Source organism: Ostrinia nubilalis, chromosome 6 (assembly GCF_963855985.1).
Source record: "Ostrinia nubilalis chromosome 6, ilOstNubi1.1, whole genome shotgun sequence".
Taxonomy (NCBI): Eukaryota; Metazoa; Arthropoda; class Insecta; order Lepidoptera; family Crambidae; genus Ostrinia; species Ostrinia nubilalis.
This window is the reverse complement of record NC_087093.1, coordinates 5505874-5650052: the sequence shown is the minus strand read 5'-3', so window position 1 is coordinate 5650052 and position 144179 is coordinate 5505874. Positions and strand designations below refer to the sequence as shown.

The window sequence follows — 144179 nt, the reverse complement described above, 5'->3', positions numbered from 1 at the left end:
CCGCTCTATTCTAAGGGAATGAGATGATCCATGAGAAAGATAATAATAAAAAATCCAATACTTTGAACACATTGTTATAATTCATGAATTCGGACTTCATTGCACCTATTAAACGCGACATATTTAAAAAAACTAACACCATAATTTCACATCGCATAAAGCAATATTATTTTAGGACCTCAGCGCCGCAGTCGTTAATAAAAGACCATAGTGTTGTAGTAAAATCTTCCCATCATTTTAATGAAATGGAAATAAATTATGTTGAAAATGTATAAATTCGTTTTAGTTTATGTAGATTTAAATACAGAAAGATAAGTACAACGTTATGAATTAAACAGACAAATTATTTAAATTGTAATACGATGTAAATTTTAAATAAACGATAATAGAAAAACGCAAAGATTTGGAAACTTGCACAACACTAGCAGTGCGGAGTATTCAACGTTTTCTTAACATGCTCCAGCGCCGGAGTCGGGAATACACGACCGCTTATGACGTCATAGACGCACGGAAGTTTGGAATAGTGAGGGTAAGTTGATAATTTTATCGTATGATGAATATTAACTTACAAGTGGGTAGTTCGTGACTAATTGCTAGTGCAAAAAAATAACGCAAAATAACAAACTAATATAATGAAACTAATAAAAAAATTAACTGACAAAAAATACTGTTTTTTTTTTCTGATAGGTTGCAAATAAATGTCCATCCATGCAAAACTGAAACGGGCTGATAATAAATAAATAAAATCAAAATCTTACTTACTCGGTTACGTTCTACGTATGAGCTTACAAAATGCAGGTAGCGAATAAAATTGTACAGTAGTGGAACCAGTGTAGCCAGTACTTTTAGCCGCATTTGATTATTTCGTGTCCATGAACTTCTTAAATAGTTATAAAACATTAGTTAAATAATAAAGAAAAAAATACTATTTTAAAGCTAATTTTTTTAATTAAATCAATAAATAAATTATAAAGTGGTTGGAATTTATTCGTTAAAATTCATCAATTTATCGACATCCATTTGATCGAGTTACCTCGTCACTAAAACTAATAAAAATAACGCCTCTTACTGCGCCGGGGTCGTCTATACGCGACGTACTGCTTTGTCAAGGTTAAATAGGGATTGAAAATATCGATATTCTGCTGAATTAAAAAAAAAGTTTCGTTTTATCTCAACCTGTTTTTTATTGATTAAGCTATGAAATAATTCTCTATTTATTGAAACTATTCTTTTTTTAAATATTTATTTTACAAATATACAAATAAATACATACATATTACACGTTTTTTTACACCAAAACGCATCTTGAAATAAAACTATCGCAAAGCAGATTCCCCATCACTAACGTCAAAGAGTTGAAAAAGAGTTGCGGCGCCAGTGGCACGTTTTTATAAAAGTGGTCCCGGCGGCTAAAAGGTTAATGCGATTTGACCGTGCGGATACGAACAAAGAACGCAAAGCACACGTGACTGATTGCCTTATCACGACCACTTACAGATTGTCTTGACATACCCGCAGACCGCATCCAGAATGCAGAACATTAAAACCTCTAAATGCCTTTAATTTAATATTATGTCATTGTTATTGAAGGTGGGCCCACGCTTCATATTTTATGAGAAGAGCTATCATTATCCTGTCTTTGCATTTTTTTAAAACTTGATAATGATTGATTGATTTGGAAATAATATGTTTCATAAAACAACAAAATAAATTTTAAACTTATTTGCATATTTATAATATTTCAGATGATAAAAACATTTGCCATCAAGATGCACAGGCAGAAATATTAGTCCACAGTTATAAAAGACCTAAGAAAAACATTGAAATGAAAGGTAAGATAAAACATACCTAATTTAAAAAACTAAGTAAAATTGCTGATTAATTAACCAATATTCAATTCAATTTGCTTTAATGTTGTTTTTTTTACTAATGGAAATGTTTTTATTACAGACACTTCATCAACATTTACAATTAAAGAGAAGAGGCTTTGGCGACAGTTACAAAATGCAAAAAAAACAATAAGGAATATAGCGAAGTCAAGAGTGAATTTAGACAAGTTAGATTCGGAAGTGCTAACATCGTTAGTAAAGGATGTAGTGCAGAATAACAAAAAAAAGTCACAAGGAAAAAGGTGGACTTTAGCCAACAAAATATATGCTTTGGCTATATTTAAACGGTCCCCTAAAGCATACCGCTATATGCAAAAGCTGTTTACGCTACCAAGCACTAAAACGCTCCAAAGGATTTTAAAAAATATACCAATGGAGCCTGGTATAAATAAAAATATAATTGATATGTTAGAGGCAAAAGCATCAAGTATGCCAAAGGAAAATAAATATTGCTCGTTAATATTTGACGAGATGGCGTTAAAGAAACGGATAATTTATAACGAAATTGCTGATAAAGTGGATGGCTACGTGGATTATGGAGAGGGCGAGAACATGGGACGAGAAAAGAAAATTGCAGACCATGCGTTAGTGTTTATGATACAGGGTGCTAAACATAAATACAAACAATATATTGCGCACTATTTTGTGGAAGGCACAATATCAACAGCAAAACTGGCAAAAATTATATCGGACATCATCAAAAAATTAAAAGAAATCGGATTTATGGTTCTAACAACAGTTTGTGATCAGGGATCTACAAATATAGGAGCTCTTAACATGTTAAAAAGAAACTGTGGACAAGGCATAGATAGCAACTTTTTCTCTGTAAATAATGACAAAATTTTTATAATCTATGACATCCCTCACTTGTTCAAATCATTACGAAACAATTTCTTTAAAAGTGGAAATATGTCTTTCGATGGAAAAATTGCACAATGGAGGCATTTGGTAGTTGCAGAAGAACACAACAGAAATTTTTTAAATTTTAAAAAACTGAATAGTACCATTGTAAATCCAACATTCAAAACTAAGATGAGGGTGAAGTATGCTGCGCATGCTCTGAGTAATACCGTGGCAGCTATTTTAAAAATGATGGCATGGAAAGAAGTTTCTGATTGCAATGATACAGCATTTGTGATTGAACAGTTAGATAAACTATTTGATTGTACAAATGGTCCATCATCTTTAAATGACGTAAAGAAAGGGATCCGGGAAAATGTTTCCACATCAAGTAATCACATTGAGTCTTGGACCTTTTATACTGATAAGTTAAAAACCATAAAATTTATAACAGCAGAAAACACGATACTAAAAAATGTTAAATGCGTAAAGGGATATCAAATATCTATCAAATCCTTAAACGATATTTGGGAAAAGTTAAAGAATGAAGGGTTTAAATATATGAACCTTAGACAGTTTAACCAAGACTCTCTGGAAAACTTATTTGGAATCATTAGGCAACACAGTGTAACCAATAGAAATCCCACTATCACGCACTTTACTGCAGCGCTTAAAACAAGCATGGTTACTGGGCTGAAAGTGCCTCATAGCAGAAGTGCTAATTGTGAAGCAGACAACAATAAACATATGCTGGAATATAAAGACATTTTAAAAACTAATTTAAAAACAACAGAAATAAAAATTAATGTTCAAGATTCCACAGACACTGAATTTTATCCTGTGTTGTCTATCCCGGACCCTGAAAACTTAGAACAGCCCATTGAAAATTTGTGTAGCCTTGAAAACCAACCAGTAGTATATGTAAGCGGGTATTTAGCTGCCAAACTATTACAGAACAGTTCTTGTTTAATTTGTGAAGAGTGTTTGAGCGTGAAAACTCCTGTTGACAATGATTTGTATGCATATATATCTCTTCGCGAATGGTGGCATGATAAAAAAAGTCTCGTTTATCCAACAATTCAATTATGTACCACCGTAAATGAAGCTAAACAATTTTATCATGACCATATCGATAGTGGAAATATCAATTACTGTAAGGGACAAAACACGACTTTTCAGGAGAGCCAAAAAACGATTTTTTTTTTCTTTATACCTCAATATCTTTTTATGTGATGTTACGATTTAAATAGTTTCTATGGCAAAGTTTCTTAGAATTTTTTGTTCTTTCATAATATAAACGCCAAATTTTCTAAAAATGGGTAGTTTAAAAGATAGCATGTCCCTTACATTAAAAAAACGAGCTTGACTGTACCTTACAATGTTGAAATTTCACAGTATGGAATGTCATGTATGTTGTAAGGTACATTTAAGAATAAACACGACAGTAATATTATTGTAACTTGACAATTTTAACATTGAAACCTGATGTAAGTAGAGGTAGCATTCGAGTATTCATTAACAAAACGAAGAGAAGAGATAGAAACAAGACAACTTAGTGTTCACAAATGCAGTTGGAGGTATCAAATACACATCACCAACAAAACATTTAGTCACTGATGATGCCTACGTCTGCATTTGTGAACAAGTTGTCTTGTTTCTATCTTTTTCTGTTCATTATTACGCAGTTAGGTTTTTTTTTTCAATCATCGTTCGTTCGTTTTAGCCGAATGACGTCCACTGCTGGACAAAGGTCTTCCCCCAAGGATTTCCACAAGAACCGGTCCTGCGCCGCCCGCATCCAGGCACCTCCTACAACCTTCACCAGATCGTCGGTCGACCTAGTGGGGGTCTGCAGCACATTACGTCTTCCAGCTCGTGGTCGCCACTCAAGAATTTTTCTGCCCCAGCGGCCATCAGCTTTGCAAGCTACGAGCTCCATCCACTGCCACTTGATTTTAGCGATTCTGCGGACTATGTCAGTCACTTTGGTTCTCCTGCGGATCACGTCATTTCTGGTTCAATCACTACGAGCATAGCACGCTCCATCGCCTTTGACCTTGAGTCTTCTTATGAGGCCCACAGTAAGCGACCACGTCTCAGATTCATAAGTTATCAAAGACTTTTGTCTTGAGACAGTGCGATATTTCAGACGTGAGAATATCACGAAGCTTCCTGAACGTTGCCAGCCGAGTTGGATTCGACGATTGACCTCTTCCTCGAAGTTAGACCTACCTAAGGCTGGTTTTAGTGTCACGCAGACCGTCAGTGCGGATCGCTCCGCACAGCCAATCTGTATGAACTGATAGGGAGCGAGCGATTCCTGCGGACCGCATTACTCTAAAACGCTTCCTCGAAGTTTACAGATCGGCTGTGTGAAGCGGATCCGCACTGGACGGTCCGCGTGACACTATAACCAGCCTAACTGGACTGTTTGTACTAGGTATATATAAGTGTCAACAACTGCCGAGTGTAGAGTATCCAACCTTTAGAGGAGTGGGTGCAACACGGACATTTGACATGATTTTGTCTTGTCCATGTTTCATTTTAAGACCCCCTTGTTGAGAGGCTCGACTTAGGCCATTGTGCATTGTGCCTAGATCTTCCACGGTCTCAGCCATGGCTATGATATCGTTTGCGAATCGAAGGTGGGTTATTTACTCACCGTTGATATTTATGCCGAATCCGTTCCAGTCCAGAAACAGTTTCGGTTTTCAGTTCCCCCTGTCTGCTGCTGCAACTGGTTTCCAGTCTTGATCCTGGAGACGGAACGACATTGTGGCGTTTTCGTACAAGCCTTTCAACATTTCGATGTATCGATATAGGTAGTCAATTTGACACCGTTGGAGAAACTGTAGTAGGTACTGCCCAGGTCTCGATCGAAGCTTTCTCATAGTCCACAAACGCCAGGCAAAGTGACTGACTATACTCCTCGGTCTTCTGTATAATCTGCCGTGGCGTATGTATGTGGTGTACTAAAGCGATTGAGAGATTGAGAGGCTGGAAGTCATCGAGCTTACGAGCGAGATGATTCGTAATGACTCTCGAAAACAGCTTGTAGACATGGCTCGGAAGTGAGATGGGTCTATAATTCTTCAACAAGGTTTTGTCGCCTTTTTTGAAGAAGAGTGTCACCACACTTCTGTGCCATACCGTAGGCGTTTTGCCTTCGAGGATGACGGAATTGAACAGCTTCTGAAGAGCCTTCAGCCCCTCGGTCAAAAACCCAACTGCGTAAAAATGAACAGAAAAAAGATAGAAACAAGACAACTTAGTGTTCATAAGTGTAGTAGGAGTGGGAGGCATTAAATGCATTTCACCACCAAAAAAAGGTAATTGATATCCTATATGCATATTAACGTAAGGGCCTAATTATAATAAATCAAAAAGTTTTCAATGAAGTAAGGTTCAATGAGTTCAAAAGTTAAAACCAACAGTTTAGGGTAAGGGATGAATTGTATTATTAAAAGGAATTTACGTCCTTTAAATCATTTGTTTCCCCAAAAGTCGTATTCAGACGACTAAAAATGTTTAAGGTAAGGGACATTTTTTTAAAGATATCAACATTTCAAGTATACCAATCGATAGAGCCGAAAATTCTGAATGCGTTGGTATATATAACTCATTTTGGCCAAAATGTCCCTTACATTAATTGATACTTCCACTATCGATATTGCCGACCAGATATATATGGAAAATGTTGGAAAATTCATTTTCTTAATGTTGAGTACAAATTGTAATTTTAGTTGGTTTAAATGTCAACAACATAATAAAGAAATTTATGATAAGATGTTTAAAATATTAAGTTACCTTTTTCTAAGAAAAAGTTGTAAAATCATTAATGACAGCTTCATAAAAAGTGAAAACAATTTTGCTGACAAAAGTAAAAAAGCACAGCAACAAAGCATTGAAAAGTAATCTTGAGGCTGAGGTTCGATCAGCAGATAAGAAAATTAAAGATGTTTATAAATAAAAATCCTATTTTTTCTTAGAAAAAGTTGTGAAAATAAAAGTTTACAAAATTATCATTTCTGTACTTTGTTATAATTTTCAATAATTCCTCATGCCTACAACTGCTATGTCATGTTCAATACTTATTGTAATATACCTATTTTATTTCGAAATAAATAATTTACGTTACAAAACTTCGTTTTACTTACACATAGTATAAAATAAAAATAGTAATCATTAAAATATTGAAGGTTCCTATACTAGATATCGATATGCAATTACAACCCTAGCAAAGTATCGATAATCGATAAGTTATTACGAACGTCACTAATACTGTCAGAAAATAAGGCATTATGTTGGTAGCTTCGCCTGTAGTTTGTGCGGTTGGTAAAGATTTGCGGGTCGTTCTCTAAAATGCATATGTGTGCGTGAGCTCAAAAAATATCTATGGAGTGCCGTCTCTTACTCTTTTATGCTCTTTGACTAGGAGCGTAGCCGTAGACCCCGTAAAGTAATCGCGAGTTCATTAAATGCTAAAGTTACATTGGTTTCAGCTACAAACACAACTTTTCTTTGTGTATTCGTTCAAACGAAAGTCTGCAAGCGCGAGTTCTGCACGCAGAGAAGTTACTGATAAGAACTTCGCTCCCCCACTCCACTCCCTACATCTAACTTTGAAAAGCCTCTTTGCACTGGTCTGCCTTGTATGCAACAAACAACAAGGTGTAAATGCGTTCCTATGTACTAAGTATGAGATGACGTAATTATTATTATCTCATGACTTTTATTTATCTCTCTTTAGAGCAAAGAACCAGATTGAGGTTTTTGCTGGATGAAGTGACCACGGAATTGGCATTAAGTTTATTAAAACAATTACTTTTACAAGCCATTTTTTATTTCAAAATGTTATTCACACCATCTACGCCTTATGTTTACAGATCAAATATTTGTAGATACCTAGAGAACCTAAACTAAATGTTGCTTTTTTTTAAATCATTACGCATCTCAGGAAGCAAAGAAGCACCTAGAAATAATTTAACAACCATGTTGCTAGTCAAAATGCGGTAATTAGGATAGGCTTTTTGTTTATGGCCTCCAAATTATAATAGTATAATACTAATAATCCTGGTATGCTTGCTTATAGTGCAGCAACTAGGTATAGGTATCGTAAATACATTACAGACACAATAATATATTTTAAAACACTAAAGGTTCTCACAAAATTTTACACAAGAGATATTTTTAAAGAACTCTTTTTAAAACAAATATACATGGCCTTTTATTTTAAAAACTATAAAACTTAAAACAAATTTGCGTTTTATAAATATATGATAAATAAATTTTGAATCTTTAAAGTATCATATTAGGTGTTAAAGTATGAAAATTCAGTTTTAAAGAATTTAACGAAAACTCATTTTTCCATATAAATATTTTTGCAATTTTTTCAGGGACAACAATCTTAGTTTTATGAAATTCTGAAAGCTAAATTTGATACCTGTAAATAAATGAATTATTTAGTTATTAAAGATTTATTTCCAGTGAAAAACACTAGCTGTAAATATAATATTTACAGCTAAACTTCATTTCAAGGATATGATCCTTGAAAGACTACTTTATTAAATTAAAAGAATTATTAATGAATATTGAAGAAAAAATCTGCATTTCATACTTTAACCCCTATAACAAATCACTTAATGTAATGATGTGAAGAAGTTTACAATTAAAAATTAAATTACCTACCTCTATACAACATAAAAAGTTTCATGCTCTCCAATGAAAAAAACTCAATAATTATTATGTATTGGGATTCAAAATTACTGGCAGTGATCTGCACATACTTCCAACATACTTGGAATCTTAATTTTCATCTCTTTTGCCTTCAAATCATCTTTATCAGTCATAAAAACATCTCATCCAAAATTACTTCTAATGGAGGTATGAGCTCTTTCATACTTGGAATCTTAATTTTCATCTCTTTTGCCTTCAAATCATCTTTATCAGTCATAAAAACATCTCATCCAAAATTACTTCTAATGGAGGTATGAGCTCTTTAATATGTAACATGTAATGTCTAATTTATACAATAAATGATGATCATTATAATAATTTATTTATTACTGTCCACATTATAGCAAAAACGAGTAAGTGCCTATACAAGTCAATATAGACATAATATCTGCATCATAACACCAAATCAGTGTAAATATCTGTTGACCTTTAAGACATCTTACAAACGTAACGCCTATCATTAAAAATATGGAATTTAAAATTATATCTCACAAGTCAGTCTTCAATTGCCAAGATATTCCTTTTTGGTTTTAAATTATTGACTAGAGCAAATGATTCAAAATCAGCGGTGTCGTCAGTGTTGACCTTGGCTTCCTTGACAGGCCGTGAGTTCTCCTCCTTAGATTTCCGTTTCAGACTGACAACTTTATTTGAATAAACACCATCATTGGCATTGTCTTTGTCACTATTGGACACCTTCCTTTTCTTTGTTTTTGTGATTACAAAGTCTAAATCAGAAGAATCATCATCAAACCCAGCATAAATAGGCACTGAACGACCACTCCGAGTGGACCTAAGAGGCTGAACCCTTGTGGTTTCCTCTATTATTTGGATTGGTGGTGGCCAGCTAGCGAAGGTAGCAGACTGTCGGGCTTGGCGATAGCTGTTTATTGACATTAGTTTTATATAGACTGCTAAAGTTCTGGCTTTTTCTGCCTGAGTCAAAGTGTTTGGTAGCAGACTCCAGGGCATGCGTCTGTCTTTAACATTCAAATACCGCCTTTTCATGGAGTTCTTCGGAGGACTGTCTCTAGGATTCTCCTCTGCCTGAATGAGTAAAATAAATGATATTATTTAAAATAATCCCTACAACAGAAGAGGTTGACAATAAAATCTCTATTACCTTTTGCCTTAGCAGTTCATTCTCTTTAGCCGAGTCTTTAGAGTTCTTCAAAGCTTTTAAGAGATCAAGCATCTCTTCTTTGCTGAGATTTTCTTCATTCAAGCCAAACTCTAGAAAATAAAAAATTTGCATACGAGTAAATTAATTATTGATATTAGTTGTTAAAATACCGTTAAATGGTCACTGTAAATATTCTCAATTTCATTGTACCCACCAGTTAATTGATTTTTTATATACGTTTCTGTGTCGCAGCTATCATCAGACGATAGGGTAGGGTCGGGTTCCATTTTTTCGACAAATATAAAAGTAAAAACACGATATAACTCTATTAATCCTATTCACATTACTTTAGACGAGAAAGGCGATCAATTTAACAGTAAAACAACAATACTGAGATAATTTTAAAATGAAAACAAAACATTTATTATTGACGAAATCATTGACAATGACAGTGACAAGAAAAACAGATAAACGTCAATAAATAGTGCGTCCAGCATTTAGGTATAGTTTATACATTCAATTGAGAATGTTACTAGGTATGCAAAATCACTTGAAACCTATGTTACAGTTAAGCTTTTACATTTACAAATACATTAGTTTTTATTTCATTCAAAAATACCCAGTAGTTATGATTTTATAGGCATTCAAAGTTCGCTTAAATATTGAGTCCCGCCGACGGTCACGTGACCCCGTGTGACGTACATTCACAGCGTCCGCTCACTAGAAAACGGATATAAACATACTTAAATATTTTTTTTTTGTAAATACAAACTTATTATACATATTAACACCCAGACCCATCACAGAAATTAAAATTGAACCAAACCCAAACTTGATGCGATTGTGTCGTTTTATTGCGAATTACCTTCCAGCTCCATCATTAGACCCCGATTACTATATAGAATTAAAATACTCATCAATACAAAACGAACGAGCCCAAACTCGATGCATTTAAGTCGTTTTATTATAGAGTTCCTATGGCCACCTTCCAGCTCCATCATCAGATCAGCTCCATGTCATCATAATATTGCATGGTCATCCAAATCACATGTGTTTGCGAAATTTCAGCTTAATCGGTTGCCTGGAAGTGGGTCTTAATTCAGTTTGCAAGATTCCACCCATACAAATATGAGCCAGTCGTTGTAATATGACGTCACGCGCATAAAATGGCGGGCCGGCCGCCGCCCGCACTTTTAAAATTCAATATCTTGGAAACTAATTAACGTATCGAAATAATTCTTTCACGTGTATTTTTTATTTTTAACAGAGAATACAGAAAGCTAAAAAACAAAATTAGTGAACATTCTTCATTGTATAACTTTTTGTTGTAAATAAATTAATGAATAATTGCAGAAAAAAAGACAATATTTTGAAAATGTTACAAAATACTTACGATTTTAAAATTAAGGTTGTATGAAATCTAATTTTATCCGATATTGAAATATTGTCCTCTAATCTGTGGATTCTCTGGTTATCGTATCATTCACTCACTCACTCATTAAAAAAGTATAGAAACCAGTTCTTCATACATTCATTCATTCGTTCAGCGATAAAAACATGCCTTGCGAGCAGTGTGATACAATTTATTTATTTTGTAAAAAACAATAAAATAAATTAAACAGTTAGTTTCACCACGTTTAACATACAATGGGTTCGGTATAATACGATTGTCCAAAATGGAAGAAGAACTTCGATGTTTTGTTTGTAAGGAATTCTACAAGGAACCAGTGCTGCTGCCCTGTGGTCATGCTTTATGTCGTATTTGTGCGGTGAGCCTCCAGTGCCATGTCCATGAGGCTGATAATTCGGCAGCGTCAACAGATTACCATGAGGCAGACAAGGCCTCTGTGTCCAGTGAAACTGACAGCGGTGTGGTATGTGGATCAAGGCCTAACAGTTACGCGGGAACCCCGGCCGCGCCTGTGTATCCGTCCGCTGCGTTTAGCTTGACTTGTCCCCTGTGCAGCAAGTTGGTTTATTTAGATGACAATGGGGCTGAGGGGCTCCCCCCGTTTCGCGTTATGCGGACGATCGTGGAGCGGTTTGGGGGTGTTACTGGTGCGCCACCAGCTGAAGAAGCGTGTCAGATGTGTGAAGGTGAAAAGAGAGCAGCTGTGGTACGATGCGAGCAGTGCTCTGTTCGCTACTGCGCCGGCTGCCGAGACGCTTGGCATCCCACGCGAGGGCCACTCGCTCAACACGAACTAAGAGCACTTGGAACCACCTGTAGTGACCATGGATCTTCCCCAGTATTGTATTGTAACACTTGCCTAGTCCCTATTTGTCAACGTTGCCTTGCTGAGAGACACTCAACTCATGAAACACAACAATTATCTAGTGCTGCTAGAGCCAATAAGGTATGCTATGATCCACAGCTTGTCTCAATAATTTAATTGATTCAAGATACACTCTAATTGTTACTGATTTCAGACTGAATTATCACAATCACTGCAGCAACTGTCAGAGCAAGCCAAAGCTATGACTGAATACATCCAGCTAGTCAAAAGTTCAGGAGAAAAAATTAATGTAAGTTACAAACCCTGAAACACAAACTTTGGTGGATCTCCATTCGTACATCTTCTATTTTGTAGACCAATATTATTTTTTACACTAAGGTGTATCCTTTTGTTTCCTGCACTCTATAGCTTTTAATTGTTTCAGGAATCATGTGAAGAATTAGAAAGGCAAATAGATAGTGCTTGTGCAGAAGTGACTCGTGCCATAGAGCTACGTCGCGATGAGCTGATTAGAGCTGCACGGAACACCCGTTCCCAAGCTGTGGCTAACATGCGCTCGTTGACTTCTCAGGCAGCACAGAAGCTCAGGGAAGCGACTGCCCTGTTACACTTCTCAATAGAGGCTCTCAAGGAAGCTGATCATGCAGCATTCTTACAGGTACTATACTATTCAATTGTTGATTAACATGGAGATTACTCCATAATGGTAATGCACTGTTATAATTAGGTAGTTAACACTATTGACTTGATTGAATTGACTAATCATGAATTAAAATTAGAGAAATGGTTTCTTTGAAACATTGTTAATTTTTATTAACATTTTGGTGTACTAATATTCTAAATATTTTGGCCAAAATTTGTTTGGTCCTGGGACTTTAAATGTATAGAGCAAAGAGTGTATTTATCAAATAAATAATAGAAGATAAAAACAAAGCACTTAAAACAGATTAGTCAACCACTAAATGGGCGTCAGCTATTGTATTACTGATAAGTAGGCCATTCTGATACTAAATCTGTCTGTAGGTATGATATTGAGTAAACATTGATATAGGTATTTTATCAAGTAGGTATGAATGAGGTAATACCACAGAATAATAATAAGTACTACGTACAGAAGTTTTACTTCGCGAAGGTATTTAAAAAAATGTATGCTCAATGTCATTAACAACATGGTGTAATTTAGCTTGTCTCAAGAGTCAAGCAAGTTTGTCAGAAGTTTTGTTGACAAACGTCAGTGATCGGTACTGCGCCGAAGCTATAGGGCTGACTTCGGTAAAATGATGTGACGTGAGGTGCCAATCTGCAGAAAATGGCGGAGGAAATACATGATTTAGGATGAATTATCATGAATAATATTAACTACTTATTTACCTCTCAGTGTCTTCAGGCAACTTAAAAAAGTACATTCTGTGTTTTTATTATTATTTAGGCAGTTAAATACTGCACAGTATTTAGTACACCATTTTCTTTATTTTTTTCCATCATACACAAGAATACGCGTGCGTGAGTCAATGTTCGCTCGTATGTGAGGCCTTGTCGAATAGTACTCTTGTAGGGGGCAATCGTGCGTGTTTTGTTTTCGATGTAAACTCGCGGAGATGAACAGGCCTGGTAATACCGATAAATCAAATGTAAATGTGGTTTGATAGTACTTTAGCCTCAATAGATAGTATTTAGTGTATTATTTTATCTACTAAATTAATGTCTATGCTATCAAATTCAAACACTTATTATACCGTACTGCTTCTAATTGGAAAATCACAGGAAATTCAATTATTTTTATTCTAATAGTAGGTATTGTTTACCTAGTAAGCTTCATGTATAAAGTAAAATCCTTTTAACTAATGTAAATATTTATACTCATTATTATAAACAGCCTTCCCTGCCACTTTAGCAATGTTAATGCACACTTACATATGCTTTTAACATTGTAATTGTTAACAGTTATATAAATTAAAAAAAAATTTTTTTTAGTTTAGACAGATATAGAACCTTTACTACGTACGCACGGTGCGACTATGAACTTTATGTCGAAGCCGGAAGAGCTACTAACACTGTGCATTGTATTGATTTAGGTAGGAAACATACTGTCGACGCGAGCGCAAGAGACTGCCTCAGGGCTCTGCTCGAGTCTCAGCCCGCCGCCGGATCCGCCAGCGCTGACGCTTGACATAGAGCCCGTACTGGGAACGTTGCAGACTATAATAAACTTTATGTAGAAGCCAGAAGAGCTACTAACACTGTCCATGTTATTCATTTAGGTAGGGAACATACTGTCGACGCGAGCGCAAGAGACCGCATCAGGGCTTTGTTCGAGTCTCAGCCCGCCGCCGGATCTACCGGCGCTGACGCTCGACATAGAGCCCGTACTGCACACGTTGCAAACTATAATGAACTTTATGTAGAAGCCAGAAGAGCTACTAACACTGTCCATGTTATTCATTTAGATAGGGAACATACTGTCGACGCGAGCGCAAGAGACCGCGTCAGGGCTTTGTTCGAGTCTCAGCCCGCCGCTGGATCCACCGGCGCTGACGCTCGACATAGAGCCCTTACTGCACACGTTGCAAACTATAATGAACTTTATGTCGAAGCCAGAAGAGCTAATAACACTGTCCATTGTATTAATTTAGGTAGGGAACATACTGTCGACGCGAGCGCAAGAGACCGCTTCGGGGCTCTGCTCGAGTCTCAGCGCGCCGCCGGATCCGCCAGCGCTGACGCTTGACATAGAGCCCGTACTGCGCACTGTGCGGACTATGAACTTCATCGAGTGCATACGTGAGTACATAACTAGTATTTACAGGGTTTGCTTAGTAATTAAACAAAGAAAAGTACTGTCATTCCTGTAATGAAGCCACTTTGTCTAAAAGGAAACAGTCACTTTATGCAATGTTGATGCAATGGTGTAATGGCATACCTACCTAGATTATGATTTGATGCACGCATCATACACCAGCTTACTTTGAGGCTAAGTAATCAAATATAGTTGTTGGAGGATGGCAATATATTAAACTTTTCAAGAAAGTGACTGTTCACAAATGCATTTGCAAAGATAACTTTGAAATAAAATGTATACAGCTTATTTTTGGTTCTTGTTTGTCAGTTTGCCAAGCCCACAACACAATACTGGTAACATCACAGTACATGGTTATGAAAACAATAGACAGCTTATCTAATGAATTGTTCGCGCTATAGCCACGAAATACAAACAAAGTCATGGTTAAAATACTCTACTGTATTGTGAACACTTCGCTTTTGCGATGTTAGTCGTAGATATCTGTGTATACCATAACCTCTGGCACTGCTTAGTTTGATGGGGGCTAAATAAATTGTGTCACTAATATAATAGTATTAAAAGTGTATTTATTTATTTGTATTTAATGTACCGATTTATGCAAAATAAACAAATATTTTATGCTTTCTGGGAATGCAGCAATAGAGCAACAAATGAAATCATCAGGTAATATAACTAGTCCTAAGTTCATTGGAAATGAATATTATATGAATCTTTTACGCAACTCGAACATGTGTTGTGATTTAATCGTAGTAACTAGTAAATGTTGAGTAATATCTAGAAATCCTTGATGGAGCCAATTACCTAGCAATTACTGTCGGGAAAGAACTGGCAATTAAATACTGCATTTCAGCTAACCTTGGATAAGTCCTACTTGTATCACCTACCTTTAATCTAATTTTAACTTAAGGAACATAATAGGAAATAAGTTTACATTTAGTTTTTTTTTTCAATCAAGATGATGGATTATTCTAAGCATACCGAGATGGCGGTGGAATGATCCCGTCCTAGGTATACCTCACCACGCGAATTTGGTCTTTATTGCCTTTTCTTACGTGTTATTTCCGCACAGCGCCGGGCGGCAATTTCTTACAAAACTTGCGCGCAAAAAGCAAATCTAGTATGAAAATCATCAAACTTCTAATGCTCGTAACTCAGTTCAGACTGAGTTTAGAGGTATACATGCCATAATAAGTTTGGTTTATTACACTATTTTGTAATCAAAAAATAAAGTTTCGTCGATGGCCGCGCGAAAAAAAAAAGACGCCACCTTCCATACAAAATCTGGCATTGCCATTTGGACCTTATTGCCTTTTCTTACGTGTTATTTCCGCACAGCGCCGGGCGCGCCCGAGATGGCGGTGGAGGCGTGCGCGGCGCGCGGCTGCTCGTGCACGCTGGCGTGGCGCGCGCCCGCCGCGCCGGCCGCCGTGCGTGGCTACGTGCTGGAGCTGGACGACGGGCTGGGCGGGCCCTTCCGGGTGAGTGGGGCTAGTGTATAAAGAGGGGGGGGGTGTATAGAGGGGGAGGGCTAGTGTATAGATGGCGGTGGAAGCGTGTGTGGCGCGCGCCCGCCGCGCCGGCCGCCGTGCGAGACTACGTGCTGGAACTGGACGACGGGCTGGGCGGGCCCTTCCTGGTGAGCGGGGCTAGTGTGTAGAAGGGGGGGGGGGCTAGGCTAGTGTATACAGAGATGGGGGCTAGTGTATAGATGGCGGTGGAAACGTGTGTGGCGCGCGCCCGCCGCGCCGGCCGCCGTGCGAGGCTACGTGCTCGAGCTGGACGACGGGCTGGGCGGGCCCTTCCGGGTGAGCGGGGCTAGTGTATAAAGGGGGGGGGGCTGGTGTATAGAGGGGGAGGGCTAGTGTATAGATGGCGGTGGAAGCGTGTGTGGCGCGCGCCCGCCGCACCGGCTGCCGTGCGCGGCTACTTGCTGGAGCTGGACGACGGGCTGGGCGGGCCCTTCCTGGTGAGCGGGGCTAGTGTTTAAAGGGGGGGGGGGCTGGTGTATAGAGGGGGAGGGCTAGTGTATAGATGGCGGTTGAAGCGTGTGTGGCGCGCGCCCGCCGCGCCGGCCGCCGTGCGAGGCTACGTGCTCGAGCTGGACGACGGGCTGGGCGGGCCCTTCCGGGTGAGCGGGGCTAGTGTATAAAGGGGGGGGGGGCTGGTGTATAGAGGGGGAGGGCTAGTGTATAGATGGCGGTGGAAGCGTGTGTGGCGCGCGCCCGCCGCACCGGCTGCCGTGCGCGGCTACTTGCTGGAGCTGGACGACGGGCTGGGCGGGCCCTTCCTGGTGAGCGGGGCTAGTGTTTAAAGGGGGGGGGGCTGGTGTATAGAGGGGGAGGGCTAGTGTATAGATGGCGGTTGAAGCGTGTGTGGCGCGCGCCCGCCGCGCCGGCCGCCGTGCGAGGCTACGTGCTCGAGCTGGACGACGGGCTGGGCGGGCCCTTCCGGGTGAGCGGGGCTAGTGTGTAGAAGGGGGGGGGGGGGCTAGGCTAGTGTATACAGAGATGGGGGCTAGTGTATAGATGGCGGTGGAAACGTGTGCCGGCCGCCGTGCGAGGCTACGTGCTGGAGCTGGACGACGGGCTGGGCGGGCCCTTCCGGGTGAGCGAAGCTAGTGTGTAGAAGGGGGGGGGGCTAGGCTAGTGTATACAGAGATGGGGGCTAGTGTATAGATGGCGGTGGAAACGTGTGTGGCGCGCGCCCGCCGCGCCGGCCGCCGTGCGAGGCTACGTGCTCGAGCTGGACGACGGGCTGGGCGGGCCCTTCCGGGTGAGCGGGGCTAGTGTATAAAGGGGGGCTATTGTATACAGAGGGGGGCTAGTGTATAGATGGCGGTGGAGGCGTGCGCGGCTACGTGCTGGAGCTGGACGACGGGCTGGGCGGGCCCTTCCGGGTGAGCGGGGCTAGTGTATAAAGGGGGGCTATTGTATACAGAGGGGGGCTAGTGTATAGATGGCGGTGGAGGCGTGCGCGGCTACGTGCTGGAGCTGGACGACGGGCTGGGCGGGCCCTTCCGGGTGAGCGGGGCTAGTGTATAAAGGGGGGGGGGCTGGTGTATAGAGGGGGAGGGCTAGTGTATAGATGGCGGTGGAAGCGTGTGTGGCGCGCGCCCGCCGCACCGGCTGCCGTGCGCGGCTACTTGCTGGAGCTGGACGACGGGCTGGGCGGGCCCTTCCTGGTGAGCGGGGCTAGTGTTTAAAGGGGGGGGGGCTGGTGTATAGAGGGGGAGGGCTAGTGTATAGATGGCGGTTGAAGCGTGTGTGGCGCGCGCCCGCCGCGCCGGCCGCCGTGCGAGGCTACGTGCTCGAGCTGGACGACGGGCTGGGCGGGCCCTTCCGGGTGAGCGGGGCTAGTGTGTAGAAGGGGGGGGGGGCTAGGCTAGTGTATACAGAGATGGGGGCTAGTGTATAGATGGCGGTGGAAACGTGTGCCGGCCGCCGTGCGAGGCTACGTGCTGGAGCTGGACGACGGGCTGGGCGGGCCCTTCCGGGTGAGCGAAGCTAGTGTGTAGAAGGGGGGGGGCTAGGCTAGTGTATACAGAGATGGGGGCTAGTGTATAGATGGCGGTGGAAACGTGTGTGGCGCGCGCCCGCCGCGCCGGCCGCCGTGCGAGGCTACGTGCTCGAGCTGGACGACGGGCTGGGCGGGCCCTTCCGGGTGAGCGGGGCTAGTGTATAAAGGGGGGCTATTGTATACAGAGGGGGGCTAGTGTATAGATGGCGGTGGAGGCGTGCGCGGCTACGTGCTGGAGCTGGACGACGGGCTGGGCGGGCCCTTCCGGGTGAGCGGGGCTAGTGTATAAAGGGGGGCTATTGTATACAGAGGGGGGCTAGTGTATAGATGGCGGTGGAGGCGTGCGCGGCTACGTGCTGGAGCTGGACGACGGGCTGGGCGGGCCCTTCCGGGTGAGCGGGGCTAGTGTGTAGAGGGGGGGAGCTAGCTAACATAATACAATAGCGATCTAGACGCTGGTCGGTATACATCAACTGTTTGGCAAAAAAATGCAAATACGCAACGCGAACTTTATACTCGAATCTTTGGCCGGTAATGAAGCTCTTAAGACACCAGCTGCCCTTAAACAATTCTCTAGCTTGCACATAGCAGCAGCGGAACCCAACAGAGTTCTAGCGGACACCACATACACTATCGCAAAAATCAACCGATCAAAATATATCAATCAGTGGCCACCCGCCAAAAAGTTCATCAATCTGCTTAAAATGTCTACGGAAACACTGATAAAAAAAGCTCTACATGCCAACCACCTGGTTCTCATAAAAGTTAAATTTCCAGGAGGTGTACTGCGGACGCGAGACGGTGTGCACGATAGATGGGCTACACTACGCGTCCCTCTATAGTGCGCGCGTGAAAGCATTCAACGGTGCCGGCGAGGGACCCTATAGCGAATTGATTGGCCTGCAGACTTCGCCTGGTATGTTAACTACAAAAATGAGCTCTTTTATTAAAGGAATAAAGTGTATAGTGAAAGGTAAAATTTTGTAAATGTACACGAGCACTATGTCCCTTATGATACTTAGTTTCAATTCAATATTTACGGGTGTAATCTAATTCTTGAATTCTCAAGTGTCAACTTGACTACAAACGGTATAGTAATAACTATAATAGTTAATGTAAACAGTGAACAGAAACCTTTACATCCGAGTCGCTAAAACTTCAACACCGCGCAACAAATAAGCACAGCGCCATCTATTGACAGTCTTGCGAACTAAAATAGTATAGAATCTACAGAGCGTATCTTATTGACTAGATCTTGATTTATAGCCTATTCTTACACGACTGAATACTTTTTCAGTCGCCTGGTTCACCTGGGACGCCCGATGCGGGGGTGCGGAGGGCGGGGGCGGGGTCACTCTCAGCGCAGACGGCCTCAGCGCCAAAGCGGCCGGCTGGGAGCCTCGCGTGGCCTTAGCGGACCAGCCGCTAGCCCGCGGCCTGCACTACTGGAGGTTGAGATTGGACCACTACGACGGAGACGCGGACCCGGCCTTTGGGATCGCGAGGGCTGACGTTGCTAAGGATAAAATGCTTGGTAAGTTGTTTTAATAAGGGGCGGGGTCACTTTAAGCCCATACGGCCTCAGCGCCAAAGCGGCCGGCTGGGAGCCTCGCGTGGCCTTAGCGGACCAGCCGCTAGCCCGCGGCCTGCACTACTGGAGGTTGAGATTGGACCACTACGACGGAGACGCGGACCCGGCCTTTGGGATCGCGAGGGCTGACGTTGCTAAGGATAAAATGCTTGGTAAGTTGTTTTAATAAGGGGCGGGGTCACTTTAAGCCCATACGGCCTCAGCGCCAAAGCGGCCGGCTGGGAGCCTCGCGTGGCCTTAGCGGACCAGCCGCTAGCCCGCGGCCTGCACTACTGGAGGTTGAGATTGGACCACTACGACGGAGACGCGGACCCGGCCTTTGGGATCGCGAGGGCTGACGTTGCTAAGGATAAAATGCTTGGTAAGTTGTTTTAATAAGGGGCGGGGTCACTTTAAGCCCATACGGCCTCAGCGCCAAAGCGGCCGGCTGGGAGCCTCGCGTGGCCTTAGCGGACCAGCCGCTAGCCCGCGGCCTGCACTACTGGAGGTTGAGATTGGACCACTACGACGGAGACGCGGACCCGGCCTTTGGGATCGCGAGGGCTGACGTTGCTAAGGATAAAATGCTTGGTAAGTTGTTTTAATAAGGGGCGGGGTCACTTTAAGCCCATACGGCCTCAGCGCCAAAGCGGCCGGCTGGGAGCCTCGCGTGGCCTTAGCGGACCAGCCGCTAGCCCGCGGCCTGCACTACTGGAGGTTGAGATTGGACCACTACGACGGAGACGCGGACCCGGCCTTTGGGATCGCGAGGGCTGACGTTGCTAAGGATAAAATGCTTGGTAAGTTGTTTTAATAAGGGGCGGGGTCACTTTAAGCCCATACGGCCTCAGCGCCAAAGCGGCCGGCTGGGAGCCTCGCGTGGCCTTAGCGGACCAGCCGCTAGCCCGCGGCCTGCACTACTGGAGGTTGAGATTGGACCACTACGACGGAGACGCGGACCCGGCCTTTGGGATCGCGAGGGCTGACGTTGCTAAGGATAAAATGCTTGGTAAGTTGTTTTAATAAGGGGCGGGGTCACTTTAAGCCCATACGGCCTCAGCGCCAAAGCGGCCGGCTGGGAGCCTCGCGTGGCCTTAGCGGACCAGCCGCTAGCCCGCGGCCTGCACTACTGGAGGTTGAGATTGGACCACTACGACGGAGACGCGGACCCGGCCTTTGGGATCGCGAGGGCTGACGTTGCTAAGGATAAAATGCTTGGTAAGTTGTTTTAATAAGGGGCGGGGTCACTTTAAGCCCATACGGCCTCAGCGCCAAAGCGGCCGGCTGGGAGCCTCGCGTGGCCTTAGCGGACCAGCCGCTAGCCCGCGGCCTGCACTACTGGAGGTTGAGATTGGACCACTACGACGGAGACGCGGACCCGGCCTTTGGGATCGCGAGGGCTGACGTTGCTAAGGATAAAATGCTTGGTAAGTTGTTTTAATAAGGGGCGGGGTCACTTTAAGCCCATACGGCCTCAGCGCCAAAGCGGCCGGCTGGGAGCCTCGCGTGGCCTTAGCGGACCAGCCGCTAGCCCGCGGCCTGCACTACTGGAGGTTGAGATTGGACCACTACGACGGAGACGCGGACCCGGCCTTTGGGATCGCGAGGGCTGACGTTGCTAAGGATAAAATGCTTGGTGAGTTGTTTTAATAGATGGGCAGGCGTCACTTTAAGCCCATACGGCCTCAGTGCCAAAGAGGCTGGTTGGGAGCCTCGCGTGGCCTTAGCAGACCAGCCGCTAGCCCGCGGCCTGCACTACTGGAGGTTGAGATTGGACCACTACGACGGAGACGCGGACTCGGCCTTTGGGATCGCGAGGGCTGACGTTGCTAAGGATAAAATGCTTGGTGAGTTGCTTTAAAAGGGGCGGGGTCACTTTAAGCGCATACGGCCTCAGCGCCAAAGCGGCCGGCTGGGAGCCTCGCGTGGCCTTAGCGGACCAGCCGCTAGCCCGCGGCCTGCACTACTGGAGGTTGAGATTGGACCACTACGACGGAGACGCGGACCCGGCCTTTGGGATTGCAAGAGCTGACGTTGCTAAGGATAAAATGCTGGGTAAGTTGTTTTAATAAGGGGCGGGGTCACTTTAAGCCCATACGGCCTCAGCGCCAAAGCGGCCGGCTGGGAGCCTCGCGTGGCCTTAGCGGACCAGCCGCTAGCCCGCGGCCTGCACTACTGGAGGCTGAGATTGGACCACTACGACGGAGACGCGGACCCGGCCTTTGGAATCGCGAGGGCTGATGTTGCTAAGGATAAAATGCTTGGTAAGTTGTTTAAATTGGTGGGGGAGTCACATTAAGCCCATACGGCCTCAGCGCTAAAGCGGCTAGTTGGAAACCTCGAGTGGCCTTAGCGAATCCCAAAGGCCGACATTTGGGATCGCGAGGGCTGACGTTGCTAAGGATAAAATGCTGGGTAAGTTGTTTTAATAAGGGGCGGGGTCACTTTAAGCCCATACGGCCTCAGCGCCAAAGCGGCCGGCTGGGAGCCTCGCGTGGCCTTAGCGGACCAGCCGCTAGCCCGCGGCCTGCACTACTGGAGGCTGAGATTGGACCACTACGACGGAGACGCGGACCCGGCCTTTGGGATCGCGAGGGCTGACGTTGCTAAGGATAAAATGCTGGGTAAGTTGTTTTAATAAGGGGCCGGGTCGCTTTTATACGGCCTCAGCGCTAAAGCGGCTAGTTGGAAACCTCGAGTGGCCTTAGCAGATCCCAAAGGCCAACCTTTGGGATCGCGAGGGTCGACGTTGCTATAAGGATAAAATGCTTGGTAAGTTGTTTTAATAAGGGGCGGGGTCACTTTAAGCCCAGACGGCCTCACCGCCAAAGCGGCCGGCTGGGAGCCTCGCGTGGCCTTAGCGGACCAGCCGCTAGCCCGCGGCCTGCACTACTGGAGGTTGAGATTGGACCACTACGACGGAGACGCGGACCCGGCCTTTGGGATTGCAAGAGCTGACGTTGCTAAAGATAAAATGCTGGGTAAGTTGTTTTAATAAGGGGCGGGGTCACTTTAAGCCCATACGGCCTCAGCGCCAAAGCGGCCGGCTGGGAGCCTCGCGTGGCCTTAGCGGACCAGCCGCTAGCCCGCGGCCTGCACTACTGGAGGTTGAGATTGGACCACTACGACGGAGACGCGGACCCGGCCTTTGGGATCGCGAGGGCTGACGTTGCTAAGGATAAAATGCTTGGTAAGTTGTTTTAATAAGGGGCGGGGTCACTTTAAGCCCATACGGCCTCAGCGCCAAAGCGGCCGGCTGGGAGCCTCGCGTGGCCTTAGCGGACCAGCCGCTAGCCCGCGGCCTGCACTACTGGAGGTTGAGATTGGACCACTACGACGGAGACGCGGACCCGGCCTTTGGGATCGCGAGGGCTGACGTTGCTAAGGATAAAATGCTTGGTGAGTTGATTGAAACTCGAACGCCTGGTCCAGATACCGGGCGGTTTCTGGGTTTCTGGGCGGTTCACATTGGCGAGGCACTGAGCGGTAACCGTGTGGTTACGGCTTGATGCAAATGTAAGAGAACTGCCCAGGGCAGTGTCTTTTTGATGCTGCAATAAAATAAATAATAATCTGAGAATTAATGACGTCATTGTCCTTCTACTAGTACAGTCAGCGTCAAATAGTTTGTGACACCTAAAGTGCTAAAATGTTGGCAACACAACCATATTCCAATTGTAACAAATACATACGCGTTGCAAACTTTTTGACGCTGACTGTACTTAAAATAGAAGTGTCACAAGTTAATAATTATTGTTCGTTTGTCCCGTTCAGGCAGCGACGCGCTCGGCTGGGCGATGTACATCGACGGCACGCGCTCGTGGTTCGTGCACGGCGGCGCGCACGGCGGGCGCGCGGCGGGCGGCATCGCGCGCGCCTCCACCGTCGGCGTGCTATTGGACCTCACGCGCGGCACGCTGCGCTTCACCGTCGACGACCGGCCCCAGGTACACCCGCGCGCTGTGACGTCACGCGGCGTCGCGCGCGCCTCCACCGTCGGCGTGCTGCTGGACCTCACGCGCGGCACGCTGCGCTTCACCGTCGACGACCGGCCCCAGGTACACCCGCGCGCTGTGACGTCACGCGGCGTCGCGCGCGCCTCCACCGTCGGCGTGCTGCTGGACCTCACGCGCGGCACGCTGCGCTTCACCGTCGACGACCGGCCCCAGGTACACCCGCGCGCTGTGACGTCACGCGGCGTCGCGCGCGCCTCCACCGTCGGCGTGCTGCTGGACCTCACGCGCGGCACGCTGCGCTTCACCGTCGACGACCGGCCCCAGGTACACCCGCGCGCTGTGACGTCACGCGGCGTCGCGCGCGCCTCCACCGTCGGCGTGCTGCTGGACCTCACGCGCGGCACGCTGCGCTTCACCGTCGACGACCGGCCCCAGGTACACCCGCGCGCTGTGACGTCACGCGGCGTCGCGCGCGCCTCCACCGTCGGCGTGCTGCTGGACCTCACGCGCGGCACGCTGCGCTTCACCGTCGACGACCGGCCCCAGGTACACCCGCGCGCTGTGACGTCACGCGGCGTCGCGCGCGCCTCCACCGTCGGCGTGCTGCTGGACCTCACGCGCGGCACGCTGCGCTTCACCGTCGACGACCGGCCCCAGGTACACCCGCGCGCTGTGACGTCACGCGGCGTCGCGCGCGCCTCCACCGTCGGCGTGCTGCTGGACCTCACGCGCGGCACGCTGCGCTTCACCGTCGACGACCGGCCCCAGGTACACCCGCGCGCTGTGACGTCACGCGGCGTCGCGCGCGCCTCCACCGTCGGCGTGCTGCTGGACCTCACGCGCGGCACGCTGCGCTTCACCGTCGACGACCGGCCCCAGGTACACCCGCGCGCTGTGACGTCACGCGGCGTCGCGCGCGCCTCCACCGTCGGCGTGCTGCTGGACCTCACGCGCGGCACGCTGCGCTTCACCGTCGACGACCGGCCCCAGGTACACTCGCGCGCTGTGACGTCACGCGGCGTCGCGCCCCCACCCGATAGCTGGGACGTCACACAATAGCAGTGCAGCCATCCGTAACTATTGACGTCATGCAGCAGGCAGCAGCGTCACTACAATCAGGCCAATAGTTTGCTTACTATTTAAATGTGACTTAATCTACATTTATAAAAGCGAAAGGTTGACTGACTCACTCACTCCACACGTAATCTCAGAAACTACAAGTGCGAGGAGTCTCAATTTTTGCATGGGGGTTCCTTTTAGAACGTAGGTGCCCACTAAAAACGGATTTTACGAAACTCCACCCCTAACGGGGTACAACGGGATCCACGCGTACGGGCGACCGCTAGTTTTATCATAAAATTATAATTATGTCCAGTCGCAGTCAATCACTGTTCCGTTTAACTACTAATTCAGCTTATTTTAATCAACTCAATTTTATCTCACAGGGTGACATCGCGTTCACGGGTCTCCGCGGCGCGTTCTACCCGGCTGTCTCTCTCAACCGGGGCGTGGCGGTAACGCTGCAGCCCGGCCTGACCCCGCCGCCCGCGCTATTAGCGCTCCCGCGGGCCGAGTGACCAACACAGTCCTGCCCGGGACCCGGCGAGACCAGGCACCGGGGCAGGTCCACCGAGAGAGTCAGCCGAGAGGATGGGGCTAAGTCGCTGAGAGACCGGGGCAGATCTGCTGATTGAGAAGTAAAAGTAATTTAAGATACACCTGTATAGATATCTAGACTAAGAGCTAGTGAACGCGAGACCTACGTCATTTTATAAAAGCTGAAAGTTTGCCAGCGTGAGTTGTTTCCACATCAGCCAGACAGTTTTGACAGTTCCAACTCCCTGCCAGACAGTTTTTTTTAGGATGCCAAAGCCACGATGACCCAAACTTCATGATTCACCAACATTCTATCCTATATTGGGAGCATACGCTGACAAACTTTCAGCTTTTATAAAATGACGTAGGTTAGGCGTTCACCAGCTCTTAGTCTAATCCCGATCCATCTGTTTCAACTCAAAAAACGCGCCTATACAGCTTCAAATATGTACGAGCACGATCGTACATCCTGACTGCCCCCCACCGTACTATCGGCCACAGTGTTAACTATACATTTCCGTTTTTGCTCTCGCTCTCACCAAATGGTGATTCTTTGCGATAGAACGAGACGACATGACCGGCAATATATAGTTAACGTTGTTGGCAATAGTGACATTTTCACTGTAAAGATATATTTAATGCTGACAGTACATGATTTATTGAGGCTTCTTACTGGTTTACCCGTGCACAGGTAACCTAAATATGCCACTGCCGCGGTTGATATCATTAGTGAAACTTTGTTTATTATGTTTTCATTCCATATTTTTCGATGCACGCGCATGTTATTGAAGACAATATCCTGTTTACCGTAATATGTATGAAATAAATAACTACATAGTTACGCGCTGCACGCAGGACTTTTACATTCTTGATACAGGAAATACTTTATTTTTATTATAATCAACAACACAGATGTTGCATTGTCAGTTGTGACTACACGTGTTTACGAAGACTCGCTACAGAGTTAATTTATTGAGAACCGATTTCTTAATGATTTTCTAAACCTTAGATGGAAATAACGAACATTGATCTTCCATATCCCAATAAAATTAATATTACTATTTATTGGTTTAGACTATAATAATACTATAGTCCAAAACTAGCAAAACTAGACTACATTACCTATGAAATAACCTTGTATGTAGCCGCCCAGTAGATGATAAGTCATATGGTACTAAAATCTTAATATATTTTATTGATAAAAAGTAGGATAGGCACGTAGTATGTAAGTAAACAAGCTTTTGCGTGAACTTAATTATATTTGGATTTTTTTTAAGTTTCATGATTTGAATCAATATGATTGTGTTCATTTAATTTTTATATAAATTTAATAACTTGGCATTATTGTAAAATTGTATTGTGATCTCTTTGCGGATGAGCCTACTTGTACTTAAACAAACTGTCTTTTAACATGACATTTTAATAATTTATATTCTTTTATGTATAAATTATAATCTTTAGCATTAACTTTTTTATAGATGTAATCACTGCCTTTATTTTTGACACTGTTTTGGTGCAGATAAATCTTTTATGGGTACCTGAGTTAACTTATTAAATTCCATTACCCACCAAATACATAAACATGATATAATATGGATTGTTTAAACTTCTACAAATGGTTGACACTGTAAACGCACAGGCGTGGCTGCTATTTAAACGTACATATCTAAATATTTTTGTATATTAATATTGTGATTTTATTACTTTAGATTAAGTGTATTAAAATGGGTTGCTATTTTAGATTTGCAATTCCAAAAAATATCTTACTGCCATAATTTGCTCGATATACGGAAGAGTGGTGTATAACGTCTTGTTACTTGTCCTGTTACTTATCATATGAAATATTCAAAAAGCTAAGCACCTATATCTTCAGTTGATATGTGCTACGAAGACAATAATGACTCCGTGACGACAATTATTCAAACGTTTGTTAAAATTAAAGTTACGCAACGAATGTTATGAGGAAACTGGCATTTCTCCTCATCAAACATTTTTATACAATAGTTTGATTACACTAATGTACTTACATTTATGACTGATTTGTTTAAATTAAAATTATTTCGATACGTAATATTCGTTTTAAATTTTTAAGAAACAAATTACTCCCTTCCATACCCACACTATCGTGTATAGTCAAAATGATTCTGATATCAAGTGGCAAAAATCTGAAAATAACCTTGAGAATGCCACCTGGCATTAACGCTCGTATTCACGAACCTTACTATGAGGTCTCACAGTGCGCGTGTACGCACAGGGTGACACAGGATGAACACGAACCAATCACAGAGCTTTATTCAAGGCTGTGCGTTCGATTTGCTGCTTCACTTAAGCAAGCATCGTTTGTGAATACGGGCTTTAGTCCGCCACTGTACAATTTTATGTGCAAAAGTATATTATAATAAATAACCGAGTATTGATAGTAGTGGCCTCCTGAATAACATAAATATATGGTTGTCCAACGTGGCAAAAATCGGAATTCGGAACATATAATCCAGTATCGATAGTAGCGCCCCCCTGGTAATATTATAGGTAGCTGGATAGTAGTTTGGCCAAAACTTTATAATACCGGATAGATGGAAACGATAAGTGATCTCACTCGATTATTTTTCAAATATACAAGATATCGAAAAACTACTTTTGATCCTGTATGCTTCATGAGCTCTTTCAAACAGTATCAATATAATAGACTAGCTTTCCGCCCGCGCACAGTGATTCGAGTAGAACAAGCTAGCTGGACAATATTATTTTTTTACTTTAATGGGTTTAATACACGCATTACTTACTTTTTTGTGCAATTTAAGATTAATTAGGCTTGTTATTATAATTATTATAGGTAGCTTTGAAAAAAAAAATTTTTTTGGTAATAAAATATTAATTTCCTAAAATCAAGAGAAACAGACTAAAAAGGAAAGAAGAAACTAACTTTACAGTATAATAATAATTGGTCTTATGATGTATTAGGTGTTAAAGTATGAAACTCCCGTTTTTTATGGAGAATTTAATGAAAATCAATTTTTCGATATAAACATTTTTGCGATTTATATGGAACAAAGAATCTCAGTTTTTTTTAATTTAGTGGGTAGACTGGGACAACATTAATGACTTGCCAAGTTGCTGTGGCCAGCAGACATTTGCGCTGCAGCTTCAGCAGCCAATATCAGTTCTCAAGTACTTCTTGAGGAAATGAGGTCTAAAAGTCTTCTTCTTTTCGTCTTTTTGCTGGACTCGTCGAACTCCTTGAGTGGTCGTCCAGGTGTAGAATCTTTCGACTTGGAAGACTGAACTTTATGAACAGAAACATGTAACACTATGGCTCCGGGAATCCACTCAGTTTGGTTTTTCATGAAGCGTTTCCTGTTTTGCCGTATTTCGTCCATTGAAATGAAATTGAAATGCGACTGATGCTATTCTTCAACTCTCTCAGCGAATTTTTGTGATCCCAATACATCACATTTTGAGAATATAAATTAAAAATCATGCTATTCTGGTCACTTTTTCAATGTTTTAATCATTAATCAAAAAACTTGATTTTTTATTAATCTGAAAAAATAAAATTGTTGTGCAAAAGTGTGCAAACTGAAACTGGTATATTTGAATACTAGAGGGTTACAGCTACAATATATATAAATTCCAGACTGGGGTCAAGTGGGGGCATACAACTTCTAGTCTTCCAAACATAAAATTTTGAGAAAAATATAAAGGTTAACATTTCGCGATACTTTTTAAAACTATGTGCATTATTATGCACCTTATTGTACAGAAAATAAAAAGTACTTACCCTTATCTTCAAAATCCATCACACAAATATTTGGTCACCATAGTAAAAAATAATGTCAGGTGTTGTCGAAAGTCGAGCAAAATTAGGAATTAAAAATTACACTATCCTCATATCCTCACTTACCATGTTAATTACTCACGACTAGGTAATTAACAAAGTAAAAAATTGTGGAATCCTTAATGTCTGGGATGTTGCTTATCGTTTTTTATAAACGATAATCAGAAATTCAACAATGACTTTTGTCCAGCTAGCTTGTTCTACACGAATCACAGTGCCGCGGCTTCGCACGCGTGGAATTTTGTCTGTCACAGAAAAACAATATCGCGCGCGTATTTGCTCACCGTTTGGACCTACCCTGGACCAGGCCTGAGCCCCGATTACGGTAACTTTTATAACGTCTACAATCCAGACGCGTTTCTGATTCTGCGATACGATTGGTCAAAACAGCTGACGTACGCTGTTGAACGACCAATCGTATCGCAGAATCGAGAAGCGTGTCTGGATTGTTGACGTTAAAAATTACCGTAATCGGGGCTCTGGCTCACTCCGCGCGGTACATCCGATAATTACCTACAGCGAAGCGCCCCGCGGCGGGTATTATATCGGTCGAGTGTCACGCGCGCGCCCGTCAGGACGCTGGCGTGCGTTGTAGTACGTACCTAATTCTATGATCGAAGTATTATTTAAAAATGGACATAAAGAGAAAGAAATATTGTGCGGCGTTCGGGTATTTAAATTCGAAAAGAAATCTACCGGATTTATCTTTTTTTTCGCTTCCCAGAGATGCTGAAAGGTATGTTATCCATGTAGGTAATCAATAATTCTTAGGATAGTATAGGAACCATAGATTAATAAAGCCAATAATTAATCTAAGATAGGAACCTAACCTACCATGACTATCTACTGCTCAGAATGCGTTCGTTCGTTTCAGCCAAATGACGTCCACACCTGGACAAAGGCCTCTCCCAAGGTTTTCCATAATGAATGCGTATGAGTCATGAATGCTACATACGTACCTCATTACATATAAGAAGATTAATTATTTTTTCACTAGACAGCAACCCTAACAGCGTAAGAAGAGTTCAGAGGCACGCGATAGAAAGAGACAAAACTTGTAGGTGAATAAAATTGTAGGTACGTAGTGCTGTGCGAGCTGAATTCCACTTTATCGCGTCGCAGCAAGACTCGCATTTATTTAAATCGTCTTGCGGAGTAATCCTTCTGTACCTGTACTATTACTTATTCTGTGCCTGGACTACGACAAACATTTTAAAACCAAATACAGCTCAATCGGCCCAGCCGTTCTCGAGTTTTAATTAGACTAACGAACATCAATTCATTTTTATTTATATAGATAGATTACAGAATTAACTGGACCTACTAACAAAACTAGATTTTCAAGTGTAGTAAGTATTAAATATTAATCTAATAAATAAAAATAAAATCTATTTATTGGTACCGTTGGATAGAGCTCGTGAAGCACTTTCAGAATCAGTAACAAGTTTTTCGATATCTTTTAGACTTCAGAAATAATCGAGCGAGATTACTTCTTGTTTCCACCTTGTATATGTTGCAGCCAAAACTAATAAATCAGTCAAGTGGTTTTGACCAAGGGCGTTAGTCAAAACCACTTTTAGCTGCAAAAAAAACAGTATTTGTTAGGCAAAACACAATTCAATTCATTACATAACTTTGTATGAAGTTTGGACTGATTGGTAAAATTTTAAATCGGGCGAAAACACTTTTGACTGGAGTTTTGAGTTTGATCGGTTATGAGTTTTGACTGTAACATAAACCACACTTTTTTGATTCATAGTTAAAATAACTAATTGTTAAATTTTGCTACTAATGGTTAAATGTTAACAAAATGTAAACTAATGGTTAAAAAATGTACTAAAAGTAATGCTAACCATTGTTCGAAAAACATTTTTTTCTGATATTTAACCACTTGTCATTTGACATCTGTCAAATATGACCATTGGTTATTTTAACTACGAATCAAAAAACCGGGCCTGAGTTGCACCATCTAACTTGACCGTTGCTACTATTAATGTATTCTGTGCCGTAAGTCCGTAACTATGACGATAACCGGTGTATTTTGTATGGATTTTTACAGATTTTTGACGTTTGTCAAAGTTAAAGTAAGATGGTGCAACCCACCCTTAAACTTTGCTTGTTTGGGCACAAAATATTTGTGGTTTGGGTCTGGATGACTTACTTATTTTTTGTTATTAGTTATGACGGGTTTCTCATCCAGCGGTAACAAACAAGCGGTATGCTAAGAATCTAGTCTGAATAATCATATTATTCATTATTTTGCTTAATAATTGGGTGTGTGTGTGAGGACTTAATATAAAAAAAAGGGGTTAAATGACCTTTGGAAAAATTGAAAAAGTTGATTGGCGTGAAGAGTTTTATTTTTTGGCCCATTTTATCAACAATATATTTTTCAAAGATTAAAACAAGATAAATAAATAAATAAAATATGACACTGCCAAAATGGTAAGACATCCAGTAATGAGTACTTATCTAATAATAATAATTTATACCTTTGTTTGTAAACTTCAAGAGCATGATTTTTATATTGAATTTGAACAACTTTATAAAATCTATCTGATATGCCTTTGTGCCTTACGTCTGTTAAGATGAGACTAGTACATACTCGTTTAATATTGTGGTGACGCAGTATTTCCATAACTTGCAAAATCATGTCCAGAATCCACGTTAAACTAGTAATAAATCGTGCTGTTTTTTTTTTCTATACCGTAATTACTAAGCACAATGAACACATTATTTATAAACGTGTTAAAGCACTCACACATTCTCATTTTCTATAGCAACACCAAAACATACCTCAACAAATTTCATCTCATCAGAACAGTTTTTAAGGCTTCTCTCTCTTATCTTACAAATTATAATGAATGAATATCACAGATCTGCCTAAAATAACAATATTCATTTCCTCCATGAAAATTGATACTCCAATCAGTCTATTTCAATGTTTATCATATTGCTTAGGTACTCTTCTGAAAGTAAGCAAAACTTTAAATGCTTAGTTGGTTCAAACATGTTTAGAGAACTAATTTCTGCAATAAAATTGAACCAAAATATGTATCCCTGAGCTGGACAACTACTATTACAAATAATAGGCAGTGTTCATTTTAGAAAACCAAGTTCGAGTCATTTAGTGCAAATTGAATGTAGTAAACGAATTTTTAACTTAGGTATTGTTATAAACTGACCACAACTCTTCACTTGAAATCCCAAATGTTTTAACCCCAGAGAGCGAAAATGGTTTTTTGAGTAATTGAAACATAAATGCTCTCTAAACTAAATACCCCTCAGACAAAGTAATGAACCGTATCTACAAGCCGTAATAGAACAGCGCATTCCCTTGCCTCGTTATCAGTCACAGCTACATAAAGGTGAAAAAAAGTTAAGGAATACAATCCAGTTTGATGATGAGGCAGGCAAACCACTTAAAAATTTGATATCTGAAGAGTTGCATGTTGCAAGGAAGAAAAATTAACTATAAAATATATCTTTTCTTTCATAGTTAATAAGTGTTGCCTGCCAAACCTTGTTTAAATTTTTTAATGCTGTGACTGTTACCGCTTTGTTTTCAACAATAAATCGAATTAAATACTGGAAATTGGTTATGTAAATGAGTATACATAGGAGACTGAAATTAATGATTTAAAAATTTTCATACATCAATTGATTTTCAAAGACACTGCATTATGAGCTGTTTATGAAGCTCAACAGTCCCTTGTATGGAAACTCGTTGTACATAACCATTACAAGAAGACGGCTTGACTTTAATAAGACACTGTTCCAAGCGGGCAAAAACAGTGCCTGTGACGCTGATTTTAGATACATTTGGTCGAATTAATTTGATTGAGCTAGTCTCTAACCTGCCCATATCACAGAATGAATATATTGTCATTTACTGTTGAAAAGAAAAATGGTGCTAGCTCAAATTTCGAACATATGGGCAGGTGATCAAATTATCTGTTGAAAGTCTACCACAATTTATGTTAAGATTATGACAAATCTAGATAGACTCTCACAGTTGGTACTCAGATAAATATTTTACGTTTTTAACAATGAAGGCATCTACGCACGTAATCCAATATGGACGAAGTACGCAAATAAACCTTTTTATTTCAAGTTATTTACAATTTATAAAATAACCGTTGAGGTTTAAAGTCTTATTTTCACTATTTACACTTGAATGTTTTTTTTTCAAATTCATTACACTAGATAAGTTTTTTGTTTTTGTGTTTTCAATGTAAATTCCTTTCACCAGTCAGCAAGTCCAGATTGAAGAGTGGCGCGAGACGGCGCGCGCGGCGGCCGCTACGGCGGCGACGGCGTCGGCGGCGGCGGCACGGCGTTACTTGTCGGCCGCGTCGTCGTCGTCCGGCCGCGCCACGTACAGCGCGGGGTCGATGACCTTGGGGATGGGCTTGATCTCGGTGCCGAGCTCCTGCTCGATGCGGTGCAGGGCGAAGCGGTCCTCGTAGGTGATGAGGTTGATGGCGATGCCGAGGTGGCCGAAGCGGCCGGAGCGGCCGATGCGGTGCAGGTAGGTCTCGGCCATGCGCGGGAAGTCGAAGTTGATGACGACGTTGACGGCCTGCACGTCGATGCCGCGCGTGAACAGGTCGGAGCAGACGAGGTTGCGGCAGAGGCCGGCGCGGAAGTCGTGGAACACGCGGTTGCGGTGCGCCTGCGCCATGCGCGCGTGGATGTAGTAGCAGCAGTAGCCCAGCTCCGTGATCTTCTTGGCCAGCAGCTCCACGCGCTGGGTCGAATTACAGAATATTATCGACTGGTTTATTTGTAACTGAAACAAAAGAAATGCGCATGTTATTGTTTTGCCGTGATCGTTAGCACAGGTGACGCGATGGGGTGGTCTTGAGTTTGGTGCAGCAGCATTTTTTATTTACTTACTGATTAATTGGCTACTCCAGACTGTAATAATATGGAATTTACAAAACTAGTAATTACAATAAATAAAAATTACCTTTGAAAATAGTGTATTTAAGCAATGAACTTTCTGTCTCTCCTGAACAAATGCGTAGTACTGTGTGACTCCCTTCAGGGTCAATTCTTCCATGAGATTTATCTCGTAGGGTTCCCTCAGGTGCTTCTCCATAAACTGTTTTACACTCAATGGGAAAGTTGCAGAAAATAGCAAGATCTGGCGTTCTTTGGGTAATCTGAAATAAAAAGTAAAGACAGTTAGAACTCCAATAGTTAAAATTCAAGGGATAAAAGACTATTTTAAAATTATAAGAATTATGAAATTATTATTCTAATAATATTCTAATATTTGATAAACAAGTCGATCACATTAAAGGTCATAATGAGGTTACAATTATTTAGGACATAAGATAATAATCCTGACCACAAATGTGCTCTGAATGAGACGAAATGAAAAAAAGTAAGAAAATTTTACATACCGTGAAATAACCATGTCCAACATGCCTTTGAAATCTTGGGATAAGAGCTTATCTGCCTCATCTAGTACCAGCATCCTGCACTGGTCCATCTTGGCCACTTGTTTATCCATGAGATCAATCATACGACCTGGCGTAGCAATTATAACTTGAACTGTAACAAAAAAATCATACAGTGAAAAATGTGCCAATTCTCTAAATGTGTATCAAACACAGTCAATTTGGTAATACTGAACTACAATTTGTAAGGGGTGCTATTATTAAAAACCTTGGTTGGTGTTTTTAAAAGTCCCCCATGATACTTCATGTCATGTCAAACTGGTTGGTAATAATAAGTTCTTAGTCCAAATATTATAATATGCAGCTGGCCTTGAATAAAACTAAATACAAAAAGACTATTGTTGATTATTGTATTCTATTTTTAACTCTCAGTATCAACATTTAACTACTACAACTGGCTTCTTTAGTAAAGCAAAAAATATTGAGTATCAGATATCAATAAGAGGGTAGGTAACATTACATAACAATAACAAGTTGGAAGTTAAAAGGCATATCATGGATGATAATGCATTGTGTTGCACCATAATAATTATTAAGATAATACATTATTATAGGCAGAGACAAAAACAAATTACTTCAATGCATAAATTAACTTACCCCAAATTTTCTATATCTATCTACAGTGTCTAAACATACAATCAATATTGTAAGATGTATCTTGTTACTGTTAAATTACAGTAAAATGTGGACAATCATCAACAATATGCAAAGCTTATTTGGTACATAGACAGCAAGCTAAACACTATGGGAATCATTATACAGTAAGAATGATTTTGAGACTATAATTTATAGTTTATAGTGTAGTTATAGTGTAGATGTACTGTGGACTATTTTGTAAAAACTTGTATTGTGAGAAATAATTCAAATAATATTCGTTCAATCAATAAATTGGAGAACAAAACCAGTTTATAAACTTACAATACTAGTAATAGTGATTATAGAATAGTAGGAATGTTAAAAAAGTTGTGCAAGTTACACAAAATTCCTTAGTTGTGGCTTTACAATAGCCGTTAGTTTCCAACAAAAATTTCTATGATAAATTCACATAGCATGTGGTATGAATATTTTACAAAACACCATTGAAATATAAATTCAAATGATAATAAATAAAAGGTTTCTTACCATTCTGATAGATACGCATAATATCATCCCGGAGATTGGTGCCTCCTGTAGTTACCATTACGCGTATATCTGTATGCTTGGCCAGCTCAATGCAAATTTGTGATGTTTGGAGCGCTAGCTCCCTAGTTGGTACCACAATTAAAGCTTGAATAGCATCTTTTTTGGGATCAACCTGTGTAACAAACAAAGAATATTAATAGAATAGCAAGGTACATAAAAAAATAATTTGTAGATGTTTAAAAAAATATCAGATTTGGTTTTATCACTTATAAAAAGTGAAGGGGAATCCAAAATATCTCATCATTTATAAGTGTGATGCTATGGTTAGTTACTTGCACCATCAAATAATCAAATAAAAGTAGGTAGGTAACAAAAAAAATTACCTGTTCTAAAACTGGAATACAATATGCGCCAGTTTTGCCAGTACCATTCTTAGCTCTTGCAAGTACATCTTTACCACTAAGTGCAATGGGGATAGAAGCCTCTTGAATAGGGGATGGTTTTTCCCAACCCTTTTCAAAAATACCCATCAACAGCTCACGTTTCAGGCAGAACTCTTCAAACTCATTACCTCTAGTATCTGTTACATCCTAAAATGCACACTGGTCATTAAAACTTCACACTTTCTAATTAGGAATTAACAATAATTTTATGAGGGTACTTTTGAAAACTTACACTAGTCTTTATTCTTCTGTCCTTTGGGGGTATTTTTAATTTTGATTTCCAACCGATGTCGTCGATTGTTTTATCGACGTCTCTGCGTAACACAAAGATAAGTCAGTAATGATTCCGTTACAACAAAAAAAAACAAAGATCACAATTTACATACCCCTTGTTCTGATTGCTCATGCTATTTCCAACGTGATTACTTGAACTAATCCTATTTTCGGTCATCATTTTGCCAAAGAATCCCACTAGGGATGACTAAAATTAGAAACTTATATTCACAAATCTTTGTCCAAGTCCAACACTAAACAAATTTTACGAGAAGTCACTTTTAGAGACATAGGCTACTAGAAAAGTTTATCACGTTCACCAACTTATTCCGGGAATATCTGTAACAAAAATAATTGAAGTAATGAACATCAACGGTACTTTATAGCAGAGATAAACGAGACGCGTCAACAACCAATCCAATACATAGCTAAACATAGTAAAGGCAACAAATAACAATAAATAAGTTCAGTCAACTATTAGATTACGCGGTTACATTAAAGGTTTCAGATCATTATATTTACGTTTGTGTTAAAGAAAAACAAGGGATTAAGTAGATTCCAGTGGATAAAATTTATAGATCTGGACTTCCAAAATTTTAATATGGCTGCCTCGGAAAATATTGATACGCTATCTACGATAGGAAGTGTTCTGATAACACGATTTTCTTAAAAGATAGATATTAACTACTGTGATACTTTAATTAACAAAATTGAGAAACAAATAGTCTAAACTTTATTACCTTGATAAAACTTTACAAAAGACGACACTCGATACTCGACGACGACATCACAAAGTAACCAGAGACAATAATATTTGTTTTTTTGGTGATAGTCAAACAAAACCAGAGATAAGATAAGGATAGAAAGCTAACACTGTGGAGTGTCGTGTCTTTAATCTTTTTCAACAACATAAATTATTTTTGAATAACTTCTTGGTTTGTCGAAAATCTTTTATTTCACTTTTATTAAGCCTCTGTGTTTTATATTTTTAATAGTATTAATCATTATTTCCCAAAAATCTGCTTATCATAATATATACACAATTTTTAATGGGGTTCCACTTAATTTTCTAAGGGTTCTACATTGGATTCCACATGCAAAAGATAACGCAGATAATTTTTTTTTGGTAGGTATAAAACTTTGATAATTCGAGGGAAAAAACAGGAAAAAAGGCGATACATGACGCGTTCGCTAAGGCCCGGTTTCCACCAAGGTGGACCTGAAGCGTCGCGGGCTGTCAAGTCAACGATGCAAAGCCTACGTGCGAAGCGGAGAGGAGAAGTGGAAATAATGAAATGAAACAGCTGACGTACGCTGTTTTTTTTTGTGTTTTGACCAATCGTATCGCAGAATCGATAAAGCGCGTCTGGATTGTAGACGTTAAAAATTACCATAATCGGGGCTCTGAGGTGGAATGAGGATCATTTCGATTTTTAGCTGTGAATGCAGATTTATAGGTCTAAGAAATCCTTAATATACAGTCCAAAAATTTTTGTTCTACGACAAAAATTGACGAAGTTATGGCCAAATTATTAAAAAAGTCAACTGACCGCCCGGCGCGGGACCGATGACGTCACTATATCCGATCCGAACGCTGCCGCGGCGTTCTGCGTGGATAGAAAATATTTTTTTCTAGCCAAACTATCAGTTTTAGAGAAAAACTTGTTATGACATTTATTCATCAAAATAAAGTAAGCTATCGATAGGTAATTTTTTAAAATAGAAATTGTAAAAAATATCGCAAAAAATCCATACGCTCATACGATTCAATGGAACGCGGAGACGCGATTAGGGTCTCCGCGGTGGTATAGGTGTACCAGAATCTCATGGCAAATAGGGAAAATAAACTTTGTTGAGAGCAATACTGGGGAAATTGGAATAAACGATCTTGATACTGTTTAATTTTTTACTTTTATTACTTTAATATTAATGAACATGAAGTACGAATATACATTTTAGGTAGGTATGTGTATGAAGAATGTTGTTAAACATCAGATTTTTAACATAGGTAAATGTCTTGGAAATTAAATAAATCGTATATTACTTTAAGTAACTAATTTTATTATGCATCATACTTTTAACTTATCACTTCATTCAGAACTAGAAAACGATTCTAAGAACTCCACTTGCATTTCTTGTTCTTCAATAGACAGATGATCAAGATAAAGAGGTACTGTAAATAAATTGCTCTTCCAGCATTTCAATGGAGAAGTTCCTGATGTTAAAACACTATATTTCTCTGAATGGGATTAAAATATATACCAAAACTAAAAAGACGGTGAAGTTTTTATTTAAATCGATCAAGAAATGTCTGAGAAATAAATTATTTATATTACCTACATATTTTCGCGTGGAACTGAAACATAGGCAGTGCCGTTCTTTTTGTATATGGCCAGGTCTGGGATATTTTAAAAAAAGGTTACAAAATTTTACTAAGAAAGAATCTTGAGTGACCCTAGCTGAAAAATTAAAAACTGCTAGATTTAAAAAAATGAACCTGTCAACAGCACTGGCTGGATCAGAGGTGATTTACTGTTTGTACTCCGAATGACTGTCGTGAATACACCGATCAAAATAGCGTGAATAGTTATGCGCAACTTTAGGGCCCTGTAACTTATTTATTTGTAGAGATATTTTCATGATTATTTCACAATTATTATTAGTTTTACTTATATTTATTTCAAGTTTATTTAAAAGAAAAAAATTGGAAACTTCTTCATTATTCAATCTTGCTTTGATGAAATCTTTTTCAATTTTCTTTACATGGTCATAACATCTGCACCAATTTGTGAGATATACCTGAAAACCCCGATAAAGCAGCTATTAAGTAAGAATAATATAAAAAAACACAACCCTCCTTCTGACGCAGTTGGGTAATAAACTAAATGTATCAAAACATTTCAGTCCAACTTACTGTCAACTCGATGACGCGCTTTAGAATCAAAGATTGACTTTGAATTATGCCTTATTTTACAATTCACATTGAAAACAATATGCTTTGCTTGAACTTTTTCGACTTTTTCAGAAAAATAACAAATAGTCAAGAAGAGATTACAAAAATTTTGCAGCGGCTGACAGATTTCATAATTTTCTTTGACAGGTGACAGTTAAACCATAGACAATTGCCATATGAAAAACACACTTTTCCAATATTTTTGTTTGCCATGAGATTCTGGTACACCTATATATTTGGCGATTTATTCAAATAAAGTGTTCATAATTGTTGTTAGAGTTATATCTTCGTCCAAGTAAAATATAAAAATGTATAAATATTAATTTATTTACTTCTAACAATAAGTATAGCTGAGGCAGATACACTCTGCCTAAGCTACAAGACATTGCTATGAAGATCATTTCGATGTACACGCAATACCTACCTGTTATTTAGTTTTTCTGAGTTAAACGTACGTACCTACCTATCTATTCGCCGTTCCCATGGGCGGGCCAGCTGCTCCCTCCTGGTAAAGATGTGTCGTTATGGGTTTTTGAAATAACTAAACGCGACGGTTTTCGAATCACGAATAACGTTTTCAAAACTAGTTTTTTTTAAACGAAGTTATTTCCACAACTCTCAAGCAAGCGTGATAATTATAACGTTAGGTATTTGGTTAGCTGCAAGGCATTTAGGAACTTATGACCTTCAAAATAAGACTCAAATTCAATTGAATATCTAAAGTACGACGAATATTATACCTATTTCATCCACACTTATGTTAACGTCCTATGGCTTTCTCACTCGCACACGCACTCGTTTCGTTGCGATCCTTATTAATTGGACACCATACATTACACGCTTTACTCCTTTAGGTTACAAAAAATATGTTTAAGAATCGTCAATGTACGACGTTGTCCTCAAATCTGTCATAACGAAGCGGGAAACACGTTATTTTTTATGTAAACCAAACATCTACCTTATGTTGTTTGCTTAAGAGTGAATTCAGTTTGGCTTAAGAGCGTTGTGGAAACAATCGTGTTGAATAACGAAGAGATTCTAACGTTGTATGACGTTAAGAAAAAAACTAGTTTAGGCGTTTCTGGATAACGAGTGATCACTGGTCAGGCTGATCACTCGTTTAATAACCCGTGATAACGAATAACGCCCATCGCTACCTCCTGGAAATCTATTTAATCTTAGCCTAGAAGCTGGGTATGACTCCCCCGCCCCTCTCCTCTCCCCAGGTCATAAGCTGGGCATGACTTCCCCCTCGACCAGAAGTCGGGTATGATTTACCCCCCCCCCCCCCAGGCCAGAAACTGGGTATGACTTGACCCCCTCCCCCTCCCCCCAGGCCAGAAGCTGGGTAAGGCTTGACCCTCCCCCCAGGCCATAAGCATAAGCTGGGTATGAATCCCCCTAGGCCAGAAGCTGGGTACGACTTACCCCCCCCCCCCCACTAGGCCAGAACCAGAAACTGGTTATGACTTGACCCCCCCCCCCCCCTCCCCCCAGGCCAGAAGCTGGGTAAGGCTAGCCCCTCCCCCCAGTCCATAAGCATAAGCTAGGTATGACTCCCTCTCGGCCAGAAGCTGGGTATGACTAACCCCTCCCCCCCCTAGGCCAAACTGGGTATGACTTGCCTCTCCCCCCCTCTTACCAAGGTCAGAAGCTGGGTAAGGCTTGCCCCTCCCCCCAGGCTATAAGCGGGGTATGACTTATCCCCCCCCCCCCCCCTCTAGGCCAGAAACTGGGTATTAGCACTCATATTATGTATTATTATATTCAATACAAACAATCATAAAGTTACACTCGCCCCAACCGCGTCTCCGCATTCCATCGAATCCTATGAAAATGTGGTTTTTGGACATAGCGATACTTATTTTTCACAATTTTTATTTTTAAAAATTACTGCCCCCCTAGACAAAACGCACTTTTTGATCGAATCGAAAATCGAATCCGTCAAATTCCATACAAAAAAGGGGCTTTTCGACCACTTTTCGACTGGTTTGCGATTATAATGGCACTTTGTCTAGACCCACTGGTCGATAGGTTACTTTATTTTGATGAATAAATGTTATTAAAAGTTTTTTTCTAAAACTGATAGTTTAGCTGGAAAAATTATTTTCCATCCCAATAGTACGCCGCACAGAGGGCCCGGCAGAGGTCAAAAGTCGAAAAAATCAGTTGTCTATTAATCTTTTTTTATTCACGCAGATAGGTAGTTTAAAACCTCTAGTTTAAGAAAATATAGAAGTACCAACATGTTTCTCAACAAATTGGTATACTTTTACGCGTCAGAAGTCATTGATTGCAAGCCTAAGAACGGTTGCTATCAGCGCGTCCTAAGTTTATTGCTTTGTTTATATAAAGTTTTGTTTATAAATTGTATTTAAAACTAGTGCATTTAACAATGGAAATCCTGGAAATAGGTAATGTGTAACTTGTTGTCAAAATTTTAAAGTTATATGGCAGGTATTAACATGTCAAATATGATGAAAAAAATTGATAATTCATTGAATATTTTTAGACTTTTAGTTTAGTTCCCCGTCGTGCCCCGTAACAATTTATACGTCATTTGTTAGCTGACAATACGCTTTATTATATTTTGTATGCAATTTCACCCAAGAGTACCAAAGGTCTTGACAGTAGAGGTCCAAAGTTGCATTATTAACTTAGTTTTGAAATCCAAAACAATTTATTTTTCTGTTCTAGGCTAAGAAATTCATTGCTCGTTTTCAAGATTGTTTGTATTTGAGCAATGGAATGTTACAAAAGTCACGAATGCTGAAAAGTCTCGTCTTGTGTACTAGTATCTAACGTTATCATTTAGCTAGTGATGAGAAAAATATTGACATGAAGAATTTAGAAAATAAGAGTGTAAAAAAATTGTGTGTATTTTAAAAAAGCATCTCAGTCTACAAAAGTTTTCAAAAATAGACATTCTGACTGGTTAAGCGATCCTTATATCACTGGTTTGCGAAATTTGCCTAAAAAAAGGAAGTCTTCTTTACCCAAAGAGTGTATTACTTTAATTTCAATAGAATAATATAATATTATACAATGTTTCACAAAGTATTTTATTTTGTTAGGAAGTTTTCCACTTTTGACCGCTGTTACATAGACGCGGGACCACCGTGCGCCGGCTGCGCTCGGCCCTGCGTACGTTGACTTTTAGCGGCAAAAACGGCCTATGTTTATTACTTAATATCTTCGTAAGTAATGGTCCGATTTGGATAATTCAAAAAGATATATCTTTCTTATGTCTTAAAGATTAACGTAGATACTAGTTTTATTGAATTTTCTACAACAATACTGTGGGTCTAGACAAAGTGCAAATTATAATCGCAAACCAGTCGCAAAGTGGTCGAAAAGCCCCTTTTTTGTATGGAGTTTTGACGGATTCGATTTTCGATTCGATCAAAAAGTGCGTTTTGTCTAGGGGGGCAGATCCTCATTGTGTAAAGCAATCGTTATCATTTGACAGTTCAACTTCTCTACTCCGCTCCACTTAGCTCCTATAATATTTGTTCTGTGGCTCCTACATCCTACTTCGATTTGAATAAATGACCATGAAGCTAAAGATAAAAATGGAGGCCACACTTGCAACAACAACTTGAATCAAATACCTACTTATCTCTATCTCGCTCTCTGTGGGCCGACCTCTCTTTTTAGTGTGGACTGTAGTATTGCTATCTCCTTATTTAAATCTCCTAGTAAATTCTTCGAAATAGCCAATTCACTAACCAAATCAGAAATTAAGCAAATAAATAATTAAATATTTGAACTACGATTACCTAGTTAAATAAAAAGTTACAAAATTGTCGGCCGTTTAGGTTTAATGTGTTGGCGAATCAGGGAATTACAATCCCAATTCCTGGGGAATCGGTACCATGTGGCAACATCGGCCCAATCCGGCCCATCATGGCGGTTGTTTATTATTTTCTTTATTATGCAGTTAATTTCGTTTGAGATTTTTTACAGGACATAATCATTGTTTTATCACAAGAAATGGTGCAAAAATTTTGTAGTGCGTGGTTACGGTAGTACGTGGTGTCCTGGAAATGACTTAAGATTCCACGCGTAAGTGTTTATTTCGTGATTTCCGACATTGGATCATTGTAAATATTTTTCACAGTAATTTCTTCCTAAAACGTTTTACCAGTATTTATTACACTTATCATATAATTATACCTATGTCAAGAAATAAAGATTTTACATTGAGTTTCATTGACTTTGAGCAAATTTATATTTTTTGTTTATTTAGAAAGAGAGAATCTGCCCACAGAGAGCGAGATAGTGATACATAGGTTGTGCTTCAAGTAGATATTCGGAGTGTGGCCTCCATTTTTATCTATAGCTTCATGGGTATGACGTATGACAGTTGACTGACAGTAACAGTTCATGGTGACAGTTCACGACGACGAAAATTTGTTTTTCATGCTCGGATCGATATTTTCTTTCACGATACATCCAAAAAAGAATAAGATATCGCGATACATTAGATTGTATTAAACAGTAACAATGTAAGTTGAAAGCTTAAGCATTATTTTAATTTCCAGGCATGTACTCCAAGCGGTAGTCATTGAGTTATGTTCCAACCAAAATATTCTTGATGTTGTTTAATAAACTACAAGTCCCTGTAATCTATAATAATAAGTCTAGTTGGTAGTTGAGCTTAAAAAAACTTAATTTGCTTGATCCTCTCCATTCTCACTGTTTGTTTTTAGGACGGAATACTGGAAATCTCAGGCTAGAAAATATTGTGAATTCTGTAAATGCTGGTTTGCTGACAACAAAGTTGTAAGTCTTAAGCAATAAGCGATATTATAACATAATAACTATGGATATAATTATATTGCTGTTTAATAAAAGTACATTTCTGTGCAACAAAATTCTGCTTTAATGATAATGCTTGGATAGTGATATTTAAAAACATGAACTTTGTAGGTCTTTGTAGTTTTGAAGGAAATAGTTAATTATTTAGAGTTTTCCCTTCTGTTTTATACTGAACCCTGTGGGTTGCTGACCAAGAGCTGAGCTAAGTTAAAGTCCGGTCGCCGAGCAGATAGAATTTTGTCCAGTGACCCCAAACTACCCATCATTGTCATTGGACGAAATTCCATTTGCTCGGCGACCGGACTTTAGAGTAGGCGCACACAACGTTGATTTTTAGTTGGCCGATAGTTGTGCCCGATTTTAATTTGTATGAAGAATCGGCCAAATCGAATCGGCGTAGTGTGCACACTCCCATACATGCCCATACTTATCAACTGCCCGACTAAACTATCGGCCGACGAAAAATCAACAGTGTGCGCCTACTCTTAGTTTAGCTTAGCTTGTTTGCCTAATGCAGTTTTCCATAGTTGTGTGCAAACTGCAAACTATACAAATGTATTTATTTATTTAGCTCTTGGTCCGTAACCTGCATTATGCTTCAGCATGTAGTAGTGTATTGCTTCCTTTATTGCTAAAATATTTTATACTAGCTGTGCTGTGTATATTTTATGTTAATGAATAAGTCACTTTATTAGACTATCTATAACAATTTTATTTCAGTCAATATCTTTCCATGAAAATGGCAAGCGCCATAAAGAGAATGTTGAAAAGCATATCTCACAACTCAGCAAAAAGAGTGCCAAAGATTTTAAGCAGAAGGAAAAAATGGATGATGACATCAAGAAGATGGAGGCTGCTGCCATGTCAGCATACCTCAAAGATGTGCAAAATAATGCAGACCTGACTTCTAAAGTAAGCTGATTTAAATTGTCGCTTTAAAGCCAATAAACTAAAAAACCACCTTTAGTTCATTGGCTTGGAAAAAATGTCTAACCAGTCAAGTCCAAAAAACTTGAAATGTAATACATATCAAATTTCCCCTCGATCAGGCCCACTAGAGTGAGCCCGCCGTAGGCTGGACTTTGGTCCAACACCGCGGTGGGCAACCCTCTAGTTGGGTTCGCCACTGATCGGGCGCCTTATGCGCTCGATACGGCCCGATCGCGAACGTCGGTCTGCGACCGACGCGGACGAGCCTGGCTTCGCTTCGCGAAGCCCACACTCGGCCTCGTCGGCACGCGCACCGACGATCGCCAAACGGCTAGAGTACCTTCTGTACTCGCCACTCTGCCCGGTGAAGCTGGAAAAGCTCCTCAAGCTACCAGCGCGCGTCCCTTCAAAAAAATAATAATTATAATAGTATAGTTACAAAAGTTGCTATCATCATGCAAAAAAATACTAGGGATTTATAGTATGTAACATGTTTGTATACTTATTAATTAAGTTTAATGTTCATTTCAGAATATCAATGACATGCTGGGAAAGAACAGCGACACCAATGAACCCATAGTTGTCGAAGAACCTACCTGCTCCGCCCACATCTCTGTAGGCTGCCAGACTCCACCCCCGTGGGTTGAAGTCAAGGCTCCTAATGGAATGTCGTACTACTGGAATGTCGTATCACATAGTAAGTGTCCAAACATTACTTATAACTACTTTTTAAGTGTAGTTTTCATCTATTATTTGGTGACACACTTCTTGTCATTAACATTGGTTTTATTCATGTTTTGAGAATTGTGTCGCTGAATAAAACATTTTTCTCTCGTTCTATTTTGCGGACTATAATCACCCAGATTCAATAAACTGCTTCCGCCATTGCTTGATCACACTAATCTAAAGAAAGTCTTGATTCAGCCCTAAGTTTCAACTATATTGGCAAATAGAATGAACTCGGTACTCTGTTATAAGTGAACACTAAACCACGGAAGCAAATGTCACAAAAGTATTGTGTTCATTACAGAGACTACTTGGGAATGTCCTCCTAATGGGGAATATGTAAGCATAGAAGAACAACAAAGATCAAAAGAAAAACAAAATAAAGTAGAAAGAGAAAAGGCAAGGCAGAAGTAAGTATCTTGAGAATGCACTTAGACAATTTCATTTGAACATTTTACTCAATGCCATCTAGTGTTGAACTAAGCGAAGCTTGTGCTTGGGTTCCTGAATAGGTAGTTGGTATACAGTAGTTATAATGTCGTCACTCACTGCACACCTTATGCATAATAAATTTAAATTATTTTCTATCATTTATAAAATACAAATTAATGTAAACATATTATTTTTATTATTTTTGCACCGCCAACTTTTGTGCAATAAAGCTACCAACAATTTACAAAAATATAAATACAAAATGTTTATTTATTTACTTAAAAAATAACATACAGGCAGGGTTTGGAGTTTCCTTTTAAGAATACAGTTTCTTGTGTTATAAAATGTATTACTGCACAATAGCATAAATTCTTCCAACTTTAGAAAAAACCGACATAAGAGACACAAATACAATAACCGTTGTCTAGTACCCGTAGTACAAGCTTCATTTATGTATGCTTGTTCACAGTGAGGCGCAACGTCAAGAAGTCTTGAAGGAGGTGAATGCTCGCATAGCCCGGGAGAAGATGCGCGAGCTTGCGGTGCCCGCGCCTGTCAATCAGCTCCCGAAGGCCATTGTGGGCCCCGTGTCCCGAACCCGGCCCTTAGGCGACTGGACGCCCCTTCCCTCTCTGTAAGTTGGATGAGAAGTGCTGTGGGTCTAGACAAAGTGCAAATTATAATCGCAAACCAGTCGAAAAATGGCCCCCTGGCCAGCAGAACTGAACTGCTGACAGTGGTGAATGCACGCATAAAAGGCCAAGCAATGACAGGACAGGACGCGCGTCCTGTCATTAGCCTATGCACGCACAGTGATCGCCATCGCCAACGCGTTGGTTTGGTTGAAGCTTTAGCCTAGGCGCAGACCATCGACTTTTAGTTGACCGATAGTCGGGACCGATTCTAATTTGTATGAATAATCGACCGATACCAAATCGGTGTAATGTGCGCACTTCCATACTGATTAACTACTAAACTATCGGCCGACAAAAAATCGGTGGTCTGCGCCTGTTCTTACTCGGCAGAAGATATCGAAATCGGATTTAATTCTTACAGAAGGTTTTATTATTTTATTGGCTTTATTTGTTGCCCAATAAGACTATCCTAGGTTTTCGACTTCTGAAGTTGTGCTTAAGTGATGTGGGCCCCCAAAAGGGGCGTTTTTGTGGTTTTATCAGGCCTCTGTCACTCGCTCAAGTTCGAGCGATAAGTACCTACCTACCGCTTAAATAGCCGAACGTTTCGAATGTACAAGTGACTAGAGCTAGAGGCGTGATTCCGATTATTTTCTGTTATCAAGTTAACCAATGCAAAGTACTAGTACCAATGCAAGAAGGTAAAACACAAATTGACCATTTCATAAAATAATATCATTACGCTCTGTTGAGTAAAAACCGTTGAGTTAATTTTTCCTCGCATCGCTTGACAGTTTGAAAATAATTCGTAGTATTTGCCGGTTTGTTAAGAAGTGAAGTTTCATAGTACCTAACTTTTGTAATCTGTGGTTTTACGATTATACGAGTATATCGTAAAGGACTTACAGTATTGATAATATTGAATAGAATATTGATCTCATGAAAGTTGAAGGGCATTGAATCCTGCATCGAATAAGACAAATTCTATAAGTTGGACAAACCGTTCTCGAGGTTATGCTCGATAAAGTAGAAAATATACATATTATACTTTACTAGCGGGCGCCCGCGACTTCGTACACGTAGACCCCATTTTACGCCCTTAGAGGTGGAGTTTCGTAAAAAACTACCTAAGGAACCTACCTACCATAGGGCGTAGCAGGATAGTCTTGGAAAAAGTGCCCCCAAAGCCTGAAGCTAGAAACTGTGGTCAAACGATACTTTGTATAAAGATACTATATTGTGCAAAATTCCACCCCCTCAACACCCCCCAGGGAGCCACGCCACCCATCTATACCTAAAATTGTTTTATTTTTTTCTCCAAAACTATGTAACTGACGAAGTTGAATTTTTGCACAGGTATAGTTGTGTCTCATAGTAATAATATAAAAAAACAACAGCTCTTTAACTACCTTCCATGATGGAAAAAAATAAAAAATAAAAATTGTAACACCCTGTATAATGATTTCCTTTGGTAGTACAATCACAGATTTTTTTTATAATGAGTGCCAACATTCAACCTACGTAATCACAAAGTTTTGTCTATCTAGCTAAGGTGTAACATAGCTTAATTAATTATAAATAAAACTCTTAGGCCATTTTTGAACAAGAATCTTGTTTATTTTTCTTAACTTAAAAGTTTTATTTAGTGGTGTTCTTAATAATATGCGTTCTTTTATGTTATTCGGGCGCAGTCCTGTTGTCTCCCCTAGCCAGGGGGGATTTTTAATCAATGATTTGAGCAATTTGGCAAACATTATTTAAAAGCCATTTATTTTTATAACATTTAAGAAGTACTGGAGTACCTGACTGAATGCCATATTCGTATTACCAAACTGAATAGTTCCTAAACGTATGGCAAATAATAATTAAGCAAAAAAATATAAGTTGTTGGTATCGGGGACTATTTCTGACTATTCCAAAATCTGCTTTACTTTCTTTTAACAGATCGTTATGAATTATCCCTACTAAATATTATAAATGCGAAAGTAACTTTACCTGTCTGTCTGTTACGAATTCACCCTAAACCATTGAACCGATTTTGATATTTGGTAAATAGATAGTTTTGAGTCCTGGGAAATTGGACAGTTTTTATCCCGGTCTTTGAAACAGGGACGCTCTATATTTTTTTCTATGACAGACAAAATTTTACGCGGACAAAGCCGTGGGCAAAAGCTTAATATATGCTATTCGCTGGGTGCGAAGTACTAGGTGGGGGTAACATAATCTATCGCAGCGCTCATGGTGGTCAAAAGTAGAAATAATGTAAGCTCTGTCATCAGATGTATCTGTCAATGGCAAAGCGATTCTACTTAATACATTTTAATATCATTCATGGATTCCGTGGAGGGTAGTTGAACGGGAAGCATGGTCGATCTGTTTTAATGGTTTCAATTTATTATTTAATGGACTTTAGTGTACAAAGGACAATGTTCGTTCTCCATACATTGTTCGCCTAAGAACCAACAATTTTGACATATTACTACCCGAAAGCGAAATAATACGATTCTGTGTGTAAGAACAATGATTCCTGATGGACACTTGCCATAAAATTAATGATTAAGAATATTAAATCACAGCGATTTTATAATATGTCGTTTATGACAACATGGCGTCTAATGTATTGTGTGAATGTATGAACACCGATTCGCAAAAAATGTTTTGTATTGTCGTCACGCCGAGTCGCAGCCAAATAGTATAAAATAATAGAACAAGTTTTAGAAATACAACTCGGCATTCCACTTTTATAATATGCCCACATATTGCACGTAAATAAACAACATGAATCGTAGGTTGTTTCCACCCTTGTCATCTGACACATGAAATAAACTCCTATTGTAGATATCGAAGCCGAATCGTATATAATAATAGAATGGGTTTTGGAGATCACTCGGGGTTCCACTTTTATAAAATACCTACTATTGCATAAAAATAACACGAATCATGAGTTTTCTTTTCACCATTTACATCTGACATGAGATAACAAACTCCTATCTCCATGACTACCGTCGTAGTCTATGCCAAAGACTACAATATTTTAAGCAAGAAGTTTCAAACCTTAGCGGCTACAGTAACCCCTGGGCCACATACATCATGATAACATTCGGTCGACACCGGAACGAAGTCTTGCTATTATGCAAAAAAGCATCGTATTCTAGTGCGGCTATATCACGTTCAACCGGGGTTTTAATTCGACTAAAGTCCTGACTAAAGACTGGAAGAAAATACGCCGCATTGTATGAGCACTTCGTGTTCGTTAAAGCGGCTTCAGATCTAGAGCCTACAAAGTTTTCTTTCCAATAATATCCGCAAGTAGCGCTGCATGGTCTTTACAACAAAAACGGCAATAGTTATTAAGGTGCCAAAATTATATGATTACTTTGGCACGGTATTATACACGTTCGAAGATTTGTCATTTTCATTCATTTCATTATCATCATCATCATTTCAGCCACAGGACGTCCACTACTGAACATAGGCCTCCCCCAATGACTTCCACATCGCACGGTTGGTAGCGGCCTGCATCCAGCGCCTTCCCGCTACCTTTATCAGTGTGCCTACCATGAGTTTACGTTAGGTGAGCTCGCTAGCGAATACGTCAAAAAATTATATGAAGATTTAATTTCTTGAAAGTAGCCGCTAGGGGCGCTGCACAATATGTCATACATTTAAATGTAATTTTTTTACGCAGTCGCTAGCGAGCACACGTAACGTAAACTCATGGTAGGCACACAGGTCGTCGGTCCACCTTGTGGTGGGTTGACATTGCAGAATATGACTTTTGATAGGTTCATCATAGAATTTGGCGGGGATATCCTCACGGAGGAAGTTCGAAAAAGGGCGAAACAAGATCTTATAATAATGCAAGGCCGAAGCTGTAACGGGCGTGCTCCTACGTGTAATCCGGCGAGTATGCAATAAATAGTAATGTCTGGTAAATAGTGGTAATACGTATCGTTCGTTCGTTCGTTTCAGTCGAAAAGACGTCCACTGCTGGACAAAGGCCTCCCCCAAGGATTTCCACGAAGACCGATCCTGCACCGCTCGCATACAGGCACCTCCCGCGACCTTCACCAGATCGTCGGTCCACCTAGTGGGAGGCCTGCCCACGCTACGTCTTTCGGCTCGTGGTCGCCACTCAAGAACTTTCCTGCCCCAGCGGCCATCAGCTCTACGAGCTATGTGCCCCGCCCCGTCTATGTCTATATGCGCTACGATTACAGGGTATCATTTTGCATAGTCGCAAGACTTCACTCCGCTGCTGTCAAATCAATGTCGCATAATGTTATCGCAATGTGTGTGGCCCTTGGCCAAATCACAGAAGCCTATGCGAAGAAAGAGCACTTGAATGACAATGAAAATCAGGGTTACCATTTTATAAGATCTCCTCACTATTGAGGGTAACAAAGTAACATTAATAATCTAGCCATTAATTACATTTATTACCTATACGAGAAAGTAAAGCAACATGCGGTTTTATTTTAATTTGTAAAATATTTGTAACAGTTTGTTCTAAGTTTAGTTTTACAACAGTATTGCTGTTTCAGCTGTCACTGTGAAGCTTTGGGAAAATAAATAAATAGAAAAAATTTTAACATAAATATTTATTTAAGTTTTTATGTTCATTATCATAATATGCCAATTTAAGTTACACTGTGTGACAGTCTTTGACACTAAACAAACTCTTCAGCTTAATAATACCTACCTACAGGGCGTTTTTATAGTTACTCTTGCTGATGAAACAAGAAGGGTTGATTCTACTACTGAAATACAACTACTTTTCTTACAGGACCAATATCGAATTCTCAAAAAAATTCACATCCTCGTGATGGTGATAATTTCTATGGAGAGGTTTTTTTTTTATATTCGGTCTCTTGGGATAAGTTATTCCATTTGAGCAGTAGAATTAATCCTTTTTATTTGATCACATATAAAAATAACACAAGTGTTTAGGAAAACTTCTTCTTTGGTATGGTATCACTACGGAGTTATAATGGCGGCAACTCTGTATCACTGACTTGTAACTTTCAAACAGTATGAATAATAAGGGCACCACATTGGTTTTCTTTCTGAAAAAAGGCTTTCACTTTTAGTACTAACCCTTTAGCACTATTTCATTGAAATAAAAATACAATAAACGCACAGAAGACTGAAATTGAGTCAACTGACGTGACATTTATAATTTGTTGACATTATGACAGTTTGACAAGACTAGGGATTGAAAAAGTTTTAATTGAAAAAGTAAAATGAGGATTTATTAAAACGATTCACAAGGATATAATCGATTAAAAATATTTATAAAATGTACTGATACTTGCCTGTAGCGATTATCCAATCCTGGTTTCTACTGAAAAACTACCTCGTGGCAAGATTTTAATAAAATAATAAAATCTTTATCTTCTCTTTCACAATCTATAAAAGTTCATTTGGTCTATTATTATACATATGCTATGAATGAGGGTTTTCGCGATTGAAAAATCCGCGAGATGGCAATACGTAGACGCGAGGTCCAAATGCTGCATGATTGGTGGATTTTGACATATCTGTCAATGTCATGTCAAAAATAACCAATCATGCAGCATTTGGACCTCACGTCTACGTATTGCCATCTGGCGGATTTTTCAATCGCGAAATCCCTCATTGGCATAGATCATGAGAGACTGGCAACTATACTAGGTTGATATTTATGTTTCTCTCACTTCAACTGGCATTGGATTCAACATCGGATTCTGACACTTTTACAGTTATGATACCATGAATATCAGTTTATGGTCCTAATTATTTTTATTTTATTTACGACCTTCGACCAGTTGGACACTTTAGATAGCTTCTTGTAATAGTGTCAATATCTTTTTAGCTTTTAACGCAAATCTAGTCTTCAATGCAGTTTAATCGATTTATTTTATTTTCAAAATCGATATTTTATTGTCTATGATGGCCGCAGGAACATCACTATACATGGACTCCCAGCAATAAAGTACGGTAATGCCTCGTACAGATTTTATCGGCAAAAATTATGGAACTTGATAGGTTTTAGACCATGCCACGCACCAAAACGTCCGGAAGTTGTAATAGTATTATAGAATAAACGTTAAAAGACTTATTAATTTAATTTTTCAATGCTTAAGTGTCCATTAGAATGAAAGGGTGCTTAATGTATTAAAAAAAATAGAAAATAATTATGATGGGTTAATGTTTTTGGGCGGTTTTTAGGCGGTTTCTGACAATGTCCTTTGGTGTTATTTTGTGTTCTAAAGTGCAGTGAAGTGATAAATTATAAAAAACATTGAAATACTTCGAATTTGAGCACGCATCGAGTGTCGAGTGGGTTGTCGTATGAACAACCCGCTTTGGACCCGGTGGCGTCTTGAAACCTGCTTTCGGGCATACTTAACTCCACGGAATCCATGAGAAATCAATAGAACTAAAACACCCACGTTCTATTGATAACTATGTCAATTTTCACTCGACATTGGCAGAAATAAACCTCCCAGAGGTTTGGTTGCCATTAAAAAAAAAAAAAAAATATCATTCATTAATCGCATGAAAAGGGTCCTACTGGGAACTTAAATAAAACAGTGGACTGTATTTCGATAGGGCTGGTTTAATAGCCGTTTACAATTTGGAAATAACTAGACTATACAACGTGGTAGTACAAAAATGAGTCACAGTAGTTGTTGTGCACAGATGTTTGCCTTATGAAGAGAGCGTGAATTATTGAACTCTGCCCTTGTTTTGTTCTTAATTCTTCTACATCTCGGACTTGTCCAGCCAATACCAACAACTTTCCTTTAAATACGGTTTGTGGTTGGAATTGATATTGTAACACTCACAAACCCGGTCTTCAAAACAATACTCATTTCGATCTGAAAACGATATTTAATTTATTACTAGCTTATTACTAACTAATAGCTAATTAACTTTATTATTAGCGATACAGGAACATTTAAATATATTTACTGTTATTTAATGAAACCGTTAAAGTAGCTTTTTCTTTTCGTTTTACTGTAAAACTACAACTATAAATGAAGTAAACAAACCCTGACACAATCAAAATTAAACACACTTTTTGGACTTACCTCATTTGATTTGAATGACCAAAATGATTTCAAAACCTTTTTTCCACCCAAATCGTGGTATCACAACAATTTATTACTCGAAAATATTTGTTATTTTTTCATTTTGATATTTTTTCACAAATAGACGACCTAAGGGGGCGTCCATAAATTACGTGAGACAATTTTGGCTATTTATCAACCCCCCCGCGCCCCTTGGTGAGATTTGGTGAGATTTTGCCTGACCCCCTCCCCCACCCCCTAATCTCACGTGATATTTAAAAAACATCCGAAATTTAATAGTTTTGGAGTAATTTAACTGAGAAAGTTTTTTTTGTGTGCTTAGTGCGAGTTTGCATTTGCCGTTGTCGCTAACAAGTGCATCAAAAAGATCTATAAAGTTTAAGATTTTAGTTCTTGAAAGTATCTGCTAGGGACGCTGTACAATCATCATACATTTAATGCATGTCAATTTTTACGCAGCGGATGACGATCGATATAAAGTCGCACTAAGCCCACTGATTAGGTACGTACGAAAAGATCCAGAAAAACACGTGTAGTGACAGCGCTGCAGTACTAGGGTCTCATTGTTTTTTTTTTACAGAAGTACCTAGTCTAATTATTGTTCCTTTCTACATAATCTAGCAAAATCGATTTTGATAAAAAAAAACTTGTTTTATAATTTTCTTAATTTCGTCATTTATTCTGCATTTTACTATTCACACATGCAGACGAGCATTGTTAGTTTTATTTGTTTAGACGGTATAGAATAAAATGTCATTATCATCATAGAAAATATAATTTTTTAGGGTCCCGTAGTCCTGATAAGGAACCCATAGTTTCGATATGTCTGTCTGTCCGAGGTTTTGCTTGGAAACTATTGGCACTAGAGAGATGTAATTTTGTGGAGGTATGTATATTAATCACGCCGACAAAACAGTAGAATAAAATTTTGAAAAAACATTTTTTTAGGGTAGCTCCCCTACATGTAAAGTGGGGATGAATTTTTTTTCATCTTCTACACCATCGTGTAGGATATCGTTGGATGACTTGGAGGTTTCAAAGACTATTTTTCGATTTAGGGATCCGTTTGCAAACTATTAAAGTTTAAAGTGCCAATTTTTGTTCGAGCAGGGCGTCCCCCCCCTCTAAAAACTAGACTGTTGGCTTGAAAAATCTGGAAAAATTCATAATAATACTGCTTTTTATGAACTTTCAAGAAAACTATAACGGTTAGGGTAGGTCAGTTAGTTTAAGAGTAATAGTCATTTAACTCATGTATTATAAAATTTCATAATCTAATAAAAAATCCTTAGAAGAAAATATTAAAAGCGACTTTAGATGAAGTAATTGCTTGCTTCTGAAATATATTTTGTTAACGACGGACAACTACGGAACCCTACACTGCGCGTGGCACGACACGCACTTGGCCAATTTTTTTACTTAAGATTTAAACCCAGTTTTCTGGCAAACTCTATTTCTCTATTTCTTGCGGAAAAAATTACGTGATATTTCCTGAGACCCCCCCTCTCCCCCACGTGAGATTTAGTGAGGTTTTTGTTGACCCCCTCCCCCCCCTAAAAGTCTCACGTAATTTATGGACGCCCCCTAAATGTCAATGTGACAGAGCCCACAAAGTTGTGGACGCTAGTTGGCGCTGTAATCGTGCACAGAGCCAATTCTCATGTATAAAAAATATCTACTATAACTAAGTGTAGTAAAAATCCGTTTAGTAGTTTTTACGTGAAAGAGTATCAAACATCCATACTCACAAAGTTCCGCATTTATACGAGTAATTAATTATTAGTAGGTAGGATGTTAAAACTGCATAATTCAAGAAATCAAATCAAATCTTTGATTAAAAATCCAGTCTTGTTGTCTCCCTTAGCCAGGGGGGACAACAGGATTTCGAAATCCTGTTGGCTCCGAAATTCGTAACAGACAGACAGGTAAAGTTACTTTCGCATTTATAATATTTAGTAGGGATAATTCATAACGATCTGTTAAAAGAAAGTAAAGCAGATTTTGGAATAGTCAGAAATAGTCCCCGATACCAACAACTTATATTTTTTTGCTTAATTATTATTTGCCATACGTAGAGATGTGCCGCTGAGAAAGTTCTCGTTCCCGGCAATATTCCCAGTGAGAATATTCTCGAGAACCGAGAACGCTCCCGGGAATATTCTCAGTGTTCTCGACAGAATACATTTAGTTTTAATTTTAATTTTGTTGTTTATATGTGGTATTATTTGTAATGCTTCGATGTTTTATTAACTGGGCGTTAAGACTAGTCGTTATAAACAAGGCATGAAACGTGTGAGTGAAATATTGCTGTCTTGCTCACTCTTTTCGTGGCGAACGCGTACCGCGGCTTTAGGACTCGGCTACGGTATTTGAACATGAGTGCCTCTGAGTTTTAAGGCCCTTGCCACTCTGGCGGATTTCAAGCGGATTCAAAGCGGATTTAAAGCGGATTCAAAGCGGATTTAAAGCGGAGCGGCGACGCGACGGAGACGCCGCGTGAAAATATCGTGAAGCTTCCCGAAGGCTGTCCAACCGAGGTGGATTCGATGATTGACCTTTTTTTTAGAAGTTGGACCTACCTAACTGGATTGTTTGTCCCAGGTATACATTGTTGTCAACAACTTCGAGTGTAGAGTCTCCAACTTTTAGAGGAGTGGGTGCAACACGGTTTTTAGACATGATTTTTAAATCTTGTCCATGGTTATTTTGAGACCCACTTGTTGAGAGACTCTATTGAGGCCATTGAGCATTGTGCCTAGATCTTCCTGCTAAATCCGCTCCAGCCCAGAAGCTTGAAAACATCTTCTAGGGCAGTGGTGATGAAGTCTCCCTGTCTCACCCCTCGCTGCAACTGGATAGGTTTCGGACTGTTACTATGGCGTATTTGTACAAGCCTTTCAACACTTCAATGTATCGATAGTCAATTTGGCACAGTTGGAGAGACTGCAGCACTGCCCATAGTGCCCATGTCTCAATCGAATCGAAGGCTTTCTCATAGTTCACAAACGCAAAGTGGCTGATTATACTCCTTGATCTTCCGTATAATCTGCCGTAGCGTGTATTATTATGGTCTATGGCAGCGGTTCCCGAAAGGTGGTCCGCGGAACCCTGGGGTTCCGTGGAAAGGCCGCAAGGGTTGCGTAAAAAATATTATCCCACGTTTCGTGACCGACGTTGTTCGCTCGCACCGACTTGTTTACGCACAAGGGAGGGGCAGGGCGTGCGGGCGGAGTAGTACGGGGGTTCCGCTAGGAAAAGTATAATCAATTAGGGTTCCTTGGCAAAAAAAAATTGGGAAACCCTGGTCTATGGTACTAAAGCCTTTTCAGAAACCGGCTTGTTCGGGGGGCTGAAAGTTGTCAAGCCAGCTAGCGTGACAATTCGTAATGACTATCAAAAACAGCTTATAGATATGGCTCAGAAGCGAAATGGGTCTATAATTCTTCAACAAGGTTTTGTCGCCTTTTTTGAAGAGGAGTATCACCATACTTCTTTGCCATGGCCGTAGGCGTAATTCCCTTGAGGATGACGGAATCGAACAGGTTCTGAAAAGCCTTTAGTACCGGCGTTCCACCTGCTTTCAGAAGCTCAGCCGTGATTACGGTGTCTTGTTGTTTTTCAACTGTTTAAGAACCATTCTAATCTCGTACAGACTAAGTTCAATCTAGCTAGCACGTATTTTATATAAAAATGTGTCAAATGATCCGTCAGACAGGCTATACACAACTTATCCAGAAGTGGCGAAACAGGCCCTTACTAAGCGATTGTGAAATATGCCCTTAATGTCAAATGTAAAGAATAGTTTAAAAAACTAAAAACACGCTTTTAATTACTAACAGGAATCATCAGGACCCTGGACATCATCTAGCATTAAAGTGCTTGAAAAGACAAATCCAACGAACCCAAACTCGATGAGTTTCCGCCGTTTCGTTTAGGAGTTCCTATGGCCACCTCCTGACTCCATCATTAGGACCCTGGACATTATCTAGCACTTAAAGATATCGAAAAGACAAATCCAATGAACCCAAATTCGATGTGATTCCACCGTTTCGTTTAGGAGTTCCTTTGGCCACCTTCCAGTCCCATCATCAGACCAGCTGGTACCACAATATTGTATTGTCATCTAATCTGCATAAAGTTTCATGATGATACAAGACTTAGAAATGCATGTAATTCAGATTCTAAGATTCCATTACATAGTTAGTTACATACACGACGACCTAATAAAAGCGTGTTAAAAACGAAAAAATTGACAGTTATATTATTTAATTGCATGTAAAAAGAAATTTCTGTCATCTTACATATCATTAAAACGACATTTCACGACGAAAAAAATAAAATATAATAAAGGAACAGTTGCCGAGAATATTGCCGAGAAAGTTCCCGAGAATATTCTCGGGAACACTGAGAATATAGCCTTTCTCTGCAAATAGAGTGTATTGTTTAATATACACTTATCTGTCGACTTAATTTGAAACTATTTTACTTAAGAAAGTTTGTTTATTTCCATTTGATAAACATGATTCTCAACCTTTCTCACTTAGGAGAACGCTCCCGGGAGCGCTCCCGAGAATATTCTCAGTGAGGAGAGCGTTCTCGGGAACGGCACATCAATAGCCATACGTTTAGGAACTATTCAGTTTGGTAATACGAATATGGCATTCAGTCAGGTACTCCAGTAGACCTAAGATGTGCGCCGTGATAACTTTTATCGACGTCAAAATGTATGTGCAAAATCGATAAAATGGCGTGATAACCGCTTATCGCGGCGCGCATCTAAGGCCTACAGTACTTCTTAAATGTTATAAAATTAAATGGCTTTTAAATAATGTTTGCCAAATTGCTCAAATCATTGATTAAAAATCCCCCCTGGCTAGTGGAGACAACAGGACTGCGCCCGAATAACATAAAAGAACGCATATTATTAAGAACACCACTAAATAAAACTTTTAAGTTAAGAAAAATAAGAATCTTGTTCTTGTTCAAAAATGGCCTAAGAGTTTTATTTATAACTAGCTGACCCGGCGAACTTTGTTCCGCCTTAATGGCAATAAATAAGCAGACTTTTTTTAATTTCGAACGGGATAAAAAGTATCCTATGTCCTTCTCCTGGCTCTAAACTACCTCCCTGACAATTTTCAGCTAAATCGGTTCAGCCGTTCTTGAGTTATAAGTGGAGTAACTAACACGACTTTCTTTTATATACAGGGTGGAATTTTGTAATGCCACCTGGAGGGAAAGTACTCTTAATACTGCAGATAGAAAATTTTACTGAAAGAAAACATTCCTTTATTTTTGAAAAGAAAGGGAACTGCATTCAAAGATTTTCGAATTTTTTTCGAAAATTCACTACCATACCATGCAATTTTCTGTAACATAATTAAGATAATTTAAGATTTCATGGTCTTCCTTTCATTTGATTTATCAAGTTTGTTAGAGAGATTTCATCCTTATACTTGACCCTAACGATCGATGTAATAAAAATACAGGATGTAATTTTTAACACATTTTAGTTGGTTCGATTCTCGGGTGTGGCAAGCAAATTTTTGGAAATCTTTGAATGCAGTTTTATTTCTTTTCAAAAATAAAGGAATGTTTTCTTTGAGAAAAAAATTCTATCTATAATATTAAGAGTACTTTCCCTCCAGGTGGCATTACAAAATTCCACCCTGTATATAGATTAATTAAGCTATGTTACACCTTAGCTAGATAGACAAAACTTTGGGATTACGTAGGTTGAATGTTGGCACTCATTTTAAAAAAAATCTGTGATTGTACTACCAAAGGATATCATTATACAGGGTGTTTCAATTTTTATTTTTTTCCATCATGGAATAGAGCTGTTGTTTTTTTATATTATTACTATGAGACACAACTATACCTGTACAAAAAATCAACTTCGTCAGTTACATAGTTTTGGAGAAAAAAAAAACAGTTTTAGGTATAGATGGGTGGCGTGGCTCCCTGGGGGGTGTTGGGGGGGTGAAATTTTGCACAATATACTATCTTTATACAAAGTATCGTTTGACCACAGTTTCGAGCTTCAGGCTTTGGGGGCACTTTTTTCAAGACTATCCTGCTACGCCCTTTCAAGTTTGTAGCTATTATAGTTTCTGAGATTTCGTGATTAATCTGTGAGTGGTATTTGAAAGAAAGAAAGAAAGAAACATTTATTGCCATGGACATCACAAAAGACAAAAGAGGTGAAATAAAAAAAAAAAAGCAAATAAGACAGAGGTGACATAAAACATACAATGAATGAGTAAGTTTAGTAAACTAAGCAGTGCCACCCTGTCGCACAGCGATGCCCATCGCAATGGGACCCCACTCAGCATATGCCGTGGCCCCCGGTGAGGGAAGCCACGACGCTGGTTTTCAGTGTGCCCCATGCCGAGTGAGAGTCACGGACACTAACCTATACTGCATAAAATATACATACATAAATAATAATAATAGTGCGCGTATAAATTTTAAGTGTAAATACAGACGTAGTAGAAAATAATAATATACGATATAGACGAAGTAGAAAAGATGTGATAAGATATTTATAAATAAAAAGATAATATTTAAAAAACAAAACTGTGTGTGTGTACATAATAATAATAATAAATTGTAATGTATTAAAGTGCGTTTGTGTATACTGTGATTGTGTGTGTCTAGACGTCCGCAAAACAGTCTCGATCGATCGAGTCATTCTGCGTGGTTGTGGCTATTTCGCTTTTATATACAGGGTGACTGGCACTGATACTGAACCCGCCATAGCTAATATGCGTATAGAGGAGTTCATTTGCTAATTATTGAATCTTACTTTCTATGGCTAAAGTTTTATGGTTTAGGAGAAGTATCAATTTTTATACTTTTTTCAGATTTTTCCGAAATTTGACCTAAAAACTGCTTAATTTTTTTTTCTCGCATGATTTTAACCGATTTTTTTATTTGATACTAATATCGAATAAACCTTTAGTCAAATAAAATAAATTTAAGATCCAGATAATGATTGAATAACTAGTTACGAGTCGCCAAAAAGCCCGTCCCGTAAAAAGCTTGCCAAACTTAAGAAGATGATAGACTAATAGATGGCCATCTATAAAAAAATCTCTTTTTAAAGTACTTATCATCATTTTCGATATGATTTCTTTTTCATGTTTTTTTTTAATCCTCAATTTTGAGCCTTTCTCTTGTTGCTGTGCGTATAAATGAGCAGATATTTCTCTTATTCTTCTTCTTATTCACCTTAAAAATTATTTACTTATTTATACACAGAGCAGAGCAACAAGAGATAGGCTCCATTTAGGGATTAAAAAAAACATGAAATAAAATCATATCTTAGAAATGGTGATACTTTTACTAAAGCAATTCTTTTGTACAGATGTTCATCTATTGATCTATCATCTCCATAAGTTTGGCACGCTCTTTACGGGACAACCTGTATAGAAGAAAAAGATTGACGTGATTGACCTCTCCACGTCCAATGGCTCGTTACTACCAGGCTTGAAGGTTAAACGCGTTAAACTCAGGAACTATAAAAATATATTTTTGTGTTGGATAGCCCAATATATTGATCGATGTAGAATATAATACCTTCACGTTACGACCAATAGGGGTAGGAGCGAATTAGCGAAGAGGGCGCGCATCGCTCGGGAGATATTTGAGTACCTACTTGCGGAGGGAGAAGCAATGGGCCTGGTGCTCACGCCTCGCGCCCAGTCCTACCGCTCCAGCTGGTCGCCTGTTCGCCCTGCGTAAGTTGACAAGTGCTGACAGTTGAACGCGCGCATAACTCGGCAGAAGATGCGCGCGCTAGCGATATCGGATTGAATCCCTACAAAAGGTGTTATTGTTTTAATGGCTTCATTTGTTGCCAACATTTTCGACTTCGGCGGAGTTATGCTTAACCCTTCAAGTACCAGCGAATCGAGACAATAGAACTCGCTTTGTTTTTGTTTAGACTCGCTTTGTTTTGTTTTGTTTGTATTATTTACTTTTATAATGCTGTGCTGCGCCAAAATGTTAAATTAAATAATATTTATCTTATTATAAGTGAATTATGTATAATTTTCTTATGAGAATAAAGTATTTAAACCTAAACCTAAATTGAGAAGGTTACTAGGTGTACATAATCACTTGAAACCTTTTACATACAGGGTGTCCCAAAAACAATGGATAACCCTGTAACCATCGATAGGCCTCGCCATGGTCACGTGACCCCATGTGACGTACTTTTACATCGTCCGCTCAGTCGCTAGTTATCAGCTGTAGCAATTAGGGGCCATCCATAAAGTACGTCACACGAATTTCGTGATTTTTTGACCCCCCCTCCGTCCTTGTCACAGGTGGTCACATTTCTGAGACCCCCCCCCCCTCCCTAGTGTGACGTCACATGTTTTGCAATTTCACATCGAAAAATTATTAAATTAACAGCAGTTCCGAAATTAGTTTTATTTCCATTTAAATTAAGTAAATTTTTTTTATGAAATCAACTTTACATAAAATATTTAAAACAATTGAAATGTGATGTCACGAAACTTAGGACCCCTCCCACCCCTTGTCACACCATGTCACACTTTGTCAACCCCCTCCCCCCCTCTTTACGTGTGACGTACTTTATGGATGACCCCTTATAGGTATCTCGCAATTCAGCTTGCAAGATTCCACCCATACAAACTTTGAGCCAGTTCTTGTACAATGACGTGACGCGTATGGCGCCCGCACCTTTAAAATTAAATATCTTGGAAACTAATTGACGTATCGAAATAATTCTTTCAAGTGTATTTTTTATTTTCAACAAAGAATACAGAAAGCTAAAAAACAAAACATTAGTGAACATTCTTCATTGTTACCGTAGTTTCACCTCAGACACCCACCAGACTACAAATTTTAGTTGGCCGATAGTTGGGGCCCGATTCTAATTTGTATGAAGAATCGGCCGATACCGAATCGGTGTAATGTGCGCACTTTCATTCACGTCCAAGTCTGTAACTAAGTCTACTGATTAACTACCAGCGGACAAAAAGTCTGTAGTTTGCTGCTAGGTTTAGGGTTCCACGAGCTAATACTGAGATATCGCCAACCTAATGTTAACCTTGAACCTTTTCTTCCAGCCCTGAAAAAATAGATCTCCAGCTGCCAAAAACCAAAGAGCAACCGCCGCCACCAGTAGTGGTGGAGCCCGAAGAGATCAAGTTTGGGGAGCGCCGCGTGACTTCCCTCGGAGACCCCGACGAGCCCGTCGAATTCAAGCGCCGCAAGATCGGCAACCGCAACGCCAGGCAGAAGCTTGACGACGATTAAATATTTTAACCAATAATTAGTTTTTATACTTAACTTATTATAACTTTAAGATACTCAGCGATTTCCCGAAATCAATTATGGAACTTTATCTGTGCGTACCAGAATATGTGTGTTTTAATCTATAGAATTCCGATGAAGTAAACTGGTCACAGGCGCGGGTCTTAAAAAAATATTTTTAAGTTTATTTGGATCAAATTCATTAGACTATGGATCTCATTAGACCGTGAAAGTGTGACGTCACGTCTTTTCGTAAAAAAAGGGGATTCGCGCCTGGCTGATCAGTTATAATTCATTGTAATGTTAACCAAAATCTGTGTGTTTTAATCAATCTATAATAGAATTCTGATGAAATTAAATTGATAACAGGCGCGGATCTTCAAAAAAATTAATATTTTGGTGCTAACTCTAATTAAAAAATATTTTTCGCGAAAACGTCGCAAATTTCTTTTAGGCATTGGATCAAATTCATTTTGCCTATTATCAGCCTGGATCTAATAGACCGTGAGTGTGACGTCACGAGACTCACGAGTCTTAGGGTAGTGGGCATGCCATTCGTGCCCACACAGGGGATTCGCGCCTGGATGATCAGTATAATTCACTATATTTACATTATTGTAACTGATATGAATCCATTGTACGAGGATTATGTACATTTCTACTCCATAGTAGGTAATATTTGCATTCTCTCTTTTATGAAGTACAACATGAGAACATTCCAATTCAACTGTAACTCTGATGTCTGTATACCTTGATGTATTACCATGTTTTAAGGAAATAAATACACAATAAATATGCCTCAACTTTATCTTGCTGACCCGATAGACAATCGTCCGTCCATACAATATCACCCTAGAAATAATTTTTACCTATTCAAATGTGGTGTACCGTAAAATGACGAACTTTATGCCAATAAGCATAAATTACCAGTCAACCTGCGAGGAAACAAGGACTTATCAATTCTTTCCGACTAGAAATGTTTTCTTTAAGATAGACGCCTGACGTTTTAACTACCTATTGAAGTTCTCCCCAGACTACGTATTGCTCCTAATATTTTCCTTCATATTATAAAAGAAAGTCCTCCACCCACGCCGCGTCAGTCTGATGTCGCGATATCTTCTTACCTTACACTGAAAAGATTTTATGCGATTTTCACTAAATACAGGATACCCGACCTATTCCTAGAAAGGGGAAATATTTGAGGTCATTGGTAACAAATTATGTTTAGTTAAATTAAAAAAAATGATCACAATTTTTTCAGCTTCCAGAAAAGTATCAATCCAATGTTTAGGGTGGAGCCTATAGTTAATTCACAATTTAAATTTTGAAAAAAATCGAAGAACCGTCACATTTCGAAAACCATCCAGTTTCAACTGCTGGTTCACTGGACTTATAACCCTTTCAAGGAATATGCCGATCGAGTAAGTATTCCAAAAGGTTCCATTCACTCTAAAGATGGAGCGATCCATGAGAAGGAAGGTTTAGGCTTAGTAGGTACTATAACTTGTCAAGGAGAAAAACTAGTATTAAATTAATACGTAATGTTCTGTTATAAGAATATTGATATAAAAAAAAATTTGTATCAAACCCTGGACACAGATTTCGCCAGCTCACCACGCCACCACTCCATCGGTCGGGCATGAAGCCCCGATATTTTTACGGAAAATAACCACGAGAAAAGGTGAGATTACAAAAATGTGCCGAAGGAGTGAGTGTTTTACAAAATAAGGCCTTATATTAGTAGGTAAGTACCTATCTAAGTAAACGAGTTGAATAAAAAAGCGCGTAGTTTTTCCAATAATTGCGTCTCTGTTTCTCGTATAAAAAGCTTAAATGTTTTTTTTATTCACAAAACGTTTACACCTATCTACTAATTTGATATTGCCCTTTGCCCTTTAGATGTCCGCATTATGATTAGATAGAAATCAAAGAAATATGTAGATCCTGTACCTGACATGTAGGTAATACATAATGAATAAAACATAATTAAAATAAGTCATTCGGAAAACCAGAAACATTCTGGATTCTTCTAATTCGGCAATACATCTTGTTCACGCATAATAATGTCACATTCATTATCAACTTTTTTATAACATCAATCTGCGAGCGGGCCGCGTTGCTCTATTGTGTGTATTGTGATCCGTGATCCGGGTCCGATATGGAAATGATGCGCTATTAACGGATAATGCGACATTGTTTACACTTGAGGACGAGCCGATTAGTTTTTCTGAGCACGATCGGGACACCAGGATCATGGAGCGGGTATATAAGCGAACGCGGCAGGAGAGGCTGGCACTCGCTTCGCAGCTGACGAAGAATTGACTCCTGTTGCAGTGCAGCATCAGTGATTTGACGCAACATGTACAAACTGGTGAGTTTGATACTGTCTCTTATTTAATTGGTTTATTAATAAAAATTCGCAAAAATTGTTTTTTTAAGTGTTTTACTTAACTGTCTTCATGACTTATAGGCTTACCTAAATTATTTAGGTTCTTCATGTTTCTGAGCGCAACTGTCCTCACAACGTTGTTTTTTTAGTTTTGGTCTATTTATTAGCGTAAATAATTCCGGTTGTGATGAAAGAATTACCCAACTCGTGACGACTGACAAATTATATCCCATTCAAAAAGTTCACATTTTAATAAGTAATACCAGTACTTATTATTATTCTGTGGTAATACCTACTTATGCAAAAAACATTTCTCTCCTTATTTTTACCATCACAAAGACGGTGGAACATCCAAGGATTCATGATAGAAGAGCATTACAAATCGCATAATCATAATAAACATATTGAAAGAAGTCTAGCTTATAGGTACGTAGGCTTAGACTTAAATGGAAGGATTTTCTGTTTTTCGGATCTTTTGTGTTTCATAAGTTTTCCAAAGTTTTCTCAGGAATGAAAATGTACTTAAATGTAAGTCTTTTTGCCCACAGATGATATTCCTGGCGCTCGCGGCGGTGCTGCTGGCACCGGCCCTGGCGAAGCCCCAGGTGATCCTGGACTACGGGTACTACGCTCCATCGTACTACGCCGCCCCCCTAACGTACTCCTACCCCTACGCCTACGCATACTCCTACCCCTTCTACTACAAGTAACACCCGAGTGTCAACTATTTTGTGAATGCGGATAACTTTATCTACCTAATCGTAGCTACGACGGAATGCATATTTTTTGTGACCAAATGTGTAACTTAATTATTATTTAGTTATTTAATTTTTAGCGTTAAGAGTCGCATCTCAAACTAATTTAGATTAGTTAGGCAGTTCGATTTTTTCAAGTTATTTATAATTTTCAAATTAATTATTATTGTTTATCATAAACTTACAGTGGGAATGTGATCATCATTTTGTGTTGTCTTCACCTCGGTTGTGATTGTTTATTGTTCTTCATAAGTACTCGCGTATAATGAATACTTAAAAAGATCTGTGTACTTATATCTTGAAAAAAAAAAGTATTTTGTATCCCCAACGATTTTCTTTAAAAGTTCAAATACATATTGAACAATACAACATAATTATCTTAGACCTATCTACCGCCTCTGTTAATTATGTAATGTTTACTTCTCTGTAAATAAATAATATTAATCGTTTAACTTTCTATTATTTTACCTGAATTTTGTAGTGAAAGATGCAGTATCTTACTTGTTTAGGTAGCTAATTCGTGAACTTTGGCTATTTTAACATCTCAATTAAAATTTCTAAAAGTTAGACATACACAATACACAAAATCAATACATGATCTAATTAAAATGTTAATATTCTTCTTCCTTGACCCAGTAAGTAGTTAGATAAGCAAAGACATTAATTTAAACAAACATACGAGGGTAGTGTCATAATGTTATTTTATGTAGATACCCACTATTACCCACCCCCTTTTTGATAGGAAAAAAAGGGGATTAAAAATGTTAAATTGCATTTAAAGTAACTGCTAGGTATTAAGGCTGAGTTGCACCACCTGACTTTAACCGAAACTATAACAATAATCGGGGTATTTTGTATGGAGTTTGACAGATTTTTGACGTTTGTTATAGTCAAAATAAGATGGTGCAACCCAGCCTAAGTAGGTAGTTTCGTAAATAGGTTACTTTAGTCATATTTGGTTTGGTCTTGTAGGCAGTAGAATTAATATTGGCTACTTGAATATTAAACTTGCGTTAACTGACATCTATTCTAATTAAATCTAGTGTGTCATGGCGAGGGCATGTTCCTATAGATCATTGTGGCCTAGTATACACCTTTATAGGTCCATGGTGGCCTAGCATGTGATATGACATAGACGTGACATAACCCACATGGTATTCGCGAGGTCTCACGCGTTTTCCCCCTAATTTGTATGCCGGTGTGAATCCTTTTGGACAGGACAATGCAAGTACTTGTGGGAACATTCATAACATTGATCGACATTCAAGTTTGACCTGATAATAATTCAAACAATTGGAAGTTTCCGTCAGTCTATTAATAAAAACGTTAGTTGGCATTTTGAGCACGAAGGCAGTTTATACAATCTAAAACGCAAGACTTTTTTTTTATTTAACATGAGCTTTTTTGGTGTTATTAAGTCAGGATTAGAAAATCACAAATTGTAGGTAGGCGTGGGTCCTATATGGCGGATGTCTACTTACATTATCTAGCTTAGGTATTCCTTCTTTGAGCTTTTTTAAACAATATAGTATTTTTAACCGACTTAAAAAAAAGGAGGAGGTTCTATGTTCGACTGTACGAATGCGACTGCAGCTGATTGATTGCACTGGCACGGGTTGCACAAGGCAATCGGCAAAAGAGTTTCTTACATCGTTTAGAATTATTAATTTTTTGGCATTAGTGGGAAAATGAAGAATATTCATCAAAGAAAAATACAGATATCTTTAAGTATATTGTACAGTCACGGAATGAAAAGGTTCGTCAGTTTTCAAATTGATTCCTTCAACGAATCGCGAGCACATATTACCTTTTGAAACTATGTTACAGAATAATCTCGAGTTAGAGAAAATAATCTTTAACTGTTCGTCAGTAAAGTTCAAAATTATTCAGATCAAAGTTGTTTGACGATTTATCTTGTCAAGAAGATGATTATGATTGATAAACTAAAACATTCTTGTTGGTTCAACCTGCATTAAGGTGACGAACCTTTTCATTCTGCGACTGTACTAGGACTTTTATTAGAGCTTGTTATTATTAAGTACATTAATCATTTAATATACATACTTCTATTGCAACGGTTTCCAATTCAATTTTGAATTTGCTTTAATGATCTCATAACTTCGCAATTTGTTTGAGGGTAGTTATTTAATCATTGTGCAGCAGATAAGCAAGTGATCCACATTTATTTGCTTAGTAAACTATGTTTACATTATATTTGTCATGGATGATATTTGGAATGATACAAAGACCTACAATTTACTTCATTGCATAACTTTCACCTCAAATGCTTTAATACCTAGTATTTTACAGTAGCTACGTACGAGCTAATGATAAATAAGGGGCACTACAGATTAAGCGGGTCGGCCAGTGCGGGTATAAGTAGGTACTTATTTATTGAAAATGTATCCCTATGTAATGTAGTACAGCTAAGCCCTGATTTTCCCATCGTCGGATAACTCATAAATCTGTGTGCCTACCATGAGTTTACGTTAGGTGTGCTCGCTAGCGACTGCGTAAAGAAATGACATTTAAATGTATGACATATTGTGCAGCGCCCCTAGCGGCTACTTTCAAGAAATAAAATCTTCATAGAATTTTTTGACGTATTCGCTAGCGAGCTCACCTAACGTAAACTCATGCATGGTAGGCACACTGAAGAAAAAATTTGGCACATTGACAGTTTCAGTATGGAAAATATGCCAATATGACAAGTTCTTCAGTTAAAAGTTATCCGACGATGTTAAAATCAGCCCTAGTCGAGTAAGAGCGTTCTTTTCGATTTTGTTTTTTGGTTGTGCTGAGGCTAGACGACTCGCTTGTTTGTGTAGCGCCCCTTAAGACTTGTATAGTGATTAAAAGGAAAAAAACATGTTTGATTAGTTTGTTTTAAATTAAGCCCTCGAAATACTCGACTGACATGTTAAAATTAATTTTACTACGAGTTACAACATTTAAAATGAAACAATACAAAAGCAAATATATAATCTTGTGCTTAAAAGTACGCCACATACGTAAGTTATATAGGTATACTTAATTTGATACAGATAAAGTATAATACGTTAGAATAAGTGATGGATTAACTAGTCGTTAATGATTGTTAGTATCTTAATTTAATAAAAGCCAATCCTTTAATTCCTTTCCATTCCTTCATGTACCTACAAATTAAATGTCGCATTTTAAAATAAATTTGAATGATGCAACGTAACAATATCCAAATACCTACTAATTATAAAGTAGAAAGCTACAACTAGAAACCTACATTTATTTCTAAACATTTATAGATACATACAATCTTTTACGATAAATTAATTTAATATTATCCTTAGAGATTATGTGATGACTTTGTAATATTGTACTTATTTATTACGTATATTGATTTACAACTTGACATAGTATTAGAAAATCGTATGATAAAATATCCCCCTAACCTTGTTTTGTGATAGAAATCAAACTTCATGAACCGTAGAAGATATTACACCGTTAAACAAATTGATTTGAATGCATTCAAAATAAACAATGTTAATTTTGCTTGTTCTATCGAAAATATTGTCATAAGGTGTAATAAAAGTCCAATAATGTCCTAATAGCGCGTCACACAATAAATACACCATGAAGAAAGCACTCGCGATTTCAACCGTCCCATCACTTTCACCATCACTATATTGCGCCTATAAATAATTATCGAACGTGTTATTTTGTGTCATCCAACGAACCGGCATATTGGAGTAAGTTGAGAAAAGCATTTTGTTTCACAGATCCATTATTACTTGGTTAATTGTTTCAAATTTAAGATCAGACCATTCTTCTGTTTATTGTCCTCCATCTTATCAAAAATATCAGGCCACAAACTTATTCTTAAATAATTTATTTCATTTTGATTAATTGTCGAGTATCCATTTTCTAAAATTATTACGGAATATTCCTTATCGGCTTATTTCGACGCACTGTGTTGTCTAACCAGAGTTATTAAATGCATGGTTCAGCTGCAACCATATCCAGATACGTAGGGCACAGCAATATGCAGCATTATAGCCTTCATGGCTTATTTAGCTGTAACAATGTAACATTGTGTTGTGGCTTGAAACAAATCGCTTTCAACGTTCTTCTCCTGTCATCATCATATTATCAAGTCCAATGGCTCGCTAGTCGCTGCCGTTGGCTCTTTGTCGTCAAGTGAGAGTATGGCTCGCTTCCTAGGTGTACCATCACTCAGGCGACCTCCAGGTCTGACTCCGAGTCGTCGGTATAGTGCCTGGGCGTGGGCGGCGCCGGCGCATGCTCCGCGGGCGAGTGCGCGGGAGACAGGGCGCTTCGGACCAGCAGAGGCGCCCTCCCGCACACTCGCTCCTCTTGGAGTTTCCGTAGCCGCTCTTGTTCTTCCCGCTTCTGCTTCCTCCATTTCGCTCGCCGGTTTTTAAACCATACCTGGGGATGAAAATGTTATATGAGTAGGTATACCTATAGTTTTTTCTAATTGAAAAATTTACCCATTGCACATTCTGACATGGATGTCGCAAAATCTATAATGAAATCGAGAGTCGAGTATTTCACTTTATAGTTTGCCTACTTGTAATGAGTTTATTATTGCTTTATTATTTTCCAATACAGAACAAGTAGTCGTATTATTCAATTGTTCAGAAGCCAACCGTCTGTCAGCAAAAAAGAATGCCCGATCAATTGTCATGGTCTAAATGTTGTTATACAGCGAACAAGCAACTTAAGTTATTGCTATCTCCGGCAACATCGGTGTGAAATCGCACCTCAAAAGATGTAACATAGATGCATCAGTTAAGCTGTAAACGAACGATTAATGCCGCATAATAGTGCCCGCTCGGACAATGCTATCGACCCATTTTCCAAGCGACCTAGCTACCGGATCAATACGCGATACAAAAAACACTTTGTGTGCGTTGGAGTAACCATTGATGTTTCTGGGTAGGCCGGGGCTTCCACTCGAGTGGCCGCGCACAAGTGCCGCTGCGGGTGGTCGCAGATACGCACACCTAAGACGTCCCAACAAGGAAATAAGGACCACTCTTCCACATGATCCACGGCCTCACGCCTGACGGCCAATTGACAGTGGACAACGCCGAACATCAAAATACAAACAGCCCCACATCTTATTCCATTCAGAAACTCGCCACGCTTAGTTTCATATTTGTGCGAACAAGATTGCATTTTAATATTAATATTCCGCATTACAAGTAGCACAATAACTTATTCATATACCGCGATGCAGAGCGCTCCCGGGAAACTTTACAAATACCTACATTCGAATTTATTAAACCTTGTAGGTTTTTATGTGCCTTTGTTATTTTAGGTTGGCGGATTTAGACTTCTTTTTCTCTTTTGATTTGGATATTCCTTGAAGTCAAGAGATATTACGTTTTTAATCTCGGGCACCGAATTTATCGCATTATTAAAATAAGACGTAGTAGGTATCCACCCCCAACCAATTTATTCAGGACGAATTTATGTAATAAAAAGGCCGAGCCGCCCACTTACAAAAATCATTGTCACTTCCATCCGGGCCGTAGTATTAAAGCGAGCTTTAAAATTAATTCGTAAGCGATACGGCTATTGTAGGAGTTAATTGCATTACAAGAGTCGGGCGGGCCACAAAAGCGCCAGGGTAAATCCGCGAAACAGTAAAAAACTTATGTTCCGATCGATAAAAAAAAAACTGTTGTAGTTCTGGTAAATTAAACTTCTGAATAACGATTCATACAAGTTTCCACATAAGGCGCCATGATCCATATTGATTAAATACTTCAAGTTATTTCGATAATCAAGAAAACACGCACTAAACGTCATTACCATCACAGTAAAAATACTGACCTTTGCCGTTGTCTTTTAATTTTTTTTACTTTACCTATACACAGACCAGATTTTGATTATAAATTTAAAATGTACATATTTACCGTGACAAAATAACAAAATTATATTGAAATCGTATTAGCCAATAAAATGGAATCATGAATTGAAATATTGTCACGAGAAATCGTCATAGCCATCGCGGCAGCATCAAAGGTTCTTTAATGTGGCCGCGACGCGACTTATCCCCGCTTGTGTCCGCGCGTCCCACTCTTCAATTCGTTGCTCGTAACAGATCAGAATGCACGTAAAATTTACGCAGCTCCGAGACTTTTTAAACTCCGAAAACGAGAGACACTCGCAGTTTGTCATCGGCTCGCGTCATTCCCATTTTGTGCGATTTGGTAAGTTTTATATATCGATATTTTTCCAATAATTAGCACTTTGTAGCATGTGATTACAATAAAAAAATGGCGATATTGAGGTGTCCCAATATTGGTGACAATTATTTTTATATAATTTTAAAATCGTTTTCGTCATTACCATTAACATCATTACCATATCATTTAGGCTTATGGTGATGACACTTTGTATATGGTAATGATGACTATGAATGGTTTCCTAAAAGAACAATGGGACAAAACGTCCCCAGAACTGTAGCACTTTAATACCTACCTTATAATATGATAGTACATGATAATACTATAATTTTATTATAAAATGACAGCTCAAGTGTGACATGCATGTCTCAGAAAAAAGTTATATCTAAAATAAGAATCCATAAGCAACCCTGAAAAAATACATACAAAATCACTTTTGACCGACTTCAATGGGTATCACGACAGCTTGACCCCGGGACAATTCGACTCCTGTGACAACTCGACCCCTGCGACAACTCAAACCCTGCGACAACTTGATTTTTTTCAACACTCAACACTTTTGACTTACTTCAAATGGTTTCACGACTGCTGGACCATACGACAGCTGAACCCTACGACCACTCGAACCCTCCGACAACTTGACCCCTGCGACAACTCGATTAAATTACTTTTGACCTACTTCAAACGGTATCACGACTGCTTGAGCGTTAAGAAAACTCGACCTGGACACCTCGATCCTTGCGACAAGTCGATCTCTATTACAACTCGACCCCTGTGACAAGTCGGACACTGCGACACGTCAACCCCTGCGACTACTCTGAGCATTTATTCTAGATTCTGTTCAGGCATTGATTGATGGAGCTAAATGGTTTACAATAAGTATCATAGTTGTCATCGGGGTCGAACTGTCGTAGGTTCCCTACGACAGTTCGACAACTGGACCCCTGTGACAACTCGACCCCTGTTAAATTAATTTTAACCTACTTTAAACGAAGCTCGACCCTACAAAAACTTGACCCGGACAACTCGACCCCTACGACAAGTCCAAAATATTCAACTATGATACTTATTGTAAACCATTTAGCTCCATCAATCAATGCCTGAACTGTATCTACAATAAATGCTCAGAGTAGTCGCAGGGGTTGACGTGTCACAGTGTTCGACTTGTCACAGGATCACAAGTACAAGTTGTCGGAGGGTTCGAGTGGTCGTAGGGTTAAGCAGTCGTAGGGTCCAGCCACTAGCGGCGTAAGGGGGGGGCGGTCCGCCCCGGGTGCCACTCATCAGGGGGTGACAAAAGTCACGCAGATTAGTACTCACTGGCGCTAGTATAACGAGGATATGCCATGATTGGGGGGGGGGGGGGGGTGTTGCGATTAGTATCATATAGCTCATTCGAACTAACACCTTTCATTCATTCAATCGGTAACCCAAAAGAGGGGGTGCACCAGACCATTTTGGGGTGTCTTACCTCCCCACTATATGTATACCCAACTTACTTACATTAAGGACTTATGACGGGGGATGCTGTGCTGTGCTATGCCCCGGGTGCCAACCCATGCTACGCCGCCACTGTCCAGCAGTCGTGAAACCATTATTTTGAAGTAAGTTAAAAGTGTTGAGTGTTGAAAAAAATCAAGTTGTCGCAGGGTTTGAGTTGTAGCAGGGGTCGAGTTGTCACAGGGGTCGAATTGTCCCGGGGTCAAGCTGTCGTGCCCTTTGAAGTTGGTCAAAAGTGATTTTGTATGTATTTTTTCAGGGTTGCTTATGAATTTTTATTTTTGATATAACTTTTCTGAGACATGTCACACTTGAGCTGTCATATAATAAAATTATAGTATTCAATTCAATTTATTCATATAAAGATAACAATGATCCACATGGTTAGTAAATGGGTGCCTTATACAACTATGTTAGTAATTTACTTATTATAACATACCACTAATTATCCAACCCGTTCGGTAAGAAGTAGCCGAAGGAAATGTCGGATAATAGGAGAGTCGTACCTCTCCGCCACGGTCTTCAGGATACTGTTGGGGCTCGCCCGTATCCTACTGAGCAACGAGGCAGTCTTCTTGCATAGGACAGCAAAGAAGCCGTCAGTATGCGACTGAGCAAACATTTCCGAAGCACTGCAGAAGCGAGGCAAGCCCAACAGCACCCTGAAACCGTTGTTATATTGGACCCGAAGGACGCCAAGCGATTTCTGCGAGTACGTGGTCCATAGGTTTCCCGTGTATAGACTCTGACAGTATGCTTTAAACAGAGTGATCTTGATCATTACATCGGGCAAACCTGCGAGCCAACATATTACACCTTACTGCCAGCGCCCTTCGTTCCCTCTCGATATCAACATGATCTTTAAGGTCATCAATAACGTAGTGTCCGAGATATTTAAATTTAGTGACTCTGTTTAACTTTACCCCATTCAGCAAGAGGTCGGGTACCACGTTTGGACATTTACTGGCGGCCTTAAATACCATGTATTCGCTCTTCTTCACATTATACAAATAAGCCATGGCATTTAGCATACGCTTCACACACACCCACCATCTTTCTGAGAGCCCCCATTGTTGGCGCCAGCAGTACCATATCATCAGCGTAGCTTATGTTGTTGATACAAACACCATCTACCTAGCATCCGATACGCATACTGCTAAGGGCAACAATGAGGTCATTTACGTATAGGTTGAAAAGCCTGGGAGACATCAGCCCACCCTGTCTCACCCCGCACTGCAACCCATACTCCTCAGAAAAAACGTTAGCCCATCTTACGCTGTTAATCTGGTTAGCATACTAATAATGGAATATTTGTGATACTTCTGACGGGACGCCCTGCCTCCTCATCTTATCCCAAAGGATGTCATAAGACACAAGATCGAACGCCTTGGAGAGGTCGAGGAAGCATGCGTAAATGGAAGTCCCCTGATCCGTGTAGTACCTGACAGTGTGCTTAAGACTAAGGATGGCGCTCTCGGTCGACAGTCCAGGCTTAAACCCGAATTGAGCATTATGTGATTTTAAATATTTATCTAGTAGAGAGTCAAGCACACTGTCAAGGACCTTTGCCGTGATTGTAGCTAGAGAGATCGGTCGGGTATTAGCATGGTCTATCATACAAGGTAGGTATTAAAGTGCTACAGTTCTGGGGACGTTTTGTCCCATTGTTCTTTAAGCTTTGTTTTTAAATGAGAAGGTTTTTTATTAGTTTACGAAAAGACGTTTTTTTATTCATTTCTTGTATGTTGACTATTGTGTAAGTCTAAGTAAGAGTACCTAGGCATATTTTTCAATCAAAATCCTCATTGGTGTAAATATATATTTTTTCTGATTCTGAATAATATTAGGAACGTAAAAAAAAATTAACTAATGTCCGTATTGTTCCAAATTCAATAAATTCATTAAAATATTGAATACATTTATTTTTATTTCCAACCCATTCTTTAATAGGTACGTGCTTAGCTAGGAAAATAACATAGATAAAATTGGTGTTTAGCTAAACAATTATATTTAAATTTTAGTTTTTAAGTAATTTTAATTTAATGTATTACTATAAAATATATTTCGTCATCACCATTAACATAAGATCATTACCATTTTAATAAAATCATTACCATTAGGAAAACGTCATTACCATTTTGTGAAAAAATATTTGGACGCTTGTTACTTCTAAAATCACGATTGAATCTAAGGGCCTCACGCTGATCTAAAAAGCTTATTGCTTAACCTTTCAGTTTAAGCTAGTTTGCACGCATCCCTGTTAAGTTTTTCAAAAAACGTAAAATAAATCCCGCGGAATAAAATCGGCGGATCTACCCGCCATTAACTTTCGCTAAACGAATGAGGGGGTTTTCTCACTTATCGGGCTCATTTTGCGGCACTCGAGCGGCAAATATGACCGCCACCGGCAGGCAGAGGGCGGCGTCGTCTTCGATTGTTTGGCCCGCAATGAGATTAGTCTGTTCTTTTGTACGGCACATTGTGTTTGGCTTAACTCGTTTGCCGTTTTCATTGGCAATCAGGGACCGCGTTGGAAATAAAGCCCTCAGCACTATCAATGGGCGAAACTAAGATGTCGAGTGAATGAGGCAGATTCGTATCACAATAAGTAAGGCCTTATTGAATTTGGTTCGGGTTTTGCTGGGTGAGTGTTAGATGAATGTCATGAACAGAATTTTTGTAATCTGACATCATGAAAAAATTTGTAACACTGTTTCAACTAAAACACTGTTTTGTCTTAAATTAAATATTCGACACAAGACCATTTTTTCTTTTATGAACAACAACCTGGGTTAAATCTAAAAGGTTAAAATTAAAAAAGTAAGTCTACTACGAACTTAACCAATCCCTGAAACGATTTTATTAGAAACCACTGTTATGAAATATTAATTTCAATTAAAGTGCGGTAGCCTTAGAAGATCGATAGATTATAACGTATAAAAATATTTAGTAATTTCTTAGCAGTTTTTAAATCTTAAGTGTAAAATTCATCATGATCATCATCATCATCATTTCAGCCACAGAACGTCAGCCACAGAACGTCCACTACTGAACATAGGCCTCCCTCAATGGCTTCCACATCGCACGGTTGGTAGCGGCCTGCATCCAGCGTCTTCCTGCTACTTTTTTTTTATCAGGTCGTCGGTGTAAATTATTTCAATTTATTTTGCTACACCCATTTGTTTACACATTAAAAGCTGATGAAATGTCTTGAGATAAGGTTAATTGCTTCACGTATTTCTTGTTATTATTAATTAACACAAACATCCCAACATACCATTCAGTTTCAAATTAATCTACTAAACTCCGAACTGCAACAGTCCCTATGCTCCCATTGTTTTAAAAGCGGAGCGTGGAGAATGCCCAAATTCTATTGTTCGATGCACCGGATCGGCTGTGCATACGTAACCACCCTATTGAGCACACTCCATGCTTTATTGAGAGCTAAACCGTATTGTAAATTTGGCCTGGAGTTTCTTCGGTGTTTGCCCCGGGTAGCTGAATCGTTAAACAGATTAGGTAATTTTGAACTAACCCGTATTAGGCTAACTTTTGGCTTCTCGATCGACTTCCAAGAAAGGAGTTGACTGTTAAAGTGTTTGGGACTGAGGGTATTGTGTAAACTTACGCTACATTTCCATTTTTTCGGTTTGAATCAAATCGCAGCGAATAATCGAGTTTTGGAGTTAGTAGACAAGTGAATTCCGTAGTTTGATCTAAAGATGAAACACTGCAATTAAAATTTGATTCAACAAAGAAACCTAAGAAATTGATTTTCTTGTCAACATAATTAATAATTCCAATCAGAAATAGTGCATCGATTTTTATTAGGCTAAATTATTTTATTCGTCACGCTCTGTTAATGTTTCTTAAATAAATTAAAGTATCAGCATTTCAAAACAATATTGAAAAAAAAAAACCAGTCGCAGATTTTTCTAATCTTCGGTCTAGCTTAGCACTTGAAGATTAATTGAGTTGATTTGCACAAAGATATCAAATTGCAACGACTCTATTAATTGAAGTGCTGTCTGGTTGTTAATCTTAATTCAAGCGATTATAAGTGCTCGTACCTGAGTTGAGCCAAACTAATAGTAATCTATTCAATTAGTTTGTCGGCCATTTGGTGTAGTGGTTCGAAACGGAACTATTCCGGAGGTAGCGGGTTCGATTCCCGCACAGTACAAACATTTGTGTGCATAAACATATTTGTTTGTATTGGACTGGGTGTTTTCTATGTATAATAAGTATGTATTTACAAAAAAAAAGTATTTAAGTATGTTTATATCCGTTGTCTAGTACCCATAGTACAAGCTTTGCTTAGTTTGGGACTAGAAGCGCAGTGTAAAATGTCTAAGGATATTTATTTATTATTATTTATTTATAGTGTAAACAGTGTTTATCCGGCGGGGAGCGGGGGCGGGAGATAGGATGCGCGGGGCGGCGCCCGAGGCAGACGCACCACGCCTCGACGCCTCCGAGCGACTTACGCGACCATTGCAACTAAATTATTTATCGAGATGGAATTCTGAATTGGACTGTCCCTCTCTAAATATAATAGACAGAAAGAGACAACAGGGACAAGACAAGTTTAGTCTTAGTACTTGAATTATGATATTTCGTACGAGTGTGCTTTGACGATGCTAAAGCTCCGAAGCGCCTTACGTCGCAACCATTGTTGCAATAAAATTGGAGATGGAATACTGAATTGGACTGTCCCTCTCTAAATATAATAGATAAAGAGACAACAGAGACAAAACAAGTTTAATCACACTAATGCGTAGTACCTAAATTATGACATTTTGTGCGAGTGTGCTTCGACGCTGCTAAAGATCGAAAGTGCATTACGTCGCGACCATTGCGACTAAATTATTTATCGAGATGGCATTCTGAGTTTAGACAGTCCCTTTCTCTACATATTAGATGAAATGAGACAACAGGGACGAGACTAGTCTATCACACTAATGCTTAGTACCAAAATTTGCACCTCAACGCCTCCGCGAGTGCCTTACGACCATTATTTACCATTGCAACTAAATTATTGGTAAAGAAAAAAATTGGTACGAAAGGAGTATTTTGTACAAAAGTGCCTCAACGACTCCGGAACGCCTCGCTGCAGGATCAATGCAAATGCAACCAAACTATTTATCACTATGATATTCTGAGACCGAGTTTCTCTAAAAGTCAATCTTATCTTTTCATCTAAATACATAATTAAAATCAGATGGTTGCCCAAATCCTAAAATCATTGCCAAGGACTGGATATTTAAAAACTTTTGATACAAATTCATGATTATTTTGCTGTCACAATAATTAAGCAATTTTATTCAATGTAGGTGTTGGGGACGACTCGCCGAGAAGGAGGAAATCGGCGAAATAGTGGCGCGAACGAATGCGTACACCGTTGCTCGTAAACTGTAAATGTGTATGTTTTGTATGTTAATTATTGAATATTTAAGGTATTAACATGTATTTGATGGTCTCTGTAATAATATTAAATAGCTTGATATATAATTTATGGAAATAATAACCGTTTATGTAAGTTACGTAAGTAAAGATGGTAAATGATGAATAATTCTTTATAGAAGATGTAATTTACTAAGGGCTAAGTTAAATTGTAATATATAAGGAAAGACGAAACCTATGTACTACTTTTTACATGAAAATAATAAAGAGGACACATATTAATTAAGGAAAACAGATAATTAAGAATAAGAAGATAGGGAATCGCTTAGGAGTGAGCGAGATAGGCATGTGAGCGCTCACGGACGCGTCTGTCTGAGAGGGAGGGTTTGAAAGAGAGATAGCCTACATTCGGGCATGGCGATTGGTGTAGATTATGGGCGATTGCCGCGACTAAACCCTCGCTCTCAGACAAGACATAAGAAGCGCGCCTCGAGCCCAAAAAGTGAGTTCGTTCCTGAGTTAGTTCGCAGTTAGTTCGTCAGTTCGTGAATCCAGTCAGTCCAGTGCAGAGAAATCGGAATAAGTGCGAGTCGAGCTAAGCTCCTCCTAAACGCGACGCGGTTGCCCTATTCGAACGGGCAAAGTGTAATGTAGTTCTAGACTTAAGGACAGGACCTACATAGTGTTAAGTGAAGATTTGTGAATTTGTGAAGTGATTAAAGAAGCTATACAGTCCATTGCATTTTTATTTATCAAGAACTATCGATGAACGGTTGGCGGTTCGAGCTCCGCCGATCAGACCCAGTGCACGCACCGACACACCGAGCGGCTACTTCAGATCCCAACAGTGGGCGGTCGTGCACAGTTTGGTCCTTCGAGCCGGATCTACGGAACCCCTGGATCTACGGCACCCTGGAATACGGAACCCTGGGGTAGGGAACCCCGGACTACGGAACCCCAGAATACGGAACCCCAGACTACGGAACCCCGGACTACGGAACCCCGGACTACGGAACCCCTGGTCTACGGAACCCCGGACTACGGAACCCCTGGTCTACGGAACCCCAACTAAGGAACCCGAGCTACGGAACCCGGACTTTGGAAACCGGAACGTAAGGAAGCGGGTCATAGTTGGAACCCTACGGACGACAAGCACTTAGAACCCGATCATCAACTGGAACTATGGTGGTTACCCGGAGCCAAGACGGCAGGGAACCCGCGGAGGAGCAGCCGAGAACGCGACAAGCCACGCTGAGGCGAACGTTCGCGGAGCCGCCGCAATCACCTTCGACTGGACCACTACGAGAAGAGGGTCAAGAAATGGAACCCCCGAGAGGAGAGAGGCAAGAAAGAGAACCCTCACGAACAGAGGTGCCAAGAACTGTGACCATACGTGCGCCATCAGTGAGGTCAACCTCAAGTGCGACCGCCAGAATAAGAGCAGCGGAGATCGCGGCAGCGGAACGGTTGGCTGCGATTAGAAAGAAGGAACTTGAACTCGAAGCGGACCTTATAAAGAAACGTTTGGCCGCCGAGATCGAAGACATACAAGAAGAAGAGAGAGTTGCGAGCGAAACCGGCGACCACGCACACGAGCGGGTCGAAGGCTGGCTACGCGAGCAGCCGATTGCGACCGCGACAACAACGACGCGTGTTGAGGATACGGGTGTGCCACGGGGGGAGCCCCCCGATGAGGGGCGCTACTCAAGATCGCCGACGCGGACGCCTGCGCGGGAACGTCAAAGAAGCAGCGGGCGCGCTATCGAGCAATTAGCAGAAGCCATCAGAGATATGGCATATCGGCCGGGCAGACAGGAATTGCCAATATTCAGCGGAGCAGCAACGGAGTGGCTTCCGTTTAGAGCGGCAATCCGTGATTCCGGGATTTTAACGAAGGGAACACCGGCCGACAATCTAGCAAAGCTGCGGTCAAGTTTAAGGGGAGAGGCCAGAGAGGTCGTCGCGGCTCTACTTTACACTGCAGCAGATCCAGTATTGATAGTGAGAACGCTAGACCAGTACTATGGAAGGCCAGAGCACATAATAGATCGTGCGCTGGAAGAGATCAGGCATCTGCCGAAACCAGGAGCCGCAGCAATGGATCTCAACAAGTTCGCTATCAAGCTCCAGAATATCGTATCGATTATTCAAAATATCGATAACAGTGGATATTTGATGAATCCTATGTTGGCGAGGGATGTCATTGAGAAGCTCAATCCTCACACACGGACGAGGTGGTGTGACTTCGCAGCGGACAGGAAGCGGCCGGGGGAACCAGACATCGTAGCACTGTCTCGCTTTCTAATGGAAGAGGCGGACAAAGCGATGATGTACTCCTATACGCCGATGGCCTCCAGTTCCGGAACGCAAGCCTCAACTTCGAAGCCGCCAGTGAAGAAAAGTGCGCGAATATATAACGCGAGTGAAACGACCGCACGCAATGACAATAATGGACAAGTTAGTGACAATAAAAGACAAATAAAGTGCGTGTGTTGTGGTGGAGATCACGTAGTGCCAGACTGTGATCGGTTCAAAGACAAAAGTGATTCGGATAGGTGGGAACTGATAAAGAAGTGCCGATTGTGTTTCCTGTGCCTAGTGTCCGCTCATAGACGGCAAAATTGCAAAGCCCGTCCCTGTGATCGTTGTGCCAGACCTCATCACCACCTGCTACACGTGGAGCGGAGTACTACGCCGGTGCAGGAGACTGTCGTGACTGCGACCGCAACTACGAATCGGCAGGTACTTTTAAAGATGTGTCCGGTGACCCTGCGAGGCCCTCTAGGAGAGGTAAGGACCTACGCCCTTCTGGACGAAGGCGCTACGGTCTCACTGATAGACGCTGACCTAGCGAAGTCGCTAACCAAGGGTGGGACGCCGAGGCCCATAACCATCAAGGGGGTCAATGCGACAACGAAAGAAGAGGCCAGCCGCGAGGTGCAGTTGAACATAAAGGGCCGGTTCGAGAATGAGGAGCACGAGCTGGTGTTGAGAACAATAAAGAACTTCGAGCTGACACCTCAGACAGTACCAGGCCGTGTATCGAAGTACCCGCACTTAAAGAACATAGAAGGTCTGACCTATGGAAAGGCGAAGCCACAGGTCCTAATAGGGGCCGATCATTGGGACTTGCTCGTGGCCACCGACGTGAGACGAGGAGCAAAGCACGAGCCAGCGGCAACTAGGACTCCGCTGGGATGGGTGGTCCATGGGATCCTGCCGTTCAGGATGATAAAGAAGAACGGTGGAACGGTGCTCCACATCGTGGACAACCTAGAGAAGATAGTGGCTTGGAATTTTGAAATGGAGGCGCTCGGTGTGGGTATGAGGAAGGCCACAAAGCCCGCCGAGGAGAAGGCCGAAACAATGGATATAGAACCTGAAGCCGTGGGTTTGCGGGAAACGAAAGAGGGCGAACTACACGTGTTTTGCGACGCGAGCGAGCAGGGTTATGCAGCAGTGGCATACGCGCGCTTCCCAAAGAAGAACGGAGGCGCCGGAGTGAGCCTGCTCGCCTCCAAGGCGAGAGTGTCGCCAAAGAAGACCCAGACTATCCCAAGGCTGGAGTTGCAGGCAGCAGTGATCGCCACTAGACTCGCGGTCTCCCTGAAGCGGGAACATCGATTGTGGTTCAGCCGGACCTTCTATTGGACCGATTCCAGCACCGTCCTGCATTGGATAAGGAATGGCGACAAGCTGGAGCGACAGTACGTGCAAGTAAGGTTGGGAGAGATCCAAGAAGACTCCGAACCCCAAGAATGGCGCTGGGTCCCCACCGAAATGAATGTCGCCGACGAGGCGACCAGGAAGAAACTGGACGGGGAGGTCATAACGACGACTTGGCTCAACGGTCCCGAGTTTTTGAAAGACCCGGAGGCCTCATGGCCTGAACTGGAGGAGCGAGCGGTGCACACGGCGCAAGAGGAGCCACATGACACCCTCATAGACATGAGCAGATTCTCCAGCTATGAGAAACTTGTGAGGACGTTGGCGTATGTATTGCTCTTCATCCAAAGAGTGAAGACGAAGAGCAAAAGAGAATTGGACGTGCAGCACCTGGAAGGCGCGGAGAAGATCCTAACCATCATGGCGCAACAGGAGAGTTTCCCCAAGGAAGTAAAAGAATTGAGGACTGGAAAGCCGATTCCAAAGGAAAATCGACTATTCGCGTTGGACCCTGAGATGCACGAGGGCATCATCAAGATGAGGGGTCGCATACAAAGAGCAGCAGTCGACGAGGATGTGAAAAGGCCGATCATCCTAGACAGAAGGCATCAGCTGACGAAGTTGCTGGTGAAACATTACCACGAGCGGGCTCTCCATGCAAACAATGAGAGAGTCGTGAACGAGTTGCGGCAAAAGTACGCAATACTGGGGCTGAGAACGGCGGTTCGCTCAGCGGCACACTTGTGCCAGCTTTGTCGAATAAGGAAGGCGACACCGCAGCAGCCAATAACTGGAGACCTACCTGATTCCCGACTGAAAGACTTTCAGCGGGCCTTCACTCACTGCGGAGTGGACTACTTCGGCCCGATGCTAGTGAAGATCGGGCGCCGTCAAGAGAAGAGGTGGGGTGCACTCTTCACGTGCCTCACCACGCGAGCAGTGCACATTGAGTTGGTACCTTCCCTGAGCACCGACTCTGCAATCATGGCGTTGCGCCGGATGGCGGCGCGACGAGGATGGCCGGCAGTGATCTGGTCCGACAATGGGACCAACTTCAGGGGCGCGGACCAGGAACTGCGAGCAGCGTTCAAGGAGTGGCTGCCGGAGCTGAAGGATGCGGCTCTCACACAGAGGGTCCGATGGCAGTTCATCCCACCAGGCGCTCCGCACCAGGGCGGTGCGTGGGAGCGTCTGGTCAGGAGCATCAAGGTGGCATTGGCCGCCACGCTGCGCGAGCGGGTACCGAGCGAAGAGGTACTCGCCACATTGCTGAGTGAGGCTGAGCATTCAGTCAATTCTCGCCCACTCACCCACGTCTCGGTTGATCCACGAGATCCCGAGGCCCTCACCCCTAACCACTTTCTGTTGGGGACATCATCGGGTCTACCCCTAACGGGCCCGACAAGCGCTGACGAGAAGAGGCTTTGGCGCGCGACGCAAGCGCTTGCCGACGCCTTCTGGAGGAGATGGTTGCGCGAGTACCTCCCTACCCTGGTACCGCGCGGCCAATCGCAGAACCAGCAGCGACAACTAGCCCCTGGCGACCTTGTGGTCGTTGTGGACCACGCCCTACCCCGAAACACGTGGCCGCGAGGCGTCGTGGAGCGAGTTTGGCCGGGGCCTGACGGAGCAGTACGAGTGGCGGAGATCCGGACCAAGGGCGGCGTCTTCCGACGCCCCGTGACTCGGCTCGCCGTGCTGAGGATGGAGTAGGCGGCGCCGGGAGCTTCGCCGGGGGGATAACTGTTGGGGACGACTCGCCGAGAAGGAGGAAATCGGCGAAATAGTGGCGCGAACGAATGCGTACACCGTTGCGCGTAAACTGTAAATGTGTATGTTTTGTATGTTAATTATTGAATATTTAAGGTATTAACATGTATTTGATGGTCTCTGTAATAATATTAAATAGCTTGATATATAATTTATGGAAATAATAACCGTTTATGTAAGTTACGTAAGTAAAGATGGTAAATGATGAATAATTCTTTATAGAAGATGTAATTTACTAAGGGCTAAGTTAAATTGTAATATATAAGGAAAGACGAAACCTATGTACTACTTTTTACATGAAAATAATAAAGAGGACACATATTAATTAAGGAAAACAGATAATTAAGAATAAGAAGATAGGGAATCGCTTAGGAGTGAGCGAGATAGGCATGTGAGCGCTCACGGACGCGTCTGTCTGAGAGGGAGGGTTTGAAAGAGAGATAGCCTACATTCGGGCATGGCGATTGGTGTAGATTATGGGCGATTGCCGCGACTAAACCCTCGCTCTCAGACAAGACATAAGAAGCGCGCCTCGAGCCCAAAAAGTGAGTTCGTTCCTGAGTTAGTTCGCAGTTAGTTCGTCAGTTCGTGAATCCAGTCAGTCCAGTGCAGAGAAATCGGAATAAGTGCGAGTCGAGCTAAGCTCCTCCTAAACGCGACGCGGTTGCCCTATTCGAACGGGCAAAGTGTAGTGTAGTTCTAGACTTAAGGACAGGACCTACATAGTGTTAAGTGAAGATTTGTGAATTTGTGAAGTGATTAAAGAAGCTATACAGTCCATTGCATTTTTATTTATCAAGAACTATCGATGAACGGTTGGCGGTTCGAGCTCCGCCGATCAGACCCAGTGCACGCACCGACACACCGAGCGGCTACTTCAGATCCCAACAGTGGGCGGTCGTGCACAGTAGGGATTGTTAAAAGATTATATCAAACGTAAATACTGTATTCTTAATTAAAATAATTAATTTAATTAAATTGCATCTGCTCAAGAAGCCGTTGAAATCTTTAGCACCGTACTACGTGCTACGGCTACGGCTACGGATTGCTACGAGAGCCACGTAGACGACTACGACTTATTCAGCCAAAATAAATTGGTTTATTGAAAAGTAATTTCTATTTCGTTTGTATTATTATGCACAGTAAAATTATTATTATTCTTTCCTTGCATAATATTGTATTATTCAAGATTTCAAAGCTTAGCAAAAGCAGCGTGAGTGAATGCAGCGCTTGTCATTCAGGCGCTGCATTCACTCATCAAAAACAAATTCCAATATTATAATTATGACGATTAATGTAAAAAAACTTGTGATTTAACGATCATAAATCACATTTTCATGAAACAAAAACACATTATCCGCCAAACTCGTCGAGTAAAAGCTTCAATCCGGCGGGTCGAATCAATACGGCGTTCGGGAATACTTTTATTATGCATGTATAGCCGCTGATTCGACTAGTGTTGCAAATGTTTCAGCCGTTGGGCTTATTCCAAGAAAATGTAATTTAATTTCGCAATTCCAATATTCAGTACTAGACAAAAAATACACACGTTACTCAGGCTGATGGCCGTGTATGATTAATAATATTTTCGTTGTAAAATTGTAGTTTCTGGAAAATATCAAGGTATAAGAGCTTTTCCACGTTTCCACGAAATAATTACTTAGACAGGTTATGCTTATTAACGTATCTTCGCGAAATTTCCCATCAATGAGAAATATAGTAAGATTTAATGAAACAAAATTACATTATCATTGCGACAATAAAAACTAATTGTGTATGGAAAGAAGTTTAGGTACTAACTTTTATGGTAGGTATGTATGTTTCAACCAAACGCCATCCACTACTGGACAAAGTCTTCTCCTAAAGATTTCCACAGCCACGTGTCCCTGTACTGCCGCGCATCCAGGTGCTTCCTTTTCCTTCAGCAGATAGTCGGTCCACCAAGTGATAGGGCTGCCTACACTACTTTTTCTAGTTTGCGATTGACACTCAAGAGCTTTTCAGTTATTTAAATATTAGTTAGCTCATATCTTTAATTTATTATCAGTCGGATCCAATCCAAAAGTATTGTTCGCTGCCCCAAGACAGTTCGCGGCACTAGAAGCGTGCGAATGCCGCGGGTGGCGGCGGGGCGGCGAAGCGGCCCAACTTATTGTAATAATGTTGTTAGAACAAACACGCGCCCTCCGCCTTGTTTGAGATTACAATTACGGTTTTAGCGAACTGATTTATTAATGGACCGCCTGATCCGCCCTTGATACTTTAATGTCTATTTAATTTGCATTCGTACCTCGTCTGCTAATAAGTCAGTGTAAAATACCATTTTACTTTGACCTATTACGGTAACAGCTTTTACGTTTAGGCAAATTATATACTTAGACTTAATAATTGCTTTACATAAGTCGTCGTGTTCTTCTATGTAGTTAGATGAGTATAATATAATCTACCACACACAATACACCTTACCTATCAGTTTCTAATTATGGAACAAAGTAATATATTGAGAAATACGGTTCCAAATAGAATAAGAACTGTTATAAGAATAACTTCTGGTATACGCATATAAAATGTAATCAAAAGTAATCAGGTCATTCATCCGCAGTGAAATCAGGTTCTGAAACTTTTTATTACTTAATTAAAAAGAGACCGGGCCGACTACCCCAACATCAATGACGATTAAACGGCGACTTAATTAATGAACATCGAATGTAATAAAGTGCGTCCCAATCAGGATTACTCGGTGTCGCTCTGCCGTGAGCCCTCACACCTGTCGAGTTCCATCACCCCATTAGCAAATGCATTAGTCAATATTAAAGACGCCGTCCGCGACTCTAATTCCACAAAGGCCACTTCAAATCACACCCATCTCTTTTCCGTTAATGTCAAAACATTCGCTCCACTCGGCCGGAGGCTTCGCGCCCCTCGCGTCTGTCACTTTGTATCAATTACCTCACGCAAACACCCGTGTTCATATATCTGCACTGCCATAAAGTCCTATCTTCGCACAATACGTCAGCCGAATCGAAATTCAATTGTCATAAAGACTGCTTTAATAGTACCCCGATTCTCTCGTAAATCGAAAAAGCATTTTATCGCAGTGATTCCCTTCTAAAATAACACTTAAAGCTGGAAGCTTAAGCTTCATATTCGAGGAGTCGCGGGGGAGCAAGTCCCGAGGGTCGTTCTGCAAACAACGCGCTCCCCTAAACGTTATACTTTGAAAACAATAATTTGTATTGCGTATCGAACGCGTCCATAAATAATAGAGTGATACTTTGGCCCCGATGTGACCGCACAGGGATGTGGCTCGTTTATAGTAATAATCAAATAATAACATTTACGATGTTATGATAATTGGCCGTTTGAAGAGGAGTGACACTTAGGTCTGTAAAATAAAGTGACGTAGTTTATTTAAAAACATTATCTTCTTTAATATTAATAAGCAAATATTAATTTTACATTTTTAAATCAAATAAAAAATTTGGTAAACCTGATGTTGATGAATGATGCCTAAAACAATACTATTTTGTATGTTTTCATATAGTATGGTTTGTATTTTTTGCTATGATTATGAGGAAATTGTGAATTTTATGAGCTTCCATTTTGCAATATTATGTTCATTTCTTAAAATCTGTACGTCAAAGGTTTCTCTCTAAACCTAAACGTAGTAGTATTAGATGACATTCGCAGAAAAATTTCAATAAAAATAGCGCGGAAAAATACATATCACTATCATTAAAGTATTTTCACGAAGCAACAAGCGTAAAATGAAACAGCGGCAGCCTTTGATCACTTCATGCCGTATCGGTGCTCAGCTCATAAAGCGTTATTGCCGAGGAGGAAGCTGAAGACAAAATGGCGTCGCTTTATTACTTAGTAACACGTGAATGTATCTGTTTTATTATAGCTATCTATTACGAGATAAGTGTCCTGTAGGGGTGGCGGGTGACAGGAAGGCCCGCTGGGCGGAGCGCCACGCCCACTTTTCTTTTTTCAGGAGCGCTGCGACGGGGCACTGTCATTTGGCCCGCTTGCAGCTATGCGTCACACGAACTGGATGACAATATGCCCGCCGTGAAAAGATGGCCGCCTCTTTGTGCAAAGAATGGATTTTTTCGTATTGTTTGTAAACTTAAAACATTTCTTGAGCACATGATCTCTTGTTATTCTTGTTATTTAGTTCAATGAAGTTTTATTTGTAAGTGTTAGTGGATTTTTTAAAGTTTTTAATTTTACAAGCACAGCTCACAAACAGGCACTTCCATTATTATTTAACAATCATACAATATCTAACACATTGAAACCCTACCATAAAAGAGGCCTAATTTATTGGCAGACACTTAAAAAAACTTTTGTGAGCTTTCTGCCATTTAGACAAAATTACTTATTTTCATCCCAGTTGGTCTAATAGGGTGTTATTAAGATAAATCAGATAGGATTGATTGGCGTAAAAATGCTTTAGGCATTTTCTCCAAGCCTACATTCTGGAAGAAACATTTATTTATTCTAGGTACACATTGAGCAAAAGGTTCGTCACAACAAGTATAATTTCTTCCGATCGGTTCCTTGTAGACCTTGTTGTTGTTCAAACATAAATACTGAAAATAAGTATTTATAAGGAGAAACTATGTATTTACAAATACAACTCTTATGTTCCTATGTTGATTAATAACACATTTTAAAACTTATGAAATAAAATCGAAAAAATAAGTAATAAGTTTTTAGTTATAAGACCTACCCCGATTTAGACCGAGCATGAACTATCAAATAAATACAAATATAACAAGGTCTACGCCTACGCCTGCCACTCCTCAATAATTTATTATATTCGCCCTCCGTTCTGCAGATCAAAGCCTGCATGTTCTGTAGCCTTCGAGTTGCCAGTGCTCTAACTCTAACACAGGCTGGATCATTCAATTATTTTAGCGAACCGAAGCGCGAATGCAACGGGAATTACCCGCCTTTGTGGAGCTGCGACGCGGCGTATCATGGCTACGTTTTCTAAAAACCCTCACTGGATTGAATTGGAGTGAAAGTTTACAACGAAAAAGATCTAAAAAGTAAAAGGCTTCCTCTTACTGTATCCAGTCTTTTAACCCTTTACTGGTTTAAAAATATATTTTCATCAGGTTTTCATCATTATACTTCACTTTCATAAGTTATTATAATAATGTTGGTATAACCTAGTTGTTGATGATCTAAATGCACCTTAAAAGAAACATAAAGTGCAATGAATAAGCAAGGGTAAAATACACACCACTGTTTAAATAATTACAGATTGGTAAATAAGAAAGAAAACTTTATTTATTCATTATCACGTTATCAAACTTTCCTATCCTAGAACTTTGCCTGAAATAAAAGAACCCTAATTAGTACCATAGTAAGTTAAACATAGAACGTCTCATCGTACAATACAAACTTAACAAAGGGGGCCGTAAAATGTAAGCTCGTTTATTTAATTTTGTATTTCGTGGAAACCCTACCGCTGACTTAAATTAACACTCTATTATGTTTTAATTAGGGATGACAAAGGAAAACAAGCCACAAGCGGAATGAAATAAGCCGCAGAGATTTAATCAGACAACGCTCACGATCACAATAAGATCAACATTGACAGGGAAGGCGCCGGCGGCGCGTCGGGTTGACAAGCCGAGGAAGTGCTTTGTAATGATACATTGGAGCTTGAACGCTTGATTATCTGAAAGTGAACTTTATTCAATTACTTACCGAAAAGGCTTCCTCCCTCGTTTCAGTAATGAGCAATTCTTAAATCATACCTTATAGTTTTCCGCCCGCGGATTCACCCGCGTGAAATTTTGTCTGTCACAGAAAAACTTTATCGCGCGCGTCCCTAAAACCGGATAAAAACTATCTTTATGTCCTTTCTCAGGACTCAAACTATCTCTATGCCAAATTTCATCAAAATCGGTTCAGTGGTTTAGGCGTGAAAGCGACACAGACAGACTGACAGAGTTATTTTCGCATTTATAATATTAGTAGGGATGAAGTATATTAACCCCGGACCTTTTTTCCATTTTGGTTTTGATTGTTGGACTGTTTAGAATCATGGGTAGAAATTCCCAGATCTCAATAATACGGCGTTCGATGAAATTACCTATTGGTGAAAAAGCATGAGCAAAGAATTAATTTTCAATGAAAATGGCGGATATTAAAACAACTGCGTAGTGATAAATTTTACAAATCTAGTACTTATAAATTTCGATAAATAACTTTCAGTGATAGTCCTAGACCAGACTCCAGCCTCGCTTGTGATTATAGTGGCTAAAATCACTTGATAGAAGAATAAGGAAATAGACGACTCGCAAAATGCCTTTATAGCAACCGAATCAATGGTATCAATATCAATGTTGGTGACTGACAAAATCAATAAACATATTTTTTCTCATCTCGTAGCTAATAATATAGAGATCGACAAAAATTGTCTATTTTCCATATGACTGTAATATAATCGTAAAAATGTACATCTGAATATTTTATTATATTCTGCCTCGTTAACGATACTTAATAACATTCTATTTTTATATCTTTACAAAAAACGTCATATTGTAACTACATTAGGCAGGCACATAATATAAGTAGGCATTATTGCGAGATAATTAGTTCTCTCATCTCGACTCAGACGGCAAATTGTGTTAATAATTTATTGTGCAAAGAGTTGGCCCACGACAATGGAGCCCTATCTTGCGTTTGCACAACCGTCTCCATGTATTTACTGAAGCCGATGTTCTTCAACTCATTAAATATCTGAGGCAGATCCATTGTTGTCAAATTAAACACGCCCGAAATCTGCCAGATACATCAACATTAATTTTTAAACTTCACTAGCTTTGGGCGTGGCTCACTGAATTGAATAAAAGCTTCTTTCGTTGTTTTGAAAATAAACGAGATTTTCTATTTTGGGTCTAAAATCTGTCTGGTAAAGTTCGATCTAATCATAAGTTCGTATTTTACCTAACTGAATTTTGAATTATTTCTATATCAATAAGGCCCAAAATCGTGAACGTTTTTGTAACTAACGAAACATAATTAAAGGCAAAGCGAGGAATCCTACTAAAGAGCAATTTATCAAATTTTAATAAAGTTCGGCTCTGCGTCGCGCGCCACAGAGGGAAGCCTTAAGTGTGATTTTTTAATCGCCCTGAAGCCGGCAAACTGATCGAATTAATAGAATGTTTTACAAACACATGGGAAAGGCACGAGTCTAATTTTATTAGATTTGCTCATTTGGCAGTTTAATAACGTGTTCACGTTACGTTAGGCGTACTTAATAAAGTAATTTATGTTTAAAGCTGAATATTAGGTACCTACCTAGCTTATTATTTTTGAAACTTAAACAGAATTTATCGTCAATATTTTTACTGTTCGTTCGTTCGTTTCAGCCAAATGACGTCCACTGGTGGACAATTTATTTTTACTTTAAAACTACAAAATTATGAAACTATACAATCTTAAGTAGGTACACTAAAATAGTACTAACCCTGATCTCGGCTAGATACTTTGAGCAGCTTAGCGCCTTGTTTTGAAATTATGTACTTCCTACATAAAAGTAACTTATTTTGAAAAATACTTTTACTGTATCGATCGTTGTAAATTTAAATGGACTTATACGGAGAGCAATAACAAATAAATGATGGAGAAAGCGGTATTTTTGGCAAGTGCTGTGCGCGCTAAACAACGGGACCTAAATAATTCAGCATCCAATTGGCGCTGCGCAAATACAGGGAACATGCCTGTGTTGCCTTAAAAACAAGCGTTACCCCACCAAGAACACAAGTAAATAAATACCACTTCAACAATAGTTTAAAAGAGAAAATGCTGCATTTGGAAGTTGCAGGAAAAGTGTTAACAAAAGAATTGTAGCAGTTTGTAAAGTTAATTTCTGGAAATTGTATTTTTATTTTTACTTGGAATGGTTAACTTTGTTCAGTAAAAATGTATACATATTATTAAGATTTCTTAAAATTTAAAGCAACTTGAGTGCATAGACTGGTACATGGAGGTATATTCCATTCGATAAAGTTAATAATCATGTACCTATTCTATTTTCAGGTGTAACAGCAGAATAACTGCATTTACTGTATTCAGTAATTATCATAAAATATTATAATGGTTAATGTCATGATTTGTATAAGTTGGTATTATTAGCCCAAATAAAAAGTAAGTTTTTAACTTTTCTTACTATTTTAGATTTTTTATCAGATCACGAATGTTTAACGCGCGTTAGGGTGGAGCGAAAAATTTTTTTTCAGATATCTGTAATGTAATAGTCAAAATTTTGTGCCTTTAGGGCTTAAATGAAGTCATGCAAAATATTAATCAATTCGGTTTAGAGTAACTGCCTCCGCATCGACACTGAATTTATAAAAAAAGTTGGTTTTAGACCTCACTTAGGCGCCACATATCTGTGCAATATTTAAATAAAAATACTATTTTTTTATCACAAATCGTTTACTGATATGCTATATTTTCAATGTAAAATACACAAAAAAGCCAGGCTTTGGGTTTATAATTTTAATAAGGGCGTGAGAGAGCGCGAGAAGAGAATTTTTCTGGCCCTTTTCGCGACTCGCGTCTTTGTCAGATAGTCTACTGGAAAAGCTCTGGAAACATGTGAGAAACTGCCTATCTATAAATTTGAACAAATTGAAGGACAAATGTGATCAGAAATGGCCAATTATCTGAGTACTGATCAGCAGAACTTGCATAAAATTGCTTCGGCGGTAATTAGGCGTATTCTCACAAAATCTCGCAATAATTTCTCCTGGTGAATTGTAACATGCCCGTTAGATCACACGAGCGTACCGAATACTACGTTTGTATTGTAGAAACTTAAAATCGAATAGAAATTTTGATACCTCTGGCTACTATTGTGGTTAAAGTCTATGCTTCTTCCTGGTTTTTGATTAAGACAAAACCATCATGCAAAGATGGCACCCGTCATCTGTTTACAATTATTATGGCCTCGAGAGGCCTGCCAGATACCCTATGAAAGATTAAAGAACTAGTTACCCGGAGAAAAAGCTATTACGAGTATCCTGGTAGCAGTCTTCTTACGATGTCAGAGAGCTGGCAGCTCGTCGCATACTAAAGTCACACAGTACGAGTCACCCTTCAATACCTAGAATTTTTTAAGTACTAGTGATACACTTTAATGCTATTTTATATATTTATTTAATTTACTTAACCAAACAGCCGCTTTTGAGATATTTATTTGACTAAGAAATTCAGCACATTGTCAAATCTGGTGGTGAGAGCAAACCTTTGTTTTAAGGCTTCTCTACCTCACTCAAGCTGTTGAGGGACCTGTGAAGATTACGATCAAAGATTCTATTTCTCACTGCATCCAGAAAGTCACTAATAAGGTGCAATAAAAGTCAAGTTGGAATCGCGAAACGTGATGCCTAAATTTTGATCAAAAAAGGATTTTCAAGCATAATAATTAAAGTAATTTATCTCATTCTTGTATGTATTTCTTGTTATATTACCTTAGTAAATATCTAATCTATAAATTATCTGTCATTTAATACCTTCTTACTAATAAATAGAGCGCAATATTTCACCTTAGACGACTTTCAACTTTAAATAAAATTTTAAAATTTTGAAGTCACTGCGGAGGCAGAAGATATTCATTAAATGGGATAAAAAATTTCAGTTATTTATACTTTCATATAAGGCACAAATCCCCCCCTATTAGAACTTCGAAACTAAAAAAAAATTTTTTCCCATACAACCGTGCTCCACCCTAACGCGCGTCTAAAGCAGGTTACCCAAAACTTTAACGGCTTTAACTAAGTTGAAACAGCTTATTAATCACTATATTTCCCTGAAACAAATCGGTTATTCAAGAACCAAATTGAAGCAGCAAAAATTAAAAAGGTACTGCCCTCTCGTAAATCGGAAAAAACTCTTTAATAAATCCGAGAGAAAGCCGCAAAAGTGGCCTTAATTAGTCGTAATGTTTTGCTTTTATCGCCCTCGCGGCGCCCGGCGCAATATAAATAAATCAAATTTAATTAACTCAGATTAATTTTCGCCACTGACGAGTCTCGGTGGCCCTTTTTATCCGCCCTCAGCTAAATTACAGTGCGGTTGAAAACTTCTTTAGCTCCTGACTTACTATGGATTCCTTAATAAAAAGTTTACATTGAAGCAAGTTTCGTGAACATGGCTTCTAAGCCCTATAAAGTCGTTAGATATAAACATCACAATTCACAATGTTCATTTTTGAGGGTGTTTATCGCTTCTTTTATCGAACAGGTAAAAGTTCAATCGGAAAGCTTCCGATTAATTAATTTCTATAGCATCAATTTTCAGACTCTCTATTTTCATCACCTACCTATATTGGTTTAGGCAGGAATTCCAGCTAAGTAATTACGAGTATTTCATTATTCGTAAACAAAATTCGGTATGTTTAAACTTGATTTAGGTTTCTGATTACTAATCGAATGGTCAAAAAGTAATTTCAGCGATTCGTATTAGGTAGTAGAACGATACTTTTACACATTTAGAGCACATTTCAAACTTGAATAAACTTGCTAGTAAATGAAATTAAGTGAGTTCGAAATCTACTCTTTTGTCCATTGACTCTTTAGGCATTTGTATCAAAAGATGACGAAATTTAAAAAAAATATGATAAAACTAGAGCTTTTTTCAAACATTGACCGATATTGAACAGCGAATTTTCTTTTTCAGAAGTGATCGAAATGTCATTTCCTTGTGGAATCAACTGTAGTGTGGTTAGCAGATTGGCCCGATCGTCGTTTGTCGTGGGCGTGCAAACAGTCCGTTCTGGGTGGCGCTCGCCGAGTGGACGGCACACACGACTGCCACGGTAGCCCAAACACGATACTTTCACGATCGGCTGTCGAGGGCCCTTGGCGGGCGTACCGAGACAGCTTTGCTCATACAAATATCACGGTTTAACTAAATAAACGGTTGTGGAACATTTGGGGGATATTGGATAGTTTAAAATTAATTCCGCAAGACTACAGACTCTTGCAGCATCTGAGCTTTTACCATGTTTGTTAAGAGCTTTTGAAGAACCTTTGGAAAATACAACCTCAATTTGAAATCTTTTCTCAAAGCAAAATCGTGAAAATACCGATATTTTTGCGAATTACCTAAGTACCTACTAATAGCACAGAATAATAATAAGTACTACGTACAGAAGTTTTACTTCGCGAAGGTATTTAAAAAAATGTATGCTCAATGTCATTAACAATATGGTGTAATTTAGCTTGTCTCAAGAGTCAAGCAAGTTTGTCAGAAGTTTTGTTGACAAACGTCAGTGATCGGTACTGCGCCGAAGCTATAGGGCTGACTTCGGTAAAATGATGTGACGTGAGGTGCCAATCTGCAGAAAATGGCGGAGGAAATACATGATTTAGCATGAATTATCATGAATAATATTAACTACTTATTTACCTCTCAGTGTCTTCAGGCAACTTAAAAAAGTACATTCTGTGTTTTTATTATTATTTAGGCAGTTAAATACTGCACAGTATTTAGTACACCATTTTCTTTATTTTTTTCCATCATACACAAGAATACGCGTGCGTGAGTCAATGTTCGCTCGTATGTGAGGCCTTGTCGAATAGTACTCTTGTAGGGGGCAATCGTGCGTGTTTTGTTTTCGATGTAAACTCGCGGAGATGAACAGGCCTGCTAATAGTACGAAATCAAGAAATACATTAGATTGTAACCATTGTAACCCAAGGATATTTAAAGATTATTAAATATTTAGCGAATTAGTTTTAATTTTTTCGCTAAAGTCATCAAAAAATTGTGTAAGTTTAACCGTAAGTACTTAATTTTAATGCTCTCATTTTCGGGCCACCCACATCGCCACTCGTAGTAAAAAATGTTTAGTCACTATTTGCCCAAGGGCCCGCAGTAGCTACCTAAAACGTTACGCTCTGCTAACATGTCATAGAAAAAAGAATAAGCAGAACCACGCGCTAAGATTATTGACTGCTGTCGTGTGTCGCGCTTTAAATTCTTATCCAATCCTTTTATTATTATTTACCATTATAGCCTTTGAATAGTCTTGTGAAAGTCGTTATTGCTTGTAACGCAAACAAAACACTGTCGTATTTACAGTAGTCAGCCAAACAGTCACAATTCCTATTTAACTTCTTACAAAAAGGAAATTTTTATATACCTACCTAACTTCAGAAATGATGGGTTCAACAAACTTTCATGATTTTATTAAATCATTGGTTTAAATTGCATCTCATTGTTTTTACGTGATCAACGTTTAGGCTGTAGGATTTATTTAAAGGTAACTTCCTTATTACCCCCTAATCCTATTACCAGTTCTTTAATTTTGTCTTGAACTCATTAATTCACAAATAAGCCAAAATACTACTTTATGCTAACTTCAGTTGGCTTAAAATCCATTGCCAGGTGAAGACTTATAAAATTTATGTTACCCTATTAAGTAAAGTAAACTGTCTTTTTATTTCTCACCGTCGGTGCTTTAGAAAAAAGTTTTTAACTTGAATAATAAGTAAAAAGGAACGGTGAAACCTTTAAACCAACAAAGAGGTGAAACCTTTACTCTTGCTATTGTGTTCTGATTACGAAATAAGTGGATTTAGAAAACGTGTTCAAAGATGTTGGATAAATACATACAACCACCCATTGTCACAAAATTCGGCTTTGTTTTCTAGGGTTTTTGTTTTAGGGGTCTTTATAATCTGAGGCTCATTTATTAAATAATCCTCAAAACTTATTCAAACTCAAGCAAAGTTTTCAGCCTGTAATTTACCAATCACTGCTATACCAGGATCTGTGTAAACTTAGTAGAAGTTGTGACAATCTAATTACTTACATCCACCTTAATTTTGGAGTAGCAGCCCAATTTTCTATTTGTACAATAAAATAAAGCCCTGAAAAATATTTGGAATGACCTTTGAAATAGTTTTACTAAATATGTCGACCAAAAGCTAAGTATTTCCCTATTTTCCGAAGTTTTCCTATTACGAGTAAAACCTTGATCTTATGACTAGACTTTATTACAAACACCACAGTGCTTTTATGTTCTAAGCTTTTTCACCTACCATTACGTTAATTGCTAGTAATTCTAGTGAATCACAGTAGGTATAGTTGTGTGCAGCTGGTTCATTTATGATTTGTAGATGTATTTTTCCTAAATAAGAGGTATTCTGCACTGCAGTACTGTATTTAACTGTACCTATTAATAAATAAATAAAGAAATATAAGCACATACCTCAACCCTCTCCTCCTTCAGGTCGACCCTCAACGCGAGCTGTTCCCGCAGCACGACATCGGGGTAGTGCGTCTTGTCGAAGGTGCTCTCGAGCTGCTCCAGCTGCTCCTCCGTGAAGATCGTGCGGTGCCTGCGCTTTCGCTTGGGCGGCGGGCCGGCTAAGCCCGCCAGCGCTGCCGCCGCGTACCCGCCGTATAGCCCGGCGTACGCGCCGTGGTTCGCCCCTACGCCTCCTACACCTGTAGAATGAGATATTATAAGACATTGCTATTAACCTACACCTCGGAAATTAAATGATTAATTTTGAGACATGTCACACATTTTGAAATATCGCTATTTAACCCCCGTCCTTTAAACAGATAGATATCGTATCTCATCTGAGGTAATATTAATTCCTGTAAAATAGTCATTTGAGTAAGCATTCCAAAACGCCCTAGGTTTCAGCTATCCTCCGCTGGATGTATAATGGACTGGATATTAAGAGGTACGCACATCCTAATCAGATAAGGCGACAATTTTATCAATTAAATTAGATCACTGTCTTGAATTGGATATTGTGTGTTAATTAAATCTCGTTAAGAGTTAACACATATTTCTCAAACATGAATCCATTGATGTTTATAAAAACATAATAATTTCTTTGAACGTTTCCTTAAAATGCATTCCTAATCTGAATGTTAGAAACTCGCAACAAAGGAGATCTTCCAGACATGATGTCGAACGTCACGTCGCTTACGCGTAATGTGCTCACCGCAGGCCAAGCGAGAGGATCCGGGCTTAGCGCCCCCGGGCCTGGCGCACTCCGGTAAAAATATTAAAACCACAAATAAAAATTGAATATTTTTGCATACATCCCAGCGCCGGTATTACAAAGTATTATTGTTGAAAGAAATATAAAAGCTTTTAAGGCCCGAGGCGGAGATGGAGCGCTATCGCAGTGCTCGCCTTCGCGATTGTCGTAAGCCGTATTGATTTTTAAATACGTGTTCAGGTTGGTCCAACCTGATAATGTTATCACAATATCAAATGGCTGAACCATTTTGTAACCGTTACCATGTTATAAGACAATCTCATTTCTGTCTAAATATATTCATTACTAGCTTTCCGGCCGCGGCTTCGCCCGCGTGGAATTTTGTCTGTCACAGAAAAACTTTAGCGCGCGCGTCCCTGTTTCAAAAACCGGGATAAAAACTATCCTATGTCCTTTCCCGGGACTCAAACTATCTCTATGCCAAATTTCATCAAAATCAGTTCAGTGGTTTAGGCGTGAAAGTGAGACACACAGACAGACAGAGTTACTTTCGCATTTATAATATTAGTATAGATAATATTAGTATAGATTCACAAATTCTTGAAAAGCTTTATTGAAATTAATAATTCACATACCTAATAGCTTTTATTAAATATCTGAAACTGATGAAAATAGAAACACTATTTCAATTTAGTTATTATAATTAATTTTGTAGCATTTTAATCGGGTTGGTTGGCAGATTTCGGTTTTCAATGAGATGTTGTTATTTGTTACTAATATGCACCTACATGTCTAATTTACTGAAATCCACGTTCCTAATTAGGTATTAATTATGAGTCTTAACGCAATTTAGCAAATTATTTGCACTATTTAATAAGCTTGTTGACAAAAATGCCTGAATGGTTTCATTTCAATTTACCGCACTTAATTATAATCCTACTTTACCGGGATATTTCCTCTGAATCCTAAATTACTGTTGTTGTATACTGAACTTTGTTTATCCGTTGATTTTAATCAAATAAAAAGATTTTTATAATATTCTAGAGACAAAAATACCTTGATTGACTGTTAACCTAAAATAAACAATTCAAATTAATTTATTTTCTGGTTATGGAACCCTAAGGTTATTTTCAAAAATATTCTTTCGGCGGGAAGCAGGGAAGTTTTAAGATATTGGGGTCAATTCTAAAACGCGGTTACCATGTTACAACTTTATCTTTCGTTCTCGCTCATACTAGAATATAGTAAACGAGATACAAGATAGGTACTTCGATGCTACGATATTTTCGTACAGAATAGAATAGCCCCCAGGATCATCTTTGGTTTAGCGGGGGCCCCGGAGCTCAACTTACCACGCCTATTGGGGAGCTTAACTCTTATAAACCACTCTAATTTAAAAATGCATTAGCATTTGTAAACGCATCTTTCACAATCTTTTGTTCCTTGTTGCCAAGTGACGCGTAATTTTCTTTTTTAAAAGCGGCCAGTATTTTTACACCTGTCAATTTTCTCATTTTGGTGTGTCAATAAATTAAAAAAGTATTTTATCTAGTTAAATTTTGTACAACCTTCATGCAAGTAACTTTTAAATATTGTATTTAATATTATAGTTATTTACGTGATATGAGAATGGAAACTAATATCGGAATATTAGACGCTCGCTGTATAATGTATGAATCTCGCTCGTCTCGAATTCTTGGTAACTTTAGCTGGCTTAAATACTTCGACAGAGGACTTATTTAGATACTACAAGGCGACCACGATTTGAAATAAAGCTCTAAGTAAAGCCTTGTTCTCACCTATTCGATTAATTTAGTAGCTAAACTTGTCTGAACACCAAAAATGTTGTCGAGTAGGTTACTAAATCGTTTAGTCGAGTCAGTACATTTTGTTCTATTTGAAATGCTAGTAGCACCCTTCACCACGCGTCCCTGCTCACTCGCTCAACGGCTAAACGAGTCCGAACCGGGCGGTAAGTCGAGTTCATACAAAAACCACTAATTAACTTGTAAATTGTACTCGACCAAAGTGCGAACGGTATTTTGGTCAGTAGTAAAGTAGTTTAGTTACTAACTAAAGGCGACTTCTAAATTACTCGGCTAGTGTAAACAAGGCTTAAGACGTAGAGCTGATTTATCGAAATAAAAACTAAGGTCCTTCAAAGCTCGATCCAATCGATTGAATATGGGCTTTTTCAAGGCGAGAGTGAATAGAATATGTACTATCCTAGACTGCATCTCACTTAACACCAGGAGCAATTGCGGTCAAATACCTGCCTAAAAAAAATTAGGTCCATCACAGGACAGAATCTTGAATCTTGACTGAGAAAGAGTCGAGTTTTAACTTTATTTTGTAACTACCGGCCGCCCGCGACTTCGTACGCGTGGATCCCGTTTTACCCCCTTCATCTATCTTACGCGGTTTAGATTTTTTCATACAAATGTTTTTTTCCGCTAACTCCTGTTCCCGTGGGAATTTTGCAATATCCTGTTGTAACTAAGCTTTAAGTTTACTAAGGTACCTGCATGCCAAATTTCAAGCGTCTAACTTAAGTTGTTTAGATTTTTCATCATCATCATCATCAACAGCCCTTTACAGTCCACTGCTGGACTATGAGCCTCCTTCACTATAGTAGAGGGTTTTGCCATAATCCCCACGCTTGGCAGGCGGGTTGGAGATCGCAGTTTAAAAGATTTATGTTTGTCAGAGAGCGCTGCTGCCCGTTCTCTGTTTGATGTGTAGATTTTTCATACAAAAGCATTTTCCCGCTAATTCCCGTTCCCGTGGGAATTTCGGGAATTCCTTATTGTAACTAAGCTTTAAGTTTACTAAGGTACCTACATGCCAAATTTCAAGCGTCCAACTTAAGCGGTTTAGATTTTTCATACAAAAGGATTTTCCCGCTAATTCCTGTTTCTGTGGAAATTCCTAAGTATACTATAACCTGCCCAGGAGTATGAAGAATAATTGTACCAAGTTTCGTTAAAATTCGTCGAGTAGTTTTTGTTTCTATAAGGAACATACAGACAGACAGACAGACAGAAAAAAATTTTACTGATTGAATTTTTGGCATCAGTATCGATCACTAATCACCCCCTGATAGTTATTTTGAAAATATATTTCATGTACAGAATTGACCTCTCTATAGATTTATTATAAGTAATATAGATAGATATAGGCCGAACCCAAGTAGCATTTTACTCCATTTAAGAGTTTACATTTAGTTCCAATGTGTACTTAAAGCATTAGTACAGTTCACTCGTGATGTATAAGCTGTATTATTGCAATTAATTACACCTATACCTGTCTAAGGGACTTATAGGAGTGTAGACTAGTGTAGAGTTATACTTTTATACGATTGTTGGTGTTATAATACTCTAACAACTATCCTTTAGTCAGCCATCTGACTAAGAGCATTATAGGAGGGTAGAGATACGGCAACCGCTGTTTAACGGCCTACTTGTACGATGTTATAGAGCTAGCATTTTAATAGAACACACGTGGTCATTTATAAAGCCAAAGGCTGTTATGTTTGCTTGTTTTAGACTGTTATACAGCTAGTAGCTGTAGTAGGACTTGTTTGTGATAATAATTAAAATAACCTTTTTTTACTATCTGTACAAAAGTGTTTCAATGGTTCGCATGTACACTGTAGGCTGTTAAAAGGACTATATGTGTTGTCCATTAACATCAATAGCAGTTTATTTGTCCACAAGTACTACTCTCATTTGCTTTAAGCTGAACATGAATGTGATATTCTATTACACATTTCCCCAAGCCTGTTTTTAGTTGTTCATGGTGGTTCTGTACATGATGCAGAGGAAAATATTATGCCTGAACCTGAAATTTCCCTTCAAAATATACAGATATCAGAGTGTGATGATTGCAGTTCTAGTGATAGTGAGTACCATTTTGATTTGGACGACAATTATTTAACCTTTCGCAAAAAAAATAAGAACATGGGCTATTGAAAATCGTATTCCTCATTCCGCTTTGAATAAATTGTCAAGCATAATAAACGAATTTAAACCGGGAACACTGCCGTCTGATGCTTTAGGTATTCATACTTGACTATTAGTACCTGGGCTAGGCGATTTAACGGACATTAATAATTTTTATTGCGGATCTCTAAAATTTCAGTATTTGAAAGAATTAAAGATACACAATTGACCTGAACTAGGTACATCTTAAAGCTGTACATAAGTTCACATTAGAATAAATTTATAGACATTAGCGCTGTAGTGGTACAAATGTGGAACTTCATATAGATAACAGCATTCTAACAGAACACATGTGAACCTAATATACGCTCACCGCATTAAATTGGAGTTATAACAGTTCACATAGCCGTATTTCATTTCCACCATTTTGTTCTACATAACCTAAAATATTTACCAAATAAATCTCCAAAATTAATGCAGATTTATCACAAAATTCGCAGATAGAGCGATTGAGTTTTGGTTTCATGTTATAATTAATTACCGTAATATAAATATAATGCCAATCCAATATCAAAAACTGAAAATTATAGATTTCCTCTCAGCCAGTTTTAAATATTTTAAAATGAATATCGCGTTTTTACAGAGGCGCGTAAATATTTTAGCTGTAAATATGTATACATTTCACGATAAAGTTGCATTCCCAATGGCATTAACATTATTAAGTATTTAAAACCCGTGTTATTATTTGCATAAATGATTATTCGCCCGAGTTGTTTCCCTCCTGGCACTCACGTACAAATACCAAACTAATATTAAAATGTGGAAATAATTTAAGACACACGTGAACTTTAGGTAGCATTGGAGTACTTTTGTCGGACTTGATAACTTTGAAAGCTGTGCATTTAGCCACTTGTTACTCTTTATTATACTCGCGTACGTTGTATGGTTCACACTGCGTCCCATATAGTGCCGTAAGTCAGCCTTAAGTACGATGTTACTACTTAAACTGCTATTATAATGCTATTATACTGCTAATGTACAGCCATAGTGAACTTAAGGCTGTCTAATTTGTGCCCAAACTGTTTCTATAAAAGCATTATAGCAAGCTATACAGCTCGTATACATCTGACATACACAGCTTGTGGAGTACATGTGAACGACTATTGAACTCTTAAATGGAGTAAAATGCTACTTGGGAAGAGACTCAAGACAATAAAAAACGTTATGGTCCTGGAACATTTTTAGAGCTAAAATCATCGAATCATCAATTAAGTATTCATCTTTTCCGGCTAAACTGTAGGACCAAAGTAAAACCAGCTTACGATACCGCGACTCTAGATGATAAGAATTTTAGCAATCCATTTCGGGATTCGTAATCAATATGTTCATTGTAGTCGCATCTACTACCATTAGGTTTGGTTCACTGATATTTCAGTGTTCAGTTCCAATTTCCAACTTCCAAGAAAAGCTTGTGATGGCCTAATGTGGCTTTAAGTGCGAACATTTTCAGAATTGTATTAATAAGTTCAACGCACCGAATGATCTCGTATTTACATTTACATAAAAAAATATGTTACAAGCTATTGCAGCTTTGCCTCGTGAATTTCAGTCTGCTAGAGAAATACATTAGCGCGTCTCCAGTTAAAATTAATTATCAATTATCACCTTCATCATTTCAGCTACAGGACGTCTACTGCTGAACATAGGCCTCCCCCAATCAAATTCAGTTATCACCTAGCTAGAGCATAATAGTGAATGGCCATACCACCAACACGAAAGATGATTGATTTCCATAACAAATTTTCATCTCCTCTTTCAGTTTCAGTTCGCGATAAAAAGTAGACGTCATAAAAATATGTCCAATTTAATTTAAAAAAATAATAATCAAAAGCTGTACTTATAGACACACAGATAAATTTTCTCATTTGTAAATATTTATTAACCTTAATATTTACAAACCTTAATATTTAATAACTATAGATATTTATTAACCTACCAAACTAATACAATTAGGTAAGTGCGTATTATGCGGTGAAGTTGATTCGCGCGGGTTGCTCGGGGCGGCTCAGGTTACCGCCAATGTTACCGCAAGCCCGAGGTGGTATTGGATTTAAAAATGCATTAGCGTCTTTAAACACATCTAGACACGGATTGTTTTATCGAGGAAGGGTGGGATTAATATGAACGGCATGCCGTTCCTTCCCACTGCCGCGGCAGTGGGAAGGTTTTTGAAATTACGTTCATATTTTGATAGTAAAAAATTGAGAAATATCTGAATTCGACGATTATTTATTTATCTAGTGTATACTCGTATTATGGAATAAATTACAAACTATGCTGTATTGCTCTCAGTTAAAGGTAGTCTTTCAAATACAGATGACTGCATTCTGTAATACATATACTAGGCAATTTTGCAACAAAAAATATATAACACGCTTTAATTAGTAAAATTTACAAAAACTTGCAAACTTCAAGCGATGCAAAGTTGGTGGTAATTGGTAGTAATTCTCAAGCCAGAAAATAATAAAAGGTTTAATAAATTCTCACAATAACTTGTAGAACTTCCTGTTCATGCAAATTCAAATTAATTACTGATAAAGAAAGGTAATGTACTTGTAGCTATCATCAACAGCCCTTTACAGTCCACTGCTGGACTATGAGCCTCCTCCACTATAGTGGAGGGTTTTGCCATAATCTCCACGCTATATGACGCTATATGACTTGTAGCTATATGACGTAGCTTTACGTGACTAGCTGGCACTTATTTACTTATCTTCCAAATATTGGCTGAAAAAAGTTCAGTTACCTCTTTTTCTTCATTCACAATTTCTTTTTAACACTGTTGTGCCGAAGTGGTAATTATTGTAAGTAGTGGAATTATTTATTCTATTTACTATATTGGGCTGTGTACATATTTATCCAGTATTTACTTATCTAGTGGTTGTAAACTTATAAATCAATTGAACATACCTAATTTAATTTGATACATTAAAGTAGCTACTGACTTAAGCGACAGATGATACCCACGCATATTGTTCGTTAAACAACTTACATTAAAGTAGATAATTTACTTAACTAAGTACTATCAGTAGAGTAACCTTCGTTGATAAACAATTGACTGTAGCTAAGTATACTTTATTTTGCTTCCGCTTCTAAGTATAATACTAGGTACCTTTACAACCTCAAAAAGCGTGAGTGAACTTTAAAATGCACGGATTCATAAATTGGAAAATAGTGAAAAATAGTAGGTCTTATTTTGGTAAGTCTCATTTAATTAAAGCATAATAGTTAGGCAACAAAATCTTACGGCTTGGTTATACATACATTTATGTATTTAAACAATATAGGTAATACAGCTTTTAGCTTTTATTAGCATGAAAAATAAAAATAAAAAATATTAGTTTTAGATTTTATATTTCGAATATTTTTTCCAGCTTTTGATTCATTGCTACGTTCAAATTACATTAAAACCATTCCCCGTATAAAATATCATTTCACCACAATAATAATTTTATGGTATCGCATTGTGTATTTACGAATTTTACCCTCCCTCGCGCGATTCGTAGTCTCGTAGCATGACCGCTACGGAGGATAACTTTTAATAAGGTAAAGTGGCTTGATTTCAACCCTAATTGATTTGAAGAAAAATATACTTATACTTGTTGTGGGTATGTAAATTGTATCCTTTAAGATTTCTATTAAACATAGGCAATAATATTACTATGGGTAGATTTAATGCCAATTAAAATAACAAAACTTTCGAGTATGAATGCATTTTTGTTCACATAAAAACTTTTTCTTTTGTGAATAGATAATTAACAGAATGTCGATATTGTATATTGGTCTCCCGACTTTTTTTATTTTATTGATAGTTTAATATTTGAAGATTAAAAATATTTGACTTGAAATAACGTTAGGAGATTGAACTTACAGGCCAAACAAATGTCATCCCTTTGAGCTTCCAAAGGTCGAATCATGCAACCATGCAATAGTAATGAAGAGCCTCACCCATCATGAACATCTTAGCTGACGTACCGAACAGTTCGGGCGGGCGGGGGAAGGGCGCGTGCAGCAGCTGCAGCGGCGGGCCCGGCGGCGGGCGCGGCGCCAGGATGCTGTCGATGGTGAAGAGCGGCGCCGGCGGGCGCTCCGGCAGCCCGCCCAGCAGCAGCGCCGTGCTCAGCAGCGCCGGCGCCTCGCGCGCCCAGCCGCCGCCCGCCCCGCCCATGCCCTCCGGCCGCGCCACGCTGACCGCTTCACCGCCACGACCGAACCTCGCACTCCACCGACATCACTAGACACCAATTACCAGGATCACCCGTGATGCGATTGCCACTAAATCTTCTTAGCGAATACTCGCGAGCTCGCAGCGCACCGCGGCGGCTCCCTCTGGCGGGCGGGCGCCGGGCGTGGCCTGCGACGCCCCGCCCTCCGACTTAATGGATGTGACAATACGACGCTCCCAATCAGTAATAATCTCTATCCCTCCCTATTAGTACATTTTCACAGATAATTTTATGCATGATATAAAATGTTGTGCGGATTGTAGGCTGTTCGGATTAATTCTATGATTTGGAGACTTATGAATTCATTGTACGGCTATGGGCTGTAGCTGTATTATATTGTAGCAGTGCAACTTTTTGTGATTTTTTGAAACTTTTAATTTTTATTATGTTTTAAGCTAGTTTCTTTTATAGGAAAAAATATTGTTGTTTAGAATAGTTAGTTCGTCTAAGACAATTTGAAAACGGCTTTTTGTCCACGTGTCTAGCTTTATAGGTGATTTTTCGTATTTTTTAATTCTACTAAAATGTATCTAGCTGTACATAAGAGTATTTTTATTTACCAGTTACTTATCTTTTCTTATCTTGTAGTACCTCCTCATACACAAAGCACGAGCGCCCTAATATGACATGAGCCACCTACGTCGCCGCCCCCGGATCGCTCCCGGATCACACGTTCTTTGTCGCAATTGTCAAGAGCGCAAGATTAGCCGCGACAGCGGGCGAACAGAGCTGTCTATCTGTCCCACGCGCCCGCGGCGACCGAACGCCTTTTCCTTAAGCCCACAATACATAACAAACGAGAAAAGAATTAATTCCGTTTTTTAAGACGGATTGAGAGGGTGGCAGAATGTTTTGATCATTTTTTTCCGTTTGGAACTGAAACCTTTTGGCCATTTGGTGATCATTTCTTTGCTATTTAGGTACGAGTACAAAAAAGCGCAAAAAATCCGAAAAGCACAGATTAATCCAAACTTATAGCTTGAAGAAAAACTAAAACAGATCTTTTCATTTTAGTTTAACTTATACTTAGTCTGACAATAAAGCTCTCCACCAATCATTAGCTTTAACAATTCATGATTTTCAGGAGTAGTTTAATAGTTTTCAGGGTGTTTAATTTAAAACTTTATTTGCTAGTATTTGAACCTTGCCACCTTGTATTTATGCCACTTTTTTAAGTCAAAGTATAATTTACTCGTATAGACTTCCAGAAAAGTTCACACTAAAACTACTCGTATTTTAAATGACTGAACTGCATATACAGAATAATTACCTACATTAGGCTTTGGGATATTTCAGTTTCAGCCAATTACGTAACGAGTGCGGTTCGCTAATTATTGTTGTTGCGCGTAAATCCCCATTCAATTTACATTCATGATGATAATGCATCAAATTCAATGTGCAAAATATTTTCAACAGTGAGCATAGATTGCGATTAAAGTTTGAATTATAAAATATTATTACTTAGACAGGGGTGATAAACAGACAATAAAACAATAAGTAAACATTCTAATCTGAAACCTCTATATACTTAGGTGACTGTAATAGATCCAGTCCCTTTTCATGCCTTAAGCCATCTGAACAGAACTTTTTTCCAGAAAGATAATGCGAAAACGTTTTGTTGTAGTACCTACTTTAAAGATTGAACCTTTTAACTGTTCACATATTTACTGTAAGCATGTAAAATTACAAAAAAATCGAATCCGATGAAATTTAAAACGTTACACATTGTGGTGCATTGAGGCATATAATCTGCACTGTGATTCAAACATAGTTCGGATTGACACAGCGGCAGCGCTGTCCGTCCGTCCCCGCCAGGGCATGGAGCCGCCGGCCGCCATGCAAATATTGACAAAGGTGGGAGCCGAAACCCGAGTCGCTCCTGTTTGCCTGTAATTGATGTAATTAGTCGTGTCGCCAGCTGCCTCGACCTCCAATCCTCTGTTTGGACAGTTAATATGATACTTTTATACCGGAAACATCTTAGGGCGACCGGTCCTAGCAAATATTGAGCGCTCGATGATGCGTGGCGTAAGCTGAGGCGTATTGGAGTGGAGGCTTCCGTGCGTTGGACAGTGACGCAAATAAGAAAACCTGGTGTTTTAGTAATCAAGTCAGCTTAACTTACCACGATCATTCATTATCAAAATATAAAGATAAATAAAACGAGTCCAACTTAAAATTACTTTCATCAAATTAATGTTACTTATATAAAACTTATTTAATTAAGTAGGTAATGTTATTTATTTTAAACTGCTTCTTATTTTTTGCTTAGATTCAAAATCACACTTGTATAATCAAACAGGTGCTGTTTTATAAATCAATCTTTTGCAATTTATAATCAAATCAATCGGGGACAACTTACTTGACTCTTATTAGATAATAGTTATTAAAAAATATTGACTTTGAAAATAATTTGCGCATTCATGAAACTAATTTTACAATTCAATCACAATTGATTGTTTATTACTCGTACAATAAGTACCTACACCACTATGGAATACAAACAAAACTTTATATTTGCAACTGGTGTCAGGTGTGCTATTTTCTTTTAAAAGTTGTCATCGCAATGTGTTTGTTGTGACGAAAATCTTTGTCCCAGACGAATTACATTCACATTTAAAATTCAATCGTATCGATTTCATTTTGCACAGCCCATTGTGAAATACAAATGCGTATTTACAAAATGCGAGATGTCGCCGGTTTGTCTCGCCGCGGCTAAGCAGCTGCCAACTTCCTACGGCTAATGGAAAATTAACTCGGCATAATAGAGCGATTATCCGCGTATGACTTAATACAGGACGACGCACAAAGGGCGTAAGCATTAAAATAGGTAACAATGGGACGGATTATCCGAGGCTAACCTCCACGCCGATATTGTAAGCCACGCCCGAACTACAAGTCGCACACATATGGGGATTCAACTTACGCACCGTGACCTAATAAACTGGCAACTGCCTACCTTACCCCTATCGACATAAAGACCAGTTTCGAGTTGTGTTTATCTATGAAATTGGGTATTAATAATAAGCCTACGAATAACTTAGATGGCAAGCAGATTATCCTGTGACCTACTTTGGCAATGTTAATAACATTTATCTACCTATTTGGGTTAGACAGTAATGAACTGCTAGATTAACTATGTACAAATAACTAACTAACTAAGTAGGTGTTTGTAAAATAATTAAATAGTGTCTTAGATATTATTGTAAAGATAAACACATTGTTAGAAAAATGACACTTTTTTAGTAGGTAAGGTAAACAAGTTCTAATAAAATTCACAAAACACCATAAAAAAATTACTACGAGTATTAAGACCTAAGATATTCAAGTAAAATAACACCATTAATATGTTTTCACAACACAATACGATATTGTGAACTCATCCGTCACGAATTCGATGTCATTGGACTGATTTCCCAGAAATGAAATATGTATTAACGTTCACGTTTCTTCTGAATATAAAAATAAGTTTAACTCACCAATTATGAATAATAATGTCTGTTAACTGAAATTGAAATGTAGGTATTTGTACAGGCCACTGATTTTTAATTCAACTAGGATACATAACACAACACTATTAACTTATGAGTGAGACTGTATTTATGCTTCTTAATTTCCAAGAGGAAAAATGAATACTTAATACCTACCTAAAGCTCCTTGACTTCCAATAGGAAAAATGAAAACTTATTTATTTATGTAGCTTGTGTTGTGGTACAGTCAACTACACATCATTATTATACATTTTTGGTGTAAATACTCGTACTTATATTAGACTTGAAACTACTACATAAGTACGACTCCACATTATTTAATTTGATTAGAAGTAAGTTAATTACTTAGGACTGAAAATTTAATTCCGAATGTCTTTAGTCCACTATGATAGTGAAGAATATTACTACGACAAAGGTGACTGAGATTCTTCCGCCACTTCTTCCCAACACGAGCCCATATACTTATGTTGTTCCGAAGTGGTGGTAGGGCAAGTTATATTTGGGACGGTTAAGTAAGCGCCCTGGAAAGGGCCTATGCACTGAATAAACTATTTGATTAGATTTTACTTACTTATAAATCTATCTATACAAATCTTACTTATAAATCTATCTTGCCTAAACCACTGAACGGATTTTGATGAAATTTGGCATAGTTAAAGGTTGAGTCGGGACTAAACCTTCCCGGGGGAAAGGACATAGGATAGTTTTTATCCCGGTTTTTGAAACAGGAACGCGCGCGATTATGTTTTTCTTTGACAGACAAAATTCCACGCGGGCGAAGCCGCGGGCGGAAAGCTAGTAACAAATTAATGATGGAGAAAGATCTTAGGGAGAAAGCGGTATTTTTGGCAAGTGTTGTGCGCGTTAATCAATGGGTTACGGGACCTAGTCTAGATATAATTTTACCTTTTGTATTCCTAGTCTAGAATTACAATCTTAGTAATCTGCACACTAACGCGGCATGTTAGTCTAGCAAACGGATGATATTACACCGCGGGTAATAGCATTATAATAATGCTGTCTAACAGGATCCCGCGTGTCCGCACACGTAGGCTTCTTAGCAAATTCTGGTAAGCACGACGACGACGCCCTGGATGCTAAGAGGATTAGCTATTTGTGTTTCAGTGGGACTGGGGCGAGCCTTCGCACTACTTGTGGTTTTACAGTGGTGTAAAAGCACAGAAGAAAATTTTAAGCTTAAATTTTAATATTTACAACGTAAATGCGAGAGCTACTTACTGGCATATTAAATTCGGGTGTAGCCCTAAATAAGCTTCCATAAAATGAACTTCTTCCCAGTTAAAAGTAACTTTTACACGACTCATACTTATAAAATTACCTATAATTATGTTTCGGGACAGTAACGTACCTTCGTAGACATTTATTGATTTATTTTCATGGGGAACATACATAATATAAGTCTCACACAAAAAAATATTGTATTGTAAGTACCGACATCTATCAGGAAAACGAGTAAGGTAACTTCGGCTTAGATCAATTTTTAACGTAAAAAAATACTGAAAAATAGCAGTGCAATAAGTAGTCACTGAAAAGATAGTCAGTATATCTTATTGATTGATAATTTAATTACTTTTGTAATTAATCGTTTCATTTCAGCACTTCAGCAATACGATCCGTTACGCCTCCGCGGTCTGATGGTTAAAGAGCTGGGACTTTTAGTTATTGTTATTAACTATTTATCTGCGATAGTAGGTAATTAAATTCTTAATTAAACTCTTACTAAATGTTGTTGGGTAAAACAAACAACTGTGCGGCCGTCTGATATTCGGCGCTCCAGACAACTAGCCGTTGGGCTCGAAACCCAAAGGGGGCGTAATTTAATGAGGAAACCGTAATATTTATGTTCTGACACTATGAGTATTATTAATTCTAAATAGCTGTTATTTGGAGCTAAACGGTATAGCGTGTCTATAAGTTGTAACTAAGCAATTAAAGTAGATTTTTATTAGTAAATCCGTCACTTTCTCAAGGCGAGAGTGAATAAGCACTTACAGGGCAGATACTTAGACCATACTAGTAGACAGTTTCTCATTTAACCTAAAATACCTGCCTTATTCTGCTTAAAAAACCACCATGGCGTGACCATGGCTGTTATCTAATATCACTCAACCATAGTTGCCAGGGACCTAACCTAGCGAAAGCACTTTAGGAGGTCAGGGTGGCCTTGAAAACTCTTTCGACATGTCTAGAAAAGAACGCACCAGACCGCGACGGTCGTGAACTTATTTCCGACAATACCACGTCGTGACAGCTCTGAACAGATGTTTGGCCTTTTGTACAGATATCAGAAAAACCGGGAAAATAATAATAGAGAAGCTAATGATGTATCAGATATTGATATAGAACAACAACGTGGAAATACAGAAGCAAACGATATAGATTTACATCACTAGCATTGAGGCATCTAAGAAAAGAACTATGTAGTCATACTAGCTCTGGTTAATGTAAATATTTTCAGAAGGAAAATCATGAAAACGACATCATTTAAAAGGTAAAGTACCTACTCAATTCAATACGTCTTTATTATGAACGAAATTGAAACGCGAAAGCCGGCACTTTCTTGCTCTTATACTTATTTGAAACCCAGAGCCGCCAGGTACGAATTATTACCTAGATCAAAACTTAAAAAAAATACCTATAAAATGTTAGAATAAAAGTATTAATCAAATGAATATCAAAACTCATAAATAAAGTAAGTTTTTTTTTTTTTTTTTTTTTTTATCCACAACGAGGAAGCTCTTGGCCTGTATCCACTTATCCAGTAGTAGTAGTAGCAGCTTAGTGGATAAGTACACTTATCCACTAAGCTGCTAGGTACCTAATTGCCGACCTCCAACAAAATGTGATCCCCACGAAGTTCTGTTCGACACTAATGGACAGCCGAGCAAGAAACACCTCGCTTGCTGCACAAAAACAACAAAAAACACTGCAAAAAGCAACCTGCTATGTTCTTGACCTGAGACAAATACTTACACTGGCCTGAGCTGTGTACAATACCATTGCATAATAACATTATTTTTCCATGCTGTCAATCAGCAGTCTAATTATTATGTATAGATTTTCCTATATTTTTTGGCGGTTTAGCTTTTCTTTAACCTACCTATACCTATAAGTTACCTATTTATCAGAAACTATCTTAAAGATTTGCGAAGATCGTTGTTAGTTTTTCTGTTCATACCTACTTAGTTATTTGTATTTACCTGCGCTTTTACACTATACAAGTGGATCAGCCAAATTCGTTCAACATTCCTACCGAAATATTCTTATTTTGTCCTAAATAAATATAATGGGAGTACGATAATAAGTTGTATGCAAGCCACGATGAACTTATAAGCGTGAATAATCAGCCGAGTACCCAAACAGAGAGAATGAGTCCAACAAGGGCGGGCTTACCCCGGCCCACTCACTCGGAAGGATTGTTTAGCACTAACCAAATAGCGGCGTTTTACAAACGAGAAGCTTCGCTAAGCAGATAATTTTCGAGCTTATAAGCTGTCAATCAAGTGTGCTGAATGAATCTTTGTGAGGTGGGCGAACAATGCCGCAAACTGCAGACATGCATGGCTGACCGCGGGAGTTACCTTGCCGAGGTAGACGGCTCGTCTTGGGAAATGTGACCAAATCACTAATCTCAAACACTTCCGTGTCATCATCAACACTTGAGATATTTACAAGGTGATACATAACTTAGTACGTGTGCAAATAGATGCGTCTTACAGTTTTAAGGAATGTAGATATGCTACAACATATATGAGTATTATACGTGATTACTAAAACTAAGTTCCCATTTCTAAAATTGTTTAAAATTTCAAAATCTTATTCTTTGGCTAAGAAGTGCACTGATTAATTTATTATTAATTCTTACAAGACGAACTCCAATTGGGCGGACGCCATATGTATACTGTGTAGATATTAGTTTAATAAAAATCATGTTCAAATATCTAAAATAGATTTCTTACCAAGCACCTTCGCTTCTTGTATGGGTGTCGATATCGCTAGTGAGACAATGAATGAAACGATGCTACGTTTTTCTAGTTTGTCCATGAACTAGTGCGCCTGGACGCTTGCGGAATATTTCTCCATCGCCCAGGCGTGCACTGCAAAGTGACTAATATAAATAGTCAATCAACGTAGCAGAGGTCAGTCACAACCGGACTTCCTCCCAAAGCAACCAGTGGAACAACAACATGAAGTACCTTTTGGTAGTAGGTGTTCTGTGCCTCGTGGCGCTGTGCGGCGCCGACGACGACCAGGCGGTCGCGGCCAGCAAGGGCCACCACCACGAGCACGGCGGCGGCCATCACCACCACGAGCACCACCACCACGAGCACGGCGGCAAGGGCGGCAAGGGCCACCACAGCCACCACCACCACCACAAGGGCGACGAGGGCCACCACGGCAAGCACCACCACGAGGGCCACCATCATGAGCACGGCGGCGGCCACAAGAAGCACTGGGATGAGCACGACCACCATGGCGAGCACCACGAGCACGGCCACCACCACAAGGGAGGCAAGCACGGCCACCACGAACACCATGACAAGGGAGAGCACGTCGACGGCTACCACAAGAAGCACCACAAGGACCACTTCCACAAGGACCACCACTTCCATGACGGCCACCACCACGAGGGCAAGCACCACAAGTACGGTCACCACCACGGACACCACGAGAAGCACGGCGGCGGACACAAGAAGGGCGGCCACCACCACTCCGGACACCACGAGGGCCATCACGGGCACCACCACCACCACGACAAGGGACACCACGACGAGGGCCACCACGGCCACAAGGGCCACCACGGCCACGAGGAGCACCACCACGGCCACCACGACCACGGCAAGAAGGGCGGCCACGAGGACCACAAGCACTGGGGCTTCCACCACGGCAAGCACTAAGCACGTTGTTGATCATCACTGTGATTTTTTGTTATTAAGAATGGAAGTTGTTATTGTTGTTGTTCAATTTTTTTATACCAAGTAAATGATCTGAGATATTTTATAACTACTTAATTTTATTTCCCTATGTTTGTTATCACTATTATAGTTATAAAACGACGCCTACCTAAGTACCTACCGACTAAAAATATTCTATTCCAAAACATTTATCTAGAAACACCAACCAATTTAAATAGTCACTAAATTAATGAGTTTCTTTACAAAATTCAATAGCCACCTGAATTCTAAACTGTTATTTATTATGAAAATAAATGACATACCTATAATTCGCTCCCTACACACTTGAACACGACCAGTCGGATGATTTTCTTGACTCTCCAAAAAAGCCTAAAAAGGACACTGCTTGCGCCCTTTCTTCTTTTACTTCCCAAAATAACTTTAGCCGTCTAAAACAAAAACCAACTAGGTATAACGATGATAACGCATCATGTACAGGACACCCTATATCTAATGTGAAACAGAAAATGTTATTCAATAACAATTCGGAAATAACGACACAGGAAATCTGTAAGTACTGATGAAACCAATAGGATGTGAACAAATACATTTTTCTTTTCACCCCTTACGAAAAGCCGGAAAGTAAAGAATAATTTAATTTGTAAACAGGACGAACACTAAATGCTATGATTTATCAACAGAAAACTTCATATTATTGGTTAATTCCATTATAAACTATTATTAAAAAATATATTTTTTCAAATCGAAGTAGTTCTTAAGATTAGTGCCTTTAACCATACAAACACACGTTTCAGCTTTACGACATGTTACCTACATATTAGGTAAAAAAGTTAAACAGATTCTTATATCAAAGGTTTGTAAGCACTATTTTAATAGTCCATGCAAATAATGGAATTTTGACTTTGACTTTGTTAGATACCCGAATATTGTTTTTGAAATTGCTGAAGGAGAAGCTTTCACAAAACTTTGTAGTTTTCCACTGAGTATCTGCTAATCAAGTCAAATTAAAATCAGGTTGGATCTATAATACTACACGTAAGTATAGGTACAAGAAAAACAAAGCCAGGACTGAAAAAGCTACATATTGGTGTACTAGCTGTGCCCGCGACTTCGTTCGCGTGAAAACCCGTTTTTGCATCATTTTTCGTTGTTGCTCTGCTCCTAATACTCGTATCGTGATGGTATATAGCCTATAGCCTTCCTCGATAAATGAGCTTTCTAACGCTGAAAGAATTTTTCAAATCGGACCAGTAGTTCCTGAGATTAGTGCGTTCAAGTAAACAAACAAACAAACTCTTCAGCTTTATAATACGAGTATTAGTATAGATGTATCCAATATCCATATACAAGACAGCAAACCTATCAACTGCATGTAGACGAAGACAAATGTATAATCGAACATCCCACACAACGTGCTAAATAAAATACATGAAATTAATTTAGGTACTTTCAGTTCAGTCGGTTTTTAAATCCCAGGTTTTACAAGTCCCGATATAATCTTTATTAACCCTAGCACTGCTACGGGACAAAAATTTAGACCAGTAATGGTAAGATGTAGCCCAAGAAAACTCATTCATAGCTTACTTACAGCTTCTTTCAAAATTTTAGCTCCTTATCATAAAATAGCTCCTTTTCATTATGGTATGTACTTTTAATTAAGTAATTATGTAATTTAAATGTAAGTAGTACAGTAAATATTTTAATACATTTTAGCCATAAATGAATTATCTTTATGAACTCGGAAGTTGTAACGACAAGCTGGTTTTGATTTCTCGTGTTTAAAAATAAGAATCTCGCACATAGTTTTTGATCTTAGGTACCATAAGAGTGCTTGTGTGACTCTCTCTTTAAGGATTGTCAACGGGGAATAGTGGAATAAGCCCATGGAAGCCATACTCTGTGATCATGGTGATTCTGGTAATATACGAGATTATTGCGCTGCCTACAGTCAGCGTCAAATTAGTTCGTGATACCCAAAGTTGCAAAAACGTTCGCAACACGTCTTTATTACTATTGGAATAAGGTTGTGTTGTCAACTTTTTGGCCACTTAGGCCCAGTTTTTTGATTCGTAGTTAAAATAACTAATTGTAAAATTTTGCTACTAATGGTTAAATAATAACAAAATGTAAACAAATAGTTAAAAAATGTACTAAAAGTCAAGCTAACCATTGTTCGAAAAACATTTTTTTCTGATATTTAACCACTTGTCATTTGACATCTGTCAAATTTGACCATTGGTTAATTTAACTACGAATCAAAAAACCGGGCCTTAGGGTGTCACGAACTATTGACGCTGACTGTACTGTGGCTACCCCAATAACAGCCTAAGGGCACGGCTAAGTGATGCTTATTGGAAATAAAATGCCTTAACAATTTCTTCTGTTGTTCTATGCTGCACGAATGATGGTCATATACCTCTAAGTTCGATCCGCAGTTGTTATGGTTATAGGCCATTGGCTGCGTTATTTAGATCACTGCGGTTTTCGTCGTGCTCTCGTGGCCTCCTTTTTTCGGACGTATTTTTCAATGCAAAAGATTAAAATGAACAAAATTGCAATTACAATGTTATCTACACTAATATTATAAATAGGAAATATTTGATTATTTAATACTTATTTGAAAAATTCTTTCAACATTAGAATCCTAGATTATTTCTGATGAACATAGGTGGCATGAAGTTTGCTGGATTAGCTAGTCCTTAGGTAATATAGGTGATAAATAAGCAGATCTAATAGTTTTATGCCCGTTTTCACCAATCAATCGCTAATTTTAAAGTGTTTTCATAGGGTTAACTTAAAAATTAGGGATTAATGATGAAAACAGGAATTATTATTTTTCAGGACATGTTTGGTTTTAAGCCGTAAACTGCCGTAAAGGTTCAAGTTCAAAATTATATTAGGCAAGCAAGCATAAAATATTGATTATTTTTTTATTTAAATAAAAAGTATCCATACTATGCTTTTCTTTGTAAGTCATTCAAGAGTAAGATTGTTCAACTAATTATGTGCAGTTAATGAACATTGTTTTGTTCCCATCATCCACTTCCATTAAATTAGTAAGTTGGTATACCTAACCTACGTCGTAGTTAAGTAATAAAATTTTTCACAACTGTATAATTTAGATACTAATTGATGAATGAAATTAAAGTTGCAGCGTTCAATTAAACCACCAATACATACACTTAATAACTTATACGAACAAACAATTCGGAACTTGAAAAAAATAAAAAACATCATTTAGGCCTGAGAAATTGTCGCAATGTGAAAAGAGTAATTAGGCGGAACGCGTGCCGAACGCGGCGTGCCGTACTGGCGTCCTTGCCGGCGGTTTCACCGTGCAACCAGCAGGCTCCGATATAAATACTCTCTCGGCCCTCGTCCAGTCAGTTCGAACCTGGTGTCTACTCTTAGAACAAGCAGTCCAGGGAGACAAAATGAGGACGCTTGTCGCCCTAGCAGTATTGGGATGCGTCGCAGTCGCATACGGCCGCGAGATCGGCCAGGTCGCCGACTTGGAGACCGCGGCCAGCCATCATAAAGGCCATCATCACGAGGAGGGCGGCGGCAAGGAGCACCACGCCCACCACCACCACGAGCACGGAGAGAAGGGCCACAAGGGACACAAGGGACACCACCACCACCACAAGGGCGAGCACGGCCACCACGGGAAACACCACCACGAGGGTCACCACCACGAGCACGGCGGCGGCCACAAGAAGCACTGGGACGAACACGACCACCACGGCCACCATCACGAACACGGACACCACCACAAGGGCGGCAAGCACGGCCACAAGAAGCACCACGACAAGGGCGAGGAAGTAGAGGGCTACCACAAGAAGTACCACAAGGACGAGTACCACAAGGACCACCACTTCTACGACGACCACCACAAGGAGGGCAAGCACCACAAGCACGGACACCACCATGGCCACCACGAGCACAAGGGCGGACACCACAAGAAGGGCGGCCACCACCACTCCGGACACCACGAGGGTCACCACGGCAAGAAGGGCCACCACGACAAGCACCACTACGACGAGGACCACAAGGGCCACAAGGGCCACCACGGCCACGAGGAGCACCACCACCACCACCACGACCACGGCAAGAAGGGCGGCCACGAGGACCACAAGCACTGGGGCTTCCACCACGGCAAACACTAATACTCGTACTACGCTTAGGATATTTGTTACATCTTTGTTGTTATTTTTTACATTACCTCCCTGTAAATAAAATTAACGTTGACTGAACTTTTGCGTACTTATTGTTCCTCCTACCGCATAGAATTAATTACAGACTGAGAGTAATTCCAATCGCCTTTCCTAATGCCGGTACACAGTGACCATTCAATGCTTGATAAACAGCAGTTCTTTAAATAACTACGCCACAAGCATTGTTAAACCAAATACATTTTTCTCTGAATATTTAGGATAATAAACACTATTTAATGAAATGAACAATCAACAAATGTATGAAAACAAATCAGTCATAGCTATCACTGGGCGTTGTAACGGAACTAATTGTGTTAAACCGTGCGATGTCGCCACAGCCGCAGCCGCTCGCCCAGAAATCGGTAGCAACTAACTATTGCCAAAGATCACTCTGTAATCGACGACAGATGAAAGCGTTGTTATCTATAAATTCGAGGTGCGAACACTCTTGTGTCACTCCGGTCCTGACACTCCCAGGAACCACGCTACTGAACCAGTCAAGTAAGTGTCGCTTGTTTATTAATAACACTTAAATTTTCTTTATCATAACATAGCAGAAAATAATTAATCTCCTTTAAAATAAACTAACCTAATACATTTTTGTTTCAGAGCGATGAGACTTCTTCTACTGATAGCGGTGTCAGCATGCGCTGTCATAACAATAGAAGCGCGTAATGTACAGAAGGGCGAGCCAGGCGTCGCAGATGCAGTGGCGCCCACGGGCGGCGACCTGACCGTCGCCGGCACCTCGCAGGACCAGGCCTCCGCCGGCACCGAGCACAAGAAGGCCAAGGACAGCCACCACGAGGCCGGCGGCGGCCACGAGCACCACGCCCACCACCACAAGGAGGAGGAAGAAAAGGGAGGCAAAGGCTACAAGTCCCACCACCACCACGACAAAGGCGAACACGGCCACCACGGGAAACACCATCACGAGGGCCACCATGACGAACACGGCGGACACAAGAAAAAGCACCACGACGAACACGATCACCACGGTGAACACCACGAAGCCGCACACGGACACAAAGGTGGCAAGTTCGGCCACAAGAAGGGACATAAGAAGGGTTCCAAAACGACCGGCTTCCACCACAAGTCTCACAAGGACGAGTACCACAAGGAGCACAAGTTCTACGACGACTTCCACAAGGGTGGACATCACCACAAGCACGGAGATTTTCACGGCCACCACGACAAAAAAGATGGCCACCACAAGAAGGGTGGTCACCACGAGAAGGGACACCACGAGAAGCACCACGGCAAGAAGGGCCATCACGACAAGGGCCACTACGACGAGGACCACAAGGGCCACAAGGGCCACCACGGCCACGAGGAGCACCACGCCCACCACGAGGAGCACGGCAAGAAGGGCGGCCACGCGGGCGGCAAGGAACACGGATACAGCCACGGAAAGAAAGCATAAACAGAACGCAGTCACTTGTTATTGTTACACATTTTTGTTGTTTATTATTTTTATTTCAAACGAGTCATGTTTTGTTAATTTATTGAATAAGAAAATTATTTAAACATTTGGTTAGGTTAATTAAGTGAATACTGAAAAATCGAATCAATTAGAAATGAAACTTGTTGTGAAATTATAATTTTAGAAATAAAAATAATATTTTACTACATCACTAGTTTAATTTTAAACAAAAAGTCGTATCATTATTGATTACCTACTTGTTCAATGGCCCTTTCTTTACGCAAAGTGCCTACAACATCATTACTTTTTGCTATTGTCATTACATAAATTGATTTCTTGGCATTACACAATCGTAGTTGATGTTAGCAAGCCGATTGAATAACGAAATAAATGAATCTACAGGACTTTGCTCTGCTATGTAATCAAAGTCAGTAATAAAAAAAATACCTAGGTGTTTGTAGCAGTGTCGTTTGAGGAACAGACTCCATTTTTGACTATAATAATCATGTAGTGTAGGTAGAAGCAGGTCAAGGGGCATATTATTCTTATTGCTAATAACGTGAACAATTTGTTTTTGTGTGTGCATAAGTATGTGTAAAATTTATAATTTTTGGGTTTGAAAATGTATTACTTACTTATACACCTAGATTACAGTAGAAATAAATATCTTAAATACAGCCGAACACACCTCCTCCTTTTTTGAAGTCGGTTACTGTAAATCGTCATGAATGCCGCGTGCCGAGGTCCCAGGTTCGATTTTTGATCAGAAAATACAGGAGCAAAATATAGCTACAATCGCCAAGGTAGGTATCTAGCAAATAAGACGAAAATCACTTACCATAATTCGATTGTGATGGAGGTCCGAGGGTACGACCATATTCGATTTTCATTGGATTTTTTCTTGTTTCTCTGATATCTTCTCTTAGCCCATAATGCTACCTTCAACATTAAGTAAATGTTAGGTACTGTTCTCTAAGTATGGTTAGGGACAGTTTAAAAAAAAATCACGATTAATGTGTATTCTCCTATTCTTGGATACCAATAATTATTAATTTTGGTAAGTTTTTTACAAACAATAAAATTAGGGTGTATATTTTCAGGATATTGCTTTTCAACTTAAGGTTTTGCTAAGCTTACTGTCCCATAATTATATCCTGTAGTAAAATCCAATATGTACAAAATGTTTTTAGCTTAACCAAATTCTATGTATTTACTTGCTTATGTATTTTTACTGTGCATATTAGCATAGTCATTGTGTCTTTAGGGAATGCATCACTATAATGTGAAGTGTATAAATACTCAGATTAAAATTAAATAAGGAGTTTCTGTTTCAATACATTACCAATTAAAAAGCATGAATTATGTAGATAGCACAAAATTTATTGTAAAAATATAACTGTAAAACTACAAGAGTGCCATAAGAGGAGCTAAGTGCTCAAACTCAATCTTCTCCGTGATGTTCTTAGTCTTAATATTTTCGTCCTGGTTGGCAATGAAGATTAGGTTTCCTTCGTCTTTCCAGCCATATTTCTTTACCCAGTGCTTTAGTGTGACATCTGAAAACATATTGTTGTTATGACTATTGTGTATAAATGCTAATTATTATCTCAAAACTGATGATGTTTCTCAGCAAAAAACAGCTGTTGCTTTTTTTAGTTAGGAGAATTAATTACCATCAATTCCTCCCAAAAGGTTGGCAAGATTGTTTTTGTCGATGGTCTGGAAGGTGATTCCAACTACGTGGCACACGAACTTGCGTATTGAATCATGGAACCCACTGATGCGGCTGCACAGCTCGGGCATTTGATGCACGCGGTTCCAGAACTGAGCAAAGTCACACTGCTCAAGGATATCTGCCAAGTATTTTATCTGAGAAATAGTCTCGTTTTCAACCTGAAAGTAACAAATAAATTGAATTTAATAAAATAAATTTATCTTGGATTTAGCTGGTAGGTAAAATTAAATTTCTTATTTCAAGTATAGTTGTATCTTCCTGCACATTTATGTACAATTTAATGCTCTTGAAACATTGTTAAATAAATAAAATAAAATAAAGTAGTATTTTTCATTCTTACTACAGATTCAAGCAACAAGCACTTGCAAAGGGTGAAATCAGTATGTGGGAAGTTGGTCAGTGCTTTCAAAAGGATCTGGCAGGTAATATCTGGGTTGAATTTCTCCGGGTTAAACTGGTACAGCTTCAAGACTGCCAAGTTTGCTTCCAAGTCGTAGGTATTCTCACGTGACTGCATTTCTACATATCGCTCCAGTGTCTGAAGATTGGCGGGGTTATACCTATAACAAAACAGTACACTCACTCAGTTAATAAAGGTAGCATTAAAACCTGAACTACCTAACCTCTTTTGCATTAATGAGACTAACCTTTCAATACTTCTTAGTATACTTGCAACCGTCTGTTTCATAGTTTCTGCCATTTTGAATATTAGATATTTATTTATGAAACACAAGCACTAAACTCAGAATTAGTGTAATACGAAGATGTTTTTCAGAAATACTTGATGATGGATGATGCCGTGGTGTTCCGTGAATTTTGACAGACTTGACATTTTTGTAGTTGTCAAAAATAGGGATGCATCGATGCGATTAGTTCAATTGATACTTGAATCGCAATAATCGTGACTGTGTTTAGGTTTAATACTACTTTTCAAGCAAATTGCCAAATCCCGCCACACCGCCCACAAATAAAAAAATACAAAAGTGTTGTTTTAGCTTAGATAATTCAAAAGAAAACCATTGTGGCCGTAACCAACAGACATTACTTCAAGTTTAAATTTATATCGATATCAATGCCAGTCTTATTCAATTACATTAGATATGGAATAGAAACGGTACTTCACTATTTAACCGAGATCGTGTGGCCTCATAGAGTTATTAACCCTCTATGTGTGGCCTGCGGCAACCGATTGAAGTGATTTTTTTGATACACACACAGATTAAAAAACTTTTTAACCATGCTGCATGTAATTTTAATGAGCTGTGTCACTTGCTGTAAGATTTTTATAACCGAAGATGATACAAGCAAATTATTACAAAATTAGGGAATTTATAGCTTAGAAAAAGCTAACGCTGATATCAGTTATCACAGTAAAGAATATAATCAGTAATCTAAACTCTTCTCTAGAAGAGAAAGTAGAACAATGATAGTTTTTGCAATTTGAAATTTCAAGTTACCAAATAAATCAACAATACAGAAAATTTAGCTTTATTAATAATACTATTATTAATTACAATTATAATTACTTATTGCTAATGCCTTACAAAAATAACTTATATTATGAACACTGCCATCCTCACTTTATACTAGTAAAACTATTTTATACTAATAAAACTATTGTTTCTTAAAACTTTTTAGAATAGGATAAATATTGTCAAAGGCTTCATAAATCTCTTGTCGAACTTTGGCACCAGTTAGCACAACTTTTCCGGAAACAAATATTAATAACACTATCCTAGGTTTAACCATTCGGTATATAAGTCCGGGGAATAACTCTGGTTCATATGAACTGAACTGGCCGTGAGTGAGGACCAGACCTTCTAGTCGTATTGGGAATTTAACATCACAACTGCCTACCATGTTTTGTATTTTGAAGTCCAGGAACTTGGCCTGTAAAAGAAATTATTTACATGTTTATATTAAAGTATTTTAAAAATAGTGTCATTAGTTATGTGATGATTTGTTTGCATTTGAAAAAGGGTACATTAAGGATGTTGTTACAGTATCATTAAGTTCAGCTTTTTCAGGCAAAATAAATGGCATGCAAAATTACATTAAACAACAAAAACTCCACAATGTAATTACATGACCTAGTTTTTGAAGCAAGTAGATAATAAATAAATATAAATACATTTTCTTATTATTAAATTAAATTAAATAATCTAACCATTGGAATATAATACTTACTGTAAATCCAAGTTTCTGAATAATCCTAGCATATTTCCTAGCAGCCAGTCGCGAGTCTTCTTCACTTTTAGCACCTGTGCACACCATCTTTCCCGAGGAGAATATAAGTGCAGTGGTCCGGGGTTCTCTTATTCTCATGATCACCGCAGCAAAACGCTTCGGGTTGTATTCTGCATTACGCGCATGAAGTGCAATCTTTTTCAGATCTAGTTTGCAGTTCAAGTTAACAGTAGATACAATATTTCTGAAATAAAACAACAAACTTATTAGTCCTCGGTACCGAGTTAAAATCTAACTTCCTTCTAGAAATACCACAGCATTAATATTACCACACTATTTAAAAAAATACCATACTCACTGTAGTTGAGGAAGTATGCCAGGGTCAGCAGAGTGTGGAGTCATTGGAGTCATAGGCGCTGGACTAGCTTGACTGAGCATCGGCTGGCCCACTAGACTGCCACTAGTAATCATTGGCGACATGAGGTTTTGCTGGAAAAAAGCAATAATTTTATAGAATAGTTTGTAATTTGTCATTCATAGGTGGCTCTTAATAAAAAACCATTAGCTCAGTACTCACCGGTGTCTGGGGCTGCATCATTTGCTGAGGAGTAGCATAGCTTGCGGTTGGCGCGTAAGTATGCATAGTTCTTTGAGGTGTACCCAAACTAAAGCCCACGAGAGGTGAAGCCATCGTTGCGAGGGTGTGTGATTGTTGCTGCTGCTGCTGCTGGTGTTGTTGCTGCTGCTGCATAGCATTTGGTAAGATTTGCTGATCTTCTTCTGGCTGATGGAGGGGCGTACCGATTCCCGGTATATTATATGGACTTGGAAGCATTTGATCCATTTTGAACAACTATTAGGAACTACGAATAACCTATAAAACTTTGCAGCGCTAAATTTATTGAAATTAAAAAACAATTCCACTTTGTTTTAACGTAAAACAAAACTGCTCGCCAAGCCAAATTGTTCGTGTCCGTTCTGTCAAAAATCTGTCACTGTCATCAAATTTTTTTTTCGTCAATAGTGTTTTTTCTATTTGCCGGACAGGTCAAAGGCGTATACATTATAATTCTCACATGTAAATTACTTTTTTATAATCAGCTAACTCAAAAATTTCATTATTTTCTAAGGTTTGGTAGTGGTTCTTGAAGACTACATTTACTTGAACTTGAAGCGCGTGTTTCGCTACCCCACACAATGTATTATGTGCCTTAATAAAACACAGCGTTCTGTTGAGAGAGCTGTCTATGATCTTTGCCTAAATTTAGTCTATGGTATAAGAAAACTTACCAATTGTCTCTGCTTTATCATCTAGTTTACCTTCTTCATACACCAGCCCCCCTAGACAAAACGCACTTTTTGATCGAATCGAAAATCGAATCCGTCAAATTCCATACAAAAAAGGGGCTTTTCGACCACTTTTCGACTGGTTTGCGATTATTATTGCACTTTGTCTAGACCCACAGCTGGCACCACTTTCTATGGAAATTGGTGATCTGTCAACTTGACATTTCATAGCGTTTGTGATTTTTGCCGCCTACACAGCAAAAATTTTTATCTTCTTGTTTTTTTAAGTATAAAATAAGAATAAAACACAGTTAAAATGTGCAAATAGGAAATATAAGTGATGCAGAGTGTAAGGGTAAAGAGTGGTGACGGTGAAAGGTTGACTTCTGTCGGCCCGGCTGAAGGAAAAGCTCGAAATCCGAGTCGTCTTTTTCAGATTCATCCTCATCATCCTCGGAAATGGAAATGTTTGCTTCACCACCTCCAAATAGGCGACGGAGGCCATGTAAGTGTTAACCCCACTCGTAAGACACTCGGTCGAAACTTTGACGACTCAGATGAATGTTATTTCCAACTTTGTTGCGCACCACTTACCTTCTACATCAAGCCTACTAGATGGTAATAGCTTGCAAAGTAGTATTCAGTTCCTCTAAAGAACGATTTCAGTTACTTCGTTATCGTAAAGTGAAGTTAAGATCAATCATAAGGAAGATAGAATATTACTTTTCCTTTTCCTGCTGACTGAGCGAATTATTAATGAGATAAATTGCAGCATTTTGGCTACCTTATAGCGGGTTAAAGGCAGCTAGTTGAACATTCTGTTTGAATGATGCAATTGTTACTACCATTCTATTCATAAATAAGTAAAATTATTTTAGATTGGGCTTAAAAGGCCTCTTAAATTTAGATGTTAATCATTTATTTCAAAAATTTTATTTTGTAATGTTTGGTTCTGGCTTGATAATCCAAGAACCCTGAAACCACAATGCAATTCTTTGTGGAAAAAAGAGCGGAATCTTTTTAATGAACGCGAGCACTGTTTAAGGTAATTGCTAATATTAACCTTCGTACAACATTACAAAAGGCTCCCCCAACCTAGTCATGGGTGGGTCACAGATCTGGTTGAACACCTTATCATATTTAAATTAAACAATATGCGAGTATACCTACTTAAAAATTCTCAAAAGAGTTCAAGATAAGAAGTTAATAGAAACAATGTTTCTTTTCAAAGATGGGCTTTATGCTCATGTTGCGATAAGACATTTTTATCTAGTTTCTGAAATAGTATGTAGATCTTCTTCAGGATCACAATGCACGACCGGTTAGTGAAGGTCAACTCTCAGAACACTTACTTTCATCTGCCAGAGCAGAGACTCACAGGCGTTTCCTCCAAGGAATCTTACAACTGAAGCCCTGCCATTTATTTTGTCTTCGGCACTGCAGATTTTTCTCAGCGGTGTCAAGTGGAGTTGCGGAAACTCCTCGTGCCAGTGGCATTTGAGTAATAATATACCGAAAATATAATTTATTCTATTGGGTCATCAGAACAGATCTGTCTTAATCGCTCATGTCTCATAGACACTGAGACTTTCAGAAACCTTATTTTTTTGCATGTCAATCGCAAGTAAATAGAGCCAACACAAATATCCTAAATTCCCAAGCCTGGAATACTCTCAGAAACATCATGGCAGAATAATGTCTCTAAATATCTTAAAGGACTGGGACCTTATTTGTGCACTAAGACAAGCTCAAAAACTTGGGACTTTATTTAAAAAAAAAAAAAAAAAATTTATACATTTGCCAACTGCAACATTGACTGTCCCCGGAGGACGTCTCTCTTCAAGCAATAGGTATGGTATGTAAAAGATACAACATCAACTCAAGTCAAAGCATAACTGATTTATTATTTGTATACCCACAATTAGTTACAATATTATAAACTGTCAATGTCAACTAAATACACAATAGTATGCAGCTGTTTCTGAGAGGATTTTAAGAGGTATAGACGCCATAGACTTTAGTTCAAAGCCGTTGCGGCGAAAAGAAGTCACAGACTTCCAAGTCCACAGACGCAGCGGATGCGTAGTGGGGCGTTCAACTAGGGTTGCTAATTATTTTTTTTTCGAAAATATTATTATAACAGTAGATTAAAGGTCAGAGAAAGAAAATAGACAGTACTTTACAAAAATTTTACAGGTCAGTGTTACAACGCACACCTAAAATGTAATGTTGGCATTTACTTTTGAAAAATACATATATATTTTTACTAGTGATGATGACACTCCAATGCGATGGAGATGTAGCATTAAGTCATCAGGATCGATTGAATGAAGTTCACATCCTGATACAAGGAGGTACTCGATCACGGGCCCTCCTCAAATTAACCACCAAGCTCCTGAAGGTCACATTCTGACACAGACACAGTCAGAAACGAAGGAGGTACTCGATCACGGGCCCTCCTCAAATTGACCACCAAGCTCCTGAAGGTCACATTCTGACACAGACACAGTCAGAAACGAAGGAGGTACTCGATCACGGGCCCTCCTCAAATTGACCACCAAGCTCCTGAAGGTCACATTCTGACACAGACACAGTCAGAAACGAAGGAGGTACTCGATCACGGGCCCTCCTCAAATTGACCACCAAGCTCATGAACTTGACCGAACAGCTCGACATGACGCTGTCGGCTTGTTATCTACCAGGAGATGGGATTGCAGACCGGGCCATAGGCACGGTATCCCAGACCACCTGTAACATCAAAGGGTCGAGTAGTACCCAGGTGGAATCTATTAGTACCCCAGGCCGCGGAGGCCATACTCAGTGTATGGGGAGTCCCAGACAGAGACTTGTTTGCTTCCATTTAGAATATATTAGTACCCCAGGCCGCGGAGGCCATACTCAGTGTATGGGGAGTCGCAGACAGAGACTTGTTTGTTCCAGTTAGAATCCATTAGTACCCCCGGCCACAGAGGCTATATTCATTATGTAGGGGTGTCCCAAAATAGACTTATTGGCTTCCAGGGCCACGGCAGTAGTATTAACTATGTTACACTGGACTCAAAAGATGGATGTTAAATATTAAATAAAATTATACTGTTTGTGTTCCTTAAATAAACAAGTAAAATTATAATTGAAAATTAGCTAATAAATAGTATTATCCATCTTTTGTACCACATTAAGGCAAATAGATCAGAACTCTGATTCTTTATGACGCCCTTCAGCCGTCTCTGGGATTATCAGCTGGATGAGTGTTTTCACCTCCCAGCTACAGACGTTACCATACTTGAATGGCAGACGGAACATACATTCTAATAACATCGGCCCCAGTGCTAATAAAGGATCTGTTAGAGACCCTAGTCTACAACAAGTAGATAAGTTATCTCTCCAAAATTTAAAATTGGTGGTGGAAGGAGCAATCATAAGATGCATTATGTGGGTCAATCTCACAGCATTGACCACAAGTTACCAACTGGTAGTGATGTGGTAGCCAGTGGCGGCGTAGCGTGGTTTGGCGCGCGGGGCGGTCCGTACCCCCCATATATATCCGCCCCCCCGGGGGCTATGGCACCCCAGAATGGTCTGGTCTGGTGCCCCCCAGGATTTTTGGGTTACCGATTCGAAGATGAAAGATGTTTTACGCCGTTACTATAGCGCTGCTGTTAGCCAAGCTGTTTTTACAGCAAAAACTTGCAGTACAAAACTGATACTTAGGTCAGTTGTATCTACCTTTACCTTTTGTACATCAGTTCCTTAAGGCCATTTCACTTGCAAGGCCAAGTACACCGAGATCACCGGTCTTTAGTATTAAATTACTGGAATTAATTTGACTGGTTGCCGGCTGCTGGACTTTCTTCTAGCATTGAATTTTACTTGATAAACAGCTCTCATTCTTCTTCTTGCTTCAGATCGAAGAATCCATGATCTCATTCCTTTGGACACATTACAGGATTACTTTTTTGAAGTATCAGAATATGATCACATTGTGACATTGGCGTATCTAGGGTTGTTTTTCGGGGGGGGGGCCCAGAACCTCCCCGCTATAGACATGACGTCAGCATTTTGGCTGATATTTGGATCTGAATCTGATTCAACCACCTACAGACTGTCTCCGACTGCTAAGCACCCAGATGGACGCATAATTATGTCCTGTAGTTTCATATTAGTGAACTGATAAAGACTTCATTTTAATGGAGACCCCAGAGTTATGTGTGAAATTTGTTTATTTCCATAAACAATATGATAACGCCTGTTTTCCAGGTCAAATATTACAAATTGGATTAAGATCATTTTTAGTGAATAATTACTTCTCCAAGAAGTGCAGTGAATATTTGCTTCTCCATGAAGTGTTTGGTCTGCAGTAACATCCAGATACTGGCTGGACAAGAGAGTAGTTGATAAGACCCCCAATATTTAATTGGAGGTGGGGGTATGTATACCTTTATGAAATATTACTGCAGAGACCTACGAAGGAACAATAACATCTTGTATTTATGAGTTTATAATTTTACAAGCATGTTATTAATAGTTAATTGTTTAATGTTATGTTATTCATTACAAGTTTTTAGTAATGTTTTAATTGTTCAAGATGAAAACATGTTTATGTTTATACATATTTATATTTTCAGATGGGGAGATCTTACTATTAACCTACCATAAGTACCAGAATGATTTTATTGGTTGATAAGAAGTTAATGACATAATGTTGATCTCAAGGAGATGTCCTAAATAATTTGAGTTATTTAACCTAAAGACTGGTTACTTGTTTAATAAGTTTCTTATTGGTTCGTCTGCTTCTCAGAGAGTACAATAAGTTGTTTAATGTATTATTTTGTATTGTGATATTAAACTTCTTTATATTCTTTCATTCTTAATACATTTTATATCACATAGCGTTTGTGCTTGACACCAGCAGATAACAAACAGGTCTCAACAGAACGCTGTGTTTTATTAAGGCACATAATAGAACTGTTTTGCATTACAACAAAACAGTTATTATGTGTAGAATAAAACACAGCGTTCCAGCAAGTGCTTGCTGGTGTTGGACGACTATGAAATGTCAAGTTGACAGATCACCAATTTCCATAGAAAGTGGTGCCAGCTGGCATGAAGCTAAAGATAAAAATGGAGGGCAGAGTTGGAACAAAAACTTGAGTCAAATACCTACTTATATCTATCTCGCTCTCTGCGGCCCTACCTCTCTTTTTAGTGTGAACTGTAGTATTGCTATCTTCTGATTTAAATCTCCTTGTAAATTCTTCGAAATAGCCAATTCACTAACCAAATCAGAAGTTAAACAAATAAATAATTAATATTTGAAACTAAGATTACCTAGTTAAATAAAAAAAATACAAAATTGTCGGCCATTTAGGCTTAATGTGTTGGCGAATCAGGGAATTACAATCCCAATTCCTGGGTAATCGGTACCATGTGGCAACATCGGCCCAATCCGGCCCATCATGGCGGTTGTTTACTATTTTGTTTATTAAGCAGTTAATTTCGTTTGAGATTGTTTACAGGAAATAATCATTGTTTTATCACAAGAATTGGTGCAACATTTTGTAGTGCGTGGTTGCGGTAGTACGTGGTGTCCTGGAATTGACATAAGATTCCACGCGTAAGTGTTTATTTCGTGATTTCCGACATTGGATCATTGTAAACATTTTTCACATTTTTTACAGTAATTTCTTCCTAAAACGTTTTACCAGTAATTACACTTATCATTTTTAATGATACCTATGTCAAGAAATAAAGATTTTACATTGGTTTCATTGAATTTGAGCAATTTTATATTTTTTGTTTATTTAGAAAGAGCGAGTCTGCCCACAGAGAGCGAGATAGTGATACTTAGTTTGTGCTTCAAGTAGGTATTCGGAGTGTGGCCTCCATTTTTATCTGTAGCTTCATGCCAGCTGGTGTATGAAGAAGGTAAACTAGATGATAAAGCAGAGACAATTGGTAAGTTTTCTTATACCATAGACTAAATTTAGGCAAAGATCATAGACAGCTCTCTCAACAGAACGCTGTGTTTTATTCTACACATAATAACTGTTTTGTTGTAATGCAAAACAGTTCTATTATAACACAAACATGATGACCTTAGAGTTTAAATGGCACGTCTCGTGCTAGAAAAAAGTGTATAACGAAAAAGAAGATTTAGCCAGTAGCCCTGCATCACTTATCATCCATAGAGAAGGGGGCGTCGTAAGGGCCGAGGGGGCGCGGCTTATTGATAAATATCCGGTTTTTGGTTATCCGGTTTGTCCATATGTCAGTCATTTTAGACTAATGTAATCCATAGAGAAAAGTAATACATAGGAAGTAATCTGTGAAGTCAACCAACTTGTCAAGTTATTTCTGTTCTCCAAAACTCCAAAATAACTTTTCTGAAGTTGCGATTGTGAAAGGCTGCTAAATAGGAATACTAAATATATTACCCTAACGCTATGGGCACAGACACAGAGAAGGAAGCAGGTTCTTACATCCTCAAAAGCTATGGAGATTTTTTCAAAAAACAGTACCAAGATCTTGCTTTACTCAGTAACAACGGTGTATGGGATGAAAACAAAACATTCTTGCCGATACAAGTTCTTATGGAGCCCAATGAACACATATCGGTAACGAAATTGGTTGCATCTGATAATACATTGATGACTAAAGTTTTGGGTGTTTTATCTTCACTTTGTGTAGAGGTGATGGAGCTAAAAAAGGAGGCGTTTGAAAGGTATGTTACAGATCAACAACAAAGAGATTCATAATATTGTTAAAGTAATAATTTTGCCACTCTAAATAATATTTAAAGTAGTTTAAACTTCTTCTTCTTCCTCTTCTTCGTCTTGCACCCAAGGCACTATTTGTAAAAAAAAGTAAATAAATATTAATTTGTTACAGATTTTTTCCATTCCTAGCAGTTTATGAGGAGTATGCTAGTAGTGAGGTTGCCTCTCAGATGGAAATCATATGTGAACTGAATGCTTTCGTTATACGCTGTGAGGAAAGCTTGAGAAATCTGTGCTCTCAAGTGTTTGCTGTGTACACAGAAGGAATAGTCAATCTAAGTATGTATTTAACTATGCGTAAGAGTTATATGAGTATTTCTTCTACTAGCTATTTTGTTAATTACAAAACCTAAAGGGAAAGAGAGAAGAGAGTTTGAATAATAATAAAGATAAGCATTAACAAGTTGCCAACATTTTAAAGTCTACATGTCTAAAATGGCCTTACCATAAGTTTTAGACAAACAAAGTGGATAATTATTCTACTTTCTGTAGCTTTCTCAATGATAATTCATTAGGAGATAGAGAAGTAGTGCTTCAGTAATGCACACCAATCAGATTATTGGTAAACTAATTACTTATTGTGTATTTTTTTAGACGGGATCCAGCTACATTATGTAATCAATCACATTGGAGAATTATTCACGCTGCTTGTTTTGCTGGAGCTCCTCATATCCAACTGTTCTTTGTCTACAAAATGGAGCAAATACTGCAAAAGCCTAGAAGCTTACAGGGACTCCCCTGACAGTCTAGATGTCTCAGACTTTGAAGCCCTAACTACTGCCATAAAGAACATTACAACTAAATTGATGAATGATGACATTGTCCAAAGCTCTTTGCAAAGTCTTTTGTCACTCAGAAAGAATTTGGTGGACAAAAACTGCTCAAACGCTTCATTAGAATTCACACAGTATTTAAAACAAGCCATAGCCAACTTAGATAAATTAGTACAGGAGAAACCTAATGTCACCAACATGTACAAATGTATCAAAATGAATTCCCTTTTTGTGCTGAGTTCACATTTATTTGGGAACAATGATAAGAAAGTTTTTAAATCTCTAATAGATTTAAACACAAAGGTTGGTTTTTTATTTTTTATGCTAATTTACCAACTGGTATTTTTCATTTATCAACTAAATAATTATACTCTCTTTTTCAGGCACACAGCATTCATGTAATAGGGACAACAATTTGGTTTCCAGAACAGTTTCTTCAAAGACATTTACCAGCACTCTGTGGAAGCCATGGAAAAATAGCCCAGACAATGCTGAAAGCGCGCCAAGCACACATAAGTGCTAAAAAAGGATCCCTCACAAAAGACATTTCTTATCTCCAGTCTTTATGCACTCAGTGGGCTTTATCAGTAGAAGACACCTTCTCATCAAGCCATAACAAGTTGTGTGCAGCAGAAATGACCCAACATGCTAAAATACTTCTAGAAGGCTTAGAAATCACATCCAACATTAGTTACTCCATCCTGACACTTATTAATTTACACCTATCACTTGGCATACCACTATCTAAAAGTGTGCTCATGTCATCATTTGAAATAATAGATATGTTGAAAAGTTTACAAAATGTGGTTTTGCGAAATCACTATCCAATAATCAACTCTATCAACATGATCATACAGCATTTGATATTCCAAGCCACCATGTCTGTGCAAGAAGTGAGGAAAACTTTAATGACTGACAAAAATTACGCAAATAAAAGACTTGATGAACTCACATGCATTGTGATTGCAGAGCAAGCTTTAAAAGGAGCTACGACTATGGAGAGAAACATAGCTGCGAATATAGCTCTAAGCTTTGTGCCAGATACCACATATTTAGAAGATAGCTATGCTAGACTTGGTGTTCTGCTTGAAAAAGTTCAAACACTTTCCAGTTTTAAGAAGACCTTTGAAAACTTGTGCAACTGCTCCTGGATGCTGTGGCATCAGAACATTGTACCCATTTACTTTGAGCAGAATTTCACCACTCAATTGAATGCCTTAAAAGTCAAATATTTCCTAATCGTATTAGAAGACTGTTTTACAATGCTTCACAAGACTGACAACCTTTATGAAATGAATAAATCTCAAGAATTTCTCAGTGACATGAGAAATCTTATTGATGAAAAAATACTCAAAACTACAAGTCAGAATATTGAAACCAATCTCAGATTACATATTCATTCTCACCTGCAACTGGATGTTGTTAATCCATTTACATCTGATATAACAAAGAAACTATTACTGGCTATTGATAATTTTCGTATTCAGAATGTGTATTTGTGCGTAGTGCCATCAGTGGAGCACTATCTGTCTACCATGTATTATAACTTGACCACGGTTGTATTGTCAGACTGGAAAACTTATGGCGAGATGCGACAAATGGCGAAGTTCAAGTTCAACCTTCGCACTGTTCAAGACAACCTCCCCACGCAAACCCTCGAGCAAGGCTTAGATGTGTTGGAAATAATGCGAAACATTCACATATTTGTCGCTAAGTACTTGTACAATCTGAACAATCAAATATTTATTGAAAAAAGCAGCAATAACAAGCATTTGAATTCAATTAATATCAGGCACGTCGCTAATTCAATAAGAACTCATGGCACTGGCATCATGAACACGACAGTCAATTTCACTTATCAATTCTTGAAGAAAAAGTTTTTTACCTTTTCCCAGTTTATGTACGATGAACAAATTAAGTCTAGATTGATAAAAGATCTGCGGTACTTCAAAGAAATTTCTGTTACAAGCGGAAATATGTATCCCTATAGGAATGCTGAGAAATTCAATAAGGGTATCAAGGTGCTTGGAACAGATGAAGATGGACAAAGTTACTTGGATCTGTTCAGAGATCTGATCAGCCAAATTGGGAATGCGATGGGGTACGTGCGAATGATAAGGTCTGGCGGCAGACATTGCTGTTCAGACGCAACTGTGTTCTTGCCGTCACTAGAAACTACGAGTTCATTCAAAGAATTGAGCGACGAATGTGGTTTGGGACCCAAAACAATTAACTCCGCTGAAAATTTAGACAGCACTATCAATGGTTTGCTGACGAACTTTTTACAGGGTACGGAATATTTTAAGTTGCTCGTCGATGTGTTTGCGCCAGTTTTCAGAAACCCCAAAAACGTTCACCTGAAGAACTTCTTCATTATTGTGCCGCCGCTGACTCTTAACTTCGTAGAGCACATGATATTATCTAAAGATAAAATGACAAAGAAAAATAAGGCTGGGGCAGCATTCACTGATGATGGTTTCGCGATGGGAATCGCTTACATTTTGAAGTTATTGGATCAGGTAATACTGATAGTTAAAACAATATTTTACCTAATGTTATGATACCATTGTGGTCTCAAGAAATGTAATTATAAATGTTATTTTCAGGATTCTGACTTTGAATCTTTACACTGGTTCGATGCTGTATGGAAGCACATATCTACTGAAAGAAAAACTCTTGAAGAACAGAAGACTAAAGGGTCAGTTCAACTGCAGCAAGCTTTAGCCCTTACGGAAAAGAAGATCAAAATCATAGAAGAAGAATTTAAACTTTTGTATTACAGTCTCACTAGTGCGAGAATATTTTTTAGATGAGCACATAGTATGTTATATAGCTATTAAATTATGCAAATAAACAATATTAAACATATATTTAGGTCGTTCAAGAAGTAATTTATTCAAAGAATAACTGCTCGTGCTATCTAAATTCAATTTTGTCGGAAATAGCTTTTTATGAGCGTGCAATTAATTAATTGAGCTTTTTGTTAACGCGTGCGTGTGACGTAATGCTATAAACGTATGTATAATAAGATAGATAATTATGTTAAGATATCGTGATAATGATGAAATACAAAATGGAAGTATATAGAGTTCATATTTGATATTCATCCTAACTGTGATAAATAAAGATTGTATACGTAATATGACAGCAAGTTACAATATTTTTAAAGTATCAAAACAAAATATCCATAAAAACCGACTAATCGCTAGGTAATTACTGTGTAATTATATTCTGTGTTAATTTCTGAATTATTGATAGATTTCTACATATAAAATTTATTCTAAAGACACTAGAAATGATTCTAAAGAAAGACCCTAGAAATTAGTTTCGGCATTATGTAATTGATAAATATCGCCTTGTTATTAATATGTAAACTTATTATTGTTATAACGAATATTTGGGTGAAAATTCATTATTTTTAAATAAAGCAACGTAAATTATTGATATATCTTTTATTTAGATATTCAACTGTACTACATGAATGAGAAGTGTTTGAAAATCGAGGTCAAAACCGTCAAAAGTCGTATCTGCTACTATCTTACGCTGAATCTAAGGTCGGAGTTACGAGAAGCTAGTTAATACACATTCAGAATATAGGCATAAAAAGTAAAAACTAATAATATAGCAACAAAAGTAACAAAATTACTTGCATTGACATCTAGTTAAATATTCATGCTTCTCCTAACTCGACAGGACAAAAATAGAATAAATGTTATTTGAAGAAATACATGCAAATTATTATATAAAATATTATTTATATAGGTAACCTACTACCTACTGTAGATAAAATGTTGCAAGTATACATAAGAAGTGATTTACAACAACATTATATTTATTTGTCATCTTGAATAACTAATTCACACTTTCTTAACTTCTATTACCTATAATGTCTCAATGTAGATAAAATAATATCTTGTTTATTTACAGGCGAGATACTCAGTATCTTTACTAAATTACAGAAACATTCACGTAAATCGCATAACACTATCATTTTCTGATCAATGTCCCAACTTATCAAAAGCATATGTAATCACAAATAACTAATATCTATTCAATCATATAATCCGTAGCACAAAATAGTTAAAGTCACAAACTTCACGACGCGTCGAGGGTAGTTGTCGATTCAGTCATCCGCAGTTAGTCTTTCCAATTTTGCCTTTGTAGTATGCCTTCTGAGGTGACAAAGCATCAACCCGAATTCTGGAGCCGATGTCAGCTTGTTTGAAAAACTAGGGTGGCTGCCCCATTTCAACGGTCACGCGAGTTTTCGAGTCACAAAATCACAATAGCTAAGAAGCGTTCTTCAACGGTGGTCGACGTCATAGAGTAACTTGTATATGTCGACGTGCACTACTCGTCGGCTTCCGCATCGGTCGACGGGAGGGGGGCGGCGGGGACTTGCGAGGTGGAGGGGGCGGGTGAGACGGGCGGGGGGGCGGCGGAGGTGGAGGGCGCGGGGCGCGGGTAGTCGTTGAAGATGTGTATGTGCGTGACGCGGCGTCAGTCGGCCTCGTGCTCGTGCAGCTGGGCCAGCAGTAGCGCGCGCCGCGATTCCAGCTCGGCGTCGCTCCACGCGCTCGATCCCGATCTGCGACACCACACAGCTCAAGATAATGCCTAGCGTATAGTCTTGTAGAATCTAATAATAATCCGCCTGAATGGTGCCGTCCAAACTTATTGCGTGCGATTATCATCTATGCGAAAGTAACTGTCAGGCTGTTGGATTTTTGCTATATTATTATATTCATAAACTAAAATTATTATGGCACACATTTTTTTTATCAAAATCCAACCCAGCTAGCTAGCCGTAACACAATCTCAAAGGATGAAACAGGAGGAATGAAAGTTATTGTTCCGGGAGCTTTTCGACCAGTGCTTTGCTATCGGAAAGTTCCCGAAACCCTGGAAGGAGGGGCAGCTGTGCCTATTGCGCAAGGAGGGTCGCCCAACCGGTCCCTTTCTGCATACAGGCCTGCTGCATACATGCGTAATTTTCATGTAGCCCTGTTGGTAGCGGCCTGCGTCCAGCGTCTTCCTGAAAGGATTTGTGTATGTGTGGCTTGCAATTTGGCGTGTAAAATGAAGTCATTTTCGTGCTACCCCAACATCAGTACCGAGGGAAAGCCTTCCTTCTTTCTACCCTTCCTACTGTGGCGGGTGTACTCGCACTATACTATCGTGTACGCTACTGTGTGTGTACTCGCCTCTCTTTCTTGTCCTTGCGGTCCTTCTTGCGCTTGGGCCGGTGCTCCGCGGGCTCGGGGCTGCTGGGCGGCTGCGCTTGGACTTCTTGTGGCGCGGCGGCTCCGACACTAGTGCCGCACTATACTATCGTGTACGCTACTGTGTGTACTCGCCTCTCCTTCTTGTCCTTGCGGTCCTCCTTGCGCTTGGGCCGGTGCTCCGCGGGCTCGGGGCTGCTGGGCGGCTGCGCTTGGACTTCTTGTGGCGCGGCGGCTCCGACACTAGTGCCGCACTATACTATCGTGTACGCTACTGTGTGTGTACTCGCCTCTCCTTCTTGTCCTTGCGGTCCTTCTTGCGCTTGGGCCGGTGCTCCGCGGGCTCGGGGCTGCTGGGCGCGCTGCGCTTGGACTTCTTGTGGCGCGGCGGCTCGTCGTCCGAGATGCCGCCCTCTTCTAGGCTCGGGGATTTCTGCTGATAAAAAATAACGTTAATCTACAGCAGGGTTTCCCAATTTTTTTTGCCAAGGAACCCTAATTGATTATACTTTTCCTAGCGGAACCCCCGTACTACTCCGCCCGCACGCCCTGCCCCTCCCTTGTGCGTAAACAAGTCGGTGCGCGCGAACAACATCGGTCACGAAACGTGGGATAATATTTTTTACGGAACCCTTGCGGCCTTTCCACGGAACCCCAGGGTTCCGCGGACCACCTTTCGGGAACAGCTGATCTACAGGGTGTGGTTTTGTAAAACAACGCCCATCTCAGGGATGGTAGTATACACGACAATGATGCCAAAAAAAATTTAAAGAAAATCATGGAAAAAACCATGAAATCAGAAAAATGGTATTACTCTTCTTCTTCTTATTCGTTACGCTCTTGGCAGAGCGGTCGTGGTCACGTTGAGGCGTTGTTCACATTGATTGTAGAGGCGCATACAACACTGTACTACAACACTGCTGCTTTCACTTGGTATTATTACGCGGGCGAACGCGTCACAAAAAACCGGCGTGAAGCAGCGCTTGCGCTGTGTTTCGCCGAGTGAGTGAGGATACCGGAGGCCCAATTGGGGGGGAATGGGATTTAAAAGGTTGGCAGCGCACTTGTGACTTCACTGATGTTGCGGGTGTACATGGGCGACGGCAATTGCTTACCATCAGGTGATCCGTCTGCTCGTTTGCCTCCTATCACATAAAAAAAAAAAAAAAAAAAGAACTATCGGTCAGTCCCCTCGCTCTCTCGGGAAGGCGGCCGCATGTGATCGGTGGTGTAGCGGGGTTGGGCGGTAACAAGCGCCGTCTCGAAAGTTTTAGGAGAAGTTTGAACAAGGAAGGTCACTGTCTGACTCACTCATTACGAAATCTCAGAAATCAAATTTTGCATGAGGGTGGGTTCCTTTAAGAACGTAGGTGCTCACTAAAACGGGATTTTCCAAAATTCAAGTAAAACAGGGTCCACGCGTACGAAGTCGCGAAGTACATAATATACAGGCTGTATCGGAGAGGACGACTTTCCACACTTGGTTTTATTGTCAGGCTAACGTTTCAATACTGTTAAAAATGTTATGAATTCTGAAAATGGAAAAGAGAAGATTTATTGTTGAGCATGAATCATTATAGTCCAGTAGAATTAGCTTTTAAATCGGAAATAATTCCTACAAAAGATTTTATTGTTTTAATGGCTTCTTTGGTTGCCCATTAAGACTCTCCTAAGTTTTCGACTTCGACGGAGTTGTGCTTAAGTGGTGGGGGCCCCCGAAAGAGGCATTTTTTCGGTTTTCCGGTTATACCGCGTAAAGGACTTACCCTATCAAAAAGTGGTCTTCATGACGGTTGAAGGGCACTTAATCCTGCATTGAATAAGACCAAATTTATATGTTTTGGACAAACCGTTCTCGCGCTAAAGTTCGGCAAAGTAGAAAATATACGTATAATTAATGACCCTCTCCACGTCCAATGGTTTGTTACCCACAGGCTTCCAAGTCTTGAAAAGGGCCACCTCAACCAGTGTAACCCTATCAAGGCTTACGAGCTTGATGCGCCTATCCTTGTTCGTCCCAGACGTTCCTTAACTGCGGTTGCTGCACCTCTTCCTGGCACTCACCTGAACGACTCTGTGTTACCTACTGTGGCTGCCCCTCTTCCTTGTATCCTCCTGCATGACTACGTTACCTAGCCGTATGCCTGGTCTAAGGTTCGACGCCAAAAATCAACAACAACAAGTTCATATTAAAACGCTGAAGAGTTTTTTGTTTGTTTGTTTGAACGCGCTAATCTTAAGAATTACTAGTTTGATTGAAATCATTATTTTTGTGTTGAATAGCTCATACATTGAGGAAGGCTATAGGATATATACAATCACTCTACGACTAATAGAGGCGAAGCAGTAAAGAAAAATGTTGCAAGCACGGGAAATAGTATTTAAACTATTTTCACTCGTACGAAGTTGATTTTGTGGCGTCGAACCTTGGACCAGGCATATGGCTAAGCAATTAAATCGTACAGGAGGGTACAAGGAAGAGGGGCAGCCACATTAGGTAACACAGAGTCGTTCAGGAGAGTGCCAGGAAGAGATGCAGCAACCGCAGTTAAGGAACGGCTGGGACGAACAAGGATAAGCGAATCAAACTCGTGAGCCTTGTTAGGGTTACACTGGTTAAGGCGACCCTTTACAAGGCTTGGAAGCATGTGGGTAACAAGCCATTGGACGTGGAGAGGGTCATTAATTATACGTATATTTTCTACTTTGCCGAACTTTAGCGCGAGAACGGTTTGTCCAAAACATATGAATTTGGTCTTATTCAATGCAGGATAAGGTGCCCTTTAACCGTCATGAAGACCACTTTTCGATAGGGTAAGTCCTTTACGCGGTATAACCGGAAAACCGAAAAAACGCCCCTTTCGGGGGCCCCCACCACTTAAGCACAACTCCGTCGAAGTCGAAAACTTAGGAGAGTCTTAATGGGCAACCAATGAAGCCATTAAAGCAAAAAAATCTTTTGTAGGAATTATTTCCGATTTAATCAATTTTTGTGTTTAATTCTACTGGCCTATAATATTCTTCACAAATTTAAAAATGAATTTCATAGAGTAGTTATCGGAACGGGCTAGTGCCTCCTTTGTTTGAACTTGACTTGACTGCAAGGTAATAAGGCACAATTTCGCGCAAAGTTCTGCCATTGGCTCGTGCTTCCTATACTTGCACGTCTCATCCAACGACGCAGACGTATGACAACGCGAACTAACGCTAACTCGACCCCTAACCCCTCGACAGATGATGCTGACCCGCACGACGCAATCGCGACCTTTAACATCAAGAAAATAAGGGACAATATTGCGTATAGTTACCGGCACGGGCTCGTGCTTCCTATGCTTGCGTTTGGGCTTCTTGTGCTTACGTCCTTCTTCTGAAGACACGGATCCACGGGACGGCGCGGGCGACGGCGAGCGCGCCGCCGGCTGCGGTGACGCGGGCGAACGCGATCGCGACCTTGACTGTAAGGGAATAAGGCATAGTTTTGGATGAACTACAACAGGGTTGCATGATTTAAATCAATATCCGAAAATGGAATTAATGCAACACTGGGAGTGCATATTAATCAACTATAATGTTCGAAAACAATGTTGATTTAGGTGTTCAAGTGTGAAATAGCCGTTTTGTATGAAAAATTGGTAAAAAAATATTTATCCATAGATTTTCTTTTTGCGAAAAAAATAAAATAAAATTGATAATTGTATTAAGATATTCATGTTTTTGTAATGGAAACGGACACCACTTAAGACGAGCTGTTTTTGACGAAAGTTTTTTCTTGTTTCAGTAAATTTAAGACATACCATCTTATACAATTTACTTTTTTTGGCTTGTTCCCAGTACTATACCTCAGTTGTACCTAAATAAACATGTTTTCCGCATGAAAAACTAAGGTAATGATTGCAAAATGTAATAAAAATCAAATAAATCAAAAAAATCACGATTTTTTCAAAAAATCTGATGTTTTTGATTAAAATAAAAAAAAAACATGATTTTTTTCCACCCTGAACTTCAACAGATTGAACAGCTCGTAAAAAGTGTAAATTTTATCATAATTTGAGTGGAGTATTTGACATGTAAGTATTATGGAAAATACACAATTCAGATACAGTTAAAATTATGTATTTACCTGAGAGGCGGAGTGCGAGCGCTTCTTCTTTTTGGAACGCTTCGCCTTGCGAGGCTTGGGGTGGTGGTAGTGCATGCAGCTGTCTTCTTGCTCGTGTTGGTAATCCTGGAAAACCAGTGGCGTATATTTTGCATCATTAAAAAGTTTATTACAACACAAAGATCTTTAGGGCATTAGATATGGCAGTAATAACCTCTAAGGCCTCAGCCTCGAACTTAGCGGGCAGCGGGGCGGGAGCGGCGGCGGCGCGGCAGCGGCAGGATCTTATGCGTGAAATCAAATAGACCGGTTCTCGAAAACAGCGGCGCGGCAGCGGCGCCGGAGCGGGCAACGAGCGGGCAGCGGCGAGGGAGCGGGTAACGAGCGGGCAGCGCACTCCTTCTTTTGCCCACAATAAATCGAGCGTTAGGAATAAATTTGAATCGAAATAAAATTGTCGCCGTTGTTCAGACATTTCGTTTGCGAATAAAAACAAATATCTCGACAATACAAACCCCGAACACAACACTTCGCCGCTAAAGCGCCGCGCGAGCTGCCCGCTGGTTTCGAGAACGGGTCTGCGTTGCCCGCCCCGCTCCCGCGCCGCCGCCGCCGCCGCCCCGCTGCCCGCTAAGTTCGAGGCTGAGGCCTAAAGGCCTCCGCTAAAATTCGCGCGGGCGGGCGCACGCGGTTCAATATCGAAGATTAGTATGAGCAGCGCACACATGTGCTAGTTTTAGCGGAAGCCCTTAAATCAATGAGTAAAAATCGGGCTTGTTTTTAAGGTACACATGACCCGGCAAGCAATATAAATAGGATAGGTCGTATAACTTCGCTGCTGTCATCATTGCTGTCGCGAGCAA

The 144179-nt window shown here is 39.6% G+C and overlaps 12 protein-coding genes and 1 long non-coding RNA gene across 16 annotated transcripts in view; 7 read left to right on the top strand and 6 right to left on the bottom strand.

Annotated features, from left to right (window-relative positions):
- Positions 1–7554: 7554 nt before the first annotated feature.
- LOC135072907 (uncharacterized) lies at positions 7555–10034 on the bottom strand. The gene is made up of 3 exons (XM_063966932.1): positions 9803–10034; positions 9589–9698; positions 7555–9512 (listed from the first exon to the last, which is right to left on the bottom strand). The coding sequence occupies exons 1-3, from the start codon at positions 9873–9875 to the stop codon at positions 8961–8963; spliced, it is 735 nt and encodes a 244-aa protein (XP_063823002.1). The 5' UTR covers positions 9876–10034; the 3' UTR covers positions 7555–8960.
- Positions 10035–11139: 1105 nt separating this feature from the next.
- On the top strand, positions 11140–27334 carry LOC135072793 (uncharacterized). The gene is made up of 29 exons (XM_063966830.1): positions 11140–11945; positions 12019–12114; positions 12250–12483; positions 14459–14606; positions 15961–16103; positions 16670–16753; positions 16993–17076; positions 17450–17521; positions 17574–17645; positions 17884–17967; positions 18169–18285; positions 18919–19057; positions 19439–19675; positions 19735–19884; positions 19944–20093; positions 20153–20302; positions 20362–20511; positions 20571–20720; positions 20780–20929; positions 20989–21138; positions 21198–21347; positions 21409–21558; positions 21617–21766; positions 21826–21975; positions 22186–22335; positions 22525–22692; positions 22907–23110; positions 23486–24657; positions 25113–27334. Exons 1-29 carry the CDS (start codon positions 11265–11267, stop codon positions 25242–25244), a joined length of 5667 nt encoding a protein of 1888 aa, XP_063822900.1. The 5' UTR covers positions 11140–11264; the 3' UTR covers positions 25245–27334.
- Positions 27335–31440: 4106 nt separating this feature from the next.
- Positions 31441–37229, bottom strand: LOC135072438 (ATP-dependent RNA helicase me31b). 2 transcript variants are annotated; one of them, XM_063966335.1, is made up of 8 exons: positions 37145–37229; positions 36518–36743; positions 36364–36445; positions 36072–36278; positions 35689–35860; positions 34510–34660; positions 34071–34266; positions 31441–33890 (listed from the first exon to the last, which is right to left on the bottom strand). In XM_063966335.1, the coding sequence occupies exons 2-8, from the start codon at positions 36583–36585 to the stop codon at positions 33438–33440; spliced, it is 1329 nt and encodes a 442-aa protein (XP_063822405.1). In that variant the 5' UTR covers positions 36586–36743; positions 37145–37229; the 3' UTR covers positions 31441–33437. The 2 variants fall into 2 exon arrangements, with proteins under 2 accessions (XP_063822405.1, XP_063822406.1); XM_063966336.1 differs by lacking the exon at positions 37145–37229 and adding an exon at positions 36927–36951.
- Positions 37230–43739: 6510 nt separating this feature from the next.
- LOC135072461 (WW domain-binding protein 4) lies at positions 43740–63284 on the top strand. 2 transcript variants are annotated; one of them, XM_063966370.1, is made up of 8 exons: positions 43740–43865; positions 44070–44142; positions 44899–45090; positions 45640–45805; positions 46139–46244; positions 46736–46900; positions 61579–61719; positions 63079–63284. In XM_063966370.1, coding segments are annotated over exons 1-8 (1035 nt in total). In that variant the 5' UTR covers positions 43740–43863; the 3' UTR covers positions 63269–63284. The 2 variants fall into 2 exon arrangements, with proteins under 2 accessions (XP_063822440.1, XP_063822442.1); XM_063966372.1 differs by lacking the exon at positions 61579–61719.
- A 6287-nt stretch (positions 63285–69571) lies between these two features.
- On the bottom strand, positions 69572–107114 carry LOC135072906 (homeobox protein goosecoid-2-like). Its single transcript, XM_063966931.1, has 3 exons — positions 106922–107114; positions 98195–98433; positions 69572–70834 (listed from the first exon to the last, which is right to left on the bottom strand). Exons 1-3 carry the CDS (start codon positions 107112–107114, stop codon positions 70619–70621), a joined length of 648 nt encoding a protein of 215 aa, XP_063823001.1. The 3' UTR covers positions 69572–70618.
- A 7757-nt stretch (positions 107115–114871) lies between these two features.
- LOC135072792 (histidine-rich glycoprotein-like) lies at positions 114872–115582 on the top strand. Its single transcript, XM_063966829.1, has one exon. It carries the CDS (start codon positions 114872–114874, stop codon positions 115580–115582), a length of 711 nt encoding a protein of 236 aa, XP_063822899.1.
- A 3418-nt stretch (positions 115583–119000) lies between these two features.
- On the top strand, positions 119001–119853 carry LOC135072905 (histidine-rich glycoprotein-like). Its single transcript, XM_063966930.1, has one exon. The coding sequence runs from the start codon at positions 119035–119037 to the stop codon at positions 119764–119766; it is 732 nt and encodes a 243-aa protein (XP_063823000.1). The 5' UTR covers positions 119001–119034; the 3' UTR covers positions 119767–119853.
- A 430-nt stretch (positions 119854–120283) lies between these two features.
- LOC135072904 (histidine-rich glycoprotein-like) lies at positions 120284–121443 on the top strand. The gene is made up of 2 exons (XM_063966928.1): positions 120284–120315; positions 120424–121443. Exon 2 carries the CDS (start codon positions 120428–120430, stop codon positions 121235–121237), a length of 810 nt encoding a protein of 269 aa, XP_063822998.1. The 5' UTR covers positions 120284–120315; positions 120424–120427; the 3' UTR covers positions 121238–121443.
- A 1153-nt stretch (positions 121444–122596) lies between these two features.
- LOC135072903 (eukaryotic translation initiation factor 3 subunit K) lies at positions 122597–123809 on the bottom strand. The gene is made up of 4 exons (XM_063966927.1): positions 123620–123809; positions 123313–123532; positions 122911–123130; positions 122597–122793 (listed from the first exon to the last, which is right to left on the bottom strand). The coding sequence occupies exons 1-4, from the start codon at positions 123670–123672 to the stop codon at positions 122642–122644; spliced, it is 645 nt and encodes a 214-aa protein (XP_063822997.1). The 5' UTR covers positions 123673–123809; the 3' UTR covers positions 122597–122641.
- A 635-nt stretch (positions 123810–124444) lies between these two features.
- On the bottom strand, positions 124445–126166 carry LOC135072902 (TATA-box-binding protein). The gene is made up of 4 exons (XM_063966926.1): positions 125737–126166; positions 125518–125648; positions 125160–125403; positions 124445–124862 (listed from the first exon to the last, which is right to left on the bottom strand). Exons 1-4 carry the CDS (start codon positions 126001–126003, stop codon positions 124587–124589), a joined length of 918 nt encoding a protein of 305 aa, XP_063822996.1. The 5' UTR covers positions 126004–126166; the 3' UTR covers positions 124445–124586.
- Positions 126167–126630: 464 nt separating this feature from the next.
- Positions 126631–131305, top strand: LOC135072466 (uncharacterized). Its single transcript, XR_010257444.1, has 2 exons — positions 126631–126951; positions 130704–131305. It is a non-coding gene; the product is annotated as an uncharacterized LOC135072466 (long non-coding RNA).
- Positions 131306–132688: 1383 nt separating this feature from the next.
- LOC135072447 (WASH complex subunit 4) lies at positions 132689–137437 on the top strand. The gene is made up of 5 exons (XM_063966347.1): positions 132689–133167; positions 133335–133501; positions 133817–134298; positions 134379–136514; positions 136602–137437. The coding sequence occupies exons 1-5, from the start codon at positions 132890–132892 to the stop codon at positions 136806–136808; spliced, it is 3270 nt and encodes a 1089-aa protein (XP_063822417.1). The 5' UTR covers positions 132689–132889; the 3' UTR covers positions 136809–137437.
- A 2036-nt stretch (positions 137438–139473) lies between these two features.
- LOC135072451 (pre-mRNA-processing factor 40 homolog A-like) overlaps positions 139474–144179 on the bottom strand; it is a 17211-nt gene continuing 12505 nt past the window's right edge. The window contains exons 15-17 of one of the 2 annotated variants that reach the window (XM_063966356.1): positions 143338–143442; positions 142526–142672; positions 139474–139653 (exon numbers count right to left, since the gene is read on the bottom strand). In XM_063966356.1, the coding sequence (XP_063822426.1) occupies positions 139489–139653; positions 142526–142672; positions 143338–143442 (417 nt within the window). In that variant the 3' untranslated portion in view covers positions 139474–139488. The remainder of the gene's footprint in view (positions 139654–142525; positions 142673–143337; positions 143443–144179) is intronic. The other variant, XM_063966357.1, reaches the window with a different exon arrangement.

Bases quoted from the DNA above. Each gene is read 5' to 3' on its own strand.
- LOC135072906 (XM_063966931.1), bottom strand. From the start codon at position 107,114: ATGGGCGGGGCGGGCGGCGGCTGGGCGCGCGAGGCGCCGGCGCTGCTG. The intron at 98,434-106,921 runs GTACGTCAGCTA...CTCATTCTACAG, and splicing joins CCGCCCGCCCGAACTGTTCG to GTGTAGGAGGCGTAGGGGCG. The intron at 70,835-98,194 runs GTATGTGCTTAT...TTTCATCCCCAG, and splicing joins TGAAGGAGGAGAGGGTTGAG to GTATGGTTTAAAAACCGGCG.
- LOC135072461 (XM_063966370.1), top strand. The intron at 45,091-45,639 runs GTAAGCTGATTT...TGTTCATTTCAG, and splicing joins ATGCAGACCTGACTTCTAAA to AATATCAATGACATGCTGGG. The intron at 46,245-46,735 runs GTAAGTATCTTG...GCTTGTTCACAG, and splicing joins AGAGAAAAGGCAAGGCAGAA to TGAGGCGCAACGTCAAGAAG.
- LOC135072903 (XM_063966927.1), bottom strand. From the start codon at position 123,672: ATGGCAGAAACTATGAAACAGACGGTTGCAAGTATACTAAGAAGTATT. The intron at 123,131-123,312 runs GTAAGAATGAAA...TGTTACTTTCAG, and splicing joins GCTTGTTGCTTGAATCTGTA to GTTGAAAACGAGACTATTTC. The intron at 122,794-122,910 runs GTAATTAATTCT...ATATGTTTTCAG, and splicing joins CCTTTTGGGAGGAATTGATG to ATGTCACACTAAAGCACTGG.
- LOC135072447 (XM_063966347.1), top strand. From the start codon at position 132,890: ATGGGCACAGACACAGAGAAGGAAGCAGGTTCTTACATCCTCAAAAGC. The intron at 133,168-133,334 runs GTATGTTACAGA...AATTTGTTACAG, and splicing joins AAAAAGGAGGCGTTTGAAAG to ATTTTTTCCATTCCTAGCAG. The intron at 133,502-133,816 runs GTATGTATTTAA...GTATTTTTTTAG, and splicing joins AGAAGGAATAGTCAATCTAA to ACGGGATCCAGCTACATTAT.
- LOC135072902 (XM_063966926.1), bottom strand. From the start codon at position 126,003: ATGGATCAAATGCTTCCAAGTCCATATAATATACCGGGAATCGGTACG. The intron at 125,649-125,736 runs GTGAGTACTGAG...GCTTTTTTCCAG, and splicing joins TGATGCAGCCCCAGACACCG to CAAAACCTCATGTCGCCAAT. The intron at 124,863-125,159 runs GTAAGTATTATA...TTTCTTTTACAG, and splicing joins TTCAGAAACTTGGATTTACA to GCCAAGTTCCTGGACTTCAA.
- LOC135072904 (XM_063966928.1), top strand. From the start codon at position 120,428: ATGAGACTTCTTCTACTGATAGCGGTGTCAGCATGCGCTGTCATAACA.
- LOC135072438 (XM_063966335.1), bottom strand. From the start codon at position 36,585: ATGATGACCGAAAATAGGATTAGTTCAAGTAATCACGTTGGAAATAGC. The intron at 35,861-36,071 runs GTAATTTTTTTT...TTTGTTACACAG, and splicing joins GTATTCCAGTTTTAGAACAG to GTTGATCCCAAAAAAGATGC. The intron at 33,891-34,070 runs GTAATTTTTATT...CTTTTGTTTCAG, and splicing joins TAAATACACTATTTTCAAAG to TTACAAATAAACCAGTCGAT.
- LOC135072793 (XM_063966830.1), top strand. From the start codon at position 11,265: ATGGAAGAAGAACTTCGATGTTTTGTTTGTAAGGAATTCTACAAGGAA. The intron at 18,286-18,918 runs GTGAGCGGGGCT...TTAAATTTCCAG, and splicing joins GGCTGGGCGGGCCCTTCCGG to GAGGTGTACTGCGGACGCGA. The intron at 21,348-21,408 runs GTGAGTTGTTTT...TCAGTGCCAAAG, and splicing joins TGCTAAGGATAAAATGCTTG to AGGCTGGTTGGGAGCCTCGC.
- LOC135072907 (XM_063966932.1), bottom strand. From the start codon at position 9,875: ATGGAACCCGACCCTACCCTATCGTCTGATGATAGCTGCGACACAGAA. The intron at 9,699-9,802 runs GTGGGTACAATG...TTTATTTTCTAG, and splicing joins TATAAAAAATCAATTAACTG to AGTTTGGCTTGAATGAAGAA. The intron at 9,513-9,588 runs GTAATAGAGATT...TTACTCATTCAG, and splicing joins ATGAACTGCTAAGGCAAAAG to GCAGAGGAGAATCCTAGAGA.
- LOC135072792 (XM_063966829.1), top strand. From the start codon at position 114,872: ATGAAGTACCTTTTGGTAGTAGGTGTTCTGTGCCTCGTGGCGCTGTGC.
- LOC135072905 (XM_063966930.1), top strand. From the start codon at position 119,035: ATGAGGACGCTTGTCGCCCTAGCAGTATTGGGATGCGTCGCAGTCGCA.